The sequence below is a fragment of the Phocoena sinus genome, chromosome 16, assembly GCF_008692025.1.
Source record: "Phocoena sinus isolate mPhoSin1 chromosome 16, mPhoSin1.pri, whole genome shotgun sequence".
NCBI classification, from domain to species: domain Eukaryota; kingdom Metazoa; phylum Chordata; class Mammalia; order Artiodactyla; family Phocoenidae; genus Phocoena; species Phocoena sinus.
In genome coordinates, this window is record NC_045778.1 from 78,618,265 (window position 1) to 78,744,440 (window position 126,176).

Below are 126,176 nucleotides of genomic sequence, written 5' to 3' on the forward strand. Positions count from 1 at the left end.
TGCTTACGTAGATTGCAAATTGTTTTTGCAATTTGCACTTTACTTTTTACTTTTGTGGTAGTTTCTCAACATGAAGAAGCTTTAAGTGTTAATATGGTCAAGTCTAGCAATGTTTTCCTTTAATATTATACTAAGAGAAAAAAGAAAGTCCTACCCAAAATCATTCCTTGATGTTTTCTTTCAGTTCTTTTAGATTTTGTTTTTCATTGTTTAATTCACTTGTTAGTTACACTCACTCTGCAGGTGGCAACTGTGTCTTTCCTGACTTCTCCAGCGTGGTGAAATCCCCCTACCATATGCTTGCAGAACCCTGGGTACCTCTCTTACCACTTTCTCGATGGTTATGTTTCATGGTGTGTGATTCTTTGACTAATGTCTATGTCCTTCCATGGCATGCAAGTCCCATGAAGGCAGGATCTCTGTCTCACTTCCACTTTTGTGTCCCCAGCACCCATCAAAGTGCCAGGCACCTGCATCCACTCGTGTTACCATTCTAGCTTTGTTTAGGACACCTGATAATTTCCAGTTATTCCTACCGGCCCTTACCTATATCTATTTAGCTTAACTAATATGCATGTATACACACACAAACACACACACATATATATACACATATCTATGTTTATAGTTTTATAGTTATACAGTTGTATCCTACCCATCCTTCTTATGAGTCTGCAGCCAGACAAGGGGCTGCCTAGGCTCATTTGACAGTGTCATTCTCTTCTCTGCAATAGTTCTCTAGGTAGTGCCCCTGGGCTTTATAAGCAAGCAAACACAATATCTAAAAATAATTTAGTTTGTCCTATTTCTACCAGTCATAATTCACATTTTTCGTTTGTTTATTGCATTGGCTAAAACTTCCAGAACTTGTGGTTCTTTTAAAAACAAGAAAAAAAAAACTATATAAAACCAAAATAGAAGATGGCTATATTGTATTTAGGTTGCAATTTCTTTCAATTTTAAATTTCAAAAGATATCTAGATGGTCTCCTGATGTGCACACAAAGATAATTTTCATCATTCTCATACCAGTACTAAAAGCAGCCACCGCCTACCCCCACGTTCCCAGCAGCCTGCCCTGGTCTCCTTTTGCACCACTGCAGTGAGTCCAGTGTTCCAGTGGAAAACGAGGGTCATGCCCCTCCAGCAGCACCAGGGTGCACACCGCCTGGGTGTCAGGAAAACTAGGACCGAGTCCCAGCTCTGACCCTGAGCTGGCATCCTGTCTGGGACAAGTCACTGTCCCACTATGGGTGTTTCCCCACTTTCCAATCAAGGCACCTGCCTCCCAGCTCTGCAGCCTGGGACTCCAGGCTTGTGTTGGAATGGCCCTTCAGGCAATGTGGGACCTGCCACCTCCTAGACCCTGCTCTCTGAGCAAAGTGATCCTTGCCAGGGTGGATGCAAGCCAAGTGATGCCTTAAATAAGCACTGACTTGAAAGCCTGCTGCAGCCATGGTATTAAGGAGATAAACCTTGGAGAATATCCTGTGTTGGCTGAGTTGAGTCTACGTAGATCACAGAGAGAATAAACCCTAAAGCACTGTCAACCCACCGTAAGAAAAGAGTGCCCAAGACGAGCGATATCAGGGAAGGAGAGGCAGCGGGAAGCACTACCAAGCCCAGTGGAAGCAGAGACAAAGGTTCAAATCTTTCACGGCTGCCCAAGCACCGCCCCTCTGCAGAGACTTCCCTCGCCCTGTCCAATCACCCACACACCAACGCTCCTAGCATCATGGTGGAGGTCTCCCCACCCTGCTGTCTGCTGCTTGAGGACAGGGAACATGCCTCGTCATTTTTGCCTTCCCTGAGCCCTTTTAGATGCTTAGATGGTGACATAATTTGTGTGGTTTTCAAATCATATTTCTTAGTTAGAAAATATCAAATGCTTATTTTAGAATATTTAGGTGATATAGAAAGGTACAGGAAAATCAATACTAGTCACCTCATCTAGAAATCAAGCATTACATTTTGATGTATTATATTTCCTCTCTGTTTTCGATGTGTTTTTTTTTTTTTTTTTTTACAAAACCGGTCTTATTACATGCATAATCTATATGTATATATCACTGTAACAATTTCTTACATCATTCAATATTTTCCTAAGATATGATTTTTAGTAACTACAAAATTTTTCATCTCGTACCCAGGAGTTTTCCATTTGCCAGATATTTAGCTCTGGTCTTTGAGCTATTATAAATGACTCTGTAATGAGCATCTTTGCCCCTAAATCTTTGTCTAAGTATCTTATCAATTCCTTAGGATATGTTTTTAGATAGGGGATTATTGGGTCAAATGATACGAATTTTTATAAGAGCTGTTCATATGTACCACTACATTTCTTATAGAAATGTACCAATTCTGTCCGAAGTTATCCATCTCAGCAAATCCTTGCTAGCATTAAGTATTTAAATTATAATAATAAAAATCTTTGCTCATTTCATGGTGAGAAATGGAAACTCGTTGCTTTAATGGGCTTTTCTTTGATTACTAGTGAAGCTGAAACTTTTCTCATTTGGTTACTGTCCATTTGTAATTTATCTTTTGTGGATTTTCTATTCATCCCTTTTTCCCTTCCTCCCTACCTCTCTCCCTCTTTTCCTCAGACATTCAGTGAAAGAGTGCTGATCACCTATTTGCCAGACCCTGTCCAGGGACCATGGTGGGCATGGGTCAGGAAGATACAGTCAAGGACTCAACACACCTGGGTGACACACACTTGAGCAGGACACTCCTGGATGGTCAATGACAGTTACAGTGGGGTGGCAACCACATGTAATTTTTTAAAAATTAAGGTAAAATACACATAACATGAAACATACCGTCTTAACTGTTTCTAAGTATTCAGTTGAGTTTTGTTAAGTGTATTCACGTTGTCGTGCAACCCATCTACGCAACTTTTCATCTTGCAAAACTGAAACTCTGTCCCCATTTAACAACAACTCCCCATTTTCCCAGCCCTGGCAACCATGCTTCTCCTTTCTGTCTCTAGGATTTTGGCTGCTCTAGGGGTCTCATATAAGTGGAATCATCCAGTATTTGTTCTTTTGTGACTGGCTTATATCACTTATTGTAATGTCCTCAAGGTTCATGCATGGTGCAGCGTGTGATAGGATTTCCTTCCTTCTTAAGGCTGAACAATATTCCATTGTGTATATAATATAGATATAGATATATTTCACATTTTCTTTGTTCATTCATCCACTGATGGGCACTTAGGTTGCTTCCCCTTTTGACTATTGTGAATAGTGCTGCTATGAACTTGGGTGTACAAATGTCTCTTCAAGACTCTGTTTTCAATTCTTCAGGATATATACCCAGAAATGGGATTGCTGGATCATAAGGTAATTCTATTTTTAATTGTTTGAGGACCCACCATACTGTTTTCCACAGCAGCTGCACCATTTTGCGTTCCCATTAACAGTGCACATGGATTCCCATTTCTCCACATCCTCACCAACACTTGCTATCTTCTATTTTTTTGATAGTAGTAATCTTGATGGGTGTGAGGTGAGATCTCATGGTGGTTTTGATTTGCATTTCCCTGATGATTAGCGATGTTGAACATCTTTTCCGGTGCTTGTTGGTCATTTTTATTTCTTTACAATAGGTGATTTTTTTTTTTTTTTTTTTGCGCTACGCGAGCCTCTCACTGCTGTGGCCTCTCCCATTGCGGAGCGCAGGCTCCGGACGCGCAGGCTCAGCGGCCATGGCTCACGGGCCCAGCCGCTCCGCGGCATGTGGGATCCTCCTGGACCGGGGCACGAACCCGCGTCCCCTGCATCGGCAGGCGGACTCTCAACCACTGCGCCACCAGGGAAGCCCAATAGGTGATTTTTGACATCGCATTTGCCGTCATTGTATGTAGCATTAACAATGTTGGGAGGAATTGTCTTTCTGCATTAGCTCATTCTTTTTTTGTAACATCTTTAATATGAAGCTGACTTGAAATCACCCCTATGATTGGCCAATTTCAAAATGAGAGAGGAAGCTAGCGTCAGTCCCCGGTCAACCAAATCCTCCACAGGCCCTGAAACATCAAGGTGTGAGGCTCTATAGAGAGCTGATAGGTAGGTTTGAAGTGACCCTGTAGGTGTGTGAAAAGTACTTTAGGTTCATTCCAGCTCTTTGCAGCCTCGCTATGACTGTTAAATTGGCAAATATGTACCCAGGGATTTAAAAACACATTAAAGAAAAGATTTGAGGTCAATTACTTTCAATGGCAGTCTACGCAGTTTGAATTTACAAATAGTCAGTCGCCTCCTTGCTCCGGCTCTGGAGACGGGGCTCTGGAGGGGACAGAGAATCAGCTGGGTTGACGTGTGTGGACAGGCTGGAAGGCTTTGTATGGCAATGATTATTTTCCCTCTTGGTATCATCAATTCTTAAGTCTCAGCCTTTCAGAATTATCTGCAGTGACTTTTTTATTCTAAGCTGGACAAATGTTGTAGTCCTGGATCTCTTTTCCCAGCTGTGAATTGCGGCAGGCTCAAGAAAAGCAAATGAATTCCAGGGTTTGTGGAAACAAAACACACTCTGGCTGCTGAGTTTCCTAATCTCCCAAGACTCCCTGCTGCCCAGTATTACTCTGAGAACTTCCCAAACGATAGTGAAAGGATACGGGGACAACGCCTGATGCTCCAAAGATCGTTGGCGGGACGCTCCTTCCCCTGGAGCTGGGAGCAACGCTGTGGGAGTGTTGGGAGAGGGCAGACAACAAAGTGAAAAGCCCAAAAATGTCACCAGCGTGTGTCCTGTGGTTTTGAGGCTGTTTGGGGTCTGAACGGAAACAAAAGGTCTGGTTCTTTACACTTTGCAGAGAAAAGGGATCAGTGGGGCTGAAGGAAGAGGTGGGTGGGTCCTTTGCTGGTCAGGCTCAGTCTGAAGGTGTCACTCAGGCCCTCAGGTCCCCCAGGCTCCCATGCCCACCTTGGTATTGTGGGCTAATCTTAAATGGAAGTTTAAGAGGACTGAGATGAGGAAGGAACCTTCCACAAGGTGAGATGTACAGTTCTGCCGTTTAAAAAAAGAGACCAGAGAACAGTAGCTGACGTTGTATGAGTTTAATGGAGCACCGAGCAGGGAACTTGGAGACACTGCAGCGAGGGTTTTGTGAGAGGAGGCTCGGGTGCAGAGGATTCCAGGGGAAGCCACTGGCCCTCCAACAGCAAGCCCGGGGATCTGAGAGCAAGCGCCTTTTTGCACAGGAAGATAAGGAAGGGCGTACAAAGGCAAGAGTACAAACGCACGGGGCATCATAGGAGCCATCACCGTGGAGTGGCCAGGGTGATCTGGAGTTTGGAGAACAAACACAAGCAAAATGGGGTTTCCAGGAGACAAGCCAGACCATTTAGATCACAATTTCTCCAAACTGGCAAGGGAGAACTCATTCCAGAAAATCCCTGCTGATCCTTGTCTCCCCTCAACACATGCACCCAGCTCAGCCACCACATAGCTGGCACGTGTGCATGGAAGCTCCCATGTGCCCCTTGTGGGCAGGGACTGGGCCTCATTCACCCTTGTTTCCAAGCCCAGAGCCAGAGCAGTGGCTGGCAGAGTAGAGGCACAGTGAAAGTTTGGTGAAAAAAACTAAAAATAGTTGCAATCCCAACTCCCCACAAAAAAAGTTTTAATTTTTTCTTTTGAGTGAGATGGGAGGCTGTTAAAGGTTTGAGTAGGGAATGGAGAGGTGTCCAAATGTAAAGTGAAATTCAGCTTTTGTTCCAAAGATTATTTTGATGTTCTGGCTCAGTTCATAGTTTAGTTTTAAAGTGTTTGTTTCCATCTTGGGGTTGGCAGAATTGTGCGTCACAAAACCTCCATGATGTTTTCTCTTTTAAAAGGAGAAACAGGAGGCAGACTGGAAGATTGAACATGACACATTTCTTGCAAACTTTTAAAATAATTTGAAGAGCACTACTGAGATGTAGTTTACATAACGTATATAGGAAAGTCAGTGTCATAAGTGCACCACTTGATGTAACCCCACACTCAGAGAAAGAGACAGAACGTTCCAGCACCCCAGACGCCTAGCCTTGGACTTTTGAGGGTCCCAGCACCTGGCCTAGTACAGAGCCACTTTAGCAGCAAAGACCCGCCCCCCCTCCATGTATACACCAGGGTGTGTTTTTCAAGCTCAAGGTGGCCTCCACTGTGGGTGAAGGATTCACCAAGCCCAGCTTCCTCAGCTCCAAGTATGCTCCCTCGGGTCATGGATTCCATAAGAGCGGGTGTAGTAGACTCTGTAGTGCTGCCAGACATACCCCCCGCCGGACACACCTTTGGGGATCGAAGGGCTGCCTGGCCCAAGGTCATGCCCCTTCCTGGGCGACCCACATCCACTGTCTGATCAGTGCAGGGGATAAAGGTCAGGCCATCTTGACCCAAGTCAGAACAATTCTGAAGGGCCATCCTAGCTCAGGTCTCCCCATGGGGACAGCCAAGGCTGTCATCGGGCCATTAGCATCACAGCCCAACTTCTCCCTCTGCCAGTCCCACTTCCTTCTCCTCCCTCCCAGAGGTCTGGTCCCAAAAGCTCTCCCGAGCGAACATCTGCACACTGGACGGCACCTGAGTTTCTGCTTCCTGGGGCCCAGCCTGCCGCCATGGGCTCCCTTCAGCCTTCCAGACTTCATTTCCAAAGGTGGTGCTGAGCTCCTGCTCCGTCCCGGGCAAGGCCCTGGCAGTGGCGGATGTAAAGAGAATAGTCACTGACGTTCATGTGCTTCACCTAGTGCTTTGCTGTTTACAAAGCACTTCCGTGCACACTCTCTCCTTTGGTTTTTGCTCATTCATTCACTTTTCCAGCCAGCGAAGGGCCTGCTCTGCACCAAGATTAAAGATATGAAGAAGAAAGTGAACTTTCCCTCCCTCCGAGAGCTCACAGGCTAGAGCAGAAGGCTGATGCCAAAATGGAGAATTCTCCCTGGCTCTGAAGGCCACACTAGGAGAGGCCATGAAGTGGGGCAAAGGACGGTGACCAGAGAGCGGAGATTTCCCAGGGGATGAGCTACCCAGCTGAGCCAGGAGCTGCAAGGCAGCATCAGTGAGATCACTAAACCCAGTACCAACACTTGCAGTCAGGCCCTGACACTGATATATCTACGTACAGACTGAGCCGCCCCGAGGTCTCCACGGGCTTACCCCAGGATGGCAGAGTCTGCGGAGCCCAGGGACCTCCCCCTTCCCCCTGTGTGACCTCCCAGGGGTCTTCTTTCCCGCTTGGCACAGGTGGTTGGGACCCCAGGCAGCTAGATGGGAAGAAAGAAGAGAGGAGAGTAAGAAGGGAAGGAGGGAGCTTCCTGGCAGTGGGTGGTGGATGGTAGGATTCCAAACAAAAGAATAACATGATCTTGGCAAGCTGCCCCGGGTCCCACTTCAAGCACTGGATTAACTTAAATCCATCTTTGTTACTTTCCAGAGTCAACAGGATTTGTTTAATTTTGTGTCTCCAGTAGGGGAAGAATCTTGAGAGAACAAGGTTAAAAAAATACACGTAAGTGAGATGTTTTCACTAATCTGAATTTGGGGCATATTGACACTTGGAAAAAATTTCGATTGCTTAATTGGGGGGTCAGACCCTTCTTTAGAACGTCTCTGCATAGAAGAACAATGAACATCAGATTATGCTTTTAGATGTTACAAAGATGAAAATATATCTTGGAGATTTATCAAATTAATCACCCTATAATCTAAAGACAAATGGGATTCCTAGGGCAGTACTCAGCCAGTAATTTAATACCTATGTTTTCTGATCAATAAACCATTGGCCTGTTAGAATATTTAAGTCATGCTTAGAGTCATTCAGAAAGAAAAAAATCTATTAACTTAAGTTCTTTGAAAGCATGACTTTAATTTAAAATGTCCTTTTCTATTTAAGCATTGCATTTTACATTATTATGAAACAACACCAAACTTAACTGGAATAAAAGTATTTTAAAAAGTTTTGAATCAGAAATACGTTATAATTTATTAAATGTCTTATTCAACAAGTATTTGAGTGCTAATAAGATGGGCCACCATATGGTACAACTCCAGGGGGCACCATTCATGTTGTGATCTTGGGAGATGGTCCAGGTCTGTGTGAGGCTCTTGGGATACTGTTGTGGACTGCATGTTTGTGTCCCCGCCAGAATTCATGTGCTGAAATCTTAACCACCAGTGTGATGGTATTCGAAGGTGAGGCCCTTGGGAGGTCATGCAGGTGGAGCCCCCATGATGTGGTTGGCACCATTATAAGAAGAGTAAGAGACCAGAGCACTCGCTCTCTCTTTCTCTCTCTCTGTCTCTCTGACATGTGAGGTTACAAGAAGAAGACAGCTGTCTGCAAACCAGGAAGAGAGCTTTCACTAGATCCCAACCGGGCTGGCTTCCCAGCCTCCAGAACAATGAGTAATAAATGTTTGCTGGGCTTCCCTCATGGTGCAGTGGTTAAGAATCTGCCCGCCAATGCAGGGGACATGGGTTCAGTCCGTGGTCCGGGAAGATCCCACACGCCGCGGAGCAACTAAGCCCGTGCGCCACAACTACTGAGCCTGCGCTCTAGAGCCGGTGAGCCACTGAGCCCACGTGCCACAGCTACTGAAGCCCACGCACCTAGAGCCCATGCTCTGCAACAAGGGAAGCCACTGCAATGAGAAGCCCGCGCACTGCAACGAAGAGTAGCCCCCACTCGCTGCTACTAGAGAAAGCCCGCGCGCAGCAACGAAGACCCAATGCAGCCAAAATAAATAAATAAAATAAAATCAATACAATCTATCTTTAAAAAAAAAAAGAGTCCCAATTTTAAAATAAATAAATAAACGTTTGCTGTTTCAGACATACCAGTCTATGATATCTTGTTACAGCTGCCTGAACTATGACAGATGCTACAGTGGTAAGACACAGTCCCTGTGCTCGAGGAACACACTGTGGAATGGGAGACTAACCAGTGAGGAGAGCCTCAGGGTCAGAGGAGCAGCGCCCAACAGAAGTGAGCCCAGGGCACCCTGGAGCCCAGAGGAGGGCATCAACCCCGCCCAGCGTGGGATTTGGGAAGTGCCCAGTGTGACTCTGGGAATGTTAAAGCCACAAAAGTCTCTTAAAAGATTCTCCAGCTGAGAGGTTAAGAGATTTGTCCAGGCTAACCCAAGTGGATTTAAGACTAGAGTCACAGTTTACTGCCTGTCCAAATTTAGCAGGTTTACACTCACAGGTTAAAGGTTATGCAAGTTACTGGTGCTTTAAAAAAAAAAAAAAAAACTCATAGTAAAATATATTTGGGACCATGAAATGATAAGAAGCATTTGGCATGTTGAAGGGGAAAAAATGCAGCTGTTGTAGACTTCTCCTGTATAAAAACATCTGACTTTGTGTGCTGGCCTGGAAGGGAGCATAGCCTTAAAGAACTCCATTTGGAGTCACTGCATAAGCCAGGTCTGCTTAATGCAAGCAGTGCATGTTCTGTCGTAAATGATTCCCACCTCAGCACCTCGGACATGGAAACACAGCTAATGTCCCTCTACAGCTAATTTGTTATTGTGGCCTCTGATGTGGGTTTGTGGCAGTTGTGTGAAATCTTCCTAGAATCTCTTTGCAGCAAACCTTCAGAGGGGAAACGAGTAGATGGGCTGCTTTGGAAGTCGCTGCCTTTTGTAATAGATCAGTGTGTCCGTCTCCACCATCACCGACCAGGAAAATGGGACTCAAGCCTTCATTGATCTGGGAGTTTTTCCAGTGGTAATAGTTGTATCTTCAGATGCAGCATGGAAGCATGGAAAGGAACACCGGTTCTGGAGGAATCTTCTAGAAGACTGTAGAGAGGGCATGCATTTGTACACAGCTAGTAATGGAGATGCAACACTTGTTAGCATCTTCACTTTCGAAATCATTTTTAAAGATGTTTATAGAACAAAAAGCAGGGCAGTAATCATAGCTAACTGTCTGCCAAGTGCTGCTATGTCCCAGGTAATGTAGTAGATGCCCCACAGGTGGTGTGTGGTCACAGGAGAGGCATAGCTGGGGTGGGGGGAGGTAGAACAGCCCGCCATATGCCAGGCACAAGGTCAAGTGCTTTACATCCGTATCTCATGCCATCCTCACAATATCCTCTTGAGAAAAACAGAAGTAGAGCTCCATTTTACAGATGAGACAGCTGAGGTTCAGAGCAGCTACTGAGTTGTCCAAGGTCACAGGACTCCTAACACCAACACTCTACCACTAAGCTCCAGGGCCTGCACTCGGCAGCTCTGGGTTGGTGAGTGACCCATTAAAGCCTTCAGCGTTTCAGCGCTGTTGGTACCATAAGTGCAATTAAACTGTGCACTGACCAGCCACAAAAAAATACTGAATGGGGCTTCCCCGGTGGTGCAGTGGTTGAGAGTCCGCCTGCCGATGCAGGGGACATGGGTTCGTGCCCCGGTCCAGGAGGATCCCACATGCCACGGAGCGGCTGGGCCCGTGAGCCATGGCCGCTGAACCTGTGCGTCCGGAGCCTGTGCTCCGCAACGGGAGAGGCCACAACAGTGAGAGGCCCGCGTACCGCAAAAAAAAAACCAAAAAACAAAAACGTACTGAATGCGTAGTGTGTAAGAAGCACTCCATGAGCGAGGCTGTCTGGAGTTTACAAGAAACATTTTGAGTAAAACATTTGTAATCAGTGAAACCCCAGGGTCTGAGAAGCCTATTTCTTCATCTTTCTGGAGAAATTGAGGTGACTTTAAATTACCCAGCAAATTAGTTCATTTTAATGCCAGAATGCATTGAGGGAGGGGGGTTCTGAGGTGAAAGAAAAATAAGTGTAATTGCTTCTTTTTTCAAAATCACATATTACTTTGCTCATTATGAAATAATGAAGCATTATTTAATCCCATTATGAAATAAATGAGATTGAGTAAATAGCACATCTGCATTCATGCAGTGATATAAAGTCAGGAAATGTTTATCCCACTGACATTTAAAAATAGCAGCTCAGTTTTTCTTAGTAATGAAATTGTAGGTGTTTTCATTACAAAAATATGTTTTATAAGAAATACAAATATGGCTTTGTTAAATAAACTGTTAGGGGACCTTTCCTACTGAAGTCTTTCCTAGATGGTTGCGTTTTGAAATGTAGATTCACTTCTTCAAAATGAAGCCCATCTGTAGGCAGTGATCAATATCTAACAAAATCATCAGTGAAATGCAAAAAAAAAAAAAAAAAGTCAACATGAGAGACTAGGGTTAAGTCCATGAAAGCCCTATTTCCATACGTACACCTGCCCTCTTGTGGTATTCATCTGTATGGTCGCCTACCATGCATTTTTAAGACCTTGAACATGGGTATCTTAACCAGTATCCTACGTAGCTGTCTGTCTATACATCTAACTACAGAGCCTCGTCCGTGAATAGTTATTCTTTCCAACAGGCATTTATCAGACATCTCTGCTCGACCTTAGAGCCTGTGAGGCATGCTCACACTTGGTGATCACAATACTGGGGAAAACTTCTAATTACTGGCTTTTCACTATCTTGGTCCAGCTGCTGAGGCTGCATAAAAAATTACCTCAAACATAATGGTGCAGAACAACCACTCGCTGAGTCAGGAATTCAGGAAGGGGATGGTTCCTCTGGGGTCTTGTGTGGAGACTTAAAAACTGAGGGCTGGAAACATCTGAAGGCTTCCCTACTCGGATCTGGTGGTGGAGGCTGGCTGTAGGCTGGGGGCCTCAGTTTCGTCAGCACAGGGCTCTTCATGAGGGCCGGTTTGGGCTTCTTCAGAGCCTAGCGAGTGTCCTAAGAGACCGAGAGAGAATGCCAGGCAGAAGCTCTATCCATTTTTATGACCTAGCCTCAGAAGTCAGTATGATCACCTCCACCATTTCTGTTGGTCACAAGAAACCAGCCCCGATTCAATCTGGGAGGGGACTACACAGGGCATGAATACGGCGAGGCATGCATCTTTGGGGACAGTCTTGAAGACTGACTGCAAACATTTCAATAATGAACCTACGTAGTATTTTATTTTTATGTGAGGCATGACTGTCATCATCTTCTGCCCATAGTCCTAACATGCTCTCCAGCCAACTGTGGGTCAGCATTTAGGATTGAAGGCCCCTATCCTTCCTGATCAAGTGTCTCTAGAAGAAGGACCAAGGGAGAAGTCCCAATGAGAGTAAATCGTCCCAATGAGAGTAAATCGTCCCAAGGAAGAGGGGAAATTGTATAGGATTTTGTTCTTGAAGGAAAAAAGGGAGTGCAGGGGAGGGGCTCTAGCACAGATGGGTGGGAGGTGGTCAGGCTCCAGGAAGGGAGGGAATGGGAACTTCTCTCTACTCTCCTCTTCTGAGAAGTCTCCCCCCATGCGGCCCCTGCCCCCACTCCCTACTCCCACCTCCACCTGCATTTTAAGAGGATTTCATCAAGGACTCTGGGAGAAATACGAATTACTAATACACATTAAAACACACACACCTCAATTTCATTAGTAACCCTGGAAACAGACATTGGAGCAACAATCAGATACCCTGAAAGTTATTTTTTAGGAGGGAAAGGTGTGGTCAGAATGCTTTCTCAATGAGTGCAACCTCATTTAATCTGCAAATTTACGGCTGCCTATGATTATCTGAGTATATCTTGAGTCTTAATTCAGATTTTTTTTTATTTTAAAAAATATGAGTATTTTTTAATCTTAAAAAATTTCCTAGTACTCAGAAATACCAAGGCCTGGTATTGTGATGCCTACCCACAATCTTTGCCGGGGACGATTATGTAGCTGGAAGCTCCCTTGGTGTAGCTAGAAGATCTCTTGGAGATCTCACTCCTGATGGTGAATACTTTCTGTGTTTTTATCGGAAAGGAGACACCCTAGGGGCAGGACTGGGAAGTGAGAGGATCCTGAGAAGATGGCACTGTACTTGGGACCCGAACAACAGACGAACAGGATTTTCCCCAGGATTGCTCCTTCCGGTAGGATGTGGGGGACGCGGTCTAGGTAGACAGAACAGCGTGCACCAAGGCTCAGTGGCGTCAGTGAGCACCACGTGCTTGGGAAGCGACAGGCACTCAAGGCCCAGAGGTGGCGTAGGAAGTGCGTGTTTAGAGGCTGCACGTGGAGGTTGACAGTAGTGGCTGAGGACCACGGCAGGGAAGTGAACTTGATTCACTGCCTGGAGCCTTGAATGTTTTTCAGTCAAGGGCACCGTGCAGTTAGGTGTGTTTTAGAGTAATTACTCTGAGCCTGGCGGCCATGGAGGGGCAAGAGCATATGACGAAAGGTGACGACAGGTGAGGGATGGCTGTGCCCCAGTTGCGGTGGGAACGGAAAGAAGGAAATTATTAAAGAGACGTTCCTAGGGCAGAAAGACAGGATGCTGGGGGTGAGAGAAGGGAGGGACGCATCTAGGTCTGGGCTTTGGGGACTAGATAGATGGTGGTGTCTTTAACCAAAATGTGGGACACATTTTGTGGGGAGGGGAGCTTGAGCTAACATTTGGACTTGCTGAGGTACGTGCTTCTGGGACATGTAAGGAGCCAGCCCAAGCCAGGCCCTGCTTTGGGGCATGTATCTGGTTAAAGTTAAATCATTTCTGCTGGTCTGCATGTTTCCTCCCCACGGGAATGTGCCCCCCCAGAGGGAAGCCACTCTCCTTTTTCTTGAAGCTCCTGTGCCCCTGGAGAGGGTGCAGCCAGTTTTGCTGAATAAATGGTTGTCTACCTAAGTAATTGACCAACAGAATGCATGCAAGTGAGAGGAAGGAGGGGAAGGGAGAGGGCAAAGGGCGGAACTCTAAGGACCACCATTTGAGAAATGGTTGGAAAAAAGGGAAGCCAGTGAAGGTGATGGGGAAAAGCAGAAAGGAGGAGGCAAGAGAGCCAGCCCAGCAGATGTCTCGTCTCCAGCTCTTCCATGTCAGCTGACACAGCAGCAGCCCAGCAGTGAGTCCCTTGGACACAGTCCCTGGATGGAAAGCTGGCACTGACCTGCTCAGCCTGACAGTGTGGGCTGCAATAAGTCAGTGCATGTTCTGTCCACTTTCATGCAGTGTCTGCTCCCTGTAAACAGTCCATGTGACCAATCCAGCTAGTCTCCCCCGAGCCGTTTTCTAAACAGTGGGAAATGATGAGAGATAGGAATTATACACCCGGTTCATTGCCTCATCTTTCCATATCAAAGTGAGGGAGAAAAAGTTTCCTAAATATTATTAATGACCTGATAGAATTCAATAAGTGGAGAGACGTGATGAAGGATTATTTTCTATTAATGGAGTTACTATGGACATCTGTAAAAATCAACTGTCCTCCAGATGAAAGCTAAGACGCTCAGTCCTCCAATACTTAATTGAATTTCTTGGTTTTTAGTTGATTCGCTTAACGTTGGAAGCCTCATGTGATGCTCTTTGTTCTGAGGAGTAAGATCTGCTAAACAATTAACTAAACGTTTTACCGATCGATGTCTAATTTTTTGTTGCTGTTGTGAAACGAAAATAGCAGCAGAAAATTTAGGAAACAGGGAAAACCGTCTCCCCAAATCCTGCCCCCATCGCGTCTCATAGCAATTGCACATTTCCAGTCTTTTGCCCTAAGCATATAGTTTTGTAGTTGTAAACACAGGGGACGTGGTACCCTGCTGTTTTTTCACTTAACATAATCTGATTCTCTTTTATGAGCAATGAAATTTGATACGAGGTGCTGCTCACACGGTTTTTTAAAAGACTCATTGCAAGGATTGGTGAGTATTTTCTAAGCCCCATCGACTTCAGGGAATCAGGAAATTAAACTTTTTATTTATTGGTCTTTGACTTTCCCATAAATGGACACAGTTCTACCTTGTTTGACTGCATTGTAAAAGCAGGCACTGGCTGAACAAAGGCCATACCGATGAGTAATTAGGCATCAGGCAGAGGCAGGGCAGTGCTTTATGGGGCCATCAGTACTTGCCCAGCTGCTTTCAAGTTTCCAGTTTGCTCCTTGGGCATTAGGTACCTTTAGTTTCTTTGGTTTAAAAAAAATTACCTATGTGGGTTTTTTGTTGTTGTTGTTTTTGTCCGAATGTTTAAGAACAATGAACTGATCTTTGTAGTCATTTAAGGGAAAGGGTAAAGGGAGTTTGTTGCATATGTGATTTTTTAAAAGCCACGTTCTGAATCTGATTAATCTTGTGTACACTTGAGTGCTTGGGGACTTAAAATATAGATGGAGTGATTCATTCTGCAGAGCCCAGGAAGGCAGTTTCCAGCTTTCTGGTGTGTCTCTTTCATGCGGAATGGAGGAGGTGGTCTGACCTCAGCACGTTTTTGTGACATCCCTGAGAGACTACGTTGTTTTGACATGTTCCTCTGAGAGCCCACTGGGGCTGTTCATCTTAACCAGAGTTCCGGGGGGAAAGCGGTTTTTGCTTTGGGCACTTTTTCTCGTGAAATGTATCTCTTCATATATATTTACTCTAGAGCAAAAATTGTTATCTTCTCTACCTGTGATCACAGCTATTAAATAAATAACTAAAGGGAATCTATTTTCAGAGGAGAAAAATTGGAGAGTTCTTTTCCACCAATATGACCTCAGTAAAACGTTGTCATCTTTGTAGACCCATCTTTACTTTGTAAAGCAGCTGCGGCAGCTTTGTAAAGCAAAATGATCATTGCCACTTCTAGAATGGAAAATGTCCATTTTGTTAAAATTAAGAAGGTTAAAAAATGCCCAGATCTGCATATACTTGTTTTAGTGGTTGATGTTTTGAAACACTCCCTCGTTCATTAGTGCAATAAATCGGTGGTGAAGATCAGACAGAGAACTAAGTGCTGTGACAAGGTAAAGGTGAAAGGGATGGATGTGAGCCTGTCCCTAAGGCCCTGCAGCCTAGGAGGAAAATGAAGCAGATACTTAACAAAGCAGTGAGCTCAGGGCTGTGAGGGAGCTCAGAGGAGAAAAGAGAAACGTTACCTCCAGCTGGGGATCGGGGTGGAATGGCCAGGTCTTCCTTTAGCAAGGCAGGATGAGGGGTCAAGATCACATAAGACCCAACACCTACCGTGTTCCTCAGTTCTCTAGGAACTAATGCAATCCACTCTTGGTGCAAGAGAATTTAACTAGGGACCCGATTTTGTGAAGATTTAATGGCAAAGAGTCTTGATAACAAGTGGGCACCGCCCCACAGCTCCATGCATCCAGAAGGGACCCAGAAGGGTCACCCTGCCAGCCTCACCGACTGGCCATTGGAACCTCCCAGGTAGCCAGAGTGCCTACCCGCAGAACCCTCACCCTGCACCTGACACTGTGAAAAACACTTTGCATGCATCCTCTCATGTAATCCTTAATCCTAGGAGGTGAGTTTTATAAGTAGCCCCAATATAAGAATGTGAAAACCATACTTAGGAGTAACTTGCCAGATTCCACAAAGATAATAAATAACCGAACTGTGTACCGAAGCTGCGCTAACCCAGTAAGCAAAGACCAGCCTTCATAACTGTCCACTGCAAAGACATTCTGGACGCGCTTTTGGTAGTCCCTTTCCATAATGCCTGTATGCTGGGCGGGTGTGGTGTCTTGGGGTCTGGGGGTACAGCAGAGAGGGGGAAGTGCATGGTCTTCTTCTGTCCCCAAATGTTGCCATCATCCAGGCCTGAGAACCTCATCATGTCCTGGTGTCATCTCATGCCCCAGCACCCCGCCTACTTTCTCACATTTCCTCCTGTTTTCCTTGCACACCAGCCAACGCTCCTTCTCTGAGTCATGAATGAGTTTCGGAGCTGGGAGTTCCTTTGCAGCACAGACTGGACCCCAGTTTCCAGGACTCTTTAAATCTCTCTCCTTAGTGATGGGCAGCCTGAACTTCTAGGACACTCAAATATTTACTCCTCATGTTTGCTCAAATATTTTATAAAGGTGATTTGTTAAATGAATAGTCAAATGAGATTCAGTTTTGATATCTTTCTAAAAGATCCAAATACACTCACAAATACACTTTTCTCAATCCTGCGCTCCAGTTCTATAAATCTCCTCAACGTGCTGAGCCCCCATCATACCACTGCTTGTGTGCACACACGCGTGTGTACACATGCCCACCACTCACTCCTGTGCGTGCTCAGGTGAGCTCCTCTCATTTCCTCCCATCTTCCATGACACCCTCAGTCCCCTTCTAGCTTCTCCAAAAGTTCTGGTGTGTTGACTGTGCATTTCCTCGTGTCCCACCAGCAGTTCTCAGCTCTGACTGGCCCTGGAATCACCTGGGGAGCTTTTAAAATATACCAAAGCTGGCTCCCACCCCAGACACCTGACTTAACTGATCTGGGTGGGACCACAGCCCTGGCACTGCCGAAGCCTCCCCAGGCGACTAACTGGGCGGCCAGCCTCAGGAAGCTTGCCCCCGGCCTTCTCGTGGTTCCATCTCCTCACTTTTGCCTTCAGGAGTGATTTTCAGTCCCCTCCCATCATTTTCTCCCGTCTCACTCCAGATCTGCTGAACCCTGTTAGGAAACCCCAAAGCAGGATCACGGACCCTCTCTAAATCCAGACCACCTCCCAACTCCGGGGCCTCCTCCAGCTGGTGGCCCCGCCCACCTTCTCCAAGGTCCCACCTGAGGCACCTTCTTCTCAGATGAAGACCCACCCTCCACCTCGGTATGAGGAAGCAGTCACTCCGGAGACACTCAAGTCCTCCCTCTTCCCCTGAAGGTTTCTCTCATCTCCTCCCCCCACCCACTCACGCCATGTGCCCCTCACCGAGAAGCGGGTCCCCCTTCCAGGAGCACACCCCACCCAATATGCACCAGCCTCAGCTACTCCACCTTCATCCTTAGGCAGCCTAGTGTGGCCACTTCCATTCTCTCCTTTGCCTTGGTCTGTAAGCGCCACTCTTCACTATGTTTAAAAAAAATCCTAAAAAAGAAAAATAGGGGGGTTGGAGGGGGAATCTGAATACAGAACCAGGGAGATGGTCGTGTGGGAAAGACTCAGACCAACACTGCTGGCCTTGAGGTAGGAGGAAGAGGCCACAAACCAAGGTTCCAGAAGCTGGAAAGGGAAAGGAAACAGGTTTTCCCCTAGGGCCTCCAGGAAGGAGTACAGCCCTGCCTCCACCTTGAGTTTTTCCCCTTGAGACCCATTTTGGACTCTGACCTCCAAAACTGTAAGATAATAAATTTGTGTTGTTCTAAGCCAAAAAAATTCCTTCCGCTGAACCTTCCTCCATCAAGCTATCATCCCATCTCCTCCCTCATATCCGGTCCCCATCCTGAGCTGACCCTCCCTGCCCAGCTGTCTGCTGAAGGGCTCTCCCTGGCTCCCCCAGGCACCTTAAATGGAGCCCAGCTGCAACCACACTCATCACCTTCTCCCCCAGCTGGAGCCTTTTTCCATTCCTGAATAGCTCGATTTATTTGAACAGGGGCTAAAGCTGCATGACTTTACCCAAGAGCAACCACTGTGACTTCACATTCCCAACTACAAGGTGGGAAAACAGCAGACCTCATTCCATCTGCCAAATAAACCCTCACTAGTACACTATTAACTCTTAATTTCACCTATCATTATGCTTTCAGTAAGCAAAGGAATGAAACGCAAATAACTGCTTATATCCATAAGTAATCAAAATGTATTTAGTGCTTTAGTAGTTTGTTTTTCTAACTCTCCTTTTTAAAAATTTTTATGATTATTATTATTTTATTTATTTCATCATTTATTTGGTTGCACCGGGTCTTAGTTGTGACTTGCAGGCTCTTTAGTTGCAGCACTTGGTCTCCTTAGTTGCAGCCATGGGCTCCTTAGTTGTGGCATGCGAGCTGTTAGTTGCAGCATGCATGTGGGATCTAGTTCCCTGACCAGGGATCGAACCCAGAACCCCTGCACTGAGAGCACAGAGTCTTAACCACTGCATCACCAAGGGAGTCCCTCTAATTCTCCTTTAATTAGCAGAGAAAGAATTAAAATCAATTCCTCACCCAGTAGATTAAAAAAAAAAATAGACTCGGCTTTTGCCCTTAAACATATCCAAATTTGAATGTACACAAGATACACAAATTCATAATTTTTCTATAATGTAATATGTAACCAATATTAAACACATTTCTATGACATTTATCTCCCTGATCACAGCTTAATAAAATTATAATTATGACCTTTCAAAGCATTATTATCACCTGATCGACATTTAATTGGCATTCTTAGCTTGAAATCTTGGCTGTTGCAAGGGGTTGCAGCATTTTGTCCTCTGACAGATAGTCTAGGTTGCATACATTTTGAGCAAGGATGAGTCTGTTGCTGCTCACCCTCGTAGTCCAACACCCAAAGCAGGGGCTTGAAAAATAGTCATTGAACGATAAGTAAATACATGGGGTGTTCGGGCATGTCTTAACATGTATTCACAATGGTACCCACGAGAACGTGGCCCAAAAGGAGTGGGGCAATTGAGAGAGTGTTTGGGGCAGGGGTGGGGGCAGGGCCATATTAGGAATGAGCTGGAAATCAGCCCTGATTCTGTTGGCCAACATATGTGCTTTAACCAGAACTATTCTGATTGACTGAAGATGCTGGAGTCTCAGGCGGCTGTGCACCAGCAGAGCCAAATCCTTTCTTTAAAGCTCTAGAATGTCACAGATATTAGGCATTGGTTTCGATACAAAATATGCTTTGGAGGAACAATAAGATTTCTCCCGTGGGATTATGTTGAGAGTTTCCCATCCTCTTTTGGAACCGCAATGACATCTGTCGGAGAAGGATTGGGTATACCACTCACGGCTGGTAACAGTCACAGAAGCTTAGACGAAGGTTATAAACAGCGGGAGAATATTTAAGGCAGGTGCAGCGTTTCTCTTTCAGGCCTAAGGAATAGATAGCAATGTGTTCTCGGGCAGAGAAGGCTGTATTCCGCTATGGTCATTTATAACCCTGTGAACAACTGGATGGCACATGTGTAATGGGCGGAGTTGTTCTTCTGGGAACTAGGATGGTCCACTACAAACGATGCAGCCCGACCGGTGCTCAGGTGGCGTGGAAATAATGGTCCTTGCGTCTGAACATTCTGGTGCTAGCTCCTATTTGGGCAGGAGGAGGGGCAGAAGAGAAGAAAATGTGATTTGCGCTCCTGTGCCTGTATTACCCGATTTGGGAACTTGCAGATCTGTTTGATTTCAATTGGGAGAGAGAATAAAGCATTTGAAGTTATTTTGGTAACTGTGTGCAGAAATCACACGCTACACCTAACAGATTCAACAATTTCATAGAGCCGTAGTCAAACGCATGAGTTACAAGTTTATTCATTCCATTTATTCAGTGAGTCAGGCTCTGACAGGGGGTTGATTTGTTGTTTAATATTTGGGAGGATTATTTTGGTGTAGCCGTAATGTGTTTACTTAAATACTGTGTGTTAAATGAGATGTTTTCATTTGTTTTGATAGGTACTTATAAAGGCAATGTACAGCATTTCACACTTACACAGCCCTTCCGAGTCCGCGCGGCACCAGGATTCCCACAAAAAGTACCCTGTGTGTTTGGGAAGTGCCAGCCTCGTTTCACCCAGAGAAAAGCAAGGATTGAGCAGTGCTGTCAAATCCCAAAGCCCAGAGCCGAGCTGAAGGGGGTCTTCCCCTATCGCTGGCTCAAGACACCACACTAGGACCAAGGATTGTGGGTGGCAGCAAAGAGCTCAGATGAGGAAATTTATTCTTCTTGCTTGTTTTATGGTTCTTAGGGTGTTACCATAACAGCATGGATTCTTCCCTGAACTCAGCGGAACATATGGGAAACCTATACTTAGCTTATCATTTCAAACTCTTCCTCCCCCACACCTATCTCCCCCCTCAGAGGCCTCAATATGGTACCAATTCTGTAGGTAAAAAAAAAAAAAAATGTTGAATTGAGTGAAATGTCTGTTCCCCTTGACCCATGGGCCAGCAGTGATGTGTCCTGAGCTTTGACCGGAGTTACAATTGACCACTAACCTGAAGAGAGGAAATTGTTCACACAATGGTTGTCGTATCAGCCGTGGAAGGGGAAACACAGCCACCACATCTGACTCAAGTGTGGAGCCATCAGAACAGAGATGGCCGTGGCCAAAGACAGCCACAAAACATGCAAAACAAAGAGAGGGCACAGAGCAATCTTTAAAATTAGTCATAAAAGTCAAAACAGACCAAATGAGAGTGTGCTTCTCTGCCTAAAACAGAGTTTAAGAGTTGGTCTCATACAGGAAATCATCACTCTGCTCTTTAAACTATCGTGCCTCAGGGTCTTTAGATCTGATTTTTGCAAGTATAGACTAGAAAGAAAAATAGCTATGCACATGCCTAAAACACGCACAGTAATTAACTGAAGCTTCCTGGTTTGGGTCTAGAATGGATACAAGGCAGCGTCACTCCAAAATGTTATTGCTAAGCCATCAGCCATTCTTTTAGTGTCTAAGTCATTTCTAGGATGGCACAAGGCCAAGTCTAATTCATTAAAACAGAAGAAATCTATAAACACCTGCATGTAACTGATTAGTAAGTTGGGGTTTCTTTAACTGGCTGTTTATTCCTCTGTTTAAAAAACACACTAAAACAAAGAACCAAGGAGGCAAGTCATTGACATTTTGCCAAGTTTCTTCCTTTTTTTTTTTTGAACATCTTTATTGGAGTATAATTGCTTTACAATGGTGTGTTACTTTCTGCTGTATAACAAAGTGAATCCCCTATACATATACATATGTTCCCATATCCCCTCCCTCTTGCGTCTCCCTCCCACCCTCCCTATCCCACCCCTCTAGGTGGTCACAAAGCACCGAGCTGATCTCCCTGTGCTATGCAGCTGCTTCCCACTAGCTATCTATTTTACATTTGGTAGTGTATATATGTCCATGCCTCTCTCTCACTTCACCCCAGCTTCCCCTTCCCCTTCCCTGTGTCCTCAAGTCCATTCTCTGACATTTTGCCAAGCTATCAAAGACTTATTTTTGCAAAGTGGGTTATTGTATTTGGGGCATCAACCCCGGAGCCCCTAAGACCAACCTCTTCCTTAAAGTGCTGTATCCTTTTGTTCTTGGTTCACTGGACCGAGGCCTGTGAGGTCATTGGAAGGTGTCATTTATTTTTTTACGTAGAAAACAATTAAGTGGAAAAAGACTAGTTCTAAGGGCAAATTATCTAACTTGTGTTTCTAGAGACAGTAATTCTACTCTTTGATCCCAAAGAGTAGAGACTGATCTACCCCATCCTCACTTCCCTGCTTCACATAATCGCAGACTTGGTTCTATATACCTTTTTGGTAATTTCTTAAATTTCATCTCCAGTACGTTGAATTTGGAGTCACTCTTGTTGGAGATTGTTGGTATTTGAGCAGAGAAAGGTGAGCCAAGACAGGGGTTCAGTCAGTGAAGGTTTGTGAGGAGACCCTGGGAAAAGAAAAGGAAATAGAAATGTACCTGGTGAAGAACAGCAGTCCTGAATGTCAGGGAGTCAGACTGTGACCAGCAGAGAACTTACCCCAGACAAAGCTAACGTCATATAACCCTGTGTGTGGGGATGTGGACTTGAGAGTCAGGTACAGTGCAACTCCCCCCAAATTTTCAAGCATTCAATTATTTCGACCATCTGGATCAGGGATCCAAGAAGCAGCGCTGGGCATCAGAAGCGGCTCAGGTATCATAAAATCTGCCTGTGAATAGAATCTGGCATTCTATTAAACCAAACCAAAACAAAAGCAAAGCATCTCTCTGAAACTGGGGACAACAGGGATCACCCACACTTTTCCTCAAAAAAGGAACAGTAGGGCTTCCCTGGTGGCGCAGTGGTTGAGAGTCTGCCTGCTGATGCAGAGGACACGGGTTCGTGCCCCGGTCCGGGAAGATCCCACATGTCGCAGAGTGGCTGGGCCCGTGAGCCATGGCCGTTGAGCCTGCGCGTCCGGAGCCTGTGCTCCGCAATGGGAGAGGCCACAACAGTGAGAGGCCCGCGTACTGCAAAAAAAAAAAAAGGAACAGTAAATGGAAACGCCCGTGATTTAAGATGTATAATGCGTCGCTGGGTAGTCTCTTTATTTTAGTGTGTCATTTAAAATTTTTTATTTAGTGAATATAAAAACACTTTGTAAAGGCTGTGACAGGGTTGACTATGATTCCACTGTCTCATTTCTATTTTTCTCCTAAGATTGGAAGTTCTTCCACAGTGAATTCTACCAGAGGTGGTGCCGAGGTGAGCCCAGCCCTCCTTCTTAGATGGGAAGTCACCACTGTAACTTCAAAGTCAACACAGTCTAAAATATTTGCTTTGCTAAACATTATGTAGTTTTCAGGGTAAAAAACTGTTATCCACTCGATTGTCCAGACGTGAAATCATATATTACAGAAAAGAAACCAACGTTTAAGGGTTTAAAAATTACTCCCTGCAAATTGTGATTAACATCCACTGAGCCTGCCTTGCACGTGTCACCTGTATGCCACAAGGATGCGGGTGCCCTGAAATGTAACTGAGAGCAGTGAGCACCCTCAAGGGGAGGGACAGGACCGGTATGGACAGAGACCTGGTCTTTCAGTGTCAGAAGGCAACTTTGAGGACATCCATTCCCAACCCTTCCCTGAAGTGTAGGAGACACTTTTAGCTGGCTGACTGATGCAGCATACAATAATATTGGCTTACATATTAAGAAATTTTTTTCTTTTTCTATTCCATTCTAAACCTTCTGTTTGAGCTGGGGAGAAAGCCCTGGGTTTGCTGATGGCGTGTCTAAACCTCTTAACACTTACTAACATCTCTTTTCAAAAATCCATGGGCAGGCCTCAGACAAGAAGTTTTGAGGAAGCAATGATGTTTGGGTGGAATTCAATCACTTTGGATTAGGTTTTTTTTTTCCCTCACTGCATTTACTTTTAGGTTACTTTCTATTTATGAGGAGTGATCTTGATTTTCTATGAGATGGAAGGGAGGAGTGAAGTGTGCACGTCAGGGATGCTCCAGACTTGGTAACTGCTCCAAGGGTACTAGTGTGGTGGTAGTGGATTTGGGAAGAGGCAGCATCCAGGGCACTTGGTGTGGTTACTTATAGAGATTATCTGTCAGAGCTGGTCCTCATCACATTCTCTGTACCAAGCAAGCAGTGAGTTGGATCTGAGTCTGTGCCAAAGCAAAAGGATTGAGAGTGCATGGTTACCTGGGCTGGGGGTCAGGGCAGTGCGCTAGGAAGAGGGCAATAGATGAACTGGTAACCCTCTCCCAGAAGCAGAGCTGGTGGCCACACCCCAGGCAGTGTGTCCTATCTCTCACCCATCCTCAAGCCAACAGTGTGGGAAGAACATACACACTGTTCACATAAAACCAAAAATCACTAAATGTTTGCACCACACTAGAAAGGCAAACAGACATAGCAATACCCGAGGCAACAAAATGGAGAAAAATAAGATATTAGAATAAGTAAAATTATTATCAGACAGAAGTAAACATTGCATCCATAAGTAAGAGCCAAATAGAGACCTTGAAGATTAAACTGTTGTTTGGTTATAGGACAATCTTAGTACACTGGCTAAACAGCAGAATGGGTCACTGAAGAGCCAATTAGTAAACTGGAAGACAAAGTTTAGAGGCTCTTCCAGAATTCAGTGCAAACAGACAAGCAGATAGAAAATAAAAAGGAATACTGGAGAGTCAAGGAAGAGAGATCCAGATATTTCAATATCCGTCTAAGGAGCATTCTAGAATAAAAAGGAGAAAACAGAAGTAAGAAAATAAAGAAATAATTGAAGAAAATTTTCTATAACAAAAAAACCGCCCTCAAAATCATAAAATTAAAAATAAAAACCCGAGGATCCTAAAAGTGAAATATCCCACCCATGTAAATGTTAGACTTGATTAGCCAATCAACAAGCTAAGTATAATCTATATATAATTTTGTAGCCAGAAAAGGAGGCTACACACATACAAATATAAACACACACACACACACACACACACACACACACACACACGCATGTAAAGCTGGTAAAATTTGAATAAGGTCTATGGATTGTACCAACATCAATCTCCTGGTTGTGATATGTGTGGTAGGTAGGATTCTAAGATGACCCTGTTGACCCTCATTTTTGTGTAATCCCCTGGCTGTGAGTGTGGGCAGAACCTGTGAGTATAATGCAATATAATTCCCATACTTAAGTTATATAGAAAAAGGGATTTTCCATATATAATTAAGGCCCCAAGTCCATTGACCTTAAGGCATGGAGTTTGCATTTCTGCCACGTGAGGTTACAGAGAGCACAAACAGTCATCAAACACTGAACCTGCCCCGCCGTGATCTTGGACTTCCCAACCTCCAGAATTGTGAGAAATAAATGTTTATTGTTAATAAGCAAACAAACAAAAAAACATACGGAGATTATCCTGGGTGGGTCAGATCTAGTCATGTGATCCCTTAAAAACAGACTGGATGCTTCCTGGTGAGAGAGGTCACAAAATGTGAGAGGGATTTGAACTCCATCACTGGCTTTGGAGCTGGAGGAGGCCACGTAGCAAGGAAAGCAGCAACTTCCAGGAGCTAAGAATGACCACTGGCTGATAGCTAGCAAGTGAGCAGGGATCTCAGTCCTACAACCACAAGGAACTGAATTCTGCCACAACCACGTAGGTTGAATTAGGACCCTGGAGCACAGGTGAAAGTGCAGTACAGTCAACCCTTGGTTTTAGCTTGTGAGACTGAGCAGAGAACCCAGCCACAAATGCCCAGACTTCTGATCTACAGAACGGGGAACTAGTAAATGGGTGTTGTTTTAAGCCACTAAGTTTATGGTAATTGGCTGCACAGCAATAGAAAATTAATACAGCCATTTACTATACTTATGCCAGATGTTATCATCAGGGAGAAGTGGGTGAAAGAGACACAGAATGTCTCTATACTATTTTTTTTTTACAATTTTCTATGAATCTATAATTATTTCAAATAAAAAAGGTTTTAAAATGGAAGATTGCACATTCTTTTCAAATGTAGAACGGTTACAAAAATTGACCATGTGTTAAGCCACAAGAACATTTAAAATTTTTCAGTAAGCAGAAATCATACAGGTCTTAATCAGTGACCACAATGCAAAAATTAATCAATTAATAAAATATGGGCAATGAAAAGTAACAAGAAAAAATAAATTAGAAAACACACTGCTTAATAATTCCTGGATTAAAAAAGAAAACAATTACAAGCTACTTAAACAATCATGAGAGGCCCATGCTATAGCTACACCGTGGCATTTGAAAGAAATAGCCTTACCTGCACTTACAAGAAAACAGGAAAGTCTGCAAAGAACTGAGTTATGCTTTCACCTTGAGAAGCTAGAAAAAAATCAAAGTAAGCCCAAGAACAGAATTAGTAAACATGAAAGCATAAATTATCAAGATCAAAAGCGAACAGCAGCAACAAAAATGTAGTTTTGGTGAAAAGAGCAAAGATATGTGAGCAACATTCAGCATGTCAAAGGACAGGATGTAACTTTAAAGCATTAAGATGACTTTCTCAAAAACTAAAAATGTCCAAAATTAGGGAAAAATGAAATAGAAACACCATACAGACCAGTCTTCATGAAGTATTTTGAAAATATTTTCAAAGATCCACACCTGGGGCTTCCCTGGTGGCGCAGTGGTTAAGAATCCACCTGCCAAGGCAGGGGATGTGGGTTCGAGCCCTGGTCCAGGAAGATGCCACATGCCGCGGAGCCACTAAGCCTGTGCACCACAACTACTGAGCCTGCGCTCTAGAGACCGCGTGCCACAACTATGGAGCCCGCGTGCCACAACTACTGAAGCCCACGCGCCTAGAGCCCGCGCTCCACAACAAGAGAAGCCAGTGCAATGAGAAGCCCGTGCACCGCAACAAAGAGTAGCCCCTGTTTGCTGCAACTAGAGAAAGCCCACGTGCAGCAAGGAAGACCCGACACAGCCAAAAATAAAATAAATAAAATAAAATAAATTAAAAAAAAAGATCCGCACCTGTAAACAACGACAGGTCCAAGACACTTCATGGCAATGGCAAATTCTACGGACATTTGCAATTTATATAAGCAGTGTCAGAGCATAGTAAAAATACATTTTAAAATCCTAAATAAAATATTTGCATATGAAGTCCTGAATTTATCAAAAGAACATTACGTCGTAAGCAACTAGAGTTTGTCTTAAGAATGCTAAAAAGGCTCAACCTTAGAAAATACATTAATATATGTTATTACATTAACAGATTAATATAGAAAATTTATGTGATCATCTCAATAAATGCCAAAATACCATTTGCTATAATGTCACCTGTTACATGAACAATAAGAACTACAACAAAACTCTTCAAATTATTTAATAATCTCAAAAAAAGGGAGTCCTAAGTAAGACATGATATCCAGAAGCCATTAAGTAGGAGACTCATACATTTTACTACATTACAATATATGCTGGGCTAAAATATGGCGTACACCACACCACTGCAAGATGTTAATAACAGGAGAAACTGTGGGCAGTGAGAATGTGAGGAGAGTGGGTATATGAGAACCGTCTGCTTTCTGTTCAATTTTTTATAAACCTAAAAGTGTTCTAAGAAGTAACGTCTATTAACATAAAATAGATATGTATATGTATGTATAGGTACATATATCAACAAAGAGGAACAAACAACAACAAACTACAGAAAACACTTGTAACGCATCTATCTCATATTTTGTTAGCTGAAGCACGGCCTCTTTTAGAAACTTTGAATTAAAATTAAAAATCTACATGCTCTTTAGTTGAACACGTTTATTTTTATGAGTTTAACATATAGAAATACTCATAGATGAATACAAATGTTTACCTGTAAGTGTGTTTATTCCAGATTGTTTATAGTAGGAAGAGACTGAAAACTGCCTAAATGGCCATCAGAAGATTCTAGGGACTATGACATATCCATGAAATGAAATACCAGGCAGTCATGTTTTTGGAAAAGAAGTAGATTTATAAGCACTGATATGGAATGACATACTCAAAAGTGTAGTTGGTAGTGCTGTGACAGAAAGCAACAGTGGCATGGGACAACTGGTGTTTGTTAAGGGTGTGTGTGTGAGAGAGAGACAGAGACAGAGACAGAGACAGAGAGAATCCATGCAGAGCCTACCTAGAGAAGGATGCACATAAAAAAATGTCAACAGGCAGATGAATGGATAAAGAAGATGTGGTTCATATATACAATGGAATATTACTCAACATAAAAAAGAATGAAATAATGTCATTTGCAGCAACACAGATGGACCTAGAGATTATCATACTAAATTAAGTAAGTCAGGCAAAGACAAATACCATATAATATCACTAATATGTGGAATCTAAAAAAATGATACAAATGAACTTATTTACAAAACAGAAACATAGACATGGAAAACAAATTTATGGTTATCAAAGTGGGGGAGGGATAAATTAGGAGTTTAGGATTAGCAGGTACAAACTACCATATATAAAAAGCTAAATGACAAGGTCCTACTGTATAGCACAGGGAAATATATTCAATATCTTGTAATAAACTATAATAGAAAAGAATATGAAAAAGAATATACATATAAATTTACATATGACTGAATCACTTTGCTGTACACCAGAAACTAACACAACACTGTAAATCAACTATACTTCAATTTAAAAAAATAATAACTTAAAAAAAAAGGTGACAGAACTGGTGCTAGGAGAGAAAATGGGGACTGGAAGTCAGGGATGTGAGGGAAATTATTTTTCACTGTTTATTTTTATTTTCTTTGACGTTTTCCCATGTACATATGCTTAAAAATATATATCTTAGGGGGAAAAAAAACCAGGAAACTATGAATATAAGAGAATATTCTTAATTAGATAAAGGTTATCTATCTCAAACCCACAACAACAGTCAGACATCAGAGTGACACATTAGAATCAGTCCCATTAAATTCAGACATAAAATAAGGATATGTACTATTTGTGCTAATATTCAAATTGTACCTGGTGCAATAAGATGAGGGGGAGGTAGAAATGTATCACTTTCACAAATGGTATAATTATCCACATAGAAAATCCAAAAGAATCAATTGAAAAATTATTCGAACTTTTTAATTTTATTAGAATATTTTTTATGTATTGTAAGAAGTTATCCAGGTAGTCAAATAAATATAAGATTCACATACAGAAATCAGTAGCTTTTTTATGCATCAGACAAAACCAACCTAAAAGTGTAACTTAAAGACACATACACACACACACACACACACACACACACACGCATTCAAGATAGACACATTTCAAAATATACAGGAATAAACACAGAAAAGAAACATACCATACTTATGTAAAAAGAGTTATAAAGCTTTACCAAAGAATAAGATTTGAATAAATGGGGAGATACACCACGGTATAAAGATGTCGATTCTCCTATAAATTAATATCTAAATTCAGGAAAGTTCCTATCAAATTGCCAGTGGATTTACTTGACAAACTTATTCTAAAATTCATCTATAAGAAAAATATTTAAATAGAAACAAGAAAATTTTGATATAGAATGATGGTGACATTGCTCATTTAAAGGGCAATATAAATGGCCCCTGAGTGGGAAAAGATGGCCAACTTCACTAATAATCAGAGAAATGCAAAATAAGAAAATAACAAGATACCATTTTTTTGTCCTTAAATATCCTGAAATATCTAAAAGATAATTTGAGGGGGGAGAGAAACAGAAACTCACAGATACTGTAGATGGAAGTTTAATTGTTCCAGTCTGTTCTGAAGGTGGTTTGGCGGTGTTTATTAATACTCTGTGCCTATGGGCCAACTTGGCACTAAGAAGGTAACTTTCAGAGATGACTCCAGAGCACATTTAAACATGCACCCAAAGAGCCCGATAAAGCATGTTCATGTAGCACCACGTCTGACAGTCAAAAATTAGACACAATTCAAAGGCTCATTAGTAAGATAGTTTTTTAAAACATGGTACATCCATATTAGGGGATACAGTGCAGTAGTTTATTCATACTGACACTGCAAGAACTTCAAGATCAGTTATGTACTTCAAGAACATATGTACTGTGTAACACAGTTTATGTTCAAAATTTCAATGTATTAATAGTTATGCACATGCATGTGATTGTAAAAGCACAGAATAAAAACAAATGGTTAGGGACTTCCCTGGTGGCACGGTGGTTAAGAATCTGCCTGCCAATGCAGGGGACACGGGTTCGAGCCCTGGTCCGGGAAGATCCCACATGCCACGGAGCAGCTAAGCCTGTGCACCACAACTACTGAGCCTGCGTGCCACAACTATTGAAACCTGCATGTCTAGAGCCCGTGCTCCGCAACAAGAGAAGCCACCACAGTGAGAAGCCCGTGCACTGGAAGGAAGAGTAGCCCCCACTCGCCACAACTAGGAGAAAGTCTGCGTGCAGCAACGAAGACCCAACACAGCCAAAAATAAATAAATTTTTAAAAAAATGATTAGCTTACTTCTGGGGACAGGACAAGGATTAGAGATGTGGTGAAATCAAAGGAGACTCCTGCTTTCTCTGTTTGTTTGAAATTTCAAGATAAAAATGTAAGCCTATATTAATTATGTAATTTAAAACCTCTCCCAAAAGTTAATGTGGCAATTTCAAAATTTAAGCACATTTTTGTTTAAAACACATTCATTTAAAATGTGTATGTCATCACATATCTTTATTTTATAAGGACCTGAATATTTTTCAACCTTATTAAAACCATAAAAATACTTTAAAGGTGGGGGAGTGGCAACATTACCTGTTGCCTTTCTGGTTTCCCTATATAAGGACTTTATGTTTCTTTATGTTATCACTGCAAGAAAACTTCACCTCAGCATTGAGGCACATACAGTCTATATTCTCTAATCCTAAACAAATCTTATGTCAAACCTCAGTGCTGGATCAGAAAATACATACTTTTAGAATGTGTGATGAAATAACAATATTGCAAAACTCATCAGGAATCTTCTGGAAGGGTTAGGGCTCCAGTGGAGAACCGGCCTTTTTGTTAATCACGAACCTTACTTTTGGATTCTTTTTCAAATACTCTGTATAGCTTTGCTGGGGAATAAATTTAAAAGCGTTCCATAACTCATTATAATGTCTTGGAAAGCGTCTGAAAATTGGGACCACCACAGCTTCCTGACAGACGTATGATATTTGGTTATTTGAAAAGCCATCGAGACAAGATGGAACATAGTCACATGCCCAAAGATTGAAATTTCTTGAAATGTGTTGCCTTTTTTCTGAGGAGATCTTCTTTCGTCCCAGGCCCTGGAGAAGAATCACAAGAAGGTTAGGAGAAAAATATTCAGGGTCACACAGTTCGGATGTCTTTAGTAAAACCACCTTCATGACATCCTATCTCTAAATGCACAGTATGATCACCCTTACAAGAAACATCCTTTATCAACCTGTTGAAGGCTATAAATTGACACTCACAACATCCTGGTTCTCAGAGCCTTCCACTCCCACCAAGAGGACTGGACTTCTAGAGACATGGAGGGCAGAACCGGAGAGACCACAGCCTGGACTCCCTGGGACCCCAAGTAGGTTCTCTGCACCCAGGTGGCTCCTCAGTATATCCACCCCAGGCTGCATCTCCAGCACTCAGTGGGATGGTTCTTACACCGAGAGATCCAAAGATTCTTTCCTATCCCAGAGGATTCCCAATATCCCAGCACCTTTGGGTCTCTGATCACAGGCTTCCTCATCAACTCTTACTAGTGTGGCCATTAGAAAATTTTAAATTACATATGCGCTCGCAATCTCTTTTCGTTGCCCAGTGCTTTGTTAACCACCACTAACCAGTGCTATCAGACTTTATTTTCTTCAGTGATGGGGAAACACCACCTCCAGAGAAAAGACAACTGCAGTTACTAGGAAGTCCTTCTTTATATCATGTAAGCTCCCCATCCATTCCTTTGACTCCTCATGGATCCTGGCTCTGCCATCCAGAGACACACACAGGCAATCCGTCCTTCCCATGACAGATCTTCACAAGAAATCTCACAAATGAGACAGTTGATGGGAAAGCACCTTGATGAGCATGAAATTCACAGAAACCTAGGCGGAAGGAAGGCTGGTGCAGATTTTGAAAGCTACGTGGGACTCTGAGAATTTTATGCTTTTCCCCCCCCCGGTAACCTGTTATGAGGCTTTAATCTTGTTCCAATTTTGAGGTCAGTCCTCTATCTTCAACACGTCTCAGAAAATCAAAAGCCCTAATGTCGCTTCTCATTTTATTAGCAACTTGGAGAGAAATACTCACAGAGTCGAGGTAGAATCCAGAGTTCTGACAGCTGTGACGATTGTCGTGTACAGAGAAGGGGAAGTTGTTATTCACTGCTTGCTGGAAAAGAGCAAGGGAAGAGATAAAAAGGCACACATCAGAACCCCAGTATGCTTCCAGAACACACCTACAGGGGCATGGAAGGAAGATGGAGGAGGCAAAGTGACCTCTAAGTAAGAATTAAACCCATCAGGGCTTCCCTGATGGCGCAGTGCTTAAGAATCCACCTGCCAATGCAGGGGACACGGGTTCAAGCCCTGGTCCGGGAAGATCCCACACGCCTCAGAGCAACTAAGCCCATGCCCCACAACTACTGAGCCCACGCACCACAGCTATTGAAGCCCGTGTGCCTAGAGCCCGTGCTCCGCAGCAAGAGAAGCCACTGCAATGAGAAACCCGTGCACCACATCGAAGAGCAGCCCCGCTCGCCACAGCTAGAGAAAGCCCTCGCGCAGCAACGAAGACACAAAGCAGCCAAAAATAAACAAAATAAATACATTTATTTAAAAAAAGAAGAAGTAAATTCATCGACAGCGATGGCGCACACGGCACAGGGTGAGGTCTTGGGTGTGTGCGTCAGCTCAAGGCTTTGAAACTCAACCTTATTGTCAGATTGCTGAAAATCATAAAAAATCCTCTTAAAAAAAAAAAAAATCCTCTTTAAAACATTTTATTGAGATACAAGGAAGGGAAAGTCTGTAGGCATGGAATTGAAAGCTGGAAAAGAGTTTTGAGGCCATCTTCTTCTTCTGCCCAATATGGATTCTAGTAGACCAGAGCTCTCTGGTCCAGGGCGGCTAAATGTGAAGTTAACCCTGTTTCTCCCTCCGGCCACTTCATGCCCCTAAAGTTGCTCATGAACTGGCCAGCAAGGAAGAACGTGCATGTTGAGAACTCTGTCCATAGGGACGTCCCTGGCGGTCCAGTGGTTAAGACTTCGCCTTCCAATGCAGGGGGTACAAGTTCAGTCCCTGGTCAGAGAGCTAAGATCCCACATGGCTCACGGCCAAAAAACCCCGAAAACATAAAACAGAAGCAATATTGTAACAAATTCAATAAAGACTTTAAAAATGGTCTACATCCAAAAAAAATCTTCACAAAGAAAAGAAAAGAACTCTGTCCATAGAGGAGCCTAAGTTTATTGTCTGGACCAGAGGTATTTCCTTTTAAAGGCTATCTGAGGTATCGTACTGACCAGTGTATGAGGTAGGATGCTACCAGAATTTAGGGGTCCAGGGAGGGCAAGTGAGCAGTTCCTTCTGAGAAAGAGCTGTCTGGTGCCAGTGGTGCCACCCCCTTGAAGAGCCAGGGGGGCACATGGCCAGCTCTCAGGACTCACCTTCTCCCGCACTTTGTAGATCGCCGGTAGCTTCTCCTCCACTTGCCGAGATAAACGTGGACTACTGGACTCTTTTAACATGGTACGTGTGATGGATTCTGGTGTCTTTTGCATTAGTCCAACGTGAGGGAACTGGAAAAACAGCACACGCCTTGATTAAAACCAGACACATCTGAATCTCTAAGCCAAGTATCAGGGCTTCCTCTGTAAAGGGATTAAAATGCAATTTGGGTGCTTCTGGCATGTGATGGAAATGGCATAATTTTTGTAATTTTCAAGTATTCTTTCCAAGACAAAAAATATTGTCATGGCCCGAGGCCACCACTGCCGGTTGTTTCAAGTTACAGGGGCCACCCTGCCGCTCGGGGCCTGGAAATGTTTCCGAGGCCTGGTGAGGAGGGTGTGGCCCCGTGAGAGGGAGTTGATGTGCTCTGAGGAGACAGAATGCATTATTTGAGATCTTCCTTGTGGTAAGGGAGCTCTCTGCACTTGGGGCCAAGGATTCAGCCCATGTTCACAGGGGTGAGCCTACCTCCTGCAGGTATGAAGTGGACCTCAGGACACGGGGAAGGGGAGGAGAGAAGGGTCACGTTGAGTCTCCATGGAGAATGGAGAATGGTAGAGGGTGGGAAGATTATTTGGATGGCTGGGGGTGGGCTTTAGCATCTCTCTATGAACAGAAGGAAAGGAAGCAGGACTGGGCCTAGGGAGGCAGAGTCCCAACAAAGGCCTGGACCAACCCCACAGGGAGCTCTAGACATGGATGCCTTCTCAGAGTCAGCCTGACGGAGTGAGGGGACTGGGCCCTTGTGAGCCTTTGTCAATCAGTCACTGGGTAGAAGAGGATGGTGGGGACCCAGGAGGTGACCTTGGGGCAGCAGCTCTTTTCAGCCAAGGAATATCTAGGGGTGGACCTCCCAGGCCACACTTTCAGCAGCTGCGCAAGTAGTCCATTCCCGAATTCCCCCTGAAGAGGGATGCGAGTGGTACTTGACAGCCACTGTAGCTCACCCCAATTTTATATAAACAGTGCCTCTTAAAAGCCACCCCAACAAAGTGGACTTTGGAGCAGGGATCTCAAGGAGAGGAATATGAATGGAAACTACAATACAAACAGAAGGCAAGACCCTGACTCTTAGTGAAAATTCCTGAAAAGGGAGGAAGCATAACGTGGTGGGTCACAAACAGTAGATTCAAACGCCCTGAGACCAATCCCAGCTCTCTCTCCCATGAGGTCAGCCTTCCGCAAGAGACTTAGTTTTTCCAGGCCCCAGTTTCTTTATCTGTCAAATGGAAATAACAATACTTATTTGATAAGGTAGATGTGATTAAGGGAGAAAATGCACGCACCCAGCGAGTGTTCAATAGCTGTTGGCAGGTTCTATTTTTGCTCACAGCTGTCCCCTCCCTTGTCACCAAACCCATTGTCACACCCAAAGCCAGTCCTTCCTTCTCTTTGGGATTATAATGATATTAGCTAACACTGCCACTCTCTCCCATTCCTTCTCAAGTCATGATATAACTGCACATCTAAGTATGGCTTTTGTTTAATTTCTGCACAGGAGTGTGTTTAGTATGCTACTATTTATGTCAAAAGGTAGAGAGATTATGTCATCTATGTGGTATACTTGGTGGGGCATTGTTGGCAGAGCAAAGGAGAACCAATTGTCCAGATGACACATAGCCTCAGAGAGATCTTGTAAACTCAGTCCTGAGTGGAAAGAAGAAACAAAATGAGATCTATAACCCAACACCATTTATGTAAATAAATAATCCATGCTCACAAAACAACAATACATAATTTACAAGAACGCATCTCAGTAAAAGAACTCCCATTATACACGTGTGAATAGCTGCCTGTGGGGTGAGCAGAGTAGGAACAGGGATCAAGGGCAAGGAGACAACCACACAAATCAACACACCATCATGTGGACGGGCTCTTCCATGGCCAAGCGACAGGGTTACCTCGGAGGAGGGCACCAGGGAAGGAAGAAGACTTTTTTGCCATCGTTTATATGTTTCTTAATGAAGTGCATCTATTAATTGCCTCGTTTTCCCAACGAAAATAATTGTATTTGTTTCTGATTAGAGTTATAATACATGCTTATGGTTTTTAAAAGTTCAAACAATAAAGAAAAACATAAGGAAGGAAGTAGAATTCCCCGGAAATCCCATCACTCTTTTCCCTTAACTCTTTTTTTTCTTTTTTTTAGCTGTGTTGGATCTTCCTTGCAGTGCGCGGGCTTCTCATTATGGTGGCTTCCCTTGCTGCAGAGCACGGGCTCCAGGCACGCAGGCTTCAGCAGTTGTAGCACACGGGCTCAGTAGCTGTGGCACATGGGCTCTAGAGTGCAGGCTCAGTAGTTGTGGTGCATGGGCTTAGTTGCTCCACGGCATGTGGGCTCTTCCTGGACCAGGGCTCAAACCCGTGTCCCCTGCATTGGCAGGCAGATTCTTAACCACTGCGCCACCAGGGAAGTCCTCCCCTTAACTCTTTGGTGACCAACTTCGTCATGCATCCTTGTGCAACTGTACACCCATATATATGCATAATTTGCACATATAGGATTGTATTATAAATGTGGCTTCAAAAATTATAAATTTATAAAATTATAAATGTGACCTTTTTATTTATTTTTCTGATCTCTGTTTTACTTTTTTATTTGAATTTTATCTATTTTTTATACAGCAGGTTCTTATTAGTTACCTATTTTATACGTATTAGTGTGTATATGTCAATCCCAATTCATCCCCCCACCCCCACCCACCCTGGTTTCCTTCCTTGGTGTCCATACGTTTGTTCTCTACATCTGTGTCTCAACTTCTGCCCTGCCAACCGCTCCATCTGTACCATTTTTCTAGATTCCACATATATGCGTTAATATATATTTGTTTCTCTCTTTCTGACTTACTTCACTCTGTATGACAGTCTCTAGGTCCATCCACGTCTCTACAAATGACCCAATTTCGTTTCTTTTTACGGCTGAGTAATATTCCATTGTATGTATGTGCCACATCTTCTTTATCCATTCATCTTTCGATGGACGTTTAGGTTGCTTCCATGTCCTGGCTATTGTAAATGGTGCAGCAATGAACATTGGGGTGCATATGCCTTTTTGAATCATGGTTTTCTCAGGGTATATGCCCAGTAGTGGGATTGCTGGGTCATATGGTAGTTCTATTTTTAGATTTTTAAGGAACGTCCATAGTGGCTGCACCAATTTACATTCCCACCAACAGTGCAGGAGGGTTCCCTTTTCTCCACACCCTCTCCAGCATTTGTTGTTTGTAGATTTTCTGATGATACCCATTCTGACTGGTGGGAGGTGATCCCTCATTGTGGTTTTGATTTACAATAAATGCTTTTTTATAATTTAATGGTAACTTTTGGTTTCTGTTTCCTTCCCCTTCTTGTCACCCCCACCAACACCCCAGATAACAGTGAGAACAATAGTAATGACGATAGCTCTCGTACGATCCTTTACAAACACCCGTACCTACAAAATGGACTTACACTGCTTTATAAAAATTGGACCATATGATACACACTATTTTACACCTTGCTTTTCTCACTTAACAATATACCCCAGAAATTTTTCAAAAGCAACCTACACATTTCTAATTCATATATATTTTTCTAATTCATTATATATTTTTTAATGCTTTTAAACAATTTTTAAGTAAATATAAATAATACGGAGGGCCTCCAGACTCAGAACCTTTCCCTTTTCCCCTCCTCCAATCTGATTTTCCAAGTTATGGAAAATCAGGCCAAGGTGGGGAGTTTTTCTACATCACGAAGGATCCCTGTCACCAGCTAAATGACGACTGACTTGAGTTCATTTGTATTCTGCAAGTCCGTGGACTAAATCACTGTAAAAAAAAAAATGGCTCTAGCATTTTAATTTCACTCTTTTAAAATATATACTTAATGGCTATAACATGATAGCTGTGAAATAAACCCTTCTGTTAGATATTGTAACCGTGAAATACAGCTTTTTAACTAGTTGGCAGTGAAATTTTTGCTGCATTCAATCACTCAATGACTGAAATATTAAATAGGAAGGTGAAAGTGTGTGCAGAGAGCCTTTTCTACCTAGTAACAGCCAGATTACCACCAGCAAGGTCAACTGCGAAATGACTGTCACCTCCAGTGTGGCAATTCGTCTCCCAAATGGGCTGCTGCTGATGCAAAGCCAACAATTTCTTTAATTTTCCCAACAATTTACTTTGGGAAACTTCACGTCAGCACTATCCTTTTTATGCTCTTAGGAGCCGGCAGCAGAAAGGACCCACACCAAAGGCTCCCCACTTAAACTGGGCCCAGGTACATTCCTGGGACACCAATAGGAGATGCAACGTTCTTTCTCTATTTCTGCCTTATAACAGAACCCTGACTTTGTTTGGGGTGGCAACGTGGTTGGTTAAAAAATACCCCCCCAAACTCCCTTGCAGCTAAATTGGCCATGTGACCAGTTGAAACGAAAGCAGAAGTCTGTGGGTGGGGCTCGTGGGAAAGAGATTGTTTCCCCTAGAAAATGGGGCAAACTTAGCTGACAGCTGCCTTCCATCTATTTATCCGTTGACTTTCCTCTTTCCGGTAAATCCGTTGATTTACCTGCCTGAGTTGACACACTGCACTAAGGATAACAGGACAGGAGGCTGAAAAGAACCTGGGCCTTTGACAACGCCCTAGGGCATCTGTACCAGCCCTGAACTGCCTCCCTCTGCACTGATTGTTACTAGAGAAACACAGACCCCTGTCTGGATAAGGCACCGTAGTCAGCTTTTTATAATATTCAGTCAAACACAGCCCTAACTGATACTGTAGGTGATAAAAAGAGGCCAAGCTATTTAGTCTGAGAAGCTTACGTTGTCTCTTCCTAACCAATTAGTGTATGTAGTTCACGTTATGTCCCATTTTACTTTGGCTGCCATGAAACTCAGAGTCAAATGTTATATCCAAATAGCTACTGTTTAGGCCATATGGCCTGCATGTCTATGTGACATATTTTCCCAGTCTCAGCCTCTTAAATTATATTTAAACTGGTTCTGAATTCTTATTTTTATATACTTTACTACTTTATTGTGAATATTTTCCATTCATTACTTTAAATCTGTGAAATGGAGCAGGGTATACAAGAAAGAATATCAGTATAAATATATATCCCTTGGGATCTGTGGGGGATTGGTTCCCCCCATCCCACCTTGTGGGTATCAAAATCCAAGGATGCTCAGGTCCCTTAGTTGCCCTTCAGTACCCGTGGGTTCTGCATGGTGGACATATATACATATATATATTACATATCTACATATGTTATATATTATCTATATAATAGCAAGTATTGAGTGGTTACTATGTTTCCATTGTATTATACTAAGCACCTTTGTATGAATTATCTCATTAATCCCCACCATGGCCTCTAACCTTAGTCTATTATGCTCCCATTTAACAGACAAAGAGACTGAGATTTAGAAAGACTAAGTTGCTTAGGGTTTTTAAAGCCTTCAGGCCCAAATTTTCCAAGATGTTTTCCATTTTTCTTTTTCCTTTTAAACAAACAAATTTAAAAAAAATTTTCTATGTATTACTGCCCTGGAAGAGGCTAGTACCGCTATTTTCTGTGATACAACCAGTGGGGAAAAGAAAAGACAAAGATAACCAGCCTCATGGAGTTTATATAATAAATTATATAGTGTGTCAGAAGATAGATATTATAGAAAAGAGAAAACGCAGAGCGCACACCAGTTACTGCTTAGTGAACAGTCACAAGTTGCCAGCCTGCTGAGCGCTTTACACTCAGATTAATTTCATTTGATCCTCCCAAGGATACTATGAGATTCCCATTTCACAGATGAAGGAACTGAGGCTGGGTGAAGTGATTTGTCAGACGTCATACTATGGTAAGTAGCAGAAGTGTCCTGACCACACCCACGTGGCCTGAGAAAGATGAGAGAGGGCATCATCCTTCTTACCCATCTTCCATCCTTGTCTAAAGGTGGGTTGAAGCGTCTCCCTTTGGGCATTTTCTGCAGGAAGCTGAAGGGGGCTGAGGTTGGCTCTCTTATCCCTCCATCGCCTCATGAGTTCTATACCTGGGAAGCCACTCCTCCTTGCTCCTGACCTTTAATTCTCAGCCTCTACCAGGAGGGGAAGTCCGGGAGTGGTCCCTGTTGTCATAGCATCAGAGCCCACCCATCACAATGGGGGAGGAGAGCGGGTGTTCCAAGCCTCCCAAGGGCTCCTGCCTCGGGTCACTTGCAGCTGCCGCTCCCCAGCGTGTAAGCCTCCAGGTCCCAGGTGAGAAAGCCATACACACAGGTCGCACAGGTGTGGACCAGACAGTCTTGAGATAATGGCGAACTCTGTACCCTCCAAATCCTCTGATGACTTCTGAGTTGAATATCCTCACGGTAACCATCTATTCCAACCTCTTAGTTTTCAGAGAAGTGAGTTGACTCTGCCTTGTCTACACCCAGCCAGGACTCAGGCCTCCCCACGTGCTCCTTTCCCGGCTGCCTGCACGTCCCAGCTCACCCACTGTGACTCCCCTACTGCTCACTGCTGAGGCCATGAGGCCATGAGGAAGCAGCAGTCATGAGTAGTTAGTAAAGAGAGCTGACCTTCCTCTTGGGGCCCGGACACTCAAGTCCTACCTCACTTCTACTCAGTTACGTGATTTCTGCTTTTCTTTCCCCTCCCTCCCTCCCTTCCTTCATTTCTTTCCATCTTTCCTTTTTTTTTTTGCGGTACGCGGGCCTCTCACTGTTGTGGCCTCTCCCGTTGCGGAGCACAGGCTCCGGACGCGCAGGCTCAGCGGCCATGGCTCATGGGCCCAGCCGCTCCGTGCGGCATGTGGGATCTTCCCAGACCGGGGCACGAACCCGTGTCCCCTGCATCGGCAGGCGGACTCTCAACCACTGCGCCACCAGGGAAGCCCCTTCCTTCCTTTTTTAAATTCTGTGTCTTGACAATTCTCTTGGCTACTCCATGTGAAAATAAGAGTAAACATCAATGGGAGAATTTGTCCAACTCTCTGTTTTTTGCTAAGAAATTGTGTCCTCAAGACCCTCTTCCCCTAATCATCGACGAGGGTGTCCTAACAAGAGTTGCCGTGTTAGTGATATGGGACCTCTCCTCTGGCCAGCACCGACGGCCCAGAGAGCTGTGTTCCTGGCTGAGATGCCTGAGGTGGAACACAGACTGAAACTGAGCAGGTGTTAGTAACCATCTCCGCTTACAGATGAGGAAAGGGAGTCTCAGAGAGGTGCAGGGACGCACCCATAGTCACACAGCTCATTTGTAGCAAAGTCCAAACTAGAACCCAGATGTACTGAGGCCGATTTCAATGCCAGCATCAAACAGGATTCGTTTCACTGCACTTCCCTGACCACATTAAATTACTGGGCAGTGAATTTTCTAGGATTGCTTTTAACTCCCTTTCTTTAATCTGCATGAAACTGGGCCTCTTAGCCATGATCCCTCCTCACTGTGAGCTCTGGCAGGCCAGGGGTCAAATGACTGCCATCATGTGCTCCTCCGGTGGGATGGCCCTCCCTCCCCAGTGGATGTCATGCCAGGGAGCTCTGCACAAATGGAGGGGAAGGATGAGTGCCGAATGCTGCTTCTCCCACATCAAGAGACTGGGAGCAAAGCAATAAGGAGGGAGGGAGCTGAAGACTGACACTAAAGACCTAGCAACGGTGCCACTTCCAAACCCTAGTATTTCACAGACATTCCCTTTGTCTCCACCGATGGAGCAGAAAATCCTTTAGATCTAAAATCCCGTTTCTAAATATATTCTTCATCTCCTCTGTATTTAGTCTTATGTTCTATTAAACAAGGTATACAATCACTGGTTAAGGTGTATTCCAATTTTCCCCTGTTGAACGATTGTTTAAAATTCTAAAAGATTTGTCCAAGAAAATCAAAAGCAAATAAAGAAAACCTGGCCAGGAAAAATGAAATTCCAGTTTTTTCCAGCTAGGGTTTCCTAGCTGCAGATCGGGGTGGGGTTGTTCATTGTTGATGTTATTCTTTTCGGAGGTTTGAATTACTGAGCTGAACTTGGAGACCCACTCTGAAAACAAGTCCTGTAGCACTCAGGGCACTAAGATCACTGGGGCCGGGAACACCGGAGGGTGGAGCTCCATCCTGCTTTGGGTCTTTGCAGGAGCTGGGCCCTGCTCAGAATGCAGTGACGCAACACCGCCTGTTAAAGGTAGCTGTGAAGGCAGTGCTGAGACATGGGCACGTTCATTCAACAAATACTGACGGGAAGACCCACTGTGTGCCAGCACTGTGTTCAAACAGTGGTAAGACAATCACCAAAATCAACTTTTCATAAGTAGTAAATCATGGATTTGCCAATACATCAGATGACTAGGACCCCCAATTATTGATTAACCAAAAATTATTTTCAGTGCGTTATCTACAACATTTGTATCTAATTGTTCCACCCAATGTATTTTTTGAAATGACAGCTGTTGTGTACTTTGACTTTCAGATCTTTTACATCCAAAGTGTCAGGGACCTTATGAAAAGCAGCTGTGCCTATCTCTTCCACGTGTTTTCAGGGCACAGTGCCATTCCTCGTTTTAATTAGCAAGTTGCTGTCTTTGGTGGGAAAGTGGTGGAACCACGGGTGTGTTTTCACACACGCATCGGCCACGTGCCCAGGTGTGCTGCCCACACAACTCTCACACCTGCACACACGGGCACGCTGCAGTTCATCATGCCACCAAAAGTTTTACCTCCACCTTCACGTCCACAAATCCCAGACGACTTAACTTGCATATGGGAAAAGCCGAGCCATCTGCATGTAAAATGTTGAGCATCTGAGAAATTCTCAGGCATCTGAATGATAAAACACATTTTCTTTTCACCCTGCGAGGTAAACTATCTGGATACTTTCTGCAAATAGCAACAGAATTGAGGTGACTCAATTGTACGTTTTTCTTATGGTTCATGATTCGTACAGAACTCATGGAAATTACAATGGATGCACAACCCATTTGCACATCATCTTGAAAAGTACTCAGGCACCTGTCACGTGAAGCACATTTTTTGTTTGCTTGTTTTACCCTATGTTGCAAACTATCTGGAAAATCAACTGCATCTCTCTCCCTTCCACTCAAGAAAACAATTCCTGGATCAAGACAAGTAAGACGAATTGAAAGACAAGAAGGAGAACTTGACCAACCTGGAAGTTTGTGCAGTTGAAAGGTAGAAACAGTAACATTTATAAAAACGCTTGACTCTGCTGACACGCGTGAGTCGGTAAGGATGTGAGACATTGCCCAGGTAATGACAATTTTTGATAACCTTGCTGAGACGTGAATCGCTCTAAACTTTTCAAATCGCGTCTAGAGAAGCTTTTGGTTCATTGGTAACTTGGAGAATTGGTCACTCAAAACATTGCTGCCATCTAGCAAATTGTACTGGACACAGTTAAGGTCACAGTAAGTACTGTCGCTGTCCTCACGATGCTGGCTCTCTTGTGGGGAGACAGACATTACCACACAGATAATTGGTTATAGTTATGAGAGGTACTGGGTGCTCAAGACCATGTGACAGTGGGACCTGCACGAATCTGAAGGGGGACCAGGAAGGTGATGAAGAAATGAAGAATGACTTCAATGAACTGAGGGGAGCACGGCCAGGTGGAGGGAGAGCCCGTCAGAGGCCCTGATATTGGGTGGAGCTTGACTCACCCAGGAACCAAAAGGAGGTCAGAGGACCACGCAGGGTGGAGACGATTGAGGAAAAAGCAGAAGGCAGGCCACTCAGGGCCTCCAGGCCATCCAAGAGCTGTGGACCGGCACCTTGCCCTTTGTGACCCTGACCAGCTGGCCAATGTCGGTAACAGAGACGTGAGGAACAGGTAACAACAACACGCCAGTTGAGAACTTTTGCTTTTTTAGAAAAATCACCTTAGAAATAAGACTCACCCTCAGGATGCAGCAGGCGTGCCGAGTTTCTTCTTTCTCCAAATTCTGAAAAAGACAGGTGGAAATATTTAGTTTGATTTCCATTTCTCCACTGGATGCGTTTGTTATTCCTATTTTCACTTCTGTGTTTCCGTGTTTGTTGAGGTTTACGTGAAGACTCGATGCTATCGTTTCCACCCCCTGGAAAGACAGCAGCTTTTGCCCTCTCGCACTTTGAACGGGACAGTCCTCCGAAGACACAGAATAAAAGACAGCAGTAATTACAAGTGTGGTTCAGAACAGAGAGCACTGGAATGGAAAATGCCGGCCTCCACGATCATAAAGCAAAACAGTCAAATAAATATATATTTTTCAGCTGAAGAGGAAATGAAGAGTGTCTCGGAACGTGACGGTCAGTTCATCTCCATCCCACGCGGGGAGGAGAGAGAGGAGGTGAGGTCCCTCAACGAAGAAGAGATCTGTAGGTCTTTTAAGATCCCCTCTCTCCTCTTACCGTGTACCATAAAACATAACGGCGATTTCAGCACCTTGGCAGCAAACTGTGAGCTAATAAAAGAGCCTTGTTACAAAGATAATAAGACAAAGTCATAAATGACAGACGTGGGCTGAGTCCTGACGTTACACCCCAACTTCTCCAGCTCGACCGGGACCCGAGGCTCGTCCATTCAGTAAATTGCGTGGATGGCCACCAATCTGTCCTTGCCTCCTTGCTCTTTCTTCACATTCCAGGCTATTTCTGTCACCGGGGGTGCCTTGAAAAGGCAGATAGGAAATGTACACAGCATCAAGCCTTGCGACGTTGCCTTCGCGAGGTCTTTTTTCCCCTACTTCCTTCTAAGTTGGCTGTGAGGTAAGGAACCTTCCCACCACCAAGGCCTCACTGCTCCAGGTGTGGTCCTTGGACCAGCAACCCAAGCACCACTTGGGAGTTTATTAGAAATGCAGAGTCTCAGGTCCATGCCCAGACCTACTGCATTTTAACAAGACGCCCGGGTGATCTGTGTGCACATGGAGTTTGAGAAGCACGACCCTGGAGAATCTCAAGGCCTTGGTCAGTGCTTGAGACTTTCTCGGTCTTTCTGTGAAAAGACAGAGGATTCAGGGCACCCGTGGGCCCATTTGACCTTGTACCTACAGAGAAGAATTGCAGCCTAATTCCTGGGCAAGGATCACTGTCCTTTTAGACTTTTAAAGATTTGGAAACTCAAGTAGGAGGCTAAAAGAGTTTATATCCTATTTTCCTAGGAGGTCTTCCCTTCGGCGCTTAAAACCGTTCTAGAAGGCATAACACCGACCTCAGCGTGCCTAATACGGAAGTAGGGAAGTAGAGGTTTTCCCCCAGAGGACCCTGAGACACATGCTGTTTCTTTGCACAGTTATATAAACAGGCTGCCGTGTGGTTGTCTTAACGTTTCATTTAGATTCCTACCCCATTGGTTCAACGGTGGCAAATGATAGTAAACCAAATTCATGGTTCCGCCATGCCATGGTCCAGTCGTTTTGACGGTGGCAGAACGACCCCATCGGGGCTGTGCGCCTAATTAAGTACCTAGTCAATAACCCGCTCCCTCGGGACCAAGCCATTTGCTTTCTCCATCGTGGGAACAGGATCAAACTGGGCAGTGAATGTGGGCAGTTCCTGCAGGAAGAACTCATATGAGGTGAGGACGGATTGATTGGAATTAGTTATTTCAGAACCAGCGCTGGAGACGGCAGAAAGCGCTTTCCTTCCTCAGGTGATTCCAATAATCCTTCACAAAGGCGAGACAAGGACCACGTCCAGCTCGCCAGGGGCACACGCACGTGGACCATTTAGAGCAAGCATCCCAATGTGCGGGCGTGTGTGTCTCCAGGGAGGGCTCAGAAATTGGGGAACAGACCATCGTTGGTATGTTGGCATGCACACAGCTCACGGCTGCACGAGGTCTCTAATTGTTTTGCAGTGAGATAAGAGCTCTCCGTTTTATCCGGAGTCTCAGGACAGCTTACTGACTGCACTGTCTGGCTGTACAGCACATAATAGCATTGTTAGGGGAAATGTCAGCACAGGCACTGAAGGGTGGAAAAACATGAAATCAGATTTCTCACATGACGAGGGCTTGGACAGTAGCTGGGCTTTTTTGCTCCCACTGAATGGGGCCGAGGATTCTTTTCAGGCTGATTCAATCAGACACCGCATAGTGTTTGTCCAGCCAACCCAGCGTGCAGTGAACACATTTTAACAAGTCACCTCCTCTTCCTCCTCCCAGAAAGAGGTCTGGGGCGGGCAGACACTTTACCAGTCGCTTCACAGAGAAATCGTTTTCATAACATCCCGAGCCTCTTAAGACTTCACGTTGTATTCTTACATCAGCCATCTGCTAGGGTAGATGCATCCATACGACATCTTCCGCTGGCACAATTAAAAGAGATTCTCTCCGTTCGAACCTTGTGTTACATTTACATTCAAAGTTACGTTGCTCTCTCTTTGCCCTTGCCCTCAAGGAATTGTGGGAATTCAAGTTAATAGGCTTTTAATGGTTCTGTGATAACTGTGATTATAAATTGTGAATCAGATTGCGGGAGCATCGAAGTTCAGCTGCATCTCATGCAAAGACATCACCGTTGCTTTTGATCCTCGGTTGAAATTTGGTTTCCAGTGTTCAGACACCACCACTGTAAAAAAATAAAAAATAAAAGCCACCTCATTTGCTTTACAATTGCTTTGATAACAATTTTAAAGCCTTTAAACACACATTTTCCTTTTGATATATTAGCAGTATTTAGAAACACATCCTGTTGCTAAAAATTAAATTTCAAAGTCTACAATTGTATTTCCTGCTTCCTTTTAGACGCTGGGTTTATTTAAAACACATGCAACATGTTAGACACGTGTGCGCACACACACACACACACACACACACTCACACGTACTCATGCGCTGCCTTCAACATTTCACTGCCAAATATTTAGAAATAAATTTTTACTGAGTTCTCTGAACGTGTAATTACTGCTTTGAGGCTAGTTAATGAAAATATACTTTTCTTTGAAACATGTTGGCTCTACTAAATAAGCCTTTCCTTGTGAGTCCATAGATGAATCGATGGTGAGCCTCCTTGAAAAAAAGAGGCATTCTGATCATTGTTGCCAGATGTCTCAAGCAAGCCTGCCAAGCTGGGGCCAGAAACACAGCCTTAAAATAGTAGGCACGGAACTGCACCATCAGCCAATTAGGGCCCTTAGAGCAAATTAGCTCTCATTTCCCATTGGCCAGAGCAACTGTGACTTGTGCACCGACAGCCCGGGAACATTCCAGTGAGCATCTCCTACTGTGGCCAACTGTTGCTGGCATCCGAAAAGGCCGCAGAGAACAGTCAGACCCCAGTTTTAAAAAACTGCCGTGCTGAAACACCTCAACTCACTTCCCAGGAAGATCCCCACGGCCAATCCTGGAGAGCAGGGCATTGTCTAAGGCAAAATAATCCCTGTGGGTAGAATGGTTCCACACGGCAAAGCCCTCACAAAGTTGGCCTCTAGAGAGAAGGTTGTACTCTCAGGTAAGAGAGCCCTTACCTACAGGCCATCCTTGAGGAGAAATCAATGAGGTTGGTTCAGTGGGAAATCCACAAGAATGGAAGCTGAGTGATCGAGCAACAGACAGTACATGATCTCCAGTTGGAGGTTGCATTCAACATCAATTTTAAAAGAGACATTTGAACAAAAAGCCACGGGAAGCATCGAACCCTTAAAGACCAGTTCATCTGTAAGGAACAAAGGACCACTGAAGCAGAAAGTCGCATCTACAAAGGTCACCTCTTGGTAACACATACCCCACTGGGCAGTCGGGAGCACCTTAGACCCTGTCCAGTGGTGCTGCCAGCACTGACAGCAAAGAGTGATTTTGTTGCAACAGCTCTCCAAAAGCCTTAAAAACATCCATGCTTATGATCCAGTCATTTTACTTCTGAAAATGTACCACAAGAAGATACCCACATGTTTGCACAAAGATGTAGCCCGAAGTGCACTCATTAAACTATTTGCTAGAGAAAAAAAAAATTGAAACATAGAGTCGAACCCAATGCAGTCATGAAAAACATAGAAGAATGACAACAGAAAAGTGTTTACATTGCATTGTACAGTCAAAAAGAAAGGTAAATACTTCTACAGGATGATCCTCTTTTGTAAAAATGTACATACATATTCATGGAAAGTGGAAAGTTACACTAAAATTTTAGAATTAATTGAATTTCTTTTTTTCCTTCATTGAGCTTTTCCAAATTTCCATGATGAGCATGTATTGTTATTGTGGTAGGAAATAAAGCTAAAAGAATTTAAAAAGAAGGTATAGCAAAGCAAGTAATGCATGATCAATGTCTTGCAGTTCAGGCCTGGACAAGGAGAAGGGCATGTAAATTAAGCTATAAAGTATACAGAATCCGTGATGTCTGCTTAGAGCAGAGAGGGCTAGACTGACTATGGTCAAATCATGAATTTACACGTGTTCCAGGAATGTGTTTTACAGGCAATCCTCCACATTGCGTCAGGTGCTGAAGGTACCATGGTCAATTATCAGTGGTTCATACTCTAGAGGGCCCACGGCCTGAATGAGGAATGCGTCCACACTTCCAAAGAAGCATTTCATTCCACCCTGGTGGCAGGCAAAGTTCCCCCGTCAGCTCTAGTGGAATCCACCTTAATAAGCTTTGCCTTATGGAAAGTAAAATCATATAAAGCTTAAAGTCAGCAGCAGCCTGACCCTTGTCCTTAGCCCAGACTTTTAAGAGTAAGGCCTTGAAGTCAAACAGTGAGGAATAATGCAGTTCCAAGTTCCAGCAGTAGCTCTGGAAGCTCTCTAGCTGCTGAGGTCTTTAAGCAGGAATGCTAAGACATGCTCAAACGTCTTCACGGGCTCTTCTGAATACCATCTGGAACTGTCAGTGCTTCATATCCTCAGGAATCAGACCCCAAAACGGTAGATCAGGCCAATTTGGGATACCCCTCCTCTCCACTACTGAAAAGCTTTTGCCATGATTTCTCTGATACAAGTGTTAATTTTTATGGTTAATAGATCACCTGACAGACTTCCACCTGACAGGGGGTTAAGGCAGGCCCCAAGGGCACTGGCCAAGTGATCAAGGCCAAGGCTCAGTCCTAAGGACCAGAGTTGATAACTTCCATATTTAATTCATTCCATTATTAATCAACATCATTTAAAGTAACATACTTCTCTGTTAAACAAAATAGGCATTTTCATCCTGCATCTTTGTTGACCATGTTTTCTGGATTTTAGTGCAGTTGGACTCTTCGGTCTGAAAAAATTGCCAACCTCTGTTCTAACCCAATCCAGTGGAGGAAAACAGAGTTTTTAAAAGCGTATCTTGAATTATCTGTTGTGTGTTCTCTAAGTTGTACAGTGAAGTAAAAGCCACCTGAATGCTAGTACCTCAATATTTCTCAATATTCTCAATATTGCTCTGCAGGACAAAACTTCCAACATTTAGAAATGTATAAGCAGTGGCAAAAACCCTGGGGAATCCCACGCAGGGATGGCGTCTGGAGGCAGTGCTGGCCGGTGGGTGAGAACGCAGCATGGGACGCTTGCAGCCCAGCACCGCCACTTGGTGTGCGACCTCGAGCAAGTTACTTAATCTCTTTGTGCATCAGTTTTACCACCTGTAACATGGAAATAAAAAACGAGTACCTACCGCTTTGGGTTATTGTAAGGATTGAAGCTGTTGATACGGGTCACATGCACACAAAAAAGTGCCTGACACGCAGTTAGGTGGAAATAAACGTTAGCTCTTTTGACCATATGTTACCGGTCCCCCAAAGTGCATGAGTTTTGTCAAGAGGCCCATGGGAACCCAGTGGCGGCGAGGGCAGAAGGAGGAGGGGCCTAGGGAATCAGAGGTGGGCAGGACCAGAGCTAAGGACCCGTTCTGAGGCCTCTCCATAGAGTCGGGGCTTTGGGATGTAAAGGAGGCTGTGGCAGAGGTAGATGCCCTCCGGGCCAACCAGAAAAGCCCACCAAGAAGACATCCTAATTCTCAAAGATGGCTTCTCCAGGATTCCCCCAGGCCCTGACCTTGGATTCTGCCTCTCATTCTCTTCCTGGTTCAGACATGAGACCCCCTGCAGCTGGCATCCGTTCTTCTTATGACTTGGAGGTAGTGGGGTGCAGCCAGGTGGCATGTGAGTGGGTTGAGGGTGAGGAGCAGTGCTGTGCAGAAGGGGCCCCCCAAGCACCACACGGGGAGCCTGTAAGTCTCAAAGGCAAATATGGATTCTGTACAGCTTTGCTAATGGAAAGGCTTGCTTCAGTCTGAATTGAGGTCTTCCAAGCAAAATCACCAGCAGTGACAGGCTCTTCAATATGGGATCTAGCCACAGGCCAAAGATCAAGCTTCACTGAACCAGAGAGAGGGAAAAAATGACAGCCGGACATCTTCTTTTTCCGCACACAGACTGTAATCAGCTCTCCACAAGGTCATCCTGGAACTCCAAGGACAGTCCAGACCCTCCTGGCTCTCCTCAGTAATGGACGGAGGCAATGGTGCAGATAATCCAGCCAAATGGGGGGTAGTCCAAAAGCCATTTCCATTTGGCCTTGGGAGAAGTTTCCGTGCTCATTCTGAGTGTGGGTGTATGCGAGCCTCCCTGCCAGATCTGGGGCGCACGTTGAGGTCTGGGCAGGTCCCAAGCTGAGGTTACCCTCAGAGGGAGGCATCTCCCAGCAGCAGCTGTGTGGACTGTGGCCACTGCAGAGCACGGGCGGCTTTGCTGGCAGTTCAGGATGGGATGTGGGTAGGGGTTCTCCACCTGCCCCCTTCCCTGGTCCATTCTCCATCCTTGTCTGACTTGTCCAGAGGGCTGACCCTGCCAACAGCATCACCTGGGCTCCTTTGCCTTCTGGCTTTCTGGCAGGTTTGAGTGATAGGACGCGGGAGAAGAGAAAGGTGGGAAAACCTGGGATATCTCTTCCCTACTTCCTTCCTGTTCTGGCATAATTTCCCTGGTAACCTCTATTTTCCTTCCACCTCTGCCCTGGTTCCAGTCTTCACTGAGCTCCAGAACACCACTCCCTCCTTTATGCCTTTGGTCCCCTGGTGGTAGGGATGAAGGCTTGTAGTCCCACGTGGGTTCATGAGTGATGCCTTCATTAATACATTTTCACTAAACCGTCTGGAGCGAGCTCTGTTTCCCGCTGAACCCTGGCGGACAGAAGGTGGTACAGGATGGGGCTGAAGTTGGAGCTGGAGCTGAGAGCCTGGGAGGGCTGAAGCAGAGAGGCATCTCAATACCTGCTCAGAGCACAGCCCCTCCCTGCATCTGACTGAAGCCCACTGCCCCTCTTTGTGTAGAGGCCGCTTGGCTCTGCCTAGCCTGCCCCCCCCCATTCCAGACAAGTGGCATCAGGTACAACCCACCTGAATAATTCAGTGTTGGAGGCCAAGCCATCTCTTCCTTGTGGCCATCTGGGATGACCAACTTCCCTCGGAAATGGAGACATCACATTTTAAAAGGAGAGACTTACATGTGGAATCTAGAAAAATGGTACAGATGAACCTATTTTCAGAGCAGGAATAGAGACGCAGATGTAGAGAACGGATGTGTGGACACAGGGCAGAGGAGAAAGGAGGGTGGGATGACTTGGGAAATTGGGATTGACATATATACACTGCCGTGTGTAAAACAAATAGCTAGCGGGAACCTGCTGTATAGCACAGGGAGCTCAGCTGGGTGCTCTGTGATAACCTAGATGAGTGAGATGGGGGGAGGGGGGGAGGCAGGTCCAAGGGGGAGGGGATATATGTATACATATAGCTGATTCACTTCATTGTACAGCAGAAACTAACACAACATTGTAAAGCGACTCTACCCCAATCAAAAAAAATAAAAAGATAAAAGGAGAGACTTACCCAACATCCTTGAATTTTCCTTCTGAGCCCCCTTCTCTAATCCTGTCCTCTAAAAACTGGGATTGGGATTGGTTGAGAGGCTCTTTCATTGATCACCAGTTCTTTGACATTGACCCTGACCCTATCTTCTATAATCACCACCCGCGTTCTTTCTCCTTAGTCTGCTCAACTTTCTGGCTTCCCGTTGGTTGAAGCCATAGTTGCTCCAACTCTGCCTCTGTGACAATCCATTTGCTTGTTCTATTGCTGGACAATTCAGTTGTTTCTGATAGATCTAACATCTAGTTATATTGCAGAGCTTCTGGCCTCTGTGAATGGCACCACCATCCATCCAGTTCCACACACCAAAGGCTTGGGTGTCATCCTCGTACCGTCCTTTCTTCAACTCCCCAAATCCAAGCCATCCCCGAGTCTCGGCATATGTCTCTAATCCACCCACCTCTCTTGAACTCTGCTTCCAACACCCTGCTTTAAGTCACACTACTTCTCAACTGGGTGGCTGCCTCCCTCCAGGAATCCCCACATCCACACCGCCCTCCTCACCAAGCCATCCTGCACCCCGTGGGCTTTGAAAATGTAAATCAAACCATGTCAACTCTTAAAGCCCCTTCAGAGGTCTCCACTACACTGAGCACAAAGACAGTCTTTCCTGGATCCAGAGACCCCTGGCCGCTCTGGCCCCTGCCCTTGCCTCTGGCTGCATCTCGCACCATCTTCCCCTCCCTTTCTGCATTCCCTCCACAGACCTCCACCTGCTCCCATTGACCTTAGTACACTGCTCTGCCCCATGCCCACCTTTACCCCTTCATCTCCCTGACTCCTATTCATCCTCCAGATCTTAAACATCACGTCCTCTAGACCAAGTCGGTTCGCCCAGGTAAGTGTAGAAACCTGAACCTTCCTTCAAAGCTCCCATCACAGTTTGTAATATGTCATGTGTTCTACTAGCTTCATAAACCCAGGAATTACCTTTGGTTTTGCTCTCACCCCCACATCCTGGTACACGGCAGGTGCTTAATACTCCTGATTAAATGACAGGTTTTTTCTACTAAAAATATGCTACAAATTTCTGGGTCAACATGGCCAATTTACCACATGCTTCTATTTCCTCTCCTTCTGGAATCCCTCCAATAAAGGAATTTTTCAAAGTTGTAGACCCACAAGAGCGAAGAGCACTAAGGAAGAGACAATAAGGAAAGAAGGATTCAGCAGATTTTTTTTGGAATATACAAAGCAGGTGGAGAAACAGTAGCGGATGCAGCAAAGAGCAGCAGCTACATCTCAGGTGCCACTAGGAAGTTAGCCAGGTGACACACACAGAACTGGGAGACACAAATAGTGTGGAAAGTGGGGGCAGGGCAAGTCAGGGGCTGAAAACAGAGGATTGGTTGAAAATTTGTAGACAGAAGGGTTAAACCCTCACTCCTTTCCCACCCTCTGTAGCCAAGCAACTATTCCTCCCATCTCCACTCTGACATCACCAGCAGGCGAGCAGAGGCTTATCCTCCAGATAAAATGAACCTGAGAGCCTTCACAGGTGAGACATGAGACAGGGAGGTGAAGGAGCACAGGACTAAAAATGGGCAATTCAGTGAAAGGCTAATAATCACAGTTAATCTGGAGAAAAGCCCTTAGGCACAGGGACGCAGCTTCTGGCAGCCACAAGTTGGCCGGAGCACACTGAATGGTCTCCAGACAGGGGCGGGGCACAGATAGAGTCCATTACAATGAACACGTGTGATGTGACAGCCGCAATTTTATCCTGGATCAGCAAAAGAAGAAAGGCAGCTATAAAGGATGACATGAGACCATTGGGGAATTCAAATACAGACTCTATATTGGATTTTATTTTATGATAATAATATTATGCAAACATAGGTGAATGTCCTTGTTCTGAGAAGAGCTATGCTGAAGTATTTAGGATGGAGGCATCACAATACCTGTACCTTCCAAATATTCAACAAAGGAAATTATACTCACATAGATATATATGTGAATATATGCATAGAGAGAGAGAAATATAAGTGGATGGATGGATGATAGACCAACTGACCAGGAGAGAAAAAGACAAAATCAGAGGAAGCTGATGTGGCAAAATGTTAATAATAATGAGGCTAGGTGTGGAGTATTCAGGTGTTTGTTGTTCTGTTCTTTAGGTTTTTTTAATAGTAGGCTTGAAATTTTTCAAAATAAAACAGAAAAAAAAAAAAAAAAGGAATCCAAGTAGCATAACCACTTCTCAGCAGCAGCACTGAAAGCTAAAACCAATAACAAGGGTGCCTTATTCTGAATGACTTTTCAATTCAGGTTTCTATTCCCAGCCAAACTATCTTCCCAAATAGTAAGGGTAAAACAAATATATTTTTACCACATGCAAGAACTCAACACTTTTATATCCCATGTAAATTTTCTCAGGAAACTATTGAAATATGTGCTTCGAACTACACAGATGGGATGCGGGAAATAGCAGGAGAAAGAAGGGAAGACACAAGATGCAGTGGTGCAAAGAAACATCCACTCCAGACTGGAGCAGGAGGATATTGGGCTTCTGCAAAAAGAAGAAAAACAAAACAAAACAAAAAAGAACCTTATGCCTGCCCCAGTGGAGCTTGTTATCAGTAAACACGTAGCAGGGCATTAAGGAAAATGTAGTGATGATAGTACATAGAAAACTGAGCAAATGTAAAGTTGATGTCACTGTTAACTCCGAAAAAAAAAAAAAGTATTCCGGAAAATAGACAAGGGACTAGAACACGTCTGGCTCAGCAGCTGACAACATTTGTAAAGTTACAACAGAAAAACACTGGCTGTTTATTTAACCAAAACTATGCGAGGGTGGGGGTGGGGAGTGTGTAGAAAAGTAGGGAGTTGTTGTAATTAAGTCCTCACATGTCTGATTTAACATGTCTGGAAATTAAAAGATGTTAAAAAATGATTAATCAAGAAAGAGCCATCCAGGGCTTCCCTGGTGGCGCAGTGGTTGGGAGTCTGCCTGCCGATGCAGGGGACACGGGTTCATGCCCCGGTCCGGGAAGATCCCACATGCCGCAGAGCGGCTGGGCCCGTGAGCCATGGCCGCTGAGCCTGCGCGTCTGGAGCCTGTGCTCCGCAATGGGAGAGGCCACAGCAATGAGAGGCCCGCGTACCGCAAAAAAAAAAAAAAAAGAAAGAAAAGAAAAAGCCATCCCAAACAACGGAGCAGAGGCTCAGACAGATATTTGGATATCCATGTTCATAGCAGCATTTGCAGCAGCCCAAAGGTGGAAACAACCTAAATTCACAGGCAGATGAATGCATAAACAAAATGTGGCATATACGTACAATGGAATATTACTCAACCTTAAGAAGGAAGGAAGCTCTGACACCTGCTGCAACATGGATGAGTTCTGAAGACTTTATGCTCGGTGAGATAAGCCGGTCACAAAAGGACAAATATTGTGGTTCCACTTCTATGAGATACCTAGAATAGGCAAATTCATAGAGACAGAAAATAGAGGTTATGAGGGGCTGAGGGGATGGGGGAGTGGAGAGCTATTGTTTAATGGGCACAGAGTTTCTGTTTGGGAAGGTAAAAAAGCTGTGGAGTTGGATGGTGGTGATGGTCCCACAACATTGTGGATGTGCTTAACGCCACTGAACTGCACACTTAAAAATGGATTAAATGGATTACAAGAAATATTTGTGTAAGAATAATATTTGGAGTTACAGTGGTAACCAACACAAGCAACAGCTGGGAGTTGTGAGCACTTACCTGGAAGCGATATGGGGAGACGGGAGGAACGTGGCCAGAGACTGCTCCTTTTTATTACAGCCCTTTTTGCACTGTTTGACTTTAAAAGGTACAGTGTTCACATTCCTACAGGCCTGCTTTAAATACTTTCTGTACATGCTCATTTAATTCTCATACCACCACAAGGTAGGTGACTGTTCCACATTTTGAAAGGAAGAAAAGAGATCGAGGGAGGTGGAGAGGGCTCCAGCCCAGGCAGGCTGACTCCAGAATCCCTGCTCTTAATCATTCTACTTTGCTGCCTTTAATGCATGTGTATTACCGTGACACAAGTAAAAAATTACTTTTAAAAATATGCTTGTATACATATTTTATGTGCTAGTGTGAGAATATCAGATTCCTGGGAGTGGAACACCCCCAATTTCTACAAAAGATGAAATATGGCATTCAGTTCATCATGTGGGCATAAAAGCTACTGCAATAACACTGATACTGACATTATGCTCATTTTATTATGGAACTGAAGCACAGAAGCAAATGACTTGTCTTTGTATTATAATTTTTTAAAACATCTTTATTGGAGTATAATTGCTTTACAATGGTGTGTTAGTTTCTGCTTTATAACAAAGTGAATCAGCTATACATATACATATATCCCCATATCTCCTCACTCTTGCGTCTCCCTGCCACCCTCCCTATCCCATCCCTCTAGGTGGTCACAAGGCACCAAGCTGACCTCCCTGCGCTATGTGGCTGCTTCCCACTAGCTATCTACTTTATATGTGGTAGTGTATATATGTCCATGCCACTTTCTCACTTTGTCCCAGCTTACCCTTCCCCATCCCTGTGTCCTCAAGTCCACTCTCTACGTCTGCATCTTTATTCCTGTCCTGCACCTAGGTTCTTCAGAACCATTATTTTTTTAGATTCCATATATATGTGGTAGCATACGGTATTTGTTTTTCTCTTTCTGACTTACTTCACTCTGTATGACAGACTCTAGCTCCATTCATCTCACTACAAATAACTCAATTTCGTTTCTTTTTATGGCTGGGTAATATTCCATTGTATATATGTGCCACATCTTCTTTATCCATTCATCTGTCGATTGACACTTAGGTTGCTTCCATGTCCTGGCTATTGTAATTAGAGCTGCAAGGAACAATGTGGTACACGACTCTTTTTGAATAATGGTTTTCTCAGGGTATATGCTCAGTAGTGGGATTGCTGGGTCGTATGGTAGTTCTATTTTTAGTTTTTTAAGGAACCTCCATACTGTTGTTCTCCATAGGGGCTGTATCAATATACATTCCCACCAACAGTGCAAGAGGGTTCCCCTTTCTCAACACCCTCTCCAGCATTTATTCTTTGTAGATTTTTTGATGATGGCCATTCTGACTGGTGTGAAGTGATACCTCATTGTACTTTTCATTTGCATTTCTCTAATGATTAGTGATGTTGAGCATCCTCTCACGTGTTTGTTGACAATCTGTATATCTTCTTTGGAGAAATGTCTATTTAGGTCTTCTGCCCATTTTTGGATTGGGTTGTTTGTTTTTTTGATATTGAGCTGCATGAGCTGCTTGTAAATTTTGGAGATTAATCCTTTGTCAGTTGCTTCATTTGCAAATATTTTCTACCATACTGAGGGTTGTCTTTTCGTCTTGTTTATGGTTTCCTTTGCTATGCAATACCTTTTAAGTTTCATTAGGTCCCATTTGTTTATTTTTGTTTTTATTTCCATTTCTCTAGGAGGTGGGTCAAAAAGGATCTTGCTGCAATTTATGTGATAGAGTGTTCTGCCTATGTTTTCCTCTAAGAGTTTTATAGTGTCTGGTCTTACATTTAGGTCTTTAATCCATTTTGAGTTTATTTTAGTTTATGGTGTTAGGGAGTGTTCTAATTTCATTCTTTTACATGTAGCTGTCCAGTTTTCCCAGCACCACTTATTGAAGAGGCTGTCTTTTCTCCATTGTATATTCTTGCCTCCTTTATCAAAGATAAGGTGACCATATGTGCGTGGGTTTATCTCTGGGCTTTCTATCCTGTTCCACTGATCGATATTTCTGTTTTTGTGCCAGTACCATACTGTCTTGATTACTGTAGCTCTGTAGTATAGTCTGAAGTCGGGAAGCCTGATTCCTCCAGCTCCGTTTTTCTTTCTCAAGACTGCTTTGGCTATTTGGGGTCTTTTGTGTTTCCATATGAATTGTAAATTTTTTTGTTCTAATTCTGTGAAAACTGCCATTGGTAGTTTGATAGGGATTGCATTGAACCTGCAGATTGCTTTGGGTAGTATAGTCACTTTCACAATGTTAATTCTTCCAATCCAAGAATGTGGTATATCTCTCCATCTGTTTGTATCATCTTTAATTTCTTTCATCAGTGTTTTATAGTTTTCTAGGTCTTTTGTCTCCTTAGGTAGGTTTATTCCTAGGTATTTTATTCTTTCTGTTGCCGTGGTAAACAGGAGTGTTTCCCAAATTTCTCTTGTATTATAATTTTTAACAGGTCTCCCTGGTTTTTGCAGCTCCCCCCGCAATTTTCCCTCTCAGCTCCCCTGTCACAGTGATCATCACCATAATGGTACCTGTGGAATAAAACACAAGAAAAATGAGCACGGAGACAGTAACTCAAGCTTCCTTTAGAAATAGAGGAAAACAATTTTTCAGTTAGAAAACATGTTGAAATATTATTTTTACAGTGAAAATAGTTACATCACAATTTTAAATTACATTTCCATTTGAAATGGAGTCGATTTGCACCACCTACTGGATAATACAGATCTATATATTCAGAGGTTTCAAAATTATAATACCACTTTTAAATTTTAGAGTTACATGTCTAGTTATCTTCAAGAGACCAGCCCCTTTGACACGCTGGAAATACCAAATGCTAATTTACTTCAGGGACCATTTTCTAAAACAAACTTTCTTTAAAAGCCAAATTTAATCATCTAGCTAAATTAACAAATTGTACAGCTGCTTATAAAAATGAAATGATTAAGCCAAATACATCAACCAAAGAGATAAAAATGTAAATTAGAAGCAAAACTGAAATCAGTACACATTATCAGTTGCTAACTCACTATTAAAAAAGAGGATTCAAACAGACAAATGGAAAATGGCAGGAAACATAAGCAAACAGGATAATAAACAGAACATAACTCAACATTAATTTAAAAAGAACTCACCCAATGAAAATTTGATAGTGTTTATATCCAAAGTAATAATCATTATCATGGCTTAAATACAGCCAAACATCAACACACAAAGTATTTGTATTTAGGTTTTTTGACATTTTAAAGGAAACATCGACAGAAAATTTCATGTTTCATTACAAAGTACTCCAAGCCATAAATTTCTCAGACAGAATTTCAAGATGGCAGAGGAGATGTAGAGATCACCTTCCTCCCCACAAATACATCAGAAATACATCTACATGTGGAACAACTCCTAAAGAACACCTACTGAATGCTGGCAGAAGACCTCAGACTTCCCAAAAGACAAGAAACTCCCCATGTACCTGGATAGGGCAAAAGAAAAAAGAAAGAGACAAAAGAATAGGGACGGGACCTGCACCTCTGGGAGGGAACCATGAAGGAGGAAAAGTTTCCACACGCTAGGAATGCCCTTCACTGGCAGAGATGGGGGGTGGCAGCGGGGAAGCATTGGAGCCAGAGGACAGCGCAGCAACAGGGGTGCAGAGGGCAAAGTGGAGAGATTCCCGCACAGAGTATTCGTGCCAACCAGCACTCAACAGCCTGAGAGGCTTGTCTGTTCCCCTGTCGGGGCAGGCAGGGGCTGGGAGCTGAGGCTCAGGCTTCGGAGGTCGGATCCCAGGGAGAGGACTGGGGTTGGCGGCGTGAACACAGCCTGAAGGAGGCTAGTGCGCCACAGCTGGCTGGGAGGGAGTCCAGGAAAAAGTCTGGACCTGCCTAAGAGGCAAGAGACCATTGTTTCAGGGTACGCGAGGAGAGGGTAGCAGAGCACCACCTAAACAGGCTCCAGAGAGGGGTGCAAACTGTGGCTATCAGCGCGGACCCCAGAGACGGACACGAAATGCTAAGGCTGCTGCTGCTGCAGCCACCAAGAAGCTTGTGTGCAAGCACAGGGCACTATCCACACCTCCCCTCCGGGGAGCCTGTGCAGCCCGCCACTGCCAGGGTCCCATTACCCAGGGGCAACTTCCCCAGGAGAACATACAGCACGTCTCAGGCTGGTGCAACATCATGCCAGCCTCTGCTGCTGCAGGCTCTCCCTACATTCCATACCCCTCCCTCCCCGCGGCCTGAGTAAGCCAGAGCCCCTGAATCAGGTGCTACTCTAACCCCGTCCTGTCTGAGCGAAGAACAGATGCCCTCAGGCGACCTACACACAGAGGCAGGTCCAAATCCAAAGCTGAACCCCAGGAGCTGTGCGAACAAAGAAAAGAAAGGGAAATCTCTCCCAGCAGCCTCAGGAGGAGTGGATTAAATCTCCACAATCAACTTGATGTACGCTGTATCTGTGGAATACCTGAATAGACAACAAATCATCCCAAACTCGAGGCGGTGGACTTTGGGAGCAACTGTAGACTTGGGGTTTGCTTTCTGCATCTAATTTGTTTCTGGTTTTATGTCTATCTTAGTTTAGTATTTAGAGTTTATTATCATTGGTAGATTTGTTTATTGATTTGGTTGCTCTCTTCCTTTTTTTATATATATAGATATATTTTTTTTTCCTTTTTCTCTTTTTGTGAGTGTGTATGTGTATGCTTCTTTGTGTTATTCTGTCTGTATAGGTTTGCTTATACCATTTGTCCTAGGGTTTTGTCTGTCCGTTTTTTTGTTTGTTTGTTTTTGGTTTTTTTACTATAGTTTTTAGCGCGTGTTATCATTAGTGGATCTGTTTTTTGGTTTGGTTGCTCTCTTCTTTCTTTCTTTTTCTCTTTTAAATTACTTTTAATTCTTTTTATTTTCAATAATTAAAAAATTTTTTTATTTTAGTAACTTAATTTTATTCTTTCTTTCTCTTTCTTTCTTCCTTCCTTCCTTTCTCTCTCTCTCTCTCTCTTTCTGCTTTCTTTCTTCTTTTTTCTTATCTCCCTTTTCTTCTGAGCCATGTGGCTGACAGGGTCTTGCTGCTCCGGCTAGGAGTCAGGCCTGTGTCTCTCAGGTGGGAGACCTGAGTTCAGGACATTGGTCCACTAGAGACCTCCTGGCTCCACATAATATCAAACAGCAAAAGCTCTTCCAGAGATCTCCATCTCAATGCTAAGACCCAGCTCCACTCAACGACCAGCAATCTATAGTGCTGGACACCCTATGACAAACAACTAGAAAGACAGGAATACAACCCCACCCATTAGCAGAGAGGCTGCCTAAAATCATAAGGTCACAGACACCCCAAAACACACCACCAGATGCAGTCCTTCCCACCACAAAGACAAGATCCAGCCTCATCCACCAGAACACAGGCACCAGTCCCCTCCACCAGGAAGCCCTACACAACCCACTGAACCAACCTTAGCCACAGGGGGCAGACACCAAAAACAACAGGAGCTACAAACTTGCAGCCTGGGAAAAGGAGACGCCAAACACAGTAAGTTAAGCAAAATGAGAAAACAGAGAAACACACAGCAGATGAAGGAGCAAGGCAAAAACTCACCAGACCAAACAAATGAAGAGGAAATAGGCAGTCTACCTGAAAAAGAATTCACAGTAATGATAGTAAACATGATCCAAAATCTTGGAAGTAGAATGAAGAAAATACAAGAAACGTTTAACAAGTACCTAGAAGAACTAAAGAGCAAATAAACAATGATGAACAACACAATAAATGAAAATAAAAATTATCTAGAAGGAATCAACAGCAGAATAACTGAGGCAGAAGAACAGATAAGTGATCTGGAAGATAAAATAGTGGAAACAACTACCACAGAGCAGAATAAAGAGAAAAGAATGAAAAGAATTGAGGACAGTCTCAGAGACCTCTGGGACAACATTAAATGCACCAGCATTTGAATTATAGGGGTTCCAGAAGAAGAGAAAAAGAAAGGGTCTGAGAAAATATCTGAAGAGATTATAGTTGAAAACTTCCCTAATATGGGAAAGGAAATAGTCAGTCAAGTCCAGGAAGCATAGACAGTCCCGTACAGGATAAATACAAGGAGAAACATGCCAAGATACATATTAATCAAATTATCAAAAATTAAATACAAAGAAAAAATATTAAAAGCAGCAAGGGAAAAACAACAAATAACATACAAGGGAATCCCCATAAGGTTAACAGCTGACCTTTCAGCAGAAACTCTGCAAGCCAGAAGGGAGTGGCAGGACATATTTAAAGTGATGAAAGGGAAAAACCTACAACCAAGATTACTCTACCCATTAAGGATCTCATTCAGATTTGACAGAGGAATGAAAACCTTTACAGATAAGCAAAAGCTAAGAGAATTCAGCACCACCAAACCAGCTCTACAACAAATGCTAAAGGAACCTCTCTAGACAGGAAACACAAGAGAAGGAAAAGACCTACAATAACAAACCCAAAACAATTAAGAAAATGGGAATAGGAACATACATATCGATAACTACCTTAAATGTAAATGGATTAAATGCTCCAACCAAAAGACATAGACTGGCTGAATGGAAACAAAAACAAGACCCGTATATATGCTGTCTACAAGAGACCCACTTCACACCTAGGGACACATACAGACTGAAAGTGAGGGGATGTAAAAAGATAGTCCATGCAAACGGAAATCAAAAGAAAGCTGGAGTAGCAATTCTCATATAAGACAAAATAGACTTTAAAATAAAAACTCTTACAAGAGACAAAGAAGGAAACTACCTAATGATCAAGGGATCAATCCAAGAAGAAGATATAACAATTGTAAGTAATTATGCACCCAACACAGGAGCACCTCAATACGTAAGGCAAATGCTAACAGCCATAAAAGGGGAAATTGACAGTAACACAATCATAGTAAGGGACTTTAACATCCCACTTTCACCAATGGACAGATCATTCAAAATGAAAATAAATAAGGAAACACAAGCTTTAAATGATGCATTAAATAAGACGGACTTAATTAATATTTATAGGACGTTTCATCCAAAAACAACAGAATACACTTTTTTCTCAAGTGCTCATGGAACATTCTCCAGGATAGATTATATCTTGGGTCACAAATCAAGCCTTGGTAAATTTAAGAAAATTGAAATTGTATCAAGTATCTTTTCTGACCACAACGCTATGAGACTAGATATCAATTACAGGAAAAAATCTGTATAAAATACAAACACATGCAGGCTAAACAATACACTACTAAATAACCAAGAGATCAGTGAAGAAATCAAAGAGGAAATCAAAAAACGCCAAGAAACAAATGACAATGAAAACATGATGATGCAAGACCTATGGGATGTAGCAAAAGCATTTGTAAGAGGGAAGTTTATAGCAATACAATCCTACCTCAAGAAACAAGAAACATCCTAAATAAACAACCTAACCTTACACCTAAAGCAATTAGAGAAAGAAGAACAAAGAAACCCCAAAGTTAGCAGAAGGAAAGAAATCATAAAGATCAGATCAGAAATAAATGAAAAAGAAATGAGGGAAACAAAAGCAAAGATCAATAAAACTAAAAGCGTTTTTTTGAGAAGATAAACAAAATTGATAAACTGTTAGCCAGATTCATCAAGAAAAAAAGGGAGAAGACTCAAATCAATAGAATTAGAGATGAAAAAGGAGAAGTAACAACTGACACTGCAGAAATACAAAGGATCATGAGAGATTGCTACAAGCAACTATATGCCAATAAAATGGCCAACTGGAAGAAATGGACAAATTCTTAGAAAAGCACAACCTCTGAGACTGAACCAGGAAGAAATAGAAAATATAAACAGACCAATCACAAGTAATGAAATTGAGACTATGATTAAAAATCTTCCAACAAACAAAAGCCCAGAACCAGATGGCTTCACAGGCGAATTCTATCAAACATTTAGAGAAGAGCTAACACCTATCCTTCTCAAACTCTTCCTAAATATAGCAGAGGGAGGAACACTCCCAAACACTTTCTACGAGGCCACCATCACCCTGACACCAAAACCAGACAAAGATGTCACAAAGAAATAAAACTACAGGCCGATATCACTGATGAAAATAGATGCAAAAGTCCTCAACAAAATACTAGCAAACAGATTCCAACAGCACATTAAAAGGATCATACACCATGATCAAGCGGGGTTTATCCCAGGAATGCAAGGATTCTTCAATATATGCAAATCAATCAATGTGATACACCATATTAACAAACTGAAGGAGAGAAACCACATGATAATCTCAATAGATGCAGAAAAAGCTTTCAACATAATTCAACACCCACTTACGATAAAAACCCTCCAGAAAGTAGGCATAGAGGGAACTTACCTCAACATAATAAAGGCCATATGTGAGAAACCCACAGCCAATGTCATTCTCAATGGTGAAAAACTGAAACCATTTCCCCTAAGATGAGGAACAAGACAAGGTTGTCCACTCTCACCACTATTATTCAACATAGTTTTGGAAATTTTAGCCATAGCAATCAGAGAAGAAAAAGAAATAAAAGGAATCCAAATTGGAAAAGAAGATGTAAAGCTGTTGCTGTTTGCAGATGACATAATATTATACATAGAGAATCCTAAAGATGCCATCAGAAAACTACTAGAGCTAATAAATGAATTTGGTAAAGTAGCAAGATACAAAATTAATGCACAGAAATCTCTTGCATTCCTATACACTAATGATGAAAAATCTGGAAGAGAAATTAAGGAAACACTCCCATTTACCACTGCAACAAAAGAATAAAATACCTAGGAATAAACCTACCTAAGGAGACAAAAGACCTGTATGCACAAAACTATAAGACACTGATGAAAGAAATTAAAGATGATACCAACAGATGGAGAGATATACCATGTTCTTGGAATGGAAGAATCAACATTGTGAAAATGACTATACTACCCAAGGCAATCTACAGATTCAATGCAATCCCTATCAAACTACCAATGGCATTTTTCACAGAACTGGAACAAAATATTTCACAATTTGTATGGAAACACAAAAGACCCCGAATAGCCAAAGCAATCTTGAGAAAGAAAAACATAGCTGGAGGAATCAGACTCCCTGACTTCATACTATACTACAAAGCTACAGTAATCAAGCCAGTACGGTACTGGCAAAAAAACAGAAACATCGATCAATGGAACAGGATAGAAAGCCCAGAGATAAACCCATGCACATATGGTCACCTTATTTTTGATAAAGGAGGCAAGAATATACAATGGAGAAAAGACAGCCTCTTCAATAAGTGGTGCTGGGAAAACTGGACAGCTACATGTAAAAGAATGAAATTAGAACACTCCCTAGCACCATACACAGAAATAAACTCAAAATGGATTAAAGACCTAAATGTAAGGCCAGACACTATAAAACTCTTAGAGGAAAACATAGGCAGAACACTCTATCACATAAATTGCAGCAAGATCCTTTTTGACCCACCTCCTAGAGAAATGGAAATAAAAACAAAAATAAACAAATGGGACCTAATGAAACTTAAAAGGTATTGCACAGCAAAGGAAACCATAAACAAGATGAAAAGACAACCCTCAGAATGGTAGAAAATATTTGCAAATGAAGCAACTGACAAAGGATTAATCTCCAAAATTTACAAGCAGCTCATGCAGCTCAATATCAAAAAAAGACACAACCCAATCCAAAAATGGGCAGAAGACCAAAACAGAAATTTCTCCAAAGAAGAGATACAGATTACCAACAAACACATGAAAGGATGCTCAACATCACTAATCATTAGAGAAATGCAAATCAAAACTACAATGAGATATCACTTCACACCAGTCAGAATGGCCATCATCAAAAAATCTACAAACAGGGCTTCCCTGGTGGCGCTCTGGTTGGGAGTCCGCCTGCCAATGCAGGGGACACGGGTTCGTGCCCCGGTCCGGGAAGATCCCACATGCTGCGGAGCGGCTGGGCCCATGAGCCATGGCTGCTGGCCTGCACGTCCGGAGCCTGTGCTCCGCAGCGGGAGAGGCCACAACAGTGAGAGGCCCACATACTGCAAAAAAAAAAAAAAATACTCTACAAACAATAAATGCTGGAGAGGGTGTGGAGAAAAGGGAACCCTCTTGCACTGTTGGTGGGAATGTATATTGATACAGCCACTATGGAGAACAGTATGCATGTTCCTCAAAAATGTAAAAATAGAGCTACCGTATGAACCAGCAATCCCACTACTGGTCATATACCCTGAGAAAACCACAATTCAAAAAGAGTCAAGTACCACAGTGTTCATCACAGCTTTATTTACAATAGCCGGGACATGGAAGCAACCTAAGTGTCGATCGACAGATGAATGGATGAAGAAGACATGGCACATATATACAGTGGAAAATTACTCAGCCATAAAAAGAAATGAAGTTGAGTTATTTGTAGTGAGGTGGATGGAGCTAGAGTCTGTCATACAGAGTGAAGTAAGTCAGAAAGAGAAATACAAATACCATATGCTACCACATATATATGGAATCTAAAAAAAAAAAAAGTGGTTCTGAAGAACCTCAGGGCAGGACAGGAATAAAGACGCAGATGCAGAGAATGGACTTGAGGACACCGGGATGGGGAAGGTTAAGCTGGGACGAAGTGAGAGAGTGGCATGGACTTAACATACACTACCAAATGTAAAATAGATAGCTAGTGGGAAGCAGCTGTATAGCACAGGGAGATCAGCTCAGTGTTTTGTGACCACCTAGAAGGGAGGGATAGGGAGGGTGGGAGGGAGACCCAAGAGGGAGGAGATATGGGGATATATGTATACATATAGCTGATTCACTTTGTTATACAGCAGAAACTACCACAACATTGTAAAGCAATTATACTCCAATAAAGATGTTAAAAAAATAAATTTCTGGGTATATAGTAGCCACATTTATTATTGTATAATTGACAGAGGTTCAGGAAAAAATTACATCTACAATATCTATCATTCTAGATGAAATTGCTTTAGAATAGAAGCCTAAATATATTACATTTAAATTTCTTGAAACCTATTATAGCATTCCACTTATTTTATGGGTATTTTGTCTGAAAATTGATTTTATTTTTATATGTCAACTAAATTAGATGTCAACTAAATTAACTGAAGCATAAAATATGCCAGCAAGATATATTTACAAATACACATGGCAAAATGATGTGCAAGTAACAGGAATCTGATTTAAACTCACAAGCACAAAAAGTCCCCATGCAACAGTGACCAACTCATCCCTAATCCTCTTTGTTGTTGCAGGTGATTTGTGCATGACAAGCCTGTTTACAGTGACCAATGTCATGAGCAAGGCTGCTAGAAGGTTTTTGTCATTTTAGTTCACAGTTGGTGTGATTGCACTCTTAAGGTTCTCATCTGCATCAGAAAGCTCGGGTTGTTTAATTTCTATCAGGTGAGTGGACAGTCTCTCCCCAGACATCACATCCGTGGACCCTAATCCTAACCCTAAGGTTAAGGTTGGCTCACCACCTCTGTGGAGATGACTCGCACACCTAAGTCTGCAGCCCTGACCTCCTTTTACTGCTCAAGCGGTATATCCTCCTGCCTGCTGAGGACCGTCCTAGGTGCCCCAAAGGTACCTCAAACCTGTATGTCCCAAAGCCAACTCATGACCTACCCCTCCAACCTCACCTCCTTTCAGTGTTCCCAGATCGTCCACCCCATTTATTTGACCAATTTCCCCTGATATGTATTTCCCACTTGCCCCTAATCCAATCCCCCCGAAGTCCTGGCCATTATACTTTCCAAATCTCCCTGGAGCCTGTCTGCCATTCTCCATCTCCATCACTATCCCACTAGTCCAAAGAACCATTATGTCTAGCCAGGATCAATTCAAGATGGTGTAGCCTTGTTTACCCTGATCCTGTGACCCTTTGCTCAAAGCCTTTCACTGAGGATCCTGAGAAATTCCTTAACAAGGTCACGGAGACCTCCCCTGGTCAGTGCGCACCTGCCTCTCCAGCCCCGCCTCCCATCTCAAGCTCCTGTGGCTCCCATCCCAGCCTTACAACCGTGTTCCCCTGCCTCACAATGGCTGTGCCTCTCTCCGCTGATACCTGGACTTCACCTATGTTTTCCCTCGGCCTGGAATTCTCTTCTCTGCCCTTCTTGCCTAGTTACCTCCTCCCTGACTTTACTGCCTGGGTCAAGTCATAGTTGCAAGTTCACATTTGAGAGGGGGAACTTCCTTGACAGCTTCTGCATATGCCCCCACTAAACTGTTTGCACTCACCTTTGTGTTCCCAGCACCCAGCATACCACCTGTACATGGAAACATGGAATAATTCACTCAAATCAGAGTCAGAGGGGCACCTGCTCTGGCTTTCCTCTGGCCACCCCTGCCCTAACCCCCCTGCAACACACAGGGACACAGGCCCACCTGGAGCTGCTGAGAGCCTGCCCTAATGGCTCCAAGCCTGCTTCGGGGCCCACACAGTGTGCTTCCTAGGCCTGACGCCCAGAGGACCTGGTGTTTGTACCCCTATGCCCAAAGGGTGGCCAGGGGCCACCTGTTAGAAGGGTCAGAGGACAGAACATTTTAATAGTCTCCAAGGGGTGGCTGTGATGAAGGTGTACTAGCCAAGGAAGGAGGATAGGACATGTTTTATTTAATAATTTGTTGGCTTAATATATAACTTATTTAGCCATATGCTCTGCAGACTCCATTTACAGTCTTCCCCAGGCCCTGCAAAAAAAAACCAAACCAAACAAACGAAAAACAAAACAAAAATCAAAAAACAAGCACAGGGCTGGTTTCATGCATATCTGAGAATAAACTTTCTCTCTCATTCAATATCGAGATGATCCCCTGTATTCCATCTGCAATCTGAGCTCAAAGGAGGATTGACTCTTAAAGTCAACAGAGATAGAAATATTAATGCCAACACTCGATAAGCACAATGAATGGGGTGGGGAGGGGGGCAGGGTGAATTACCGAAGTCATTCAGTATCAAAAACATGTTCCCAAATCGGCAGATGACACAAAAACATTAAAAATTATGTTCTTTGGATAGTGGGACGATACATTTTCTTGCCTTTTTGCATTTTGCTACATTTGAATTTTCCAACATAAACGGGCCCACATTTGTAATGAAAACCTTATTCTTTTGAAAAATCAAGTTACTGTTCTGTTTCATTTACAAAACACGAACGTTTTGCCAAAGCTCACCATCTTCTTTGCCCTCCCTTACATGGAAGCAATGCTAGGAATTTTCTGTCCATGTATTTATTTCACTGGCAGAGACAAAAAACCCCATATTTTCTCAGAACTCAGCAGCAAAAAAAAGACTAGTTATACTTACATTTTATGTAGTGAGGAATCACAATAAGCCTCATTTATATGTTTAAAAAATGCATCGCCTGGCTAGTGGAAGCTGGGTCCACTTTATTTCAGGCAGCTACCTGAGTTTTCTTATACCACCCCTGCTGCCTAACTTCCATTAAGCCCACCTTGATTTCTTCCGGTTTCCTAAGTGTGGTCTGCAGTATGTTTTTCATAGCCATGCCCTAAAAATCCAGTTTTGGTTTTCCTTACTTAGAAATAAGTATTATCTAGTTCTTAACCTAGGAAGAACCAATTGCCCTCCTCCCCCCACCACCCCTCCTTCCCCCATTCCTCCCACCAAGCCCCTTGCACCTTGTGTTCCAGCCAACTGGGGCACTCCCACAGCTCCCTCAGCTATTCCCACCTCCACGTTTTGGCAAGTGTTTTTCCTTCACTGTCCCACCCCACACTCAACCCTCCAAGTCCCTCCTCAACACCTCAGGCTCCATGGCCCTTGCTGACCTCCCTGAACCCTCACCCCTCCCAGCCCAGTGTGTCTATCTCAAGCTGGAAGGTCCCCCACACCTGGTCTTTTCCCTTCCTCAGTGGTGACATCCGCCTCCTATTGCTGACTACTTGCTACAGCCCTTGTCCTCTTCCCAGAACTAGATCATATGCCCTTGAGGTTAGGAACCCTGTTCTGCCGACATCCTTAACCCAGCACTGTGCCTAGGACTAGACGCGTGTCTGTCGGGTGGAACTGAATTAAGCCTACGTCGTTTGGCCAGTCTCAACATTTCTCCCTTGAGAAATGTGTCTGCTTAGGGCTCCCTTGAGAAAGGTGTCTTTTCATAGCCAATCCAGGAGACTGACTTAAGACAGTGACTGACAGAAGAAAATGGCCAGAAAAATGCAACAGGGGGCATTAAATTAAAAATAATTAAGGAGGGCTTCCCTGGTGGCCCAGTGGTTAAGACTCTGCCTGCCAATGCAGGGGACACGGGTTCCAGCCCTGGTTGGGGAAGATCCCACATGCCATGGAGCAACTAGGCCTGTGCGCCACGACTACTGAGCCTGTGCTCTAGAGACCACGAGCCACAACTAATGAGCCCACGTGCCACAACTACTGAAGCCTGTGCACCTAGCGCCCATGCTCTGCAACGAGAAGCCACTGCAATGAGAAGTCTGCACACCGCAACGAAGAACAGCTCCGGCTCACCGCAACTAGAGAAATCCCGTGCACGGTAACAAAGACCCAACGTAGCCAAAAATAAACAAATAAATTTATTTTTTTAAAAAAAGTATGAGCTAATTTCAATAATCATCTGAGGAAGGGGAGGGTGTGTGGAAGGAGACTGGATGGCGCTGGTCATTTTTCAAGGTGGATAATGGTGATGGGTACATGGGGGTTCATTTTACTGTTCTCTCTGCTTAGGTATATATTTGAAATTTTTGTGATGAAAAGATTTGAAGAAGGCAAAGGAGGAGGAGAAGCAGCAGCTGATTTGCAGATTCAGAAGGGACCCTGGGCAGAGGAAAAAGAGAAGGGCTTGGCATATGGGTCTCTCCCTTTGGGAACCATCTCTCCTGGTAGCAGCACTCCTACTCTCCAAGCACCTCTCCTGCATCTACACACACCGACCCACCACTCATTTATATGGCCCCCCACGCTCAGACCTTTGACCTGAGTAACATCATCCCAGGCTCTGTCTCTTGGGTAATGCCCCATGTTCTAGAACATTCCCAGAGGGGCATGGGAGCCCCTCCAAGCCAGGCTCTACTTTAACTAATACAGTTGGCAAACCCTCATCCATGTGTGTGATGTCACACACTGAGATCTTCTGGGGCAGAAAGTCCTTGATGCTTCTTAAATCATACCAAGCAGGGACCCTACAAGAAAGGATCTTCCACGGGTCAAAGGAGTCATCATGGTGGAAACTTCTCCACTCCGGAAGCTAGTAGAGAACTGACCACGGTCTGTCCAGAATGGCTCCATTCTAAATGACCCCTCAGAAGCTCTTCCCTATGGCTGTGATTCTCCCATGAGTCACTGAAGTCAGGTAATACACATTCATTGCAGCCAAGATGCACAAAGCACCGTACTGAGTTCATACTCAGGTCTTTCCAAAATAATTCATGACATCCACAGCGACCATGTCCAACCAGTTTTAGGGATAAACAAGTGGGAGACCCTCCAACATGAGAGCTCACTCTTATGCAGTCCCTTTCCTACTTCCAAACCATTAAAGGAGAGATATTTGTAATGTAGATGAGGCCAGTCCTTTTGCACAATGCTGACAGACACGAGGATTCCAGAGAGAAATGCCACAGCAGCAAATGAATATAAATGATGCTTTTTCACTCTGTGCTTATAAAATGCCTTTGTACCTGAATCTCAAAGCGCTCCAGGAAGCATGTCTTTGGCACTTCCACTCAGGGTAACTGTGAATGGTCAGATCTTCTCAAGTCATTTGTGATAAGAAAGAACAAAAGTCCGGACACTTTTAAAATGCAATATTCTTGCCTTCTGGGTAGTAAACAAAAGCGTGCAGATGGATAATGACATCTGTGGATTCTGGCTTCATTTCCTGGAGAGAACAAAATGTAAATAAATATGTAAAAAATTGTCATATGTGGATAACACTCATGGTCCATCCAGTAGTTACCATTCTGTCCAACATGCTCCTGCAGTGGATTCCATTCCTGGGTGCAGCCTTGTGACTGCATTACACTGACAAGGTAAAATAGATCTCTTCAATGCCCACAGGAAGACAAATATAGAAATGTTTAGTAAAAAGGTCCAGTTCTGACACCGGACACTTTTGCACTAAGTGATGCCTTCATTTTGTTCTCTCCACTGGAAACTTCCTTGGAAATGTTTAATGGCTAAATGATTCATTAGGTTCTGCAAAGGCCAAGCCCTTAACTGGAAAGGCAGAGGCCTGCCTGAGGGATTGATTTCAAGGTTCATTTGAGAATTCTTTCCTTCTCACCCTCAGCGTAAGGTGTGTGCCTAGCATGAATCACCACTAGTGCTCCAGCCACCACTGAGGTGCCTGGACAGCAGTCGTTAGTGAGCTTGGAACTTTTGCTAGGATTCGTTTAGGGTAATAATCAGCTTAGGGGGATAAAACTCACAAAGACTCTATCTAAGGACGTTTCTGCTGGGAAAGTAACACCCAGCAGAGACAACCTGCCCCTACGATCATCTGTGTTGGATTCTGAAAGTCAAGGCTAATAGCTTGCAAAAGAATTTGAGTTCATCGTGTATCTAGAAAAGTATCTGCATTGAGTTCAAATGCAGTCGAAATGATTTCCAAACAGTTTCAAGTATTTTGCTTAAATGTTATTAGTCTACAGAACAACAATTAAATAATTATCAAGGATAATTATGTAAGGTATCCTGTAATTGTAACCGAGTGTTCCTTGCTATTACACTGGTAAATGGCACATCAAGGTTTGCATTATCTTATACTCTAAAATTTTTCTACTCTGGTCAAATTAAAGTGTAAAGGGAAATATAGATTATTAATTTACTAACTGTTCTTGACCTAAAGAGTAGCTAGCATGTGGTTTTTGGTTCTAAAAGCAGTGGTCTATAAACTCTTATCATATACTATTATTAGTTGAAAAAAATTCTGAACATGTAGCCCCAATATATGCATCTTAATTTATTTGTAAATAATATACTAGCAGCAATACATTAGCATAAAAATACAAAAGTAGAAAATGTTTAAAGTCTAAAACAATATTTAAAAAATTTTATTTATTGATTGCAAACTAGTTCTGCTCTCGCTAGCATTTTTTTAAAGAGAGTAAAGTGGTCAAATAGGTTTATTTTTGTGACTCTTGGCTGAAAACGCTGTGATATAACAATTTGAAGTGTGCTTCTAAGTTCCGATTATTTTAAAACTTGGTTTTAATGGCTGTCATTGCTTAAAGTATCTCAAAAGATAAGTAAACTAACTAGGAAGAATCACACCGCTTACCAAGTCAAACTGCTCATTTCAATTGTTTCCACAAATCATGCAAAGGTTTTAAATGAAATTTGGCTAAATCTCCATCGTCTCTGAAGTCCACCAATCCTCCTTTTACAAACCAATTAAATGGTGTCAAGGAATAATTCAGAGATGCTTAGCTAGTTGTTTTACATGCAATTCATTTACTTGTACATGAGGAAGAAAGGTCAATTGACTGTTGTCATGGAACACAATTAAAAACAGGATGTATAAAATACAGGAGAGAGGAAAAACCCTGCTGGCAGCTGGGAATAGTGAATCTTACATGCACATTTTGGGGGTAAACAAATCAGTTGGAGGCTGACAAAGAGATCAGTCTGGGCGTTCTGAGTAGGCCAACTAGCAGTATCAAAGAAAACAATTACGATGTGGATCCCAAAACTCTCCATCTGGGAGATCTTTTTAAAGAGGTGAGAAATTTCAGTTTCTAAGTTTTGTGTGGACATTTGCCTTTTTTTTTTTTTAATAAGCGATACATGTCACTTTCAGCAACAAAATCATGTAACACTGGAAAGATATGCAAACCTCTATTTTCAGAAATGCTCTCTCCATAGGATTCAGTTCTTTTGAAAACCAATGAGTTTCTAACTCATTGTTAAAAACATCACCGTTATCGTGAAGGAACAGATTAAGTCTGTTTATTTTTGTGAAACTCTCTCCTACACCATCCTAATGACAGCTACTTGTCATCACAGAAAAGATGAGTAAATGTGGAATACTTTCTGTAAAACAAAATATAGTAACTCATTTTTTAAGCTTGACAGTTCTTTCAAGTGCTTTGTCACAAGATGATCTGTGATCTGTGTGGTACATGAGATTTTCAAGGTCACCCCTCATCTTATTACAAAACTCTGAAAAGATTCTTCTAAAGGTCTTTTTTTTTTAAGTCTTCATTGGATTTGTTACAATATTGCTTCTGTTTTACGTTTTGTTTTTTTTGGCTGTGAGACCCGTGGGATCTTAGCTCCCCAACCACGTATCGAACCCGCACCCCCTGCATTGGAAGGCAAAGTCTTAATCACTGGACCGACAGTGAAGTCCCTAAAGGTCTTGTTTTGTCATATTTTACCCTGTGGATGGCATCCAGCGGCCCATCCAAGCCACCATATGCCGTGGTAGACTGCATAATGGTCCACAGACACCCAATGTCCTTCCTTAGGGGACCATTAGTCTTCACCACCACCTGGATGCTAAGCTTGGCCACGTGTATCATTTTCGCCAAAAAAAGTGAGAGGCAGTGTGTTTGTCACTTCTGAGCCGGAGCTTTAGGAGCTAGTTTATGGTTCACCGATCTGTTTGTTGCCCCACCACCCCTACTAGTTCCAGATGCAGGTTGCTTCATCAAACTGGGTTCTGGAGTAAAAATTACCTGGACCAGTGAAAGTCTGTCCCAAATGTCACATGTGACATACGACTACTAAATATTTGGAAATTCTTACCCCCAATTTTTTCTGTTTATCTTAAATTTATTTATCTTATTTGGCATCCCTAGTTTAAGTCACTGACATCTGGGAATCATTTGTTTTGGCTGCAAAACAAATTGATTGGCTACCCAATCATACTGGACTGATACACCAGCTGACCATGGCCCAAGGAAGGGCACCTGTGTCAACCTGTATGTTAAGCATTAGTAAGGCTTAATTTTGCCTTTACTTTCCAGATTAAAAAAACAAAACAAAACAGAAGCCACAGTTCTTCCTGCACCCCAGGGGATAATCCTTGGAGATCACTGTTCTAAGTTGTGGTCTGCAGGCCAAGGTGGTCAGACACTAGTAACTCACCAAAAACGTAGATTCCCCAGCACTGGCCTAGCAATACTGATTTAGCATCTGGAGGTGGTTAGAGGATGTGCTCGCTTAACAAGTTCCTCAGGTGATTCGGAAGCAAATTAAAGTTCCACTGGCCAGTGTTTGCAATTTGACTGTTTTAAAGACTAAGTGTACTTACTAGTACTCCGGGGCCTGGGTACCAGTCCTGCCTTTGCTATTTAAACTACCTTTGCACGATATTCAACAGGTCAATTCTATCTTCCTTTCTGGACTGCATTGCTCTCATCTAGAGAGGGACAGGATTGGCTCAGATAATCTCAAATCTCTCTTCCAGCTCAAAGTCCAGGACCAGGAATCAGAAAACCAGGGACTTTCAGTGACCAGCAGGCAAAGTACACAGCGAGGCTGAGTAGGTATAAGACACTAGGTCATGGAGGGGATGGTGGCAAACAGACCGAAGGGCCCAAGCCTCAGTCTAAGCACTCCCTGAAGTTTCCTCCTCTGCAGGCGGGGCTGTTCGCGAATTCCAAGGGCCCTAAGCATATCTGTCTTACATGCAACTGTAAAAGTTTTAGAAAAGATTTCTCATTTTGCTTTGGAAAGTACTGTGTGCTACGAGTAACTAAATGAATTTTTGATCGGCGTTTCTCTGAAATCATCTTGGGCTCTGGGAGGATTTTTGTAAGCAGAGAAAATCTAACACACAAATAGCTTTAGCATGGAACAAACTGTGTGAATACTAACTAATAATTAATGACATTGACACTGCAAATTTTGTAGCTACTTCATTAAACATTTTAGCTTTCATCTTGCAAGATTAAAAATATGTATATCTTGGAGCCAACAACATTGTTTTTATGTCTCAAACATTTTGATAAGCATTTTAAAAGCCTGTTGGCACCAGTCATTTTAGCTGCATTAGCCCGAGGGCTAAAACAGTTCTGTGGGCTGGTGCTGCGTTGGCATTGGTGAAACAGATGATTAGACAGATGATTAGCTCTTGAGGAGCTCACAGTCAGCAAGGGAGGTAGATACAAGTACGTAATTTTTCTATAAGGGGGCAAGTGCAGGAAAAAGCTACATACAAGTTTTGGGAACAAAGAAAGGGACCCTATGGGGTAAGGAGAGGGAGGTGTCAGGAGAGACTTTTTAGGGACGATACCTGTGACGGATGAGTCTTTAGGAATGAGCCAGGTGAGGAAGGGAAAGGTATTCTAGGCAAAGGAAAAGCACCAGCAGACACAGGTTATGGGACAACTTGTTGAAGCATCAAACTATAAGCAGTTCATTCATTCAGCAAACAGCTCTTTAGTGGTGATGGCATCAGGCACTGGGAAGACAGGTAAACATGTGAGAGCACTGATTGGTTACAAGATCCAGGATAACTGCCCCTGCAGGGCAGAGCAAGCCACAGATGATGAAGTACACCTTGACGGGGGCTGGGGGCTGGGAGCTGGGGGGCAGGGAAGGAGGGGAAGGCAGACACTGGGAAAATATAAAAATGAACATAAATAAGTGCCTTAAAATGTGAAGTTCTGGAAGTAATGACCCATGTTTTCCCACATTATATTTCAATCACAGACATTAAAAACAATTATATTAACTTAAACCCACAGCACATAAACGTTTCTGAAGAGGGAAAAGAAAAAAATTAATAAGCACTTAGAGCTAGAAGAATGTGTAAACTTTATGTAATTCAGATGTGCTCAGTTTCTCCTGCCATCAGGGATCATCCTCCTTCACTACCTAAATCTCTCTAGTCCTGCCCTATGAGAGGCCCCAGAATATCTGGTCCCTCCTCAGGTTTCCTTTCACAAACTGGGCGTCCCTGGTTCCCCCAGCCCAACGGCCGCTCCCATAGTCCCCTCTGCCGCTGACCTCTCTTTTTCTGTGCTGCGTTCCTGGTTCTTTGTGTTTCACTCTTCTTGCTGCCTTTTCACAGGCTGTTTCCAGCACATTTTCTCCCGAAGCATTATCCACAAGGGTTCAGGCACTTACTTCTCAAGAGGCCTGCAGTATATGTGAGTCCTGAAGAAAGAATCACCGCTACATCAGGAAATCCCTTCTTGCAAACACAGAATTATACAATAAAACAACAGAATTCAAAGATGATTAGAAGCTAAATTATATATGTATAAAAGCTTAATAAAATGACATTTTACTATAAAATAATGCATAATCAGAAAGAAAAATAGGAAAATGAAGCTTTAAAGAATAAATTTTAAATCATTTCATTTTACCCCGTAGAGATATGTTTTTATGGACATTGACACAGAAATAAACATGTTTGTGAAATTAAGATCTTATCACAGGTTTGCTTTACTTTTTTTTTTATCACAACATCGCACACGATCTTACAGTACAGGTACACTTATATTAACATACAAAGTGCAATTTAAACGTTCTTGAATATTCTTTAAAAACAATTTATTGATAATAGTTGCACAAGTTAATGGTATTATGTACCAAAAGTAGACTTAACCATCCTCCTAATGTCCTTAGACCTTTAAGTTGTGTTCAACTTTTTACTATAATGTAAAATAACAATGTGTTACTTGTGAAAAATGAAAAAAGAATTGACTGCAAAATACAAACAGAAAATTATAGATATCAAAACTAATACATGTTGATTTAAGTTCTACAAAATATACTGATATTAAATTCACTGTTAAATATAAATCATAAAAATGTTGTTACAATTGAAAACAATTTGTAAATTGAGTTTGTTAACAGTTACAAGGACTTCTAAATCTGCAGATCAGTGTATTATCAGCACCTGATGTAAATTACAAATTGAGATAGCCAAGTAATTGCAAAGGCAAAACTAATTTTTCAAGAAACTCTCAATATTTTACTGCAAAACAAAACAGTTTTATGAAGGCTGTGGCTGCATGTAACGATACGATACCGGGTTTCGGCTCAGAGGATACGAGAGCCGAGCACCTTCGAAGCTTTAAACGGACCTTGGCTATTTCTCTACCTCTTTGCTACTCAAAGCACTGGCATCATCTCCTGGGGATCTGGTTGAGATGTAGAATCTCAGGCCCCTCTCAGACCAACTGAATCAAAATCTGCATGTCAACTAGATCCCCAGGTGTTTCCTGAGCCCTTTAATGCTCGAGAAGTCCCTAGACCACCGGAATGCCCTTTGCTAGTTCCCTGGGGCCCGACAAATACGGGGCTCTCCGTAGATGCTCCAGGCGTCACTAAACAGCAAACTCTGCACCTCTGGCGGTGCCGTCTCCTCTGAAATCCATCCCTTCAGCAAAGGCGGAGGGCCTCTTCTCCCCGCGGAGCCCCGCCGCTCCTACACTCGGGACCGCGAGGCCCATACACGCACTGCGACGAGCGGACAGTACGCCGAGGCCGGGCTGGCTTGAGTCTGGACGGCCCCTCACCTGGGCATGTCTTTCCCTTCCTGGGCCTGTGAGCCCGACTGCAAACCGAGGGGGCACTGAAAGCTGTGGCGGGAAGAGCGCTGACACTTCACCACTTTACGTAACGGGAGCCGCTGGTTACAACTACGGTCGTTCTTCCCCGCCCACGCAGAGAGGACCTCTGCGACTTTGTCTCCGCCCAAAGCCCAAGTCCCGAGGACTGTTGGCCAACAAAGACCGGCGTGCAAGGGGTGGAGCCTGGGAGTCAGATAACGCGAGAAGTAGTTTCCCGCAGAAACTCTGGCAGACATCAGCGCACGACAGTTCCCGCCCCCGCCGCGAAGCTGGTATCTACCGTGGGAGGCGGTGCCGGGCCTCTGGAGCAAAAGTCGCGAGATTTGAACGTGTTCGCTCCAGTTCTTCCTGTCAGAGGCCGGAAGTGCGGGGCGTATCTGGCGCCTGCTCTGCTGGCCAGCGGCGCCTCTGGGCCCGGCAACTTGTTACGGCTTCTCAGGTCGAGACTCGCGTCGCCTCGCGTCGCCTCACCTGGACCGAGGTGATGGGGGACTCTAAGGAGGCCGGGACCGAGGCTCCGCCGGCCGGGACCGCTGCTCGGGGAGGGCTCAGCCTCTTGTCCCAAGGAGAGTCCGAGGAACCTTCTGCACAGGTGAGTCCGCGGTGGGGCGGGACCTGCAGGGCTCCGTGGGCTGCGGGCCCGCTCGGCCCGGGAGGGATGTCACGGTTCCCGGCGGCTTCTGGCGCCTTCTCCACGCCTCCCCGACGGCCCCCCAAACGGAGTGGAAGTCCGTGTGCCTGTCGGTGTACTCAGGCATTTACTTGCAGATCATTCGTATCAAAAGCAGTCCTGGCTTCCCAGTCGAAGATAACCGCCAGGTGAGTTAGACACGACCTCCGCTCTCAAGAAGCGTACGTGTAAATATGTGGTTCCCAAGTCGGCACAGCCTTGCAGAGCTGAAGGGAGAAGAGAGCAAGCTCACCGAGATGGCACTGAGCTAATTAATGTTAGAAGGGCGCAAAGTGTTTGCCAGGCCGAAGCGGGGCTACGTGAAGGAAGGTTGGAAGAGTTAACTTAGACCCTGAGCCTTCTTGGGGATGTGCAAGTGAAATCTGTGCGCACCCCCCAGGGACTCGCTATGAAGTTAGACATTCAGAGTATTTGTGTCGTAAACTGACTAATCAGTTGCTAAACGCTTACTTAAAAACAAAGAAGGCCCAGATATCTCACCACAAACTACTTTCTAAATGATGTATGTTATTGACATTGAAATACATCTTTGATATTGAACAGAGGTTTTATTAAATTTTGCATTTAGTTGACGTGCTACTCTTGACTCCTTGGTTTCTGCTTTTACACTTTTTTATGAATGTTTTAAAAGATAGTTCGGTTGGCCTGTTTCCTAGCTAATAACCGTACCCATCACACTCCTTGACTCATCTTTTTTTCTTTGAAATTATGTGAAAAAGAGCTAAGTAAGTGATACACATGTACGCTCACATTTATTAACTGCTGTTAGGAACATGTAGTATATGTTCTCGTAAGCCTGATGTGGTAGGGTTTTTATTATTATTAAGGTGGGGTATTTTTATTCCTAGTAGTGTATATTAAAATTTCATTTAATGTTTTAATCAGGGATCAGCTTTATTTCTTGGAGGCAATGAAGTGAAGAGCCGAGCTGTGGTGAAATACTCTTCTGCCCCTCCTCGGACAGCATTTGCACGCCTCCAAGAGAAAACAGACTTGAAACTCCCACCTGCCAACTGGTTACGAGAGAGTGCCAAACTAGGACCAGCAGGAACTACCATTCTTGGCAACAGTAGGAAAAGCAAGCCATTTTCAAGGTAAATATTAACTGATGGCATTTTTACCAGCCCCTCAACCCTCCACCTTAAAACTCTTAATACTCGCTGTTCAGTTTAATTTGTAATGCTCATCAACGTGCCAAGATTTCGCTTTGGTAAAAGATTATATTTGACTTTCAATGCCCTTTATCCCCCTGATAATAGGACTCTGTTAAAATATGAAGATACCAATCGCATATGCTTCTTTCAAGTCTGCATCACGTTATTAACAAAGATGAGTTTTGACCACTAAAATTCCATCAGCTATTTTAATTTTAGCCAATTTACATACCTTTTGAATATGTGAATGCAGAGAATCAGGGTGGCACAGGATGAGGAAACCCCTTAACGCTGCCTAACCTGTCTTGTGGAATTTTTCATTAAATGGTGGTGGATTGTCTGTGCTGAAAAAGCAGTGATGTAGAAACACAGCATGTCGAGTGATGTACACCCTTGACTTTGACACTTGGTGGTGGTATTTGAAGTTGAGAGAGTGGCCTGGGTCTTAGAGAGAAAAATGTAATGATGTCCATATTCTTGTAGACCGTTTTAAATGTATGGGGTTCTCTTTTTTCCTCTCAGCGATTGAACCTAAAATATTTCTGCATAACATATAGCAAGAGCCATAAATACATTAGTACCTTATGTGCCAGTAGTTTGGAAATTATCCTATTGTCTCAGAAAGTAAAAGTTATATTGGTAAAATGTTGCTTGTTTGTAGCACTATTTATACTAGCAAAAAAAAAATTGGAAATAGTCTGCATATCTTCTTTTAGAAGAATGGCTTAATAAATTGTAGGTCAACAGAATTAAATGTTATAAAGTGATTTAAATGATAATTATATTGACTGTGTACAGACACTGTGCTGAGTACTTTATATGTTTATCTCATTTCATTCTCACAACAACCCTTTGAGTTTGGTACCGTTAACTAACTTTCCTGCGGAAAACTGAAGCCTGGAAAGGTTAAGTAACTTGCCTAGACTACATGGTAAATCGTCAGCATGCTCTGAAGTGAGGCAGTCCTAAATAAGTATCTTGACTCTCTGCCTCCTACAAACTGAAAAATGGTGACATCGGCTGCCTTTCAGGCTTGCGGATTATAGATGTGCCTCATGTGGTACCTGGCACAAGTTGGGTGCTCAGTTAGCTGTTTTTTCTGTTTCTGGTTGAATTGGTTTCATGTGCATTTTTTTCTCATATATTTTTTAAAAGGGTAGTAGTGTATATCACTGGGAACATAATCCCAGAGACTAAAATTCTGATAAATGTTTCTGTTGCTCTTTTTCTCATCTCCCCACCTAAAAATAATAATAACTCTGACTGTTTTCTATTGGATATTTTTTAGACTTCATGACTACAAAAATAAAAATAATTGTTAATTGTTTTTATTCTAAATATTTACTATTAATTGCTTCTATTACTATTCTGTTATTACTATCTTTTATCAAATCCAAGATGCCATTGATTTTTAAGTCACCCCATTATTTTAATTTTTTTTAATTTATTTTTTCTTGAACTATAGTTGATTTACAATGTTATGTTAGTTTCTGGTGTACAGCAGAGTGATTCAGTTATACACACACACACACACACACACGTACACACACATATGTACATATTCTTTTTCATTGTGGCTTATCACAGGATATTGATTTAGTTCCTGTGCTCTACAGTAGGATCTTGTTGTTTATCCATTCTATGTATAATAGGTTGCATCTGCTAATCTGAAACTCCCAATCTATTCCTCCCCCACTTCCCTCCGCCATGGGAGCCACAAGTCTGTTTTCTATGTCTGTTAAGTGACCCCATTATTTTATGTACCATTAAGAAGGAAAAACTAGCCAACTGTAATGGTGATAGGCATACTGATTTCGGAGGTGTTAGAATGTGAAAAATGTGTATCCAAGAAGCGATAAAATATAGTATTCTATTATAAACAATACCTGCACCACCCTGAACGTGATTTTTGTGGCCTTTGTTTTCTCCTTCAGCTTTGGGATGGCATACGACTTTATCGATTCAGTGGGAAACGATGTGGATGTTGTCTCTGACTCTGAAGTAAGTGTTCTTATTGCAAATGTAGTTGGGATGTTTGTGCTGGGGATTTATAGCCTGCTTTGTCTGCAGTCTTGAAAAATTAGTGATGAAATAAGCTACAACTATCTTGATTATTGAATACCTTTTTTATTAAAGTAACACTGTTCGCTGCATCTTTCCTCAAAGAGGAGGGAGCAACCCCCCAAATAGTGGCAGTGGTAATTAATATTCGTATTGGTTGTGTTTTAATGATAGCAGTTTTGATGATAGCAATTATAATGTTGGGTTATGTAATGTTACTAGTTGAGAATTAGATGTGATACTTTTGGTAAAATCTGTTGATCCTTGGTTGGCCAAGTTTATCTGAGATGCTAAAAGCCTGGGTCAGTGCAATAGTGTGACCTGTACATACTTTATGAAATTCCATCGTGTACAAATAAATCTTTGACTGTCATTTACATTAACACAGGGTGACTGGTAAAATGTAGGTGATTCTGGTTCTAAAGCTCTGTCTTCTATGTGTATATAGGTAGCTGTTTGTGTAAAATACAGTTTGTATGATCTTAAGGAAATAAGGTTCATTATGCTTTAAAGTTGAGTGAAGTTAAAATTTGAAAGATTCCAGATCACACTACAAAGGTCTTTCTAAATTGTTTTTTCCTCTTGATTTTTTTCAAGAACATAAAAAAGCTTCTGAAGATTCCCTACAGCAAATCGCACGTGAGCATGGCAGTGCACCGCATAGGAAGGACTCTCTTATTAGACGAGTTAGATATTCAAGAACTCTTTATGAGATCATCTCAGGTAATACTTGAAAAATAACAAGAAAAGCACTATTTTAACAACTTAAGGGAACTAGAAATGTGATTTTGTTTCAGAGAAAGGCCGAAGTGGAAATGTGGTTGAGTACTTCAACCAAGAAGTGAAAAGGTTCACTGAAGATAAAAAAGCTTTAATAAAGAAAAAATAGAAAAGAGAATGGTGAAGAAATTTACTTCATTGAAACCAACAGCCAGGATTCTTGCAAGGAAAAGGGTGAAGTGAATGAAGAAAGTTGTGAAAAATCTGAAATTTCAGGGACTGGTTAAATTTTTGAAAAATCCTTTGACGTCTCGTCTCCATTAAAGACATTTTCATGAAACATGGCTGCCAGGAAATGTGAAAAATGTTTAAAAAATTATTCCTATGAATATATAGTTATATTAGAATTAATTGGTTCTCTTAAATTAGAGCTTCTCAAACTGTATGTGGTAAATGACTATTCCCCCCATTATTTTGTGAAGTATAGTAATATAATAATATTGCAGTTTCTGAAAGCTTACTCTGTACTTCTGTATTTACCTTGTCATTATAAATAGTTCATGGTTGCAAATAGTTCATGGTCTTGCCACTCCCATAGTCTACTCTTTAAAGAATATTGCTGCAGTGCTTTGATATAGGAGAATGAGTTACAGTGATTTAAATTGACATTTAAAATAAATGTTTTTCCATTTGAAAAGACCACAGTTCAGTACAGTCTGTATATGTTAGCCACTGGGCAGGATCTTGAGAATCACAGTCCTTGCTTCCTAACAGCTTATAATTTGGGGGTTATAAACACACAGATAATTTTAATGCACTGTGCATAGTGGGACTGATTCCAGGCACTGAAGAACATGCTATAGAGAGAGTCGCCTCTCCTTGTTTGGCTTAAAGAGTGGAGGAAGACAGGGAGATTTCCTAAAAGAGTTGATAGGGACTGAGTCTAGAAAGGTAAATGTTTTACGAGTGTAGGTTTATGAAGTGGAATTAGAAAATAAAAAGTATTTCCTATAAGAGGGCAATAGGTAAGGAATTGTTTTGACTGCAAGCTTGGTTAATTTATCAATTTCTTATGTTTGTTCTATTTATCAATTTCTTACGTTATTCAGACTGGTGATTGGACGTGGTTAAAAGAGTTTTATCAAAGACTTATTGATCAGAAGTGGCAGAGGAAGAAAAAAAGCAAAGAACACTGGTATCAGAAGGCTATTCTTTCGAAGTTTTTATATTACAGGTACTTGGCTACTTGTTTATTTTTATCTTAAGAGGAAAAATGAAATTCTGATCTAAAACCTAATTTGAAGCCAGCAAAAGTAATTTAAGTTTTGCCGCTATTATTGTTGACATTTGCCCTATATTGCTTTTTTAACGAGATTTGTGCTTGATTATAGAATCTGGTTTTTTAAAAACCGGTGGCCTGTTACACAAAGTTAACTTAGTAACAGTGTGGTATTTTTCTTTCTGATTTGGCCAGTATCAATGGTGATGGAGCTGCTCAGCCTGTCCCATCTACTGCAAAACAGCAGAAATCGTCCAGCGCAGATCAGACAAACGATTCGGATGGGGCTTCTTGGCCTGCCCCCTTTGAAATGCCTTCTTCAGTCTCTGAAGACCCCAGTGCTTCCAGTCAGGTTAGTTAGTACTTAGGTGCTAATTCAGCAAACTCATTTAAGGAGACAAAATCAATTATTCTGTTAATAAAAATAGACAAACCGGAGTGAAAAATATTCCATCAATTTATGTCTTCACAGTTACAATAAGTATTTTCTTTAGTTTTTCAATATGGAATTTACAAGGGATATCGTGAATGGCTAGATCTGATGTTTTTTAAGAAATAATTCAAAAACATTTAAAAGTTTTTTACCACATTTAAGATAGCTTATCAATATGTTTATCGATACTGATTATCTCCTTAAAGTCATAAGGAGATACAGTATATTTAAACTGTAGAAATATTAAATACCTATCAGATATTGAGACTCACAGGCCTGTTTGTAATTTAAATACTGATCTTCTACCTTAACTTTTAGTCAGATTGTTAGGCCTGAAATAGCCCTGCAGCTTTTCTAGATGAAGTTGCTAAGACTTAACCTACATTAATGTTATAAAGCTTTTAGAAACGAAGAGAGAGTAGACTGTTACCTCTTTTGTCTCTTATATTCTTGGTTCTTATTGTTCATTTGTTTTTGTCCTTATTGTGTCTATCAAAGAATAAAATAACTCCATAGATGTAAATTGTGCATGTTTATTTTTAGGAAAATATATTGACAAGCTTCAGGAAGGTAAAAATAAGATCTTTAACTTGGTAAATTGTGTTTTTCCTCTTGCTGTGTATTCTCACACGTTGAACATTCAGCATTTGTCCAGATACTATCTGTCCTCACAACTTATAAGGTTATAGGGGACAAATAGCTTTAACTTGATTTTAGTTTTAGTAGGTTTTCAGATAGAGATGCCTCATTAAACTGTAGTGACCTTAAATTTTTTCCAGAGTTGGGAAAACTGTAAGGAAAAGGAAGGGAGTAATTACCATGCAAGTCCATATAGTGATAACTGTAGGAGGTGGGTATGTTACATAAATGAGAAGGGACATGGGTGCTGGGTGCTAGGAGGGTCCCATGTCATGACTTGGGTAGTGGTTACATAGGTAATTTGCTTTCTAACTAGTCACTATACTATATTCTGTATTATTTGTTTTAGGTACTTTCCTATATGTGATTATACTTCACTAAAGGAGTTTCTAAAAAATTACTTAGTATTCCTTGACTTCAAAACACATTATAAAAAGACCACATAATAGAAATACTAGTCTTCTACCACCCATTTCCTCCTTTATGAGTGTTATCATCTGTCCTTTAAGGGTTACTGTGAAAAACCTTGGAGGCTTTTGAGAATATGCAGACCTGCATGTGGAGGAAGTGAACTGGAATCTACTTAATGCCTCTTAGGCCATGTACTTTACTCCACATGTGGCGTATAAATTTGTTTCATCCTTGGAGCTGCATATGTATTGTGTTGATGGTATCATTTTACAAATAAGTAAATAAAGCTCATAAAAAGTAGATGTTTGTCTGTGGCCACAGAGCTGATGAAGTTCCAGCTAGGGTTTAAACCCTGATATTTCTGACTTCAGAGGCCTGTTCTCACAGCATTACTCCAGTGTGCCCATGTATCCCACACATTTAGAAGGGCCCTGTAAGCAGTCAGGTTGTCTTAGCAATGGCATATTCCTAAGTAGAGCTACCCTGCCTAAAAATAATCTTTTACAGAATACTTTTTATAACATATATAAATCTTTAAATTTCAACATTTAGAGATGTATTTTTGTTCGTAAGCTATCACCTCATGAATTCTTGCTCCCAACACTAAAACGGCTAGTTTGAGGCCTGTGTTAAGCATTAATAGAGTTTAAGTAGGTCTCTGTGGTATGGCCGTGAGCCAAACCTTTATTGAGGACATTATAAACTAGAGCCCAAACTCCCACTAAAGCAGCTACCTGGCAAATACAGTTTGGGGGGTTGATAACTTGTCTGTGTAAATAAACAATATAATAAATGTTTGAAATCCTTTAAGGACCCTTTGAAAAGAAGACAAGACATAGCAGAAGCACTGGAGATTCCCCCCCATGCTTGCAGTTGTACGTACTAGCAGGCAGGTGCTAGGCCTGTTAGCACACACATAGGAATAAGCAATGCACACACATGCTCACATGTGCATGCACATATGCATGCTCATCTTGGTTTAAAGTAATATTTCTTAAAGGTTTAAAGTAATGTTTTTTAATGGCAACTGCCCTTATGGTTGGAAAGTTGAGTGGTGGACTTTGTTTACCCATGTCAAAGATTCCTCTTCCTATGTGTTTTCAAAATATATTCCACAGAATCTAATAAAAATAAGAAAGTGTTACGAGATCAAATACATGTGAGAACATTGGATTATACAGAGGCGAAGTAGGTTTTTCCAGTGCAGGACCTCTTAGGGGCTTTTTAATGGTAATAAGAATTGTTACTCTCCAAAAGCAAATCGTTGGTAAGCAGTGTTTTTCAAACCTGACTCCAGAAATTTTTCACCCAGGGACTAGACTTCTGTGGAACACACACTAGGAAATGTGAAACTGGAGGCTGTTCTGATGACCAGTGTCTCAAAAATATGGCTGAGGTTTCTTAGGAATTTTTTAATCCAGTAGGGATGGGGTATGCTGAAAGAGCAGTGCTATTCTGATTTACCCAAAAAAGGAGGAAAAAAAGCTTGGAAAACTTAAAATAATCTTTCATTGTTATTTGAATAAGATCTAAATGTGATTAGCTTATTATAGTAACCGATAATTAGGAGCTCGAGTATGTCACCCAATGATGAGAGTTAATGATTTGTATTAGCCCTGATTTACAAGAGTAGATTTGATGTTTATTCTTTGAATGTTTAGGTGATACTCTTTAACAGTAGGCCATTTTAAAGTAATTACGGCAGCAGAATCACTCCTTATCCTTGCACTTTTCACAGGGAGGTGAGCCTCTTGAACCCTCATACATAGTGGGGCATGTGGCCTCAGCACCTAAAGAACAAAACCTGACTACTTTATTCAATGACGGGGAGAACAGTCAGGTATGCTTTTCGTGGTGTCCAAGGTGAGACACCTAATCCCCAGTCTACTTCGTCATTTAAAAACTAGTCTAAATTGGATTCATAGGGGAAGAAATCCACTTGATCCTGAATCTCTTTCTAAGCATCTCTGTGATCTTATAGCTCTGTGGCTTTAATTTACCTTGTCTCCCTTGTCTTTTCCTTTTTCTAGTCTTTCTGTGGATCATGGGGGGAGATTACTGATCTCCTGTTTATTATATAATCTTTCTATTTGATTTTAAATCACAGGGTCTTAAAAATGATTTTGCTCGGAATATTTTATGGACATTTGAAGACATACATATGCTGGTTGGCTCCAACATGCCTATATTTGGAGGAGGCAGATACCCAGCAGTCAGCCTGCGCCTCAGGTAACCAGGCTCGTGTCCCTTTAGATCAGCCTTCCGTCTGCTTTCGCCTCTCCATTCCAGCATCGTTGCCTTTTCTAGTTGTTTTCACTTCCCTTCTTGCCTCACCAGTTGAAATGGCTGCAGTAAGGAAGGAGTGTTTCAGCAAATGCTGAAAGCCCTCTGGCTGGCTTTTCATTCTAGTCCTCAGTGAGTGGAGTCAGAGATCTGCTGTGCTGACCTAGTCTTAAGTCTGAATCTACAACTTGTGAGAATATAATGTAGTTTATTTAACTAGTCAAGGAGATGGTCTACCAGCTTTCTGTTAACTAATTGTGAGCATTTTTTTAATGTTCCAGGTGTATGTGTTCATGCTAGTCCATGTGAATTCTGACTTGGGCACTATGATGCATGCTGGTCAGTCTTTCACTTCAGGTTGTGTGAAGAGCGTGCAGTAGGCTCCCTGTCATCCGCTGTCATAGTTCCTCCTATTCTTACTGAAAACTCTGATGGACACCCATTAGAAGTCCAAGAAAAGCTTGTGGAAGGATGTTAAGTACAACACACCACATAAGCTACATGTGCGTGTCTCATCAGAAGAGAAAGCATAAATGGCATTCTCCAACTAGGGAGAATAGATTAAAATATTTTAATGGGGGAAATAATAAGGTGATTGATTATGGAACAGCTTAATTAAATCAAATAACACTAGAAATGTGTATTTTTAGGGATAACAACAAACCAATTAATGTGCTAACTGGAATCGACTATTGGTTGGACAACTTGATATGCAATGTACCAGAGCTTGTCATGTGTTTTCATGTAAATGGAATTGTACAGGTAAGATAGATACAGTGTGACTTTTTTTTTTTTTTTTTTTTTAAATTTATTTATTCATTTATTTATTTTTGGCTGTGTTGGGTCTTCGTTTCTGTGCGAGGGCTTTCTCTAGTTGTGGCAAGCGGGGGCCACTCTTCATCGCGGTGCGCGGGCCTCTCACTGTCGCGGCCTCTCTTGCTGCAGAGCACAGGCTCCATACGCGCAGAGCTCAGTATTTGTAGCTCACGGGCCCAGCTGCTCCGTGGCACGTGGGATCTTCCCAGACCAGGGCTTGAACCCATGTCCCCTGCATTGGCAGGCAGACTCTCAACCACTGCGCCACCAGGGAAGCCCCAGTGTGACTTTTAAAATAATCTCTCAAATACAGATTGGAGCAGAAAGTACCTCACTAAAGTTTTTAAGACTGTTAAATACTAAGGTGTATTTTGGCAAGGAAGATAGCTATGGATAAACTCAAATTTGAGTATTTTCACATTTGAGTTGGTGATATCAGAATTCTAGATTTTAAAGGAGTCTAATTTTACAGGTAATTTGTGGGCAGGTCATAATACAGTACTAAAATCTATATTTGTAGCCAGAGAACTGTAATTTTAATGCCAGGAACCCACAGTAATTACCTGAAAGTGTCCTAACAGTAGAGGTGTTCATTCAGTATACAAATACCTACTCAGTTTATGCAAAGTTTTAAGGAAAGGCCCCAGCATTGCATAAAAGTAAATCGTTTATATAGCAAATTGTTATTGAGCATATTCTATTTATGAGGGACTTTGTCCCCATCAGAAATGTTGGAGGAAAAACAATAAGGTTTGGTCACTACTCAGAACGGTTTAACCTAATGGGAAATAAGAATGTGCAAAGAGAAAAATTGGAGACAGTGGGTGAAGGATTCACAGTGTAGTGCACACAGGAGTCTGGATGATCAGAGAAGGGTGAGATCACTTCTGTTTTGATCTGGTCTATTTTCCAACTGATATGTAGTTTCTAGTCTTAGAGTACTTCAGAAAATACGGTAAGTGGCCTTTAGGGAAGTGTAAGCAGAAGACAAGTTAAAGCTACGGAGGCGCTTTAAAAATCTTGATAGTGGTCTTCCCTGGTGGCGCAGTGGTTGAGAGTCCGCCTGCCGATGCAGGGGACAACGGGTTCGTGCCCCGGTCTGGGAAGATCCCACGTGCCGCGGAGCGGCTGGGCCCGTGAGCCATGGCCGCTGAGCCTGCGCGTCCGGAGCCTGTGCTCCGCAATGGGAGAGGCCACAGCAGTGAGAGGCCCGCATACCGAAAAAAAAAAAAAATCGTGATAGTAATAGCCTTGCAGCCTTTACTCTTACTGTTGCCTCCACACGCCATGCTCCATTTCTGTAAAGGAATAGACTCCATAGCTCAAGGGGAAAAGAGGATATACTGGAGACACTGCCCAGATGACTATAGTGTCAGGGGAAAGAAAAAGCCAGAAATACATATTTTGAGAAAGTTTACTGGGCGAAGTCTGCCTTCATTTACCACCTTCCCAGTGGAAAACCATTAGGGTAGAATAGAAGAAAGTGTACAATGTGACTTGTTCCATGGTTAGGACAGAAATGAGATCCTGCCTAAGTGTGTGGTTCAAAATCTGGTGATGACTCCCCCTTGAGAATTATTCCTGTGGTAAACCACCACATTGCTGGCAGGGATGGGTCAGATTTCTTTGGAGTATCAGGGCAGAAAAAAGACCAAAAACCAGTGCCTTAAACTCTCATGCTGCGTAGGTCTCTAGTTGCCGGATTTGTATGTTTGGTCGCTTTTTCATAAGAGAAGTGTTGCTGTGTAGGTTTTCTCTTAAACTATCTTCTATCTGTTTTACAGAAGTATGAAATGATAAAGACAGAAGAGATCCCCAATTTGGAAAACTCTAATTTTTCTACTAAAGTCATAAAAGATATTGCACAGAATATTTTATCATTTTTGAAATCTAATTGTACCAAAGAAGGACATACCTATTGGCTATTTAAAGGTAAGCTAATTCTTGAATGAATAGTAATTGATTTGAGTGGCAACTGTAAAGTGAGGTTTATTTGGTTTTTTGGTTTTTTGTTTTTTTCCCAGCAAGTGGCAGTGATATAGTGAAGCTCTATGATCTCACTACTCTTTGTGAAGAAACTGAAGACAAATACCAAAATCCATTCACAATGCCAGTGGCTATTCTCTTATATAAGTGAGTGCTTTAAGAAGTTAAGATGAAGAATTAGCCTTACTTACAATTTTTAAGTGTATAGGCACATTATCTACGCCAAGGTTTTAAATACCTTTTAGATTTTCATAGTTTAAAAAAAGTGTATGTATGTATATATACACCTATATACTGTTCCAAAATAAATGGGGAAGGGGGAGGGCAGGTATATAAAACACAACATTTAGTTGTTTCTTATGGCCCTTATTCCACTGGAAGGAAAGAAGAGCATGCCTAGACTTGAGTCCTGTAGAGAACGATGAATGGGGAGTAAATTTGATATGAACTTCTTTTAGGGTTGCTTGCAACATGATGATGAAGAAGAATCAAAATAAGAAACACTATGGGACTGTTAGAACCCTGCTTCTGAATTGTGTTAAATTGCTGGACAAAAGCAGGCATCCTCAAGTAAGATTAACATACGCTCTCTAAAAGAATTCTGGCATTCCGATAGAGAATTGTTGCCTAGACATTAAAGCCGCCTAATTCATAGTCTGCAACTGCCCAATGGATCCAGTTTGGTAGCCAGGTACCACGTCTGGCTCTTGAGCACTAAAATGTGCTTCATCTGAATCGAGATGTGCTTTCAATGTAGAATACACACTGAATCTTGAAGAGTGTGTGTGCGCATGTGTGTACACATTACATGATGAAATATTTTGTTTATTGAATCAAGTGTAATATTAAAAATTGATTTCGGGCTTCCCTGGTGGCGCAGTGGTTGAGAGTCCACCTGCTGATGTGGGTTTGTGCCCTGGTCCGGGAAGATCCCACATGCCGTAGAGTGGCTGGGCCTGCACGTCCAGAGCCTGTGCTCCGCAACGGGAGAGGCCACAACAGTGAGGCCCACGTACCGCAAAAAAAAAAAAAAAAAAAGAAAAAATTGATTTCAACCAGATTTTACTTTTCTTTAGTGTAGCCACTAGAAAATTTAAAATTTTGTGTCTGGCTCACATTTCTCTTGGATAGCACTGTTCTATAAATTTACAATTCACACAATTTTAATAAAGTAGTGCTGTTTTTCCTTTGTATTATCACTGTTAAAAGGTGGAAAACTATAGTCTCTTGAAAGATCCATTTACATGAATGTCAGTATGAATAAGGTCCACATCCTGTACCTCAGTATATAAAAGCATCTCTTAAAGCAACCTCAGTTCTGTGCCCATGGTTTACACCACCCTTATTACCCTCAGGTGTCTGAATTTGACAACTGTATGTTTCAGTGTAAGGATAGTTGTGTCCTGTTTAAATCAGAAGAGATACGTAGTATCTGTGATTTTTTTCTTTTTTAAAGATCCAAGTTCCTTTTAATTGTGGCCACCTGCAGTTTGGAGATAAAGATATCCTAGAGACCAAACCAAGATAAACTGTTTTTGAAGAAAAATGGCAAAGCAATTTCTGGCTTAAATGTCTAATTGCTGATTAAGGTGATGGTGGTTAATAAGTTAAAAATAGTGTTAAGACTATTGCATGTCTGAGACTAAAAATTACTTAAACAGTAGAGTAGAATAAATGCTAATATATAAATGCTAATTTTAAGAGAAACCAGATCTTCTGGACTTTTCCCTCATTAAGCTAGTGGAGGTTTTCCCCCTGGAACCATAGGTCATATAGTAAATATTAGTTGCCTATTAAAGATAAACTAATAAGTTCATAGCTTGTAAAGAGAAATTCTGGTTTCTTGGTTGATACGGAGTGATGTGTTGCTAACATTTTAGTTATGACACTTTATACGTGAAAACTTGTCTCCAGTGAAATACATTTGCCACTTTTTCTTTAGAGAGGGCTGGGAATAGAATAGTTTTAGGAAATAAACATATCAACCCATGAGGATTTTACAGAGTACATTCAGAGTATTGGTACTTTGAAACAGGAACATTTCAGTGTGTATTAACAGTCTGTGGTGGAAACAGTCTGTCTGCAGGTCTTTTAAAATTTGTTAGTACAGTAGTAAAATTCCTTCCACTTTAGAATGCTCAATTTTGATGAGTTACTTATATTTTTTTTCTTTTTATAAGATTATTGCTTCAGCCAATTACATGCTTTCAGAACTCTTCCAATTGGATGAACCTAAAAAAAAAAGTTCAGAATCTCCATTAAATGAGAATTCTGATGAAAGTTATAGTGAAGAGGAAGAGGAGATGCCAGACAGCGATGAAAACGGATCCTACAGCACCTGTTCTGATCCATCAGATGATAACAAAGCAGTAGCTATAATTAAGTCTGTTGGAGAATTGTCAGTTCCAGAAAAATACAAATCCATTCATCAAATCAGAGTAAGCATATTGAAATTTGTATTAAAATTTCATCAATGGAAAAACAAACAATTGTTAATTGAATACAGTTAGCATCTCAAAAGATGGCATTACTTCAGTAAATCTTTTATGGTCTAGGGTCTAATAGTCATTAGCTCTATGAATTCTGAAACTTGGTTTTATAGTTGTCCCAGGGTAACTGATCCACATGCAGACCTATGGTGGGCTGATGTGTAAACCACATCAATATGTTAATTTTTATGTGGGAGATTTTCCTTTCCAGTGACCAGTGTGCAGCCCTGGCTGCTCACCATGGTACTTCTTCCCGGTTGCTGTGTTGCTGGGAGACTGAATGTATAGGTTGCTTGGTGCACGTAGAATCAGAGCACGTGGGTGGCTCGTTATTGATCCATATGTGGAGAGATCTGGCACATTGTCCCTGTGCTACAGGATGGTGCTTTTCAGTGACTGTGGCCATGTCAGCTGGATTGGACATGTCTCTTCTCTGGTCACAGCCCGAAAGACCCTAAGAGCTTCCTGCCCTTTTGGTTTCTGTTGGTGTCAGTTGTGTTGACTGTCATACCATCCATCTTTTTCTAGACAGTGTAATTAAATTATAATTAATTTCCTGTCATATTTATAGATAATCTCTTAATTTAAGCTCTGAGTTTAACTTTCAGGTGGAAATTTTATATCCAAATAGGTTTTTAGAGGACACCTCTGTGTCACCCCAAAACATTGCCTGCCCTTCTGACCTTCTCTTCCTTCATTTCTCCTCTCATTTACCTTAGCCCCACTGCCTATTTTTCTGTCTCTCATAAACCGTCTTTCTGAATTTTAGTGCACTTGCAGCTTGAACCCTGCAGTACAGTAAAAAAATGTTTCTGATTATAAACAAAAACATTGATTGTAAAAGGTACCTGTATTTGGGAAACTGCATTGTAACAGAATGTGATGACATTTGGAGAATGGTATGCTTACAGATTTTTTTTTTCTTTTAACAGAGACAGCACTTTCTATCAATATTGAAAGCACTCAGAAATACAGTCATAGTATTCATATAAACATGTCTTTCGTGGTAGCTTTGCCTTATCTCAGTACTTTGAAGTACAGACAGCATGGCTCCAGAGCCCCGGCCCCAGCACTCGCTCACTGAGTGCTTGAACACATTACTTAACATCTGTGTTTACTTCTCTGTATAAGGAGGATGGTAATTCCAGCCTCATAAAATTCCAAATGGAATGCCTCGCAGAAGCTCTTACACATGATGTCACTTAGTAGATGGAGGCTGTTAACTGGTTCTCCTTCTAATTAAGTATATAAATTATACAGTGAGACCACTGGCAATACTTGTTAACTTATTGCTAAATTGATGATATTGTTAACTGTGTGTTACCAAGAACTAGTGCTGATTAGGAGTCAAGCTCACCCATCGGATTAGCTATACATTTATTTAAAACATTACTACTCTCATTCTTGCTTTTTTTGTTGTAATAGAATTTTTTTTGAATTTTAAGTACTTAAAGCAACATGTATGCTGGAAGATCTTTTTAAGCAAGATTTTTGTTGATGCTTATATCAGTTTACTCTGCAATTACACAGTGCATTAGCCTTAAAATGTCAGGTACCTCACTAAGCTGAATATACAGAAAACGTCAAAATTATTGACTTGTAGAGTTTTAGTAATTCCCAGGAGATGGAATTTGTCATATCAGTGCATATTAATAATTTTAAATGTCTGTTTCTGAAGCCCAGTTGTGCATTTCCAGTTTGCCATGACACAGAAGAGCGCTGTAGACTTGTGCTCAGCTACGTTCTGGAGGTAAGTTTCAGTGTAGACTGCACCGTTTCAGTAAAACTTGTACTTGATATGCAAATAGTGTTTGTTTATTGGTGCCTACATGTTATTCTGAATGATATTCTACTGTGATTTTCCCCCCCTTTAAGCATAAGTTGAAAATTAATGTCTCCTAATTTTCAGGTCAAATGTAGTAGTTTTTTAAAGTCTGTTTTCAAAATTTAAATTCTCCTAAACGTATCTAGTAGTCCAGATATTGCCTTATATTTAGTTTCCAGTTGGTGTTCAGTGACACGTATAGTAAATGTTTCTCTTCTTTTAAAGGGTTTAAAATCTGTGGACAGCAGCATCAAAAAAGAAAGTGACCTCCCTGCCGCTGACCCCAGCACCCCAATCCCACTAAAATATGAAGATGAATCCACAAGGGGGGGTCCTGAGGGTCTGGAGAAGCAGATGGCCTTGTTTTTGGACAAAAGTAAGTTGAATTGAAGTGCAAATAAGGCCTTTTCAGCGGAATAATATAGTAGGCCTTTTCAACAGCAGACTTAGGTCAATTAAGGCATTCATTGAAAGGAATTCAGAAAAAGGATATCATGTGAATGGAAAGTAGGGGAAGATATCCTTTCATTTGAAATATAAAATAAAACAGGATAATTTCGATCCTTTATAGATAGTTCTAAGAAGAACATAAGGAACCTGCTTCCTCCTGTTACCTGCTGTGAGGAACTAATGCCTTCAGCGCGGTGGGGTTCTCCTGAGAAAGCCCCACTTCAGTAGATGCAGTCAAGGGTTTAAGCACAAGGACTTAGGAACCAAACCGCACAGCTTCAGATCTCGGCTTCACTAGGCCAGGTTGTTTGACTTTTTTGAGCCTTGTTTTCTCTCAAAGTAGAGACAATAATAGTCCCTACTTTAAAGGGCTCTTACACGGATTCAGTGAGTTAATGTATGTAACGTGCTTAGAACAGTGCACATAATGAGCACCTGAGGAGTGGTAGCCGTTGTCTCCGCACGGCACTTGGAGAAGCTGCAGGAGTCACTTATAAAGGGTCTGATTTGTTCCTCAAGAACATCATCGCTTCATGAGGAACATGTGGACTTTGAAGTCAACGTCCTGAATTTCTCATTTATTTTAATCTAAGTTGTATTTCTTTTTCCAACCATATCCCGCTCCTTTTGTTTTTTAAATGAGTTTCAGTTATTTTAAAAAGTGTTTTGAAAGCCTGTATGTTTAAAATAGTATCAAGTGTTTTCTAAAAGGTCTTTTCTTCCCTTCATGAACATAAGGGGGCGGGGGGCAGCGTGCGTGGCAGGATTCATTTCCCCAGCATTTATGTAGTGCTTCCTATGTGCCAGCCTGAGTCTACCCACAATGAGGAGGACCACACCAGCACTCGAGACCCCTGTCTCTGTGCTTCCTTCATGGTGTTCTCTTCTCTGAAATGCCTTTTCTGTCTCCTCCTTCCTCCCCATCTCAGTTGTTGAAAATCCTGCTCTTGTTTAAGGTCTCCGTCCTCACCTCTATCCCCAGAATTACTTGGTTCCCTCACTACTCTGTCCTGTGAGCACTTAACTGAAGCCTGCCTCAGTCATCATCAGCTGTGTCTAATGGTTTTACACACACACACACACACACACACACACACACATGAACACACTTGTGAGCAAAACTTCATCTTCTTCATTTTTGGTTTTCTCACAATGCCTCGCACATAGAAAATACATAACAGTAGCAGAGGAAAAAGAAATACATGCACAAATAAAACCATAAGAGACTAAGTACTTTTCATTGCTTTGAAAGACTGAAGTGTTGGAGCTGATCAAAAAATGAGACATCTTTAAAAAAAATAAAATAAAATGAGACATCTTGAAGCTGGGAGATGATGGGGGTGGGTTCCCACAGCATTTTGCTCTTCTCTCTGTCATTGCACTTAATATACTTTGTTGTGGTTTATGTTATTGGCCCATCTCCACCCTTGGTCTGTGGGGTCTTCAAGGACAGAGGCCATATAACTTCATGTCACTGTTTCTGGTGCCTAGCACGGTGCTTGGCACAGAAGCGGTCATTTGTTGGCTGAAGAGGGTAGTAATGGGCTGGACTTTAGAAAGTATTCCTGGTGGAGGAAGCAGTAAACCCAGATGGGATACAGGGAAAACAGGGTCTATGTAGGCAACAAGCTGCATCTTGATTTTGGTTGGTGGAGAGTAGGCGTGGAGTACAAGGAGGTAAGGCTAAACAAAATGGAGCTTAGGAAGTGGGCTAAGATGCTGAGACATGATTGAATAAGTGGTGAGAAGCCATTTTAATGTTTTAGAACAGGAGTTCCACTGTGATTAAAGCTGTGCTTTAGGAAGGTGAACTTTTTGGCAGGTCGACGCATAGACTAGAGAAGGGACGTAGATGTCAGTCATGAGCTTAGTTATGTTAGTGACCCTGAAAGAGTGACAGAGTTGACAGCTCCGGAGAAGCAGGCCTTCGGAAATCCCAAGTGAGAATGTCAAAACACTGCTATTCTACTTCATTGCATTTAAGTAGTAAGATACAGTATTTACCAGTTTTGTTGTAGCTATTAATAGTACCTAGGCCTGGAGTGTTTTTATCAAGAAGCAAAATTTTTTTACAGTGAGACTTATATTCAAATAAAATGTGCTGCCTTTTTTCCCCCATGTCGTAGTGGGCTCCCTTCAGAAGGGTAATTATTCCAGCCAGTCTGGAATGATCCCTGGTTCTTGGCAACATAAAATGAAACTCCAGCTGATTCTCAAGTCATCAAAGGCCTATTATGTTTTGTCTGATGCTGCCATGAGTCTTCAGAAATATGGAAGAGCGTTACGATACATTAAATTAGCTTTGCAGAGCCATGGTAAGTTACTATAAATGAAAATATTTAATAGGCATTGGGAGGAGAGAACGGAGAAGGCAGCTGAATCAGTGAAATTTTAATCCTATTTCTGTTTTAAATTCAACTAAAAATTTTTTTTCTAATCTTGTATATGTTTCCTAGTATTTTCCACTTTGGTTTAACATCGCTTCATTTTGAAATACATGAAGTCATATGTGATATGTGACATAAAATAAACTTAGATACAGTGGTACAAAGCTTTCAGCTGGTAACAGATTTTCTTAATTTTTACTGTATTCCTTCATTGTTAACGTGCTGTGTTTTTTCTCCTTCCTACCCTTTCCACATAGATACTTATTGCTGCCTTTGCACCAATATGCTTTCTGAAGTGCTACTATTTCTTTCTCAATATTTAACACTCTGTGGTGATATCCAACTAATGCTCGCCCAGAATGCAAATAATAGAGCGGCACACCTTGAAGAGTTTAATTACCAAACAAAAGAAGACCAGGAAATATTACACAGCCTCCACAGGGAGTCCAGTTGTCAAGGTATGCCAGTGAGACTCATCGTTTGATTCAGAAAAATGCCCGAAATGTTAGTGTTTTGGTATTGCTGTTTTGTTTCATTTCTTAATGTTAAATTGAACATGACCCTGTGTATTTGTGTATAAAGTGGTTTTGAAGTATTTTATAATTAATAATTATACAACTAGAACTAATTAAAAAATAGTCTCTGGAGACAATCGTATTGACTTTTTACACTTCTCTCTTTGTAAGGTTTTTCTGGGAAACCCTTTAGTCAGCTAAACAAGCCATGATTTTCTTTTGAAAAGGAGTAACAGTTGGTAAAAGTGGATGAATTACTTTTTGAATGGTTCACCTTTTGAATGGTTCCTGAGGGCTAAGATACAGTGATCATTATTTTTTTATTTTATTTTTTTTTGCGGTACGTGGGCCTCTCACTGTTGTGGCCTCTCACTGTTGTGGCCTCTCCCGTTGCGGAGCACAGGCTCCGGACGCGCAGGATCAGTGGCCATGGCTCACGGGCCCAGCCACTCCGCGGCATGTGGGATCTTCCCGGACCGGGGCACGAACCCATGTCCCCTGCATCGGCAGGCGGACTCTCAACCACTGCGCCACCAGGGAAGCCCCAGTGATCATTAGTTTTTAAATGTAGTTCACAGCTGTCTGTTTTTGGAGTTGTCAGATTTTAAACCTGGAAGATAGGAGAATTTAGTCTGCAGAGCAGTATCCCTCCCTCTTAGCTCAGTACAGTTATATATAAGCACCTTGCAATTAGGGCAGCAAGTGAGACATTAGGTGCTTTTGTAATGTATGGAGTTGTTTTATTATGCTCTTAAATCGTTTATATCACTTTATATCCACATCCCAAAAAACTTTGGACTGTTAACATCTAGAGAGGTATACTGGGGGAGGAAATGTATTATTGTGGGGGTTTTTTGCCCTCTTTCTCCCCTTCTCCCCTTCTGAGTTTCTCAGATAATCATTTTATTTTAATAAACATGGTGATAAAATCCTTAAGTTTGTTTTTGCCATTCCCATCATGTTAATTTCATATAATTTACTTCTTTGTAAGAGTGATGTGCTTCTTGAAAGTTATCAGCAGGAGTACTACCCTTTTTCTCCCTTGGATTTTTGGGCCCTGCACCTGAGTTTACTCCAGTCTCCACTAGAGGGCACGTTTAAGTCTTTGAGAGCTTATCTGTCAGCTTCTTCAGTGACATAAACTTATACTGGCAAACTCTAATGTACATAACTAGCCTCTGTAGCAATCCGAACTTTATTTCAAGAACTGTTTCCAGTAATTAAAAAGGAAAAACTGGTTTACCTTGTATCAGTGGACAACTTTAGGTCTGTACCAATAAGCAGTGGACCTGGTAAAATCTGGGTCTTGGGAGTTGTTTTTAGGCAGGAAAAAATTTCTTTTAATCCAACATTAATGTCCCAAGAAAATGTAGTTTTTAAAATAAGTTCAGAGATCTTTTCTTTTGAAATTTAAAATTTTAGTTGTATTAATTGAATCTTACTATGTTTGTACTATATTGCATATTATGGTATAAGCATAATTTTACTCGATGTTATTTTGTCTTAAAAGTATCAGATTACTTAGATACTAAGGAAGAAGGGTTCATATGACTCATGGTGATGTTTCCTTTTTTTCCTTTTAAGGATTTGCGTGGGCAACTGATTTGTCTACGGACTTAGAAAGTCAACTTTCAGTTAGTTGTAAATGTTATGAGGCTGCTAATGAAATCTTGCAGTTTAGTGACTTAAAAAGTCAAAATCCAGAACAGTATATACAAGTATTGAAGAGAATGGGTAACATTAGAAATGAAATCGGTGTCTTTTACATGAATCAGGCTGCCGCATTACAGAGTGAGAGAGTAGGTGAGTACATCTCTGGGGTCCTGTCTTTATTGCCCGTTCTCTTAGAAAATCGTGCTGATTTTACATGGTTCAAGCCAAGAACTGTGGCATTTGATTTTATGTCATGAAGGGGTGCACTATTAAAGAATCTTTTATTATTAAATTCTCAAGGAATAAAAGTAGGAAAAGACATTATTTCCCCTTGGGAGTCATCATTTCACTGTCCTCCGTCCTCCATCTGATCACTGCAGAAGTGAGTTGGACAGTCAGCCATGTGCTAGGCTCTATACTGGATATGTAATTGGCTAAGACATAGTTCTCCGAGCTGGGAAGCCAGATATGAATACAAATCTCTGAAAAATGCTATAAGTACAAATGCTGTACAGTAGAGGAGTGGGGAAAGGAAGACGTTCCTTGAAGTTGTGGCTTTCTTGGAAGGCTTGTGGGAAGAAGGTGTAGTTTGGGCAGATTGCAACATGATATGATTGCAGGCAGATGTGGGAAAGGTGGGATGTCTCGACCGGAGTAGGCAGTGTTAGGAAGGAGCCAAAGATATAGTGTCCAGTGGGTGTTTAGAGGAGCAGCGAGTGGTCTTCAGTGATTCAGGCAGACGGGGATGGATTCATCTGCGCCCATGTTGAGTTTGAGAAGCCGGTGGACATGTACGTGAATAGTATGATTTAGTAGTCAGTTAGAAATGTGTGCTTAGAGCTCTTTGGGTTAGCAAGGCATAGGTTGGGAACCATTCCCATAGGGGTGATAGCTGAAGCCATGAAATGGGTGAAACTGTAGAGGCTGTACACACAGCATGGGAAACCAAAAGGGCCGAGATAAGACTGAGGACAGCAGGTAGGTTGAATAAGTTATTGTGTGCCTGTTGATCTGTGAGCTGTACTTGCCACAGGGGTACAGAGGTCATTGCCGGTGGGAGAACCTGTGCTTTTTTGTTGTTATTTATGCGTATATAATACATTTTTTAAATTGAGATACAAGAACCTATGCTTTTAAGGTGCCTCTGGAGGAGGAAGTTGGTGAAGGTGTATGAAAAGTCGTTGTCAGAAACCTAGGAGAATTAGAGAAGACACAGACTGTGCCTCTTGAAATTCATGGGACCATGTCTTTTGAATCTTTATACAATAGTGCTTTGCTCGATGTTTTTATATGCCTGCTTTAATATCATCTGGTTAATAGAGAAGAGGACTCCAAGTGTTGTGTCAGTCTGCCCGGCTGCCATAGACTAGGTGGCTTCAACAACAGAAATTTATTTCTCACGATGTGGAGCTGGAAGTCCAAGGTTGGATTTCTCTGAGACTCTCTTCTTGGCTTGCAGGTGGCCACTTTCTTGCTGTGTCCTCACCTGGTCTTTTCTGTGTGTGTGTTCCTGACGTCTCTCTCTCTTACGAGAACACCAGTCATTTTGGATCAGGGTCCCACCTTATGACCTCGTAAATGAGACCTTAGTCACATTTGTGGTTAGGGCCTCAACATGAATTTGGGGCGGGGGGCGGGCGGGACACAGGTGTGATGAGAATAGTGCGCTGCAGTGGGTCCAGGTGGCTGGTGGTCCACTAGACATCCTGTCACTGCCACGCTCTCATCATCTCATCGAGAGACACTGGTGGGTTTACGCTGATATCTGCTTACACAATTGTTTTCTTTCTTTTTTTTGTGAAGTGAGCAAAACTGTGTCTACTGCAGAGCAGCAGTTGTGGAAAAAAAGCTTTTCTTGTTTTGAAAAGGGAATTCACAACTTTGAGTCAATTGACGATGCCACAAATGCTGCCCTTTTGTTATGTAACACGGGACGACTCATGCGGATTTGTGCACAGGCACACTGTGGTGCAGGTGATGAATTTAAACGTGAATTTTCTCCGGAAGAAGGCTTGTATTACAATAAGGTAACTTGCTTACGTGTTGGACCTCATCTATTCACACCTGATTGTCCTTTACACTTTGCCACAGCTCCACTAAAAGGTTATAAAACTAAAATAATTAACAGCTGTGGTGATGGCGCAGGACTAGACAGATCATTAAAACACTTAGAAACTGGAAGAATACTGAGAATTTAGTAGTGAAGATGACAGGTAGGGAAAGATAATTGTTCAGTAAATTACATCGGTGTAGTGAGAGCACGTCAGATGGATTCAAGATCGACACAGAGAAGTGAAACTCTGGAAGTCCCAGAGGAAAATACAGGTAGACGGTTCTCTGATAGGATGGGAAAGGACTTTTGCAGCGTAACACAAAGAGCAAAAATTGCGACATAAAAGATGGATAAATTCAAATGCATAAAAATTGTTTTTTAAATGCACAACAGAAAGCAAAATTGAAAAGCAGTCCACAATCCAGGGAAAATACTTAGAGCATACATGACAGATCAGAGGTTAATAAATCCTTAATATATAAAGAACAATTAAGAATCATTGGAAATAAACTGCCCCAATAGAAGAACAAATAACCTTGAACAAAAAAGTCATACGTGTAAAAAAAAAAAAAAGTAAATGGTTAGTATGTAAGAAAAATTTCAAAATTTAAACTTTTATGAAATTTAAAAATCAAGTTTTTTTAATCAAATTGTGAACATTTTTTGGCAAATGATAATATCCAGCGTTGGGGGAGGTACAAGAACACTCATTTAGTCGAGAACTTTGAAGCTGTTTAAATTACATTAGTGAGCAATGTTCATTGCATAGAGAACTTAAAAAAAAAAAAGTGACCTTGTTTTTCTTTAAGCCTACATATACACAGAAAAAGTGGATAAGTACACACCAGAAATGTAGAAATTATTGCTGGGTGATGGAATTCAGTGTGATTTTATATGATTACATACAATGACCATGTATTTCAGCATGGTGGTGACAGAGGTGGGAAGGGTTGCTTCTTTATACAATCAAACCCAGCAAATTTTTTATCCATACACTTGTCAGATTATTTTTTCTAGTTTGCTAGTTACATAAGCTGTAATTCTCATTTAGAAAGAAAGGAAAACAAATGAAAAAAATGCATCCTTATGCTTCACATGAGTCATAAGACACTCAGATGGGCTGATGATAGACTCGAGAGGAAATGTGGGCAACATGTAGTCCACTTTAAATCACTGTCTTCATTGAAATTGTGTCACTGATTTACTTTTTTCCTTTCCTCATGATATTGGTCTTCTATAAATTCTCTCAAATTAATGTTGGGGTGATTGTGAGACATGTTTTACTTTATGGTGTATATTTAAACTGAGTCACAATGGTCCTCTTTCCTCCCTTGCAGGCTGTTGATTACTACTTGAAAGCTCTAAGATCCTTGGGAACACGAGACACACACTCAGCTGTTTGGGACTCAGTGAATTGGGAATTGTCCACTACTTATTTTACTATGGCAACTCTACAGCAAGATTATGCTCCGTTATCTAGAAAAGCTCAAGAGCAGGTAATATTTGCTGGATTATAAAGAAGGCTTAACCTTACTTATTCCTTTGTTTGACACATATTGAGCATCTGTTGTAGCCTTTTTCTTGACAAGCAGTATTTAAATGTTTTTAAAATTCTTACATAAGATTATGGGATTGTCATTTTTTTCCTCCCCCTTAAAAAAAATACACAGATTGAAAAAGAAGTCAGTGAGGCTATGATGAAGTCCCTGAAATACTGTGACGTGGACTTGGTGTCTGCTCGACAGCCTCTTTGTCAGTACCGAGCTGCAACCATCCATCACAGGCTGGCATCCATGTACCACAGTTGTCTGAGGAATCAGGTATTGCCATTTCGATTCAAGTTAAGTGCCAAGTCCATTTAAAAGTGTTCTGGTGCTTTTCTGACATTTCTGTAGACATTTAAAATGCCATCTATTCTTTTAGCCATTTGAGAAAAACTTGGACTGTGGGTATTTTTCCCCTCTCTCCTATGCTATGTATTTTTTTATTATAATTGGGTCTTAGTTTGCAAAATTATGTGTTTGCCTGGGTGTATTATTTAGATTTTTAAAAAATGTAGTTAGGCTTTATAGTAACGGTTCTATGTCAATTTTTTTTTTTTTTTTTTTTTTTTTTTTTATGCGTTACGCGGGCCTCTCACTGTTGTGGCCTCTCCCGTTGCGGAGGACAGGCTCCGGACGCGCAGGCTCAGCGGCCATGGCTCACGGGCCCAGCCGCTCCGCGGCATGTGGGATCTTCCCGGACCGGGGCACGAACCCGTGTCCCCTGCATCGGCAGGCGGACTCTCAACCACTGCGCCACCAGGGAAGCCCTCTATGTCAATTTTAAAGTATGCATTGCTCATTTAAAAAAATTATTTTGAAATAGAGCATGCATATAAAAGCACATAGAAAATGTATGTGAAGCATTTATACAGTTTAAAGAAAAACAAAGGAAACCCCTGTGTACCTCACCTTGAGGTTAAGAAATGGAAGACTCCTTCAGGGATCCCCTGTGTACCCCTCCCTGTTGAGTCTCTCTCAGTACCCACCCACATTAACTACTGTCCCTGATTTTCTGTTATGTCTGTACCTTTTCTGTGTTTTACCACTTAAACAGCATGTTTACATTTTACCTGGTTGTGAACTTTATAGAACAAGTCATACTGTACATATTCTTCTGTGGCTTATTGCTTTTTAGTTAACATCATGTTTTGAAGATTCTTCCAGGTTGATACATGTAGCTGTTCATTTTCTCAGCTCAATAGTATTCATTAAATGAATATATCACAGTTTATTTATCCATTCTATGATTAGTGAACTTTGGGGTTGTTCTAGTTTGAGGCTATTAGCAATAATATGATGAACAGTCTAGTACCTGAATCCTGGTGCTCAAATGCATGTATTTCTAAGGATAATTTGAGGCCTGAGCTGAAGGTGCCCTCCTTCAGAGAGGTTGCCTTGCTTCTGCCAGGAGTCTTGTGCTTATAGTTTCTCAGGGATATTTTTTTATTGTTTTGTTGTTCTCCCTTTCTTAGCTCAGCACCAAGACAAATTATCTTGCAGTTCCTTGGGTGTGGGTTTACTTCTGGGATGCCTTTATCCTGGAAATACTGTCCTTTGAGGTCCAGCTGAATCTGGAGAGGGTTTTTTCCACTCTGAGCTGGCCCTAGACTCTTTTCCCCTTGCCACAGAGGGCCACCAACCTAAATTCACATTTGTCCAGATGGCCTAATATCCTCACGGCAAAAGCAAGCTTGAGAGAATTCGAAGACAATTCACTGGGGGAAGAATTGTCTGTTCAGCAAATCATGCTGGGACAACTGGACATCTGCGTGCAGAAGGATAGGGTTGGACTCCTCCCTCACATAACATATAAAAATAAACAAAATGGATTAAAGACCTAAATGTAAGAGCTAAAACTCTAAGACTTATAACAAAACACTAAAAAGTATTTAGTGGTCCAGAGACTTGGTTAAGTAGTTATTGTGAAATCACAGCCTTAGGATTTATTTTATTTCTGGTTCTAGGTCGGTGATGAATGTCTTAGGAAGCAGCACCGGGTGCTAGCAGACCTTCATTACAGCAAAGCTGTAAAGCTTTTTCAGCTTCTGAAAGATGCTCCATGTGAACTACTTAGAGTACAGTTAGAAAGAGTAGCATTTGCAGAATTTCAGATGACCAGTAAGTCTCACTTTTTTATTTCCCAGATTTGTATGCATTGGCTTAGTGTTGGATTGTCTTAGAGTGAGGCAGACTATGGATCTCTCTTGGATGTAAGCAATATTGCTTTCTTTTGAATTTGCCCATAGTTAATGTCTTTGGGTAGGGACATCTTTTGAAATGCTTTTTAAAACTTAGAGAAATGCATTAGCTTATGTTTAATGAGTAGATATACTGAAATATAGCCCAGGATTTCTTACTTGAAAAAAAATTATGACAAGTTCGTTTAGACAAATAAAGATTTTAAGCATCATGAACAAGATGGGAGTGGAGAAGCAGTGATGGAAAAGTGGTGGGCCTCACTGAGTCCCCTTGAACGAAGAACCAAGACTGGCAGCTTTGGATTGTGGTTCTAGAACAGACTTTAACTGCAGATCCTGAGCAAGGTGGCGATGAAGTGGGAGGGCGGGGAGGGCGAAAGCGAGGCGCTTCATTTATCATTTCCCACGGCGGAGTAAGCTGGCCCTCCACCACTGAGCGATTTTTTATAAATTCCCTCCTTGGTCTTGTTCACCTGCTCCCCTTCTGCACAGGGATCTTTTGAGAAATATCTCTTGTGTGGTAAAGAAACAAGAGACATTTATTTGAAGTACAGCAATTCCATTGGTTTCTTTTCAGTTGTTTTCTTCTATAAAATTAAAATAAATTTAGTATTTAACACATGCATGACTCTTTATATAGTATCTCTGGAAGGATGGACGAGAAACTGATGGCACTGTCACTTCCGTGGCTTTCAGTGTATGCCCATTTGTACCTTATACATTTTGACAGTGTATTACCTATTCAGAACAGTTTTTAGAAATACTTTTTACTAAAAGCATCTTTTTAAACTTTTTGCCAGTATATAGTGCCTAGCTGAATGTCTTGGGTGGTCACCCAGGATTAATAGTAGCTCTTTCTGGGGGCAGTCTGGGGTGACCTTCTTTTCCAATTTGCATCTTTGAATTTCTGCCATGTTTGAATTCCTTAGAATGAGCAGGCATCGTTTTTATTAAAAAAAAAAAAAAAAGTAGATACTGGGAACAAATTTGCTAAGATGGTAAGTATGCTTAATTTCCTTTTTAAAAAATGTTTAATACTGTGACTGTAAAACCAGATAGTGAGGCAGGGAAACAATGACTGTTTATTGCCTTGTCAAGTCTTACTATTTTTCTTCAGGGATAATTACTAGACAAAAGTTGGATTTAGAAGATTTCTTGAGATTCTCATGAGCTACCTTTACAGCATTTGAAAATCGGAATTTTCATTAATACATTGACACTGGATGGGTTTCTAGATTTATATTTAAAGGAATGATCATTTTGTGTTTGACACTCTAGGTCAGAATAGCAATATTGGAAAATTAAAAACACTTTCTGGGGCTCTTGATATAATGGTGAGAACTAAGCATGCATTCCAGCTCATCAGAAAGGAGCTTGTAGAGGAATTTGACCAGGTAAATGGAAAAAAGATTTATCATTGTTTTTTATGTGTCTTAAACTAAATGCTACATGATGTGTATAGTGGGCATATGGGATGCATGTATGTGTATATATGTGTCTATATGCATTGTGTGTGTACAGATACATAAATTCATATGCTCTGCATAAAAACCTGTTAACAGTGATTATTACATTTTCTTGGTGGAATTATTAAACTCAAATTTACAAGTTCATCTTTTATATTTTAAAATTATTTCTTGTGGGCTTCCCTGGTGGCACAGTGGTTAAGAATCTGCCTGCCAAATGCAAGGGACACGCTTTCGAGCCCTGGCTTGGGAAGATCCCACATGTCGCGGAGCAACTAAGCCTGTGCGCCACAACTACTGAGCCTGAGCTCTAGAGCCCGCAAGCCACAACTACTGAGTCCACGTGCCACAACTGCTGAGACCTGTGCGCCTAGAGCCTGTGTTCCACAACAAGAGAAGCCACCACAATGAGAAGCCCGCGCACCGCAACGAAGATTAGCCCCCGCTCACCGCAACTAGAGAAAGCCCGCACGCAGCAACGAAGACCCAACACAGCCAAAAATAAAATAAACAAATTTATTTAAAAAAAATTATTTCTTTAAATAACCACATAGACCTTGGTTAATAATAAGGCCCTGGGAGTATAAAGTCTATTAAGTTTTGCTTTTTTTTTTTTTTTTTTTTTTTTTTTTTGCGGTACACGGGCCTCTCACTGTTGTGGCCTCTCCCGTTGCGGAGCACAGGCTCCGGATGCGCAGGCCCAGCGGCCACGGCTCACGGGCCTAGCCGCTCCACAGCCTGTGGGATCTTCCTGGACCGGGGCACGAACCCGTGTCCCCTGCATCGGCAGGCGGACTCTCAACCACTGCGCCACCAGGGAAGCCCTGTTTGTTTTTTTAAGAGAAAGGTCTGTGCTTTCTTTTATAATTTCCACTAAACTGTCTGCAGTTGAACGGTGATTGGGCTTAAGCAGGCTCCTTGGGAAGGCCTTTCCAGTTTGCTAGGCGTTCCCACATTCATGCTGCCTTCTGCTGAAAGCTTCCTTGAGTCCCAGTGGCCTCCAGCCTATTTCCAAACTCTGGTTCTCAAACTATACAGTACCCATTTCCATCTTGCTCCTTGAGCGTCTGACGTTGGAAAGTCAGGAGGTTTTTGTTCAGGATTAGTTTCTACTATGTAAGTGCCTTTTAGGTCTGAGACGTTTTTTTAATGTGGTTTAGTCTATCAAAATGTTCTCAGGGGAGGGAGGAGGAGGCCGTGATGAGGCTGCCAGCAGGCTGTCCCCGAGGGAGAAATCATCTCAGGTTTGCTGTTTTTTGCTTTTGGTTTAAAAGTTTACTGGATTATTGAAATGGTTCCATCACTTTAGTATGAAACTGTGAGGTAGCTTAGGTGCAATAACGTTTTGTTGTTTCTAGCCTAAGAGTGAAGAGACCCTTCCAGCTGCTGATTCTTCTAGTCTCAATCGAGAAGAAGTGATAAAACTCCTGGGTATATTTGAATCTCGCTTGTCATTCCTTCTTCTTCAGTCCATCAAACTGCTGTCTTCAACTAAAAAGAAAACAAGGTAAATTTTTTGGAAATTTCTTTCCAAGCACCTTACGTATATACTTTTTATTACTGATACTGTAAAAGGATGGGCCCCATTCTTTGTTGTGTTTTTTAAGTGGTGCTCTTTCGTGATTTGTTAAATTGAGTGAGAATCATCTCCATGTGGCCTACTACATGTTGAGATTATAGAAACAAAGAAATCTTACTGCCTAAGGATAAATACCCTATAGGTTGTAATATTTTCCCTGAGAGAGATGAATGACCTGGAATGAAGACCTTGACTGTTTCTTGTAACTCTTCTGAGCATTGTGTTTAATGGGAAGTCAGAACTATAGTTTAGATACTCAGGGCCAAGCGCATCATTAAAAGTAGGTGACAGAACATCAAAGTCTCTCTACCCAAGAAACTAGAGAAGAGTGAGGATCTCAGCAAATCCACCTATAACATCTTATACACTTACGTTGTTTTCCAGAGTTATTATGTTGGGATTATTAATTTAATTTGAAATTCTGGTAGTAAATACTAGATCAGGAAAATAATATAAACAATATGCCTTCCATTTTTTTTTAGTATAAGTATAATCCAGCCATATTACAAAATTTGAAAAGTAGAAAAAGGAAACTCATTTATCCTAATACATTCATTCTTATCAGTTATCCTGTGCGTATTTTACCAGTTTATAAAATTGGGACACAGACAACTTTTTGTCTCTTTTTATGTTTTATTTATATACAGTGAAATGCATCCTTTGTGGTGTACAGTTCTTCAAGCTTTGACAAATGCAGATATGTGTGTCTGCTGACAAAATCATGGTCCAGAGCACTTCCATCAATCCAAAACTTCCCTCTTGCTGCCGCTTTATAGTTAATTCCTCTCCCGATTTCAGTTCCTTGGTATCCCAGGGAGAAGGCATTCTGTCTCCTGCTATGAGGTGTGATACCAGCTACAGGTTTTTGTAGATCAAGTTGAGGATGCTCCCTTCTATTCCTAGTTTGCTGAGAGTTTCTGTCATGAATGAATGTTAAATTCTTGTCAGCTGCTTGTGCTATATACATTGAAATGACTGGATCATTTTCCATCTTTAATCTGGTTAATATAGTGGATTACATTGATTTTTTTTTTAATGTTAAACCAGCTTTGAATCCCTGGGATAAACTAGTACTTTGTTGTGCTGTATTGTTTTTTTTATGTATTGTTGGATTCCATTTGCTAATATTGTGTTGAGAATTTTTGTGTCTGTTCATAAGGGGTATTAGTCTATACTTCTCTTGTGATGGTTTTATCTGGTTTTGGTATTTGAGCAATGCTGGCCTCATAAAATCAATTGGCAAGTGTTCCCTCTCCTGTTTTTTGAAAGAGATTGGAATTTATTGGTGAAACCATTTTAACTTAGAGTTGGCTTTATGAAAGGTTTTAATAATTAGTTCAATTTCATTTCATAGATATAATGTTATTCAAGTTGTCTCTTTTTCTTCTTGAGTTTCATCTGTTGTCAAATATATAGGTTCACAGTATTCCCTTATTAGCCTTTTAATATCTAAAGGAGTTTTTAGTGATAGCCCCTCTCTCATTCCTGATACTAGTTTTATCTTCTCTTTTTTTTCTGGTCTGGTTAGAAGTTTACCAATTTTATTGATCTTTTCAAAGAACTAGCTTTTGGTTTGGTTTCTCTTCCCCCATTGTTTTTTTATTTTCAGTGTCATCGATTTCTACACTTATATTTCCTTGCTTTTGTTTATTTTGGGTTTAATCTGCTTTATTTATTTATTTATTTATTTATTTATTGCTGTGTTGGGTCTTTGTTGCTGTGGGCAGGCTTTCTCTAGTTGGGGCGAGCGGGGGCTACTCTTCGTTGCGGTGCATGGGCTTCTCATGAGGTGGCTTCTCTTGTTGCAGAGCACAGGCTTTAGGTGCATGGGCTCAGTAGTTGTGGCGCACAGGCTTAGTTGCTCCACGGCATGTGGGATTTTCCTGGACCAGGGCTTGAACCCGTGTCCCCTGCATTGGCAGGCAGATTCTTAACCACTGTGCCACCAGGGAAGTCCCTTTTTCTGGTTTCTTAAAGTGGAAGCCTAAATTACTGATTTGAGACCCTTTTTCTTTTTCAATATAAGTATTTGCCACTATAAATTTTCTTCTAAGCACTGCTTTTGCTATGTCTCACAAATTTTGATATATTTTCCTTGTCATTCAGTTCAAAGTTATTTTTTTATATCCCCTGAGATGTCCTCTTTGATCCATGTATTATTTAGAGGCATGCTGCTTAATGTCTGAATATTGGAACTTTCCAGATATCTTTCCATTATTGATTGCTTTATTTTAATTGCACTATGGGCTGAGATCATAACTGCATATGATTTCTCTTCTTTCACAGTTGTTTAGATTTGTTTTATGGCCAAGAATATGGTTTGCCTTGCCAGGTGTTCCATGTGCACTTGAAAATTATGAGTAGCTTACTGTTTGGTGGAGTGTTGTGTAGATGTTGGTTAGGTTTAGTTGGTTCAGCGTGTTGCTCAGGTCTTCTGTATTCACACTTTCTGTCCACTTGTTCGGTCAGTTACTGAGAGAAGCATGTTGAAGTTTCCAGTGACAATTGTGTGGATTCATCTGTCTCTCCTTTTGATTCTTTCAGTTTTGTTTCACGTATTTTGAGGCTCTATTAGTCACATACACATTTAGGACTGTTATATCTTGGAGAACTGAACCCCTTATATAACATGTGATGTCCATCTTTGATATTAATATAGCTGCTCAGGTGTTTTTGGTTAATGTCTTTTTCCATCTTTTGCTTTTGACCTATCTGTGTCTTTTAACTTAAATGTGAGTTTCTTATAGATCGCATATAGTTGAGTCTTGCTTTTTCAATCCAAACTTATAGGTGGTATTTTTTTTTTTTTTTTTTTTTTTTGTGATACATGGGCCTCTCACTGTTGTGGCCTCTCCCGTTGCGGGGCACAGGCTCCGAACGCGCAGACCCAGCAGCCATGGCTCACGGGCCCAGCCGCTCCACGGCATGTGGGATCTTCCCAGACCGGGGCACGAACCCGTGTTCCCTGCATCAGCAGGTGGACTCTCAACCACTCTGCCACCAGGGAAGCCCTATAGGTGGTATTTTTAGACCAGTGACATTTAATGTGATTATTGATGTAGTTAGATTTAAATCTATCATCTTGCTAGCTGTTTTCTGTTTGTCTTTTTCTTCCTTGAGTTAATTGAACATTTTCTATGATTCCTTTTTATTTCACTATTGATTTATTATTTATACCACTTTTAAAGTGTTGGTGGTTGACCCAGCATTTACATTCTTTTTTTTTTTTTTTGCGGTACGCGGGCCTCTCACTGTTGTGGCCTCTCCCGTTGCGGAGCACAGGCTCCGGACGCGCAGGCTTAGCGGCCATGGCTCACGGGCCTAGCAGCTCCGCGGCATGTGTGATCTTCCCGGACCAGGGCACGAACCCGTGTCCCCTGCGTTGGCAGACAGACTCTCAACCACTGCACTACCAGGGAAGCCCAGCATTTACATTCTTAATTGGAGGCCACCTTCAAATAATATACTGCTTCCCATGTGTGAAGACTTTAAAACAATATGCTCCCAGTTTTTCCCTTCCATCATTCGTACTGTTATCATTCATTTTACTTTTACATGTAATAAACAAACAATACACTCTACTGTTTTTGCTTAGATAGTATGCCTTTTGTTTATATAAAGTTTTAAGAGAACAAGGAATTTTTTTGCCTTTATTTATTCCATTTCTAGTGCTCTTAACTTCTGTGTAGATAGACCATTTTTTTGTGTGGTATCATATTCTTTCTACATGAAAAACTTCATCGTTTTTTATAGTATAGGTGTGCTAGCAAGGAATTCCTCCTTTCTTGTGAAAGTCTTTATTACTTCTTCAGGTTTTAGAAGATCTTTTGGCTGGGTATAGAGTTCTTTCCACACTTCAGAGATGTCACTGCATTGCCTTCTGGTTTGCCCATTTTCTGACGAAGTCTGCTGTTCTGATCTTTGTTCTTCTGTATGTCATGTACCTTTTTCGCTCTAGCTGCCCTCAAGATTTCTTCCTTCTCTTCCCCCAGCAGTGTGGGCATTATATGCCTAGGTGGTATGATTTTTTTTCCCTCCTCGGTGTTTTTATATCTTCTCCAATTTCTCTTTTTCTTTGGTTCCACTTATACCTATATTAAACTGTTTGATAGTGTTCCACAGCTTTTAGGTGTTCTGTTTTTTACAGGTTTTTTTCTCTTTGTGTTTCACCTTAGGCGATTTCTCTTGACCTGTCTGCAAGTTCACTGTTTGTTGACTCAGTTTTGTGTCATATACGGTTGGACTTGTTGAAGGCATTCTTTGTCTCTGACACTGTGTTCCTCATTTCTAGTATTTCCCTTGGTTCTTTCTTATAGTTTCCCTCTCTCTGCTGAAGTTACCAATCTGATGCTGCATGTCCACATTTTCCATTTGAGCCTTTTGATCATTGTCGTTTTAAATCCCCTGTCAGATGGTTCCAACACCTGTGTCGTGTCTGAGTCTGGTTCTGTTGCTTCTTTGACTCCTGGCAGTGTGTGGTTTCCTTGCCTTTCTACATCTTGTAATTGTGGGAAACTGGGCATCTCCTGTAGGATAGTAGACTGAGGGAGATGATTATTAAGCCTGGCAAGTTTGTACACCTGTCTCATGCTAGGCCTTCAGTGTGGGAAGTTTGAGTTCATTTTTCAGGTCTGGTGTTGAGCTGTGGTTGAGATTTTCTTGTTGCCTTGGTTACCTCCTGTGCCCCTCTGGCAGTGCCTGGGTCGGTGTGGAGTAGCTCTGTGGAGGCCTCTTGTACCGCCTTCTCCATCTTCACGTTTGGTCTTTTTCTTCCTGTAGCATCTCAAAGAGGGCCTGTCTTCATGCTCTTAACAGCTCCCAGCTGTATTCCATTCGCTGGTCCCTCCGTGCCTTGTAGCTGTTAGGGAGGGGAGGGGGAGTTGGCCAGGCTTCGCACTTGTTTCCGGTAAGCTTCAGTCTGGGGCAGACCCTGTGTCCCTGAGTGTCAGGGGTGTGGCCTTCCCCCTGCTCCCGCCCCTCCCCCAGGGCTAGTGTTTCTTCCCTTCCCTTCCCCTGTCTGCACTAACCTTCACCACCAGCGCTGCTCCCTCCCCAGCCCCGCCCCACATATTCAGGCTTCTGGTTCCTGCTGGAGAAGGGTCCGGTGGGTTTGGATTGCCTGCACCGCCCCCTCCCACCGCTGCTGCAGCAGCTGTTCCCCTCGCCCAGGCCTGCACCACGGGAGCGTGGCCTGGGACTCTCATCAGGCTCTCACGTCAGCTCCTGCTGGGGCTCTTGCAAGCCCCTCCTGCTGGGGCTCTTGCAAGCCCCTCCGTCACCAGCCCTCTCTCAACCTCTACCAGCTCATTAAGGATTTTAGCTGAATTCTTCTTGCCCTGTCCAGCTGTGTCCGCCCCAGGTGAGAAAGAACTTTCCTGTCTCGCCCAGCGTTAGCCTTTCTGTCCTTAGTTTTCAGACTGGTTGGTGGCCCTGCAACCCCAGCTCTCTGATGGGTTCAAGCAAAGTCGTGATCTTGTAGGTTGTCCTGCGTTTATTGCTGTTTTTTTCGTAAGGGTGGGAATGATACTTTTTCCAGCTCTCTACATCCTAAGCAGAAACTCCCTCTCCTAATTGTTTTTGAGTAATTCTCTCTGGTCTAAGAAGAGCGTTCGTTTTGAGAGGAGCCCTGGGTATTAGGTGCGCTGCCGTCTCAGCCCCATTGTTAACCCTGGGCGGCTACTCCGTGTCCTGTTACTGGTGCACAGCAAGGGTAGCCGACACACCCATCTTCTGAAGAACCAAAAGGCAAAGGAGCTGTGCGTGTAGTGACGTGCAGTTGGGAAAACTCATGGTTTTTCCTTTTTAACAGCAGTGGGTAAATTTGGAGAAATTTTTTACTGGTTTCCACAAAGTGGCAGTATAAATATATATGAGATGTGAGAAACACAGTGACTCATTGGTTTTCACAAATCCATGGTTTAAGCAGTTGGCTAACACGTAACAGTTCAGTCTTATAGTATCCTTTATACTCGTTAACAGTCATATGTATATGACCTAAGTCATTTTTATTTTAGTGGAGGGTCCTCTAACGTTCTGTTTATTCAAGTTATTACTATTCTAGTTTAAAAGTTTTAACCTAAACTTTTTACACGTGATGCATAAAGCCTTATTTAGCTAATCTCTTAGTTTCTTAAGGTTTATTAAATAAAAGACTTAAGCGTGCTGCATGTGTTAATACGGTTAGTATGTTGACAGGTTGCACAACATAGAGGCGTATTGACTAGTAAGTCAATGACTGTTTCTCTCATGTTTCACTGATACACACGTGAACGTCTATAATTTTTTTGTGGAGAGGAGAACATCCTGTGCTGCAAGCCCAGTTATTTCACCAGGAATTAATGAACTTTCCTTTTTGGAGTAAAGGGAAATCAAAATTAGCCTTTAAAAGAAAGGAAATAGTCATATGTTTTTATTTTGACTGTTTCTTCCCTTCCCTCCCACCAAAAAAAAAAAAAAAAGAATAGAATAAACTGAGCTTGGTAATTTAATTCTTAGAATTCTAAAGAATTGGAAAGAAATCTAAGAAAATTAAGATGCATTTAATTTAAAACAATTTTTGTTTTCCTTTTGAGATTGTGTAGGTACTTAAGACGGCTGTGTCAGCACTGTCCTGCCAGAAACACTAGTTTTGTCTGTTGGGTTGTGGTTTTCCTTTTTGGATCAAGAATTTATTTGCTCTTGTACTGCATTTTAATATTCACTGCTTTAGCCTCTTGACCTTTTGCTGGCTTTGGGGTTTAATATAATGAAAAAGTATAAAAAATAGAAGTAGTCTCTGAGGGTTTGGATGCCCTCTTCCATAGTCAGAGAACAGACCCTTTAGATTTATGGGTTTTCCTGGCCAGGTATGTCCGTCTAATATTTGGTTAAGAATAGTGAAAAGGAAAATAAAAGAATGTAGGTTACCTTCTTTTGGGAAAAAGACGCCTATTTGGGAATAGGACGCCTCAGAATAGAGTTCATGGTTTCATTAACTTTGTGTGTGTGTGTGTGTGTGTAGATACCATAATGTTTATTTCTGCAGGAAAAATAAACATGAACAAAAACAAATCAATTATAAAATTGAAAAGGACAATACCATTGTAAATCCTAAATAACACAGCTAGAACTATACTTCATGTCAATTTTTATTAAGCATGGTCAATTTTAAAACGGTCAAATACTGGCAATTACATACGGTTCAATAAATGTGAAGTAGATTATAGAGAACTTAATGGCATAAGATAAATTCCTTTCTTTTACTTCAGGTTGCCTTTTTCAGTTTCCCAGTTTCTAGATTGAATGATATGGCTGTTGACAATACTTAAGTTTTTGCAGTATAGAGAGAGAAAGAGAGAAAAAAAGATACAGAGAAATGGAAGCACAGTGAGACTAAATGATAGAGAAGAGAGACTGAATTTGTACTGGGCCTGAACCTGGTTCCTAGAGAAGCGGCTTTGAGCAGCGCCTGCTCTTGGACCAACCAGCATAGTCAGTGCCGGGGTGAGGGCAGAGCCCCTGCGGAACGGGGTCCAGGGGTTCACCCCTGCAGGCCAGAACAGAGTGGCGACCAGCACAGTGATCACTGACAGGTGGACAGACAGCCCAATAATCGTCCTCCAAGGATGTGAGTCTTGGAGCTGCTATTCCACTGCTCTGTCAGGGCTCTGTATGAGCCCTGAGATAAAGAAGTAATATTGAAAATATTTAACATCAGGTAGCAATCAGTCAGAAATCAGACCCAGGTTGTGAACAGGTGGCTGAGCCATCCCAGTGCATTCCCCTGAAGAGTGTATGAGGTCCTCTCATAAATATGAATATCACTATTCCTGGAGTTATTTATTTTGTGGACCTGGGCAGGTTTCATTAACTGTTGATGAGAGTTGCTTAAGGAAGGGAATGATTTGTAGAAATTGGAAGATAAAGATTTAACATTCAGAATTATGATCAGAACAAATCAAAGGGTTTTATATTTACGATCTCAGAAGCCCATCAGTTATCCTTAGGCATCCACTGAAATGACAGTGTGACGTCATTGCCCACAGAGACCAATTCATATTTCAGACAGTGTTTCTAATTGTTAAGGCTATTGCCTTGATTACTGTCAGATAGGAGTTTAAATGTCTTATAAGGTTATCAGAGGTTTGTGAATGTTAACCTGCCCCCCACAAAAAAACCAAAAAACCCTAAAATGTATCCATCTTAGGCCCGAAGTGCAGAGTGAGTACGTTTTGAACGGTCGTGTTTACTGTGCTGTGGGTGGTGCTGGGTGGGCGTGGGGCGGAGAGAGATGTGCCTGGTGAAAGTCAGAACGAGCAGGAAGGAGAAAGGGGTCTGTGAGGGGGGTGTGGGCGGCCTCCCGTTGGCTGCCAGCCTGGGCCCGTGGTCAGGCCGGCCGCAGCACGGAAGAGGCGGGTCCTGTCGAAGAGCAGTAGTGGGGCTGTGAGAGAAGTGGGGCTCCCTACAGCCTGAGCCTTGATCTGCGGCAGAAGGGAGGGTCCAGGCTGCTGGTTTGCTCTCCGGCAGGCCTGACCAACAGGCACTCGGGCAAAGGTGGAAGATTTGCATATTGGAGAGTGGAAAGAACATAGCATTTGAAGTCAGAAAACATTTTGACCTTGAACCAAATTATTTAACCCTTCTGGGCTTAGTTTTCACATCATTTAGTTTTTCATTACAAAATAAGGATACCAGTCCTTGCTCTCCCGAGGGGACAGGGTCCCGGGCAGATCTCGCGTGCATGTGCGCACTCTCAGCGGTTCTCTGTGTGTGTGGCCAGGGCTCTGCATTTATTATGTCCGGACTCAAAAAATAAAAAGGATGCTAGAAGTGAACTGCCGGGATTACTAGTCTTTTTCAGTAACATAAATATAATCCATCGATCTACCCTACCGGGGAGATATTTTCAAAATAAACTGCAAACTTAAGACAGTTTTGAAATGGAAATTCCCTCTAGAACTCTCCAGCTGAGAGGCACTCTTCACACAGAAGCTGCACACCATTTCAGCTAGACGAGGGGCAGTGTGTTCGTCTCCGGCAGTGCTCGCTCCAGGGGAGCAGTCCCGCAGTCGCTCTAGGTGTGTGCCCAGAAGCTGTACCGCATGGCTTCTCGCCCTCGCCTGGCCCCACTGTGTTTTCTTCACAGCAGGTCATCTCACAGTCTGTTCTCTTCACCGTCTCGACATGTCTTCCCCCAGCTCTTCCCTCAGTAGAATGTGGATTCCATGAAGGCAGGGGTCTGGGTCTGTTTTGTGCATGACCACGAGTAGTTCCTGGTACATAGTAGGTAGTCGAATATTTGTAAAAAGAATAATCATTGGCTTTAATTGATGTTTGAAATAAATGTTTAAAAACAGGCCCATAAGCAGTCAATGGAGTCGGCATTAATAGAACACCTGCTTCCACCTGAGAAGTGATGACAGGGCTGCCCGTGTTCAGATTTTGGATTTCTTTTACAGCTGTTGGTGGGCATCACTCTTTGCTTCATCTCCCTCTCTTTTTAACCCAGTAGTAACCTTGAAGAAGATGTAGTCCTCAAAACCAACAAGCAGATTTACTCCCAGCTTCTAAGAGCTACTGCGAACAAAAACGCATCTCTCCTGGAAAGAATCGACGTTCTCGTCCATTTGCTGGACCAGCTGGCTCGTGGCGGCGGCGGAGACGGTGGTGCTCTTCAGTGACTCCCGCCTGGGGCTGCATCCGCAGAGATGCTGTCAGTGCCTTCTGCACTCGGGGGCTAGTGTGTCCATTTGGTGCTTCGTTTCATTAAATATGAGGGACATATCCACATAAAACAGGCACGGCATGGAAACAGAGTTCTCATTCCCCGTGGCAGACAGTCATGGTTGAGTTCTTTGGCTTCCTCGTTGGAGGTGCCAACCTCAGAATCAGACCTAGAGCCCCGCCTTCGTTTCCCTGAGAAGCACGTGGCACCTCAGTGTTAACAGGCCCGCTGTGAGGCGCTTAACACTTCTAAACATCTTTCAAGTGTGTTAAGCCACATGGGTTTAAGGGATAATTATCTTGGATAAATGTTACCTTGGTCAAGGGAACTTTTATCCAAATGATTTTAGTGGTTCAGGCCAGTTAAAGAAACTTCCTGTACATCCAGTGTTCCCTTCTCAACTGCACAGAAAAGGCCTGCCCTTTTTAAGCTTCAGTACAGGATTTTTCGAAGACTAGCCATCGCACAGTTCTCTCTTCAGTGCACGTTCTGAACGGATCTGCTTTTCTCTGACTTTGTATGACAGTTGATCAAGAATTGGTACTCTCCCCCCCCTTTTATTTCATTTTAAACTTGAAACTGTGAATAAGGTAAGAAAACTATTTTGAATAAATAAATTATTTATTTAAAATGTCTTTGTAGTTTTCCATTTCACATTCTTCACATTGAGTTTTGATGTGAACTGGTTTAATTAATAAATTTTACAAAGTGAAGATTAAAACATCATTAAAAATAAAATTCTGCCATCCACTAAATTCTCACTAGAATATTATATTTACTACTTGCTGCTATATGGCTCTTGTCCAGTTGCTTAAAACATACTCTCTTTCCAGTGCCTACAGCATGCAAGGCTGTCTGTACTTGTCACAGTTAATTGATCTCAGTTTCGAAAGATACCATAACCTACAGATCCAGCATACTCTGTGCTGTCGGGTTGATGGTTTGGATTTACACGCATGATGCCTCTGTAGACAAGAGCTTGCCCTGCCACCAAGTCCACTGGCCTGGCCTGAGTGTGGGAAGACATGCTGCTGCCGACCCCCTCGGTGCTACGTGCAGATGATTTTCACTGTGCGGCCCCCTCCACTCACTAGCCGCACCCTTCTGAAGAGATATGAACTAGACTAGAAAACTGTCTGGAATAAACTTGTTTTAAGCTGAATTTTTACAGACTCCTTTTTCGTACACTGAGATTTTCAGATGTTTACACTGGTGAGTTGGCAGCTCTCATAGCCCGGCAGAATGATCACTTGCCATTTGTCCACTTCCTTGTAATTATGCAGTTTGCATTGTCCTCGGGACGGATCTGCATCAACTAATCACTGAAGCATTGAAAGTTTTGCCTAAATTGTAAAGCAGTTGTACAAAATCAGCGATGTCTCGTATCAGGACAGCTGTCATTCTGTTTCCCCTTGTGGCAAGCACACACACAGAATAAAACTCTTGTTAGTTAAACCCGGACATGTCCATTGATTATATCTAATTTGGGGGTTAATGAGTTCCAAAGGATATTCTACTTAGGCAGAAAGAAGCTGGAGTTCACGGTATTAGAGTCGCTCATCTCACCTCTCTCCTTAGCAAACAGCCTTTCAGTCAAGAGGAAGATGTGCTTTTAAGCAAGAAGATATCAATTCCAGCTGTCTTCATTTGTCCGAGCAATAACGTGAAAGTTCCTACAGGGGAAGAAAAGATCCTTTTAAAATGTTTTTGTCATTTGCTGATTTTAATTTAAATTAAAGTTTTTTAAAGTGCCTGTGTTTTAGCTGCGTCTTTAGAAGTATGGGGTATTTGTGGCCTGATCGTTGAGAGTTCTTTTTCAGTTTAACTTCAGTGCCCACATTTTGTCCTTATTACATATGACTTTGGGGGGGGGGGTTTATTTACGTTAAGGACAGGTAATGGTGGCCATATTATGTATTATGTAAAAGTTAAAGGAGCATGATGGCTAAGATAACTGATACAGGAAAAATAAAGTTATCCAATTAGCTTCAAGAATCTTATTTTGGTAGTCTAACCCTCGGAACATAAGTAAGCTGCCATATAAAGTGTTTCCTGCCTTGAAGAGGGAGGAGCACATTGTAGGAATTACAGCGAGCTGGAAAGCTGTTCTGTTCAGGGCCATTTGGGACGCAGGTGTGTATATTCAAACAGAAGAGCACCACGTGAAGGGAGAGAGTGCAAGGGCACTAGGCTGGGATGAGGAGAAGCAGGGTCAGGAGCGACTGGCGGTCGACCTTTGGCCAGAGACGCAACTGGGGAACTTCAGTTTCTTTATCTAGAAACGTGCACAGCAGTATCTGTCCTGCCACTGACAAGAGTCGTGAAGAGCAAGAGAGAAATACACATGAAAACCTTTTGTACACTGTCAAGTATTAGAAAGAGATAAATTGTTAGGACAGGGATTTTGGAGTGTAGTTAATTCAAATTCTGTGCTCTTTCCCATTGAATCCCTGAGTTTTCAGTGCAGTAAAATCATTTCCATGCCCTTGGGGTTCAGGGGGTGAGTGGCCTCTCCCGTGATTGGACCCATGGCTATGGCTGCCTTCCTGTCTCTCGGTGAAATTGGGGCCGAGGTGGGTGGAGGGACAGACGGTGGGTGTTGGGAACGTGGCTGCAGAGCCCTAGACAGTGGAAGGCAGACAGGTATTCCTCAGGATGCTTTTTCTAACCTTTCCTAAAATTTTTGTAAAATTATTTGTTGAGAAATTTGATTTTCCAATCAAGTAATTTAAAAGCTCAAGTAATGCTTTTCCCATTGGGTTTTAAGTTAAGGAGGCATATTTGCTTCAGTTACTAAAAATCTGGTTTGTTTTCTTTATGAAAGAAATCGGACTTTTTCTCTTAGAAATCCTCTGGCTTTCCATTTGCCTATTTTTCTCATTACGAGTTCAGGGTGCAGGAATCAACGTCACAGACGTCAAGCCACTGCTCTGAGCTAGACTGCTTGGGAAATAAGCCACTTGAAGGCAGCCAGGAATCTGTTGTTTGTCCCTGCTATTGACAACTTTCCAGCACGTGCTGCCTTTGCAGAAGGCAAGCAGTGAGTGCAGGAGTAGTCAGCTGAGTTTACATTGACAGAATGGCTTTGTGGCTCTATTTCCGGAAAAAACCTTAATAATCTTCATCGGATAAGGGTCAAGGACTTGATTTCTATTCACATCGATGCAAACACTTGCAAAGCAAAGACTGGCTTTTCTGGAAGTCATTGATTTTTAGGTTAATTTATAGCAATGAGGTAAGCAAATCTGTGGCTTTGCACCAAATATTTTGGGCTTGAAGTTCTTAATAATTTTCTGTATGATGGGATGATCTGCCATGGCCGTATATATAGGTCTGCAGTAATTGAAAACAGCTTTTAACTAAAAACTTGGTCATCTGACAAACTTCAGTCAAGGATGACAGAAGCAATACCAGGCTGGAAAGCCTTCTATTACGAGGGACCCTTTGAAGAAGTAAATGAACTGCTTTCTTCGGTCATAAAAGGCATCGTCCAGGGACTTGGGATGCCAGGAAATCCTTCTGAAATCAATCCGGGGCAGCTTCTTCCCTGTTCATCTTCTGTCTAGGCCTGGTCCTTGTCACTGTCGTATCTCTGGTATTGATTTTCTGAGAGCCAAACAAGTTTTAATGTGTTCTATTACCATTAAGTCACAGGAAACGAGAGAGACAGCTTTCAGTGTGGGCCCCAGCCATCCGTGCTGTTCTGCCATGATTCCAGGAGAAAGCAGGACTTGCAGCATCCATCCGAGTGGCCTCTGCTCAAAGCAACGACTCCCCAGGCCTTGAATCGCCTCCAGATTTAACCCCAGGAGTCGATTTCTCTCTCACATCTTCGCTGCAGCTCCCAGCCCACTGGTGCTCATCAAAAGCAAAAACAGAACAACAAAAACCACGCAGTCTCCTTCACATCAACATCTCATTTTTCTTCTCCTTCCTTTATAGTCTCAAAATTTTCCTTTTACACGTTAGGGGCCCGTGGATTGTCCCGAATCATTTTCCTATCCTAATTAACATATCCTCTCCTTTTAAAGAACAACGTCGTGATGCTTGTTATTGGATTCTTCTTTATTCCAGAGCTTTAGAATCATCTAGTTCCACCACCAGCCCCGTTTTTGCAAATGAGGAAACTGGAATAGAGTTGAAGCAATTCACCCCGATTCATACAGCCTAGGTTGAAGCAGGGATACAGCCCGGGACTCCCAAATTTTACCCAGGTGACTTTACCCACCGTCCTATGAATATTTTGTAATTTTGCTTCGTTTCATTTTAAGATCCAAATGCTAATTTCATGCTCTGAAGCAGCGTAGGATTATTTTAAGCGGTCCTTATTTGTTCCTTGCCCTGAATATTTGGTATATTGTCGGTGTGCTATAGAATAAGTCCACTGAGTTGGATACTTTTGAGGTCACAACGCACAAAGCATCACAAACAGTTACATTCCTTAGCAACCAAATATTCAATATATTGGAGAGGTTTACCACTGAGAAGAGTGTGACATGTCTGGCTAAAGGTATGATTCACTCCAACTGGAATGATTTTCGAATTTAGAGTATTCACAGCAAGTTAAATTTAAGATGTTTTTTAAGGCTCCAAGAATGAAATACAGCTGTAATTATAGAAACCCCCGTGATGACCTAATTCTGTAATTGAGATTCTTTGAGTGTTCCCAATATAAATTCTGGACTTCTTAAGGCACAGAAAGATGTGCTTACAACTCCGAAAGATCCGAACCATCAAAGCCCGCTCTGAGGCCATTTCTTTATGTCACTGAACTAATTCCTCCTCTGTGTGATGTGAAGGAAAAGGACAACCAGATTCATGCACAGGTCTCTTATGGCAACAGTTGTGTGCAAAGTTCTTTCAGCTTGGCTCCGGCCTCAACGCTTTTCGAGCAATTTAAAGAAATGTGGTCCTACTACTAGGATTCAGGCCGAGGGAGGGCCCACGACTTATTTCTGGGTGGCCAGAGGAAGGAAAAGCAACAACCACAAAACCGTGTGTGTGATTAGACTGTGTGCATCTGGTCTGCACAGGTGGCCAGCCTCCGCCCCGGGCATGGAGGCCAGGGAAGGCCCCCGGCCGCCTTCTCTGTGTCACCGCAGGCTCCACCTCAGCTTCTGTCTCCCGGCCAAACACTGCCCCTTCCTGCTCAGAAACTGCCACTGATCCTGGTCAGTGAAGTTCCCCCGACCCTGGTGTTCCATGCACCCAGGCTGGCGGGTCTCTCCAGCCCGGCCTCAGCTGGGGTGAGGGCCCTGCCGCCCCTCCCAGGGCGCAGCTGTCTCGCAGCCGCACCTCATCCCTGCTCAGCTCTGAGGCCCTCCTTCTGCTTCCTGAGTCTGTACCCTTTAATCTTGTCACATTTACCCAGGCAGCAGTCACACTTTCAACTGTGTTCTCATTCTTTATTAAATTTGAAATTAGCTTTTGATCAGAAGCTAAAAACTTTCTGTAAAACAAAAACTACGAAGATGAAGGGCAGAATAAAATTACGTAAGGCGTCGCGCCGGCATCTTGTATTTCCCATGTGACTCTGATATGCGACATTTACACAGAGCCAGAGAGAGACCCACGCCTGTGCCCGTGAGGTCCACTTTGCTCCCCTCCTGCCCCTGGGCTTCCGTAAGGAGCCCTCGTGTAGCTAAATGAACCCCCTCGTCTAGTGGAACTGGCTTGGCAGGCTCTCCATACCTTGTGATCAGAGAAACGTGACCAGAACCAAACTCTAGCTTCTTCTCACCGCACGGTACGTTATCGATGTCAGTATACAGTTCTCAACTATACTGTCAGTTGTATGCTCTCTGTATAACATAGATAACCATACATAGAACTCTGACATGTATGTCAATTGTATGTTTTATATATATAGTCATTTATAAAACTATGTATATAGTTATAGGGACTTCCCTGGTGGTCCAGTGGTTAAGACTCTGTGCTTCCAGTGCAGGGAGCATGGGTTCAATCCCTGGTCAGGGAACTAAGATCCCGCATGCCATGTGGCACAGCCAAAACAAACAAACAAACAAAAAAACCAAACAAAAATTATGTATCAATATATAGTTATATATATCAACTATATGTCAGTTATATTTATCAATTTACTTAATCAGATCAATATATGTCAGTGAACACAGATCTGAGTTGTGATAAGTGGCTACATAGTGTCCACCATGTGGCCATAACTCTTGGGTCTAAGGACACTGACTCCCCACCACGTGGCAGGGTTTTTCTTCCATCTTTTTAGCAAAATCTCAAACTATGTTTTGATTAGAAGACAAACCCTAAATATTTTCTCTGAGGGAAACCAGAACCCGCAAAGCTGCAAGACTTAGAACAAGATGACGCACAAATTTCATCCGGACATTCTGCACTTCCTGGGAGGCGGAAATCAACCTAAATGCAGGACAGAACTGAGAAGTCTGTGATTGGGAGCTGGTGTTCTGAAGGCTGATGTCACACAGCCTGCGTCCCGACGGGGCTCAAAGCCCCAGAACCTGCCTGTCCCTCCCTTGAGCTCTGGCGGAAGACGGCACATCTGGAAGTCAGGTCTCCCTCTAGATGACAATGAGATCCTTCCTAGGATCATAGGAGCAGAGGATTTATTACTGAAGGGTCTTGTTCCCTACAATTCATTTTATTTTAAATTGATTTTTATTTGGTTTCAGGCAGCTCAGGACGCCTGGACTCAGGGAGGTGTTGCTTACCATTCGAATTGTTGGCTTTTCTCAGGGAGTTACTTCTCTCCTCTCCAGTGATTACCGAGCCTTTGAAGGGACTGGCTTCTCAAGGTTCAGGGTGTTTGATTAACCAAATTGCTTATTCCAGGTAAACTGGATTTTGAGGAAATCAGTTGGATTTCAGGAGAAAAATAGCTGAGGGAGGCGTGTGACCTGCGATAAAGAGAGAATCAGGGAGAGGGGCTCCTGGCGAAGGTGGCTCCTGGTCTGTCTGTGCAGGACACTCTCCACCTCGGAGCCGGGGGAAGGGTTTGGCGGGGAGCTTCTAGAATTTCCTTAAATACTAAGCTGGCATGACCTACTTGTCATTGGGAGAACTGACATTTTTTTTCCCCTAAAACACATATCATTTACAAAGCGGGTTTGCACATTCTCAGCATTGCACACACAACATTTTTGAAAAAAAAAAAAGACATTCCCTTAGTTATTCCCACAGGAGATTTTTAAGCCTGACTCTGAAAGTGAACGTATCTCAGGAGGCCCAGGGTCTGGGAGCGAAGCCACTGGCTCAAAGGTAGGTCTGTCTGATTTGCAACTGCATGTTACTGCCTGTGAGAGGGGGAGAAAGAGTCCTCCCACCATGTGTCCTTCTGACTTCCTTCTCTCTAGACTTCGCATTTCAGTCCCTTTTCATCCACAAATAAACCCTTCACCCACCCTGGAGCAGCTTAGGAAGATTTATCCACGTTTTACACGCAGAAGGCTCTGTGGTTTGGGCTCACGCTTCCTCCACTGAAGGAGGCATGTTGAGGTTGCTAAGTGGCTGGGGCACGGGGAGGGCACATTCACTGCCCCCGGCGCTTCTCTGCCCGGGTGTGTGCTTAACGTCAGGATGATAACTGAGAGGCTTGACTTCTAGATTATGGTCACCATGGCCGGAGGCTTACTGATCGTTGCAAGCCTGCTGATGTGCTGTGTCATCTGTCTTAGCGGCAGAGTGACTAGGGCACTGAAGTGAGCAACGAGGGTAAGAGTGGCTAACAGCCCCCCTAAAGGGGATCCTGGGGCTCTGTGCTGAGCGGGGTCATCCCTTGCCCCGTGGCCGCACCCCGGGTGAGGTCAGGAACAGCGGGAGAGTTTGAGACGACAGAGGCAGTGCGTGTAGAATCCCGGTTTCTTCCCCTTCTGGTTTGGGGCTGTGAGCTCATAAGTAGAATGTTCTCAGCCGGGTGGCTCTGTGCTGCTTTGCTGTCACTTGGCCTCATTGAGTTTACCCTCAGCTGGCTAATTCCACAGCACTGCAGACTGAAGACTGTGTGAATGAGTCTCTGCCTCTGTTCACCCAGAGGACGGGCCGAGCTGACCTCCTCTTGCCTGAGTTGGGGAGCTCTTGGGGTGTCCTCTCACTCGTGGCCTTGGGGACGGGGAGGGGGGCCTACAGGACTGGGGAAGCTG

General features: G+C 42.4%; 2 protein-coding genes and 1 long non-coding RNA gene across 6 annotated transcripts; 1 reads left to right on the plus strand and 2 right to left on the minus strand.

The window, feature by feature from the left end:
- Positions 1-32,023: 32,023 nt before the first annotated feature.
- TEX36 (testis expressed 36) lies at positions 32,024-39,667 on the minus strand. Its single transcript, XM_032609222.1, has 3 exons — positions 39,510-39,667; positions 33,534-33,665; positions 32,024-32,254 (listed from the first exon to the last, which is right to left on the minus strand). Exons 1-3 carry the CDS (start codon positions 39,558-39,560, stop codon positions 32,063-32,065), a joined length of 375 nt encoding a protein of 124 aa, XP_032465113.1. The 5' UTR covers positions 39,561-39,667; the 3' UTR covers positions 32,024-32,062.
- A 17,852-nt stretch (positions 39,668-57,519) lies between these two features.
- Positions 57,520-77,790, minus strand: LOC116741660. Its single transcript, XR_004346228.1, has 4 exons — positions 77,656-77,790; positions 76,136-76,285; positions 70,858-71,057; positions 57,520-57,702 (listed from the first exon to the last, which is right to left on the minus strand). It is a non-coding gene; the product is annotated as an uncharacterized LOC116741660 (long non-coding RNA).
- A 263-nt stretch (positions 77,791-78,053) lies between these two features.
- Positions 78,054-119,206, plus strand: EDRF1 (erythroid differentiation regulatory factor 1). 4 transcript variants are annotated; one of them, XM_032608475.1, is made up of 26 exons: positions 78,082-78,301; positions 78,478-78,528; positions 79,286-79,494; positions 81,489-81,555; positions 82,213-82,338; positions 83,445-83,569; positions 83,810-83,966; positions 86,836-86,937; positions 87,205-87,326; positions 88,031-88,142; positions 89,981-90,128; positions 90,221-90,329; positions 90,641-90,752; positions 92,363-92,620; positions 94,350-94,421; positions 94,722-94,872; positions 97,073-97,261; positions 97,591-97,791; positions 99,433-99,651; positions 101,305-101,528; positions 102,892-103,050; positions 103,225-103,374; positions 105,063-105,216; positions 106,575-106,690; positions 108,121-108,269; positions 117,829-119,206. In XM_032608475.1, exons 1-26 carry the CDS (start codon positions 78,194-78,196, stop codon positions 117,998-118,000), a joined length of 3,762 nt encoding a protein of 1,253 aa, XP_032464366.1. In that variant the 5' UTR covers positions 78,082-78,193; the 3' UTR covers positions 118,001-119,206. The 4 variants fall into 4 exon arrangements, 3 of the variants coding, with proteins under 3 accessions (XP_032464368.1, XP_032464366.1, XP_032464367.1); XM_032608476.1 differs by having other exon boundaries at positions 117,832-119,206; XM_032608477.1 differs by lacking the exon at positions 78,478-78,528 and having other exon boundaries at positions 78,054-78,301.
- Positions 119,207-126,176: the final 6,970 nt, after the last annotated feature.

What these genes read in the sequence shown, in the direction of transcription:
- TEX36 (XM_032609222.1), bottom strand. Translation starts at nt 39,560, where the DNA reads ATGCCCAAAGGGAGACGCTTCAACCCACCTTTAGACAAGGATGGAAGA. An exon ending in TAGACAAGGATGGAAGATGG is followed by an intron (nt 33,666 to 39,509) that starts GTAAGAAGGATG and finishes CTGTTTTTCCAG; the next exon opens with TTCCCTCACGTTGGACTAAT. An exon ending in TCTACAAAGTGCGGGAGAAG is followed by an intron (nt 32,255 to 33,533) that starts GTGAGTCCTGAG and finishes GCTCTTTTCCAG; the next exon opens with CAAGCAGTGAATAACAACTT.
- EDRF1 (XM_032608475.1), top strand. Translation starts at nt 78,194, where the DNA reads ATGGGGGACTCTAAGGAGGCCGGGACCGAGGCTCCGCCGGCCGGGACC. An exon ending in ATGTAAATGGAATTGTACAG is followed by an intron (nt 88,143 to 89,980) that starts GTAAGATAGATA and finishes TCTGTTTTACAG; the next exon opens with AAGTATGAAATGATAAAGAC. An exon ending in GGCCTTGTTTTTGGACAAAA is followed by an intron (nt 94,873 to 97,072) that starts GTAAGTTGAATT and finishes CCCATGTCGTAG; the next exon opens with TGGGCTCCCTTCAGAAGGGT.